Below are 144,179 nucleotides of genomic sequence, written 5' to 3' on the forward strand. Positions count from 1 at the left end.
GTCTTTTTATTAGTTATTATTATTATTATTAGTCTCTTATTCCTTATTTAGGATGGTCTGGTACGAAGTTAGCGCTGCCAAAATAGTAAGCAGACTTCTCCCAAGAGCCGACAAGTTCAGCAGGAATCTGTCCCTGATCAGCTGTTGAGTGTCAGCTGAGTGTTTGTTGTTGTTCAGTCGACACACAGACACTATCTTATGACATCATCTCACGGCGCACTCTCCTCTCAATAATCGCAAAACAAAACTAATGGAAACAGGCTTAAATTCGCATTTTCTTTTGCGCATTTTGACAAAATTCGCTAAAAAATTTTGATATATTTGGATGAAAACCAACCCAGTGTGAGAACGGGGCACCAGAGGTGGACCTGCCAATTGTGGTGTTCTCTGGTGGTTCCAGTCGAGCTGCATGGAGCTGGGCTGTGAGCACAGGTCCCACTAGAGGACACTGGACCCTCATGCCACCCTCATGGAGGCTGTTTCTGACAGTTTGGTCAGAAACATGCTCACCAGTAGCCCTGGTCATGTTGCAGGGCTCTGGCAGTGCTCCTCCTGTTCCTCCTCTCACAGAGGAGCAGATACCGGTCCTGTTGCTGGGCTGATGGCCTCCTACTGCCCCGTCCAGCTCTCCTCATGTAGCAGCTGGTCTCCTGGTATCTCCTTCATGCTCTTGAGACTGTGCAAACCTTCTTGCAACCGCAGCTGGGGCTGCGCCATCCTGGAGGAGCTGGACTACCTGTGCAACCTGACTGGGCTGCAGGTCACCTGACTGGGCTGCAGGTCACCTGACTGGGCTGCAGGTGCCGCCTGATGCTACAAGTAGTTACAAGGACACAAGCAGGACACAAAACTTGAGAAGAATCAGTCAGGAAGGACAAGGAGAGAGCAAAAGTCTGTGGCCACCACATGTAAAACCATTTCCTTTGTGGGGTTGTCCTGCTGTTGCTTCTCCATTGCACCTGTTGTCACTTTAATCTCTTTAATGATGTCTGCTGTTCTCCAGAGCAAAAGATACTGACAACAGTACTTCAACAGTACAATCCACACCTGGTGGGACAGTCATTCAATGGGACAGTCATTCAAAAAGGCCAATTTTATAAATACTTAGGTATTTTGATGACTGATGATAAATTCACCTTTAAACCAGATATTGAAGCATCACTAAAAAATGAGAACCAAGCTTTCTGAAGTTGATTATACAGAAAAAAAGTTGTGTTTCTCTCTGTCTTGTAGATGAAAATTGTGGAAGCGATCTTTCTGTCGGTGCTAGATAACAGTGATGTGATTTGAAAGTGTGAAGTGTGTTGGCCCTCGATTCACATTAGAAGAGACCAGCATTTATTTGTATTCATTTATGAAGGGCTTCTCAAAATTGCCCTTATATTTGCCAGTGCTGATTGGCTGGACAGTTGGAGGCTGATTGGTGCTGCAGACTCCCAGAATTAACACAAATCTGTGAAAGACCGCTTTTGGAAAATTCTTAAACTTAGATGGTATAACTTTCTTGACTAATTTTTAAATAACTTATTGTATTACATTTTGTTATTTTGTTATTTTTTGTCTTTAGGGCTGGTACCATGATCTTTTTTTATTATTTATTCTTTTATTATTGTAATTATCAAAGAGAATAGAATAGAAGATACTTTATTCATCCCACAGGAAATTCAGGTTATCACAATAATATCTAAGACTTGAATTTTTTAATGCAATGTGCTCAGGTGTCCCTCGAAAATAGGATCTTGATCTCAATGGGACTTGTTTTATTAAATAAAGATTATTATCATTACTATTATTATCTGAGCAAAAATAAAATTGAAGTCAGCTGTTCCTTTTGTTACTTTCAACTTAGATGCAGAAATTCAGTGATTTTGCTGGAATTCCAGTGAACTGCATCTTTCCTGTGAAGAACTACCATGAAGAAATCGACATGAAAGATGATGTTGATTCTCTGATTCTGAGCGTCCTGAGAAGGATCATCGACTTTGGAGAAGACTTCATCAACGACATGGAAACCTAAGTCACTTTCATTTGGCTTTCAGAGATGTTCATGGCATTGTAGAAACGGCATAATCCTATTGACATGAATGAATGTATTTCCTAACAAAATGAACTCAAAAATATTTTTATAACAAGATTCTACATGTTGAAGTTACAATCATTTTTAGCTCGTCTGCATTTTTATTGACTGTAGTGACTGCAGCAGCTTCGTCATGTGTTTCATGAGATTCTTTTTGTGAAATTATGTGAAAACTTACATTTTGGCTTATCTTGCAATAGCAGGTAGACTGAGAAAAGCTACCAGCCACAAATATTTACTAATCATAAAACTGCTTTACGTATTATTTACAGGCTGTGCTTTTGAGCTTCATGTTTTAGTCAGGATGTCAGTGCTTCTCTTCTACCAAGATCACTGATCTCTTTTTCTTTCTTTTCTCTTTGGTTTCATGTTTTCTTTTTTCAGGCTTAACGCTGGAAATGTGTCACCATATATCTGCAACCTGCAATTTTCAATTTTTTTTCGAGATTGCAGAAAAAAAAATAATAACAGCTTTCAATATTGCAGGCAAAAAAATCCTGGTATTTTTGTCCTTTTCCACCCAATCTGGCCTGTAATAGGTCCAATAAAGAATAAAGATGGTTATAAACAGATTTCAGTGTGATTTCTTTTGAATAAAATTTGCGAATACCCATAAAATATTTGGTGCAGGAGATGCAGGTGGCGCTCAGTTCACTTCCCTGTTGTAAAACCTGGGGACGAGCAGCTCTCTTTCCTGGTGTGCTGATTTTGCAGGCCTGAGTGGAATCCATGCCCGCGGTGCTCCGACAAAAAATTCCACTGAATTTGAACACAACAGTGTTGCAGCAGCCGTTGCAGTGTACCTGAATGCATCTCTCCCCTCCACCCTTTGTCTGTGGCTAATGTTTATTGTTGTTATGGATCCCCATTAGTCTTCAATATGATGAAGACTATTCTTCCTGGGGTCCACATAAAAACCAATATGCACTCTTGATGTTCAGTCTGTAGTTGTGTTGACTGGTTTGGAGCTGGCGGGGGTGGACACACACAGTTTTGCTCCACATTGTTTCCTCATGTTTTACTCGGGGAGGGAAGCTGCTGTCGCCTGGTTTTGTTCAGTGATGGTTATCATTTGGCAATGTGATTTTGTTATGTTGGCCCTGGTTCACCCTGAAGACCCATCAAACTAGAGCTTCATTATTTTTACGTTGTAAATGAATTTTCTTTCTTTACTCTGAGTTTGTTTGGCTTTGTGGCTGGTGTGTGGATTGCTTGGTCTGACAGGGGAAAAGAAAAACAGCTGGTGATAAAAACAGATTGGACAAACAGATTCAAAGAGCCGGCCTGACGACTGGTTTTACCCCAGAACCTTCAGAAATCATCCTGGAACAGAGAAGCTGTTGAAGTTGCAGACTCTTCTTCAGCACAGTGACCCAACCTGTGGTTTCTTCTACGGCCTCAGAGGCTGTTAGTGATCGATGAGCCCAGATCATCCACAGGATGTTTTCCCGTTGGTGTGCAATGGGAAAGTGCACAGGACAGGAAAAAAACAAAAATCTACTACTGTGAATTGATTGGAAATATGTGACTAACTTGATTTCTTTCCTTGTAGCAATAAAAGAATGGCTATGGGACCTTGTGTGCTTGTTTCATTGTTGCATCATTTCAGAACAATGTTGATTAAATGAGTAACACTGAATGAATAACTTTTGGTTTAAAATGATAATCCATAATTTTGGTGCCAAATTAAAAAAAAAAAAAAACATTTTACTGATGATTCTCTCATTTAAGTGACAGTTTGTAGCTAAAACACAACAGCAGCAGAGGATATATGAAGCCTGTAAACAAGTAAAAGAAGTTTAAAGTGAATCCTAACAGACACAGGGAGCCGGTGCAGGTCAGCTAACCCTGGGCTGATCTGCTGCTTCTGTCTGGTTCCAGCTAAAAGTCCAGCAGCAGAGTTTCTGAGTTAACTGAAGTTTGTCAGTGGACTGTTTTAGAAAGCAGAGCATTACAGTAGTCTAGTCTGTCTGAGATACATGCAGGAACTAGTTTTTCGGCATCTTGTTTGGATAAGGACGGTAGGATTTCTAGTTCAAGTCTGAAGGCTCGTGACCTCTGATCTCACCTGTGGGGCCGAGCTGCAAGTTTGAGGATGCAGAGCCAAAGGAAAGAGCTGTCGGATGGCAAGGTAAAGCCGTGAAAATATTCTAAATGTAGCATACAGGTGAAACTGATATTGATTTTTTTGTGCCTTTTTTGTTTTTAAAGTGGCTAAAATATATTTTGCTTCTGCCCACATCCACAACAGCACATTGCCAGACTTCCGGTCCAGGTTCTCCAAACTGGGGTGTGCCGACCGCCATCTGCTGCTGGTATTTTAATAAACCGACTATGGACAAGTACCACATACAACCCCACTTCAACAAATCTAAATTAACTTTTTAAGTAATATGGCCGCTGTAGCATGAATACGTTTTAAGAGTGTGAGCACTCTGAAACCATAGATTCTAACTATCATTATAATAATAATTTAAATTTTTGTTTAATGTGTGCACATCTGCATCTGTATAGACACGAGTGTTTGAATTTCTGTGTTCATGTGTTTAAATTTTGTTTTTTTCATATCCCTTCCCCCTCCTTTATTTACACTTGCCTTTAATTTTACTCTGTGTGCGAGTCATTTCATTTTGCAGTGAAACAGGTTTACAAGTGAAACTAAGAGAGATCCATGAGATGATCACGGAATGTTACCATACAGGAAACTGGGGGAATATCTTGTTAATCACGTGGCTTATCACCGCAGTGTGAGAGGGCAGAGCTACGTGATCAACACCCTGCACTCTCTCCCGGCTCGACAGCAGCACAGTTTTGTTTTTTCTCAGTTTGTTCCCCTCATGTTTTGTAGTAAAACACAGACAGACGTACTGTTGTTTCTATTGTTAGAATTCAGTGTTTTGTCTTCATATTAATGCAGTGATTAATACCTTCAGTCACTGAGGAAATGGGATCATTTCAAACATGAAGAGACACCTGGACACAGCAGATCATTTCTTTAAGCTGCTTCTTTGATTTTCATTTTCAGTGTCAGTGGTGATTTGAAAACTGGTGTGACTTTCACACTTCACTCTAAGACAAACTTTTTTTTTGTTAGACTTTAATTCATTTGAATCAATTGACTTTTATTAGCTTTCAGAGATGTTCATGGCATTATAGAAATGGCATAATCCCATTGGCACTGATGCATGGAATTTTTAACAGAAGGAAGTGAGATGTAGACTTGTTTTGTACTCTAGGAAGTACGAACGAACGAAAAGCGACGAAAAGCTTTTTTTTGACACGAAATGTTGTACTACTGTCTCTTTATGTAATTCTCTCTCTCTCTCTCTGTCTCCTCTCTCTCTCTCTCTCTGTCTCTCTCTCTCTCTGTGTCTCCTCTCTCTCTCTCTCTGTCTCTCTCTCTCTCTGTCTCTCTCTCTCTCTCTCTCTTAACGGTTAGTCTGTTAAAAACTTGATCGGAGTTAATTAATTACAAATATGGATGCCAAACAATTTTAAAATTATTTTAGCGAGAACAATGCCGGCCGCTTCGCTGTGAGTGAGCTCTAAAGAGGCAGGGAAGAAACATTTAACACAAGATTACGGTGACGGTCTGGACTTCCTTTAGTTTTCTGTCTGCTAGCTAGCTAGTAGCTCCAGACTCCACAAAGCTGCACTCTGTCTGACGTTAGCTCTCTTTGCTGATTGTATTGTTCATTAGCTATTGTTCTATATTTTTACAAATGCTGCAAATCCTGTGTAGTTGACAGAAACAGATGAATCTATTGATTGGCGTGACGTGACTGTTGAGTAAACCCTGTTGAGATGCAGCAGGTGAATGTGAACCGCTGTGTCAAACATGATACAGGCCATGTTGGCGTGATCACTGTTTTTATTATTTGTAATAATTACATTATACAACTATTACCAACCAAAATAAAATGTATAATCAAAATGTATTCATACTGTGGGCATTTCACTCTCCAAATATCAAAGCTTTTTGCTAGTATTCTCTCCATTTCTATGGAAATCCATGAGATCTGATGATAACTAGTCAGCCAGCCAACATGAGCTTATCATGTTTTCTAGACATTGTGGTTCCCCAAAATTGAATAAATACCTCACACAACAACACAAAACTGCTCTGTTAGCTCAATCATGTTGGAACTAGGATATTCGCTGGAAAAAAAAATAAAAAAATCATGGACTGATAGTTACACTCAGTCATTTTTAATCTAACAGTTGCCGTGACAGCAGCTGATCTTTATTTACAACCAACTTATATGAACAGTTCTATTTAAATACAGGCTACTGCGTTCCAGTGTCGGCCACAACAAACATCTGTCTTTTCATAAACTCACCGGCAGATGTTTTATTTCAGCTGGGGGTGTGTCACTCCAATTTAACGTCAGCTCCGATTAATGTGGCTAAGCAGCAAAAGTAAGGACAGTAAGCAGTCACATTAAGGCTGAACAGAGTTATAGAATTTCAACCCCACCTTTCGACTGGCTTTTATTAATCACCTTTCAGGCTGTTATCAATTTACCTCTGAAATAAAGACGACAGTTTTCACAGACATCTGTTTTCAATATACCGTTGCAAAAAAACTGACAAATTAATTAAATAAATGGCCTAGGAAACTCATAAAGACTAAGCAAATTAATAACGATTAATAGGCTAATTAATAACTGATAACATTAACACATTAACAACAAGAACAAAGTTATAGCAAACACATTGCAGTGGAAAATCTTACAGGTACTGTCCATGGTGCTGAATCCGCCTCAGCAGGTACTGTCCGTGGTGCTGAATCCGCCTCAGCAGGTACTGTCCGTGGTGCTGAATCTGCTGAGGCATTTCATTCTCTTTATTATAGAAATTAAAGCTCCATAAAATTCACGGAGGATCTTGTTCAGCTCTTCTTTACTCACAGGTGAGAAATCAGCTGTTTGCCCGGTGTTTGTCAGGTAGTCTTGTAGACATTTGACGGCCCAAGACGTTGACCGGGCCTTACCGGCTTCATTTCCTGACCTCTCCAGCTGATCCAGCTCTTCACTCGTCACTCTCGTGTATCTCTCCTTTTTCTCTTCTGTCTTGTCTTCCTCGTTCAGCCATTTATCCAAACTTAGGTTGCCAAATAAATCAAAATTGACAAATCGGTTCATTATGCAGGCTAACAAAGTTGACAGTGGCTTTTGATGCAGGTTTCAGTGAAGTGTTTCGTGTTGCCATGGAAACCACACAGAATCGGGCAATAAGATATAGGCAGAGTAATATTTTCAGTGATGAGGTTTTTTTCATTTGAACACGGCTAGTCGTGCCGTCATGCTCATTTGAGCCCATTCTAAATGTCTGATTGACCAATCAGATTGCTCGGTTGGATCTACGTGTTGTATAATAGATATTGCGCTATGCAATCTCAGTTCTGCTGCGTTACTTGACCCTTGTCCATGCCAAGGACCCCACCTCATGTTACTGTCTGTCTGTCTGTCTGTCTGTCTATCTATCTATCTATCTGTCTGTCTCTGTCTCTCTGTCTGTCTGTACAGACAGACAGACAGGTTCCAGCTAAAAGTCCGGCAGCAGAGTTTCTGAGTTACCTGAAGTTTGTCAATGGACTGTTTCAGAAAGCAGAGCATTACAGTAGTCTAGTTTGTCTGAGATACATGCAGGAACTAGTTTTCTTGGGACAGCAACAGCCATACCTCAGCACTACTTCAATAAAAGAAAGAAAGCTGCTTTGGTCAGCTTCTTTATGTGGGATTTAAAATTCAAGTCTGAAGGCTCGTGACCTCTGATCTCACCTGTGGGGCTGAGCTGCAAGTTTGAAGATGCAGAGCCAAAGGAAAGAGCTGTCGGACGGCGAGGTAAAGCCGTGAAAATATTTTAAATATAGCATACAGGTGAAACTGATATTGATTTTTTTAATGTGTGGCTTTTTTGTTTTTAAAGTGGCTAAAATATTTTTTACTTCTGCCCACATCCACAGCAGCACATTCCCAGACTTCCAGTCCACATTCTCCAAACTGAGCCGAACGCCATTTGCTGCTGGTATTTTAATAAACCGACTATGGACAAGTACCACATACAACCCCACTTCAACAAATCTAAATGAACTTTTTTAAGTAATATGGCCGCTGCAGCATGAATACGTTTTAAGAGTGTGAACATTCTGAAACCGAATATTCTAACTATGGTTATTATAATAATATTTTTAAATTTTTTGTTTAATATGTGTACGTCTGCATCTGTAAAGACTTAGGTGTTTGAATTTCTTTGTGTTAATGTGTTAAAAGTTTGTGTTTTTCACCAAATATCCCTTTCCCCTCCTTTGTTTAAACTCACCTTTAGTTTTACTCTCAGAGTGTGAGTCATTTCATTTTGCAGTGAAATAGAGTGAAACTAAAAGAGAGATGATCACGGAATGTTACCATACAAGAAACTGGGGGAATATCTTTTAAATCACGAGGCTTATCACTGCAGTTTGAGAGGGCAGATAAAAACATGATCAAAACTTTGTTTCCACCACACACTGCACTCTCTCCCGGCTCAACAGCAGCACAGGTTGGTTTTTTCTCAGTTTGTTCTCCTCAGGTTTTGTAGTAAAACACAGACAGACGTATTGTTGTTTCTATTGTTAGAATTCAGTGTTTTGTCTTCATATTAATGCAGTGATTAATACCTTCAGTCACTGAGGAAATGGGGTCATTTCAAACATGAAGAGACACCTGGACACAGCAGATCATTTCTTTAAGCTGCTTCTTTGATTTTCATTTTCAGTGTCAGTGGTGATTTGAAAACTGGTATGGATTTCATACTTAGAGGTAAGAGAAACTTTTTTTTTTATCAGACTTTAATTCATTTGAATCAGTGACTTTTATTAACTTGGCTTTAAGTGTTTATTTGAATTTCTAAATATTTTTACTCCTATTTCTCACAGTAGGAAACCAAAACTATAGATACTTTTATTTTATTTATAAATTGTTATTATAATGTTGGATTTAACTAAAGAAACATTTTCATGTTATAATATATATATTCACTTTCTCCAGTGATAATGCACAAAGCCATGATCCTCTCAACTCATTTTGAGGTTAATACAACGTAATACCACTTGAAATATTCAGCTTTTTCAATCAAGTTATTAAGTCTCAGAGTTATGTTTACAGTTTGATTTTAGGCAATGAATAAATTGTTCCTTAAGCTGTGATATCTAAGTTTTACATGTGTTATTTTCTAGCAATCGTATGTTGTTGTGCTAAACCTTCAACCCCCTCACCAACCCCCTCACCATCCCAACCACGAACCCCCAGAGGTGCAGCTTGTGAACAGGCAAGGCAGACAACTGCTTGGGGCCCTGAGCCAATAGGGGCTGTTTTTACTGGAATACACTGGTTGGAAGTGCAACCTGGGAATTTTTGCTTAGGGCCCCAACAGACTCTAGAATTGCCTCTGCGAACCCCACCACAAACCCTATCACCACCATCTCCTAGTAAGACACAATATTTTAAAATTCAATGTTGATTAACTGATCACTCAGAGAGAATGACAAGTGCCTGCATGGTGTCTCTGTGAAACACTGCTGACGTCTTAACCAACATGTGCAATTTGTTTCTCAGCTTTTAGTGAGCCATGGAGGGAAATACGATGGAGGTAAGTACAGAACTGCTGTCTGTGTGGTGCCATGGGCGCTCTTAGGGCTCTAGTTTCGCAGACCAGGCGAGGCGGGGGCGTAGCGCAGATGCGCTTCGCCAACTGGGTGTGGCCAGGCGGATTTTCCAAGTTTGGCACGCCGTTCTCGGTGGCGCAAGTACTCCGCCGTCCCTCCTACCGGCGCAAGGGAGGAGAGAAGGCGTGGAGTGGATTTGACACAGCCGATTCACATGTAACCAATCAAATGAGCCCCTGTCCTCGCCTTTAAAATGCGCTGCGTGAAGGCGTAATGAAAGTTTACACAGCTGACAAGGAGGTCTACTGCCGCAGGCGGAGCGGAGCTCAGGAGACAGGCGCAGAGCGGAGACCGGCGAGCAGTGCGCACACGTCACCAAAACCTCACAGGCAGGCTTCCGGGATGTCAGGCACATGAACGATGCAATAAATACCGAAAAAAAACACTATTCAATGCTACGATCACAATCAGCACATACATATATCTCCATATCAACTGTCCCGTCACAGCTGATGTCAGATCAAAGGAGATTGGCACCGTTTATGCTGATTGTGAGGTTTTGGTGATGTGCGCCAGGCAGCCAAACTTCCACTGCGCCAGCTCCGCTCCGCCTTGCGCGGAAAGTAGACGTGGTTTCAGACGGCGAGCTTTTGGCGCACCTCGGCGAAGCCTTTTGGCACGAAACTGTCACTGCGCCAAGCCGAATCTGTCGGCACCTCCCCCCGCTGCGCCACCACTCCCATCTCCGCGCAAGTCCGTCTGCGAAACTTGGACACTGTCCGCCTCTCCCGTTTCGCCGGTCGAAACTAGCTCTGCGCGGGGTTCGCCTCACTGCGCCACCTCGCGCTGCGCCGGGAAACTAGAGCCCTTAATGTTGTTTCCTCTTCAAAAAGGTTCCGGATTGTTTGTTCGTCTGTCCGCATGTATGTCCCATTCTCATGAACACGGTATCTCAGGAATGCCTTGTGGGAATATCTTCATGAACTGATTAAGATTCACTCAAATGTTAAATAGGATGAAATGATGTCATGACATTTTATATCCAAAAGAGCGAATGTCACCTTCACTGTGACATCACAGTGGTCTGTAAAAACACTATTCAACACCATGACTCAGGTGGCTTAAATAAACTGTAAATAAACATAAAAAAACACACTGTAACATAATGACTCATTTTTAACCTAATTATTTTATACTGACATGATGGTCAATATTTACCCCTGGCCTGCAGCGATACTCGCTCTTACTCCATCAGGTCCCTTCAGGCCCCTGAAAATGACACCCTTCTGCTTATTAAAGTAACATCAGCGACTGTCTGACCAGTTTGGATCAGACAAGAGTATCAGCCAACCCAGCAGAAGACTGCAGTCCTCTGTCCTCCTCTGTAAAAATAGCCTCTAAGTGAAGACAGCATGTTTAACACTGGAAATCATTCACTGGAATCATACATGTCAATATAAAAACTTCCATTTTGCCAAAAAAATTATTCTTCAAAGTCAAATCTAATCTAAGCTGATATGATCTGAAGTCTTTTCTTTGTTAAACAGAGACAAAGACACAGAGCTGCAGTACGTGAGGAATTACAAACCCAAAAGACATGATGTCAAGCATCTGAGAATGCTGGTTCATGGTCCAGTTGGAGCTGGAAAATCCAGTTTCATCAACTCTGTCGACAGTGTCCTACGAGGAAGAATCGCAGGCAGAGCTTTGGCTGCGGCACAAGTCACTACAAGTTTCACCAAGCAGGTATGAATGCCTTTTATTTTACAAATAAAGATAGCTACCAAGTATGGCTACAGTGCATCACCCAACTGCAGCAGAACCTTGACCGAGAACCTTTATCCAAACCCTGAAGGGTTTGGATAAACCCCTCAGGACTAAAGATGTTTTCAATAGCTGAACCTTCAGATAATTGAAATATGCAAAAAATACACCAGACCATTTGGAGGAAAAACATCTAATTCATGAAATAGATTATCAACGTGTTTGCAAAAACTTTTGTGTTAGAAATAAAATTTAAAACAGAGGACAAACATTTAGGGCTAATACTAAGATTACAGTTGTTTATGAGCTCTGTGTGACGATAAGACACACACACACACACACACACACACACACACACACACACACAGACAACAAAATAGCCAATGAATACCTGAACGATTTGCTGGAGGACAAAACTGTAACAATACAACACACAGATCAGCAGGATGCTGTGCTGAAGGCTACAGCAGAGTAGGGCACAGCTTGGAGTGGGAAGGAGAAAAAAAAAATGGAAATGGTCATTGCGGTTGACCAGTCACTCTGTGACACGGGTGTTAGATAATCAAGGACGTACTGTAGTTGCAGTATTACAGCAGGGGACATTTTGAAAATTAAAAATAAGTCTAAGCCCACCACACCATAGAATTATCATAACAGCAGCACTGTCATCTCTGTGCTTTATAGTACAAAACCTACAAAATCCCAAAAGGACAGCCTGGAGAATTTTACCCTTTTGTCCTCAATGACACTATGGGTCTTGAGATGAAGGAGGACAGAGGAGTCCATCCAGAGGACATCAAACTGGCCATGGAGGGACATGTGAAAGATGGTTACACGGTAAAATTAACACATTGCAGCTTTGGGATGAAAGCTTCTTTGCTGACAAAAATATTTAATGAAAATTCTGTTTAAATCGTTACTTAAATGGATTTTGCATTGTGTTTTAGTTCAATCCTGCATCTAAGCTGTCATCTGACAGTCTGTATTACAACGCAGAACCAACTAAGAATGACAAAGTTCATGTTCTGGTGTGTGTTGTGCCTGCTGACAAAGTGGCTCTAATGACTAAAGATGATGTGAGGAAGATGACGGACATCAGAAGGGCGGCCAGTGAGCTGGGTAAGAGCAAACATCAGGATGTTCATTAGTTTGTGTGTAAAGCTGTGGTGCCACATTGAGATTAGTCAACATTACCTTGAAAACTGTATGTTAGATCAGCTTAGAAAATCAACTGACATTCTGTCCTCATATGGTGATTTATTAGGCTACAGTGCAGCATTGCCGATATGTCCAACTTCATAAAAAACATACAAATGCTGTTGGTTGAAAATAACATAATGCGGCTGAAAATTGTTTGCCCTCACCGCTCTGTGTCCAGTCACCCAGTGTGCAATATGTAACGTTACCCTCATCAACATCATCAGTCATTTTCATACTAAATAAACATAACAATGAGCCCCACACATAAACATTTCAACATAATAATCAGGCATAATTTATAGCAAAAATAATAAGCAAATAAGCCAAATCTGTAAAATGGCTTCAACACTGTATTCTTAAAGGACTGAACAGTTTCCTGTTGTGTATCTGCAGGAATTCCCCAGCTGGCCGTCATCACCAAAATTGATTTAGCCTGCCCAGAGATCCACAAAGATCTGAAGAATGTCTATAAGAGCAAGTACCTGAAGGACAAAGTGAGTTTCTACTAATAATTTTACGATAGATGGTATAGAGATTTAAAATAATAATAATAATAATAATAATAATAATAATAATAAAATAAGGGAACACTTCAGATCACTTCACTTCACATCACACCTCAGATCTTGATGAACAAATTATTCAAGTTAAAAAGTCGTTCCTTATGTACACTGTATAATTTGTTGAGAACAAAATGATGTAACAACAGTCAATGGAAACCAAAATTATCAGGTGATCGAGGGCTGGATTCAAAATCACACCAAGAATCAAAGTGAAAAAAGGAAATCACAGGCTGATTCAACTTGCATGAATTTCATCACAGCAGCACATAATGTGACTCAGCAAAGTGAAGAATAAACCTCCTCAGACCATCACTGACCCACCGTCAAACTGGTCATGCTGGATGATGTTACAGGCAGCATAACGTTCACCACAGCGTCTCCAGACTCGTTCACACCTGTCACATGTGCTCAGTGTGAACCTGCTCTCATCTGTGAAGAGAACGGGGCTCCAGTGGTGGACCTGCCAATTCTGGTAATTCTGGTTCCAGTCGAGCTGCACAGAGCTGGGCTGTGAGTACAGGTCCCACTAGAGGACATTGGGCCCTCATGCCACCCTCATGGAGGCTGTTTCTGACAGTTTGGTCAGAAACATGCTCACCAGTAGCCCTGGTCATTTTGCAGGGCTCTGGCAGTGCTCCTCCTGTTCCTCCTCTCACAGAGGAGCAGATACTGGTCCTGTTGCTGGGCTGATGGCCTCCTACGGCCCCGTCCAGCTCTCCTCATGTAGTAGCCAGTCTCCTGGTATCTCCTTCATGCTCTTGAGACTGTGCAAACCTTCTTGCAACCGCAGCTGGGGCTGTGCCATCCCAGAGGAGCTGGACTACCTGTGCAACCTGACTGGGCTGCAGGTCACCTGACTGGGCTGCAGGTGCCGCCTGATACTACAAGTAGTGATGAGGACACAAGCAGCAGAACACAAAACTTTAGAAGAATCAGTCAGGAAGGACAAGGAGAGAGCAAAAGTCTGTGGCCACCACATGTAAAACCATTTCCTTTGTGGGGTTGTCCTGCTGTTGCTTCTCCATTGCACCTGTTGTCACTTTAATCTCTTGAATGATGTCTGCAGCACTTCAGCAGTACAATCCACACCTTGTATGGGCCAGTCATTCAAAAAGGCCCATTTTATAAATACTTAGGTATTTTGATGACTGATGATAAATTCACCTTTTAACCAGATATTGAAGCATCACTAAAAAAATGAGAACCAAGCTTTCTGAAGTTGTTTTATGCAGAAAAAAAGTTGTGTTTCTCTCTGTCTTGTAGATGAAAGTTGTGGAAGCGATCTTTCTGTCGGTGCTAGATAACAGTGATGTGATTGGAAAGTGTGAAGTGTGTTGGCCCTCTATTCACATTAGAAGAGACCAGCATTTATTTGTATTCATTTATGAAGGGCTTCTCCAAATATTGCCCTTATATTTGCCAGCGCTGATTGGCTGGACAGCTGGAGGCTGATTGGTGCGGCAGACTCCCAGAATTAACACAAATCTGGGAAAGACCGCTTTTAGAAAACTCTTAAACTTAGACGGTATAACTTTTTTGACTAATTTTAAATAACTTATTGTATTACATTTTGTTATTTTCTTATTTTTTGTCTTTAGGGCTGGTACCATGATCTTTTTTTATTATTTATTCTTTTATTATTGTAATTATCAAAGAGAATAGAATAGAAGATGCTTTATTCATCCCATAGGAAATTCAGGTTATCACAATATCTAAGACTTCAGTTTTTGTATGCAATGTCCTCAGGTGTCCCTCAAAAACAGGATCTTGATCTCAATGGGACTAAATAAAGATTATTATCACTACTATTATTATCTGAGCAAAAACAAATTTTGAAGTCAGCTGTTCCTTTTGTTACTTTCAACTTAGATGCAGAAATTCAGTGATTTTGCTGGAATTCCAATGAACTGCATCTTTCCTGTGAAAAACTACAGTGAAGAAAGCGACATGAAAGATGAAGTTGATTCTCTGATTCTGAGCGTCCTGAGACGGATCATCGACTTTGGAGAAGACTTCATCAGCGACATGGAAACCTAAGTCACTTTCATTTGGCTTTCAGAGATGTTCATGTCATTATAGAAACAACATAATCCTGCTGACATGAATGAATGGATTTCCTAACAAAATGAACTCAAAAATATTTTTTATAACAAGATTCTACATGTTGAAGTTACAATCATTTTAGCTCATCTGCATTTCTATTGACTGTAGTGACTGTAGTGCCTTCGTCATGTGTTTCATGAGATTCTTTTTGTGAAAATATGTAAAAACTTTGGCAATAGCAGGTAAACTGATTAGAGTTACCAGCCACAAATATATAGCAATCATAAAATTGCTTTACATATTATTTACAGGCTGTGCTTTTGAGCTTCATGTTTTAGTCAGGATGTCAGTGTTTCTCTTCTACCAAGAACACTGATCTCTTTTTCTTTCTTTTCTCTTTGGTTTCATGTTTTCTTTTTTCAGGCTTAACACTGGAAATGTGACACCATACATCTGTAACCTGCAATTTTCAATTTTCAATTTTCAATTTTTTTATTTTTTTATTTTTTTATTTTTTTTTATTTTTTTTTGGAGATTGCAGAAAAACATAAAAAGAGCTTTCAATTTTGCAGGCAAAAAAAATCCAGGTAATTTTGTCCTTTTCTACCCAATCTGGCTTGTAATAGGTCCAATAACGAATAATGATTGTTATAAACAGTTTTCAGTGTGATTTCTTCTTCATAAAATTTGCGAATACCCATAAAATATTTGGTGTGGAAGATGCAGGTGGCGCTCTGTTCACTTCCCTGTTGTAAAACCTGGGGATAAGCAGCTCTCTTTCCCAGTGTGCTGATGTTGCAGGCCTGAACAGAATCCACGCCCACGGTGCTCCGACAAAAACTCTGCTGAAATTCCACTGAATTTGAACACAACAGTGTTGCAGCAGCCATTGCAGTGTACCTGAATGCATCTCGCCCCTCCCCCCTTTGTCTGTGGCTAATGTTTATTGTTTATTGTTGTTATGGATCCCCATTAGTCTTCAATATGATGAAGACTATTCTTCCTGGGGTCCACATAAAATCCAATATGCACAGAAACCTACACATATATAGCCTATATCTACACACATCCAACATACATAGCATTTACTAACATTCACAAATATGCATACATACATATTATACATACCTCTACATATATACATTATACCAGCTTTACATATATAATAGCATGTCTATAACAGATGAGCTATATCATCTATCGTCAATAGTAAATGAACTATACATTATTATTTATCTATCATCCGTCTACAATAATAACCTATGCATTGTATTGTATCATTTCATCTTCCATATATATATCATATATTATATTGCAGTACTTTATATGTGATTACTTTTTATATTACACATCGTGTAAATCTACATACAGTATGAAAAATTACTGTCTGTAAGTCACTGATGCTCATAATGTAGAAACAGATGGAGCCCGTGGATTTCCCAATAAAGTCTAGAAAATCAGTGCATTGGAAATCAGAAGATATGAGACAAACGGCTGAAATCTCCTAAGTGTATGATGGTTATTGTGGAAGATTTTAAGATGAAAATGATCAGGATCGTTTTATCGGCGAGCCCTGGTCCACCGAGCCGAACGCAGCGCCGAGATCCAGCAAAATCACCACTGAAACTTAGGATTCGTCAGAAATTTGGATTCGCCATGGGATCAGCAGGGAAACTCAGACTGAAGAAGGCCATACGAGCTCATCCAGCGCGCTGCTGAAAACAGCCAGCAGGGCGGCGAGCTCCTGCTCTCTGGCTTCATTTTCTCCCCGGTTTATAAATCCTCCTGCTGGCCTCCTCCTCCTCTCAGCTCTGCAGAATACAAACAAGCTGCTGTCTCCTCACATACCTCCTGACAGCATGTGTGTGTGTGTGTGTGTGTGTGTGTGTGTGTGTGTGTGTGGAGAGGCTGAGATGATGATGATGCGGCTCGGTAGCCAAATCGAGCCGCATCATCATCTTATCATCATCTTAGGGGTCCCAAACATGAAATATTTCCTAAACTTTACTGAGCTCTGCCTGTGAGGACGGGTAAGAGTTTCTCTCCTCATTGACACGACTGATTAAGATCTTTTTTTTTTTCACCCTCACTCAGCACTCTCATTGGACCATGAAGATTAAAAAATAAAATTCTGTTTTTTAAAATTTTATTAGACACTGTCCAGATGGCACGGGCCATCAGATGGAGCTGGCCTGGACCTCAACTCAGCTGAAAAACAACTGAAAAAGAAAATTTTAATCAACTTTAAGTCATAAAAAATCTTTTTTTTTGTACTTCAACCTCTGAGAAGGATTTTTCTTCTAAAGATTGCACTGCTTTGTGTGTGTGTGTGTGTGTGTGTGTGTTTCTGTGAACAAAAATTAAAAATGAATACATGAGTTAAAAGCTAGAAAAACATTTTCTGTCATATCTGAGGAGAAACATGTCCCAACCTGAATGGATAACATCTTTACAGCCCAGCATGTGTATCTACAACCCTGAGTGACTGTGTCTTTGGTATGTAGTTGAGTCCAAGCAGACCCGTATCCAGAAAGAAATGACAGGGGGGGCATGAAAGATCCCGGGGGGGCAGTACCTGCGCCAGCAAAAAAATTTTGAGCCTTTTTTTTCAGCTAGATTTAGAGATATCTCATTTCTCATTGTTTTTCTAAGTTCTCACTACACCCACCTCTGTGTTTTTGACATCTATCTATCTATCTATCTATCTATCTATCTAAAGAGGAGCTAAACAAGATCCTCCGTGAATTTTATGGAGCTTTAATTTCTATAATAAAGAGAATGAAATGCCTCAGGGGATTCAGCACCACGGACAGTACCTGCCGAGGCAGATTCAGCACCACGGACAGTACCTGTAAGATTTTCCACAGAGATGTGCGGCTATAACTTTGTTCTTGTTATTAATGTGTTAATGTTATCAGTTATTAATTAGCCTATTAATCATTATTAATTTGTTTAGTCTTTATGAGTTTCCTAGGCCATTGATTTAATTAATTTGTCAGTTTTTTTGCAACGGTATATTGAAAACAGATGTTTGTGAAAACTGTCGTCTTTATTTCAGTGGTAAATTGTAGGGTTGTCCCGATCCGATCATGTGATCGGAAATCGGGGCCGATCACATGACTGAAGACTCGATCGGGACTCGGACGTTATGTCCCGATCAGGTATCGGATAAATAATATATATACATATGTATATTTATTGTCAGGGTTTTCCCTGCCTTATAATTTCTTAGGCGCACCGCCTAGACGTTTTCACCGACCGCCTAGATCAAATGAACGCGGAAAGGGGAAAAAACGCACATCGACATATTCAATCTGCGGCTCCTTTAGGAATCTGTTGTTGATGCTAGCTTGGATTGTCCGGAGGGAGTTAGGCGGGTACTGGGCCATACGTCATGAAATACTGACAACGGAATTAACCAATCACTGCAGCGAATAGTTTCTGCGTGCACGCTGAGAGGATGCCTTTCAGCCGCGACATATCCGCTGTAGGCTAGGCGGAGGTGGAATGTATGAATCGCCTAGCGCGAAAAACACAAGTGTTCGCAAATACCAGTGATACAATGGCAACATAGCGACTTTCCAAACTCCCCCCAAGTGACTTAATAACCTAACGTTAGTCAGAAACTTATTTATGTAACGTTTGTTGTGTTTGTTTTTGTGCCGATATGCCGTGCGCTGGCCGCCCATCTCTCCCTCGTTCCACTTGCTGATACAATGACAACTTAGCGACTTTCCAAACTCCCCCAAGTGACTAAACCCCCTAACGTTAATCAGAGACGGATTTGTGTAATTATTGTGTTCGATTTTATGCTGCTATGCCGTGCGCTGGCTGCCTTCCCATCTCTCCTTCGTTCCACTTGCTGTTCGCTTCGCTTTTCACACACAAGCACCCAGCCCCCCTGCGCAGTAAACAATCAGCTGTATACTAGTTTCCAACCGCTTGGTTTTTGTATTAATTTCTGTACTTTATTTTATTTCCTGCTACTGTTTGTGTTTGTACATATTTTGTCAGTATCTTAGATCTTGCCATTTATGTTTGTGTGGAGACATTTGAGAAAATAATTAAAAATAATTAAATTATAAAATGTTAATCTAATGTCCAAATAAATCGGTTAATCAATATCTGCGTTTGCCAATTAACTGCCTTTTATCAAAATGCAGTTTGTTAAACACTTAAATTGTTATACTAGCTTCTTCATTTGTCTCAAAGAGTGCATTTCATTTCCATATTGACCTATCCGGAACCGCGGTTGTTTCTTGGCAATCATTAATAACATATCATTTCCTGGTTTTATAGAAGTATCGGATCGGGACTCGGTATCGGCAGATACTCAAAATCAAATGACTCGGACTCGGACTCGGGGGCAAAAAAACGTGATCGGGACATCCCTAGTAAATTGATAACAGCCTGAAAGGTGATTAATAAAAGCCAGTCGAAAGGTGGGGTTGAAATTATAAAACTGTTCAGCCTTAATGTGACTGTTTACTGTCCTTACTTTTGCTGCTTAGCCACATTAATCGGAGCTGACGTTAAATTGGAGTGACACACCCCCAGCTGAAGTAAAACATCTGCCGGTGAATTTATGAAAAGACAGATGTTTGTTGTGGCGCCGACACTGGAACGCAGTAGCCTGTATTTAAATATAACTGTTAATATACAGTACAGGCCAAAAGTTTGGACACACCTTCTCATTCAATGCGTTTTCTTTATTTTCATGACTATTTACATTGTAGATTCTCACTGAAGGCATCAAAACTATGAATGAACACGTGGAGTTATGTACTTAACAAAAAAAGGTGAAATAACTGAAAACATGTTTTATATTCTAGTTTCTTCAAAATAGCCACCCTTTGCTCTGATTACTGCTTAGTTAGTTAGTTAGTTAGTTAGATACTTATTCATCCCGAAGGAAATTCACAGTTTCCAGCAGTATCCACAGAGTACAAGATTAAGTAAATCAAAAATAAAGAATAAGTAAATCAAAAATAAAGAATAAAGATGACCCTCGAGATCTAAAGATCTAAGTACCAATGTGCAAAAGAACAATGTGCAAAAAACCAATGAAACCAGTGTGCATTGATGTATACAATGTATTTACAGTATAAACAGATGATAAATAAATAAATAGCGCCCAGATGATAAATAGGTGATAAAAAGCCAATAAAACCAGTGTGCATCGATGTATACAGTGTGCATAGATGTGGGCAATGTCCAAATTCACAGTATAAACAGATGATAAATAGCAGCAGCAATATATACACTATAAACGAGGATAAAAAATAGAATATGAACAGTTTCACCAGCAGGGGAACAACATGCCTGGGTTGGGAACAACACGCTCCGATGGAGGTTCACGGTTGGTGCGAGACCATGAGACCAAGTGACAGAACCCGACGCCCGGGACTGGGACTCAGGAACTGTCAGACTTGAGCCCTTCCCCTCCAGTCTTTGCGTGTTATCTTCCAGAAGTGCAGTGTGTGTGTGTGTGTGTGTGTGTGTGTGTGTGTGTGTGGAGGGGGGTGGGGTGGGGTGGGGTGTGTGTGTGTGTGTGTGTGTGTGGGTGGGGGTGGGGGGGGTTAAGGTGAGAGTTATTTCCTCCGGGTGGAGTTAAAGAGTCGCATGGCGTGGGGGAGGAATGATTTCCTCAGTCTGTCGGTGGAGCAGGACAGTGACAGCAGCCTGTCACTGAAGCTGCTCCTCTGCCTGGTGATGGTGCTGTGCAGTGGATGCAGTGGATTGTCCATGATTGACAGGAGTCTGCTCAGCGCCCGTTGCTCTGCCACAGATGTCAGGCTCTCAAGTTGTGTGCCCACAACAGTGTGCTTTGCACACTCGTGGCATTCTCTCGATGAACTTTTGACCTGTACTGTAAGTTGGTTGTAGACAAAGATCAGCTGTGCTGCTGAGTCGCTGTCACGGCACCTATTAGATTAAAAATGACTGAGAAGTCGGCAGAAGTATAACTATCAGTCCATGAATTTTTTTTCCAGCGGATATTCTAGTTACAACATGAATGAGCTAGCAGAGCAGTTTTGTGTTGCTGTGTGTGGTATTTATTCAATTTTGGGGAACCACGATGTCTAGAAAACATGATAAGCCCAAGTTGGCTGACAAGGACTAGTTACCGTCAGATCTCATGGTTTCTGCTGAAACGGAGAGAATGCGAGCAAAAAACTTTTATATTTTGAGAGTGAAATGCCCACAGTATGAATACATTTTGATTATACATTTTATTTTGGTTGGTAATAGTTGTATAATGGAATTATTACAAATAATAAAAACAGTGATGACGCCAACATGGCCTGTATCATGTATGACACAGCGGTTCACATTCACCTGCTGCATCTCAACAGGGTTTACTCAACAGTCACGTCAATCAACAGATCAATAGATTCACCTGTTTCTGTCAACAACACAGGATGTGCAGCATTTGAAAAATATAGAACAATAGCTAATGAACAATACAATCAGCAAAATATCCATTTGTAAACTTGCACACAACCAGTTATTTCTATCCTGTGTATCCGGCCGTTTCAAGAGAGAGAAACAGAGAGAGAGAGTGAGAGAGAGAGAGAGAGAGAGAGAGAGAGAGAGAGAGAGAGAGAGAGAGAGAGATAGCCAAGCTCCCCAGGGACGGTTTTTGCTATGGGCAATGTGGGCAACCGCCCAGGGCGCAATCTACTTGGGGGCGCCGTCCAAAAAAAAAAAAAAAATCGTTTCTAGACTAATATCGCTCATTTCCATGTCAAGTTGGTGCAGTGGGCGCTAAGGCGCCCCTACTATCACGTCAACTTGCCGCTGAGAGTCATGTATACAGGTCGTGTGTGTCAGAAGAAAAGGCAAGGGGGAGGGGGGCGCGGAGGATCAACTTGCGACTGCAGAGGCTGTGCGCAGGTTGTGAGTCTCAGGAAAAGCAAAGGGGAGGGGGGCGGGGGATAGACTAACCTCTGATATGAAAGATCCCAGGCCAACCAACACAAACTGCTGCTTCCAAATAAATTGTATTTCATTCATAAAATTAATATAGACCCCTTATAGCTACATGTAATTTATTGGGTTATGTGAAAATGCCAAACAACAACAACAAAAAGTCAATGGAGTATCATGGACAAAAGGCCAAAAAAACATCAGGTGCCCAGTTCAGAAAGAGAAGGAGAGAAGAAGAGGAGAAACGTTCAAAAGATAAAGGTATGCAAGTCTCTATGCGTGACGTTAATTGTGCATGTAATGAAACAGTAGCCTATACCCTATTTATTAGCCTCTTGCTAATATGTTGCCACTTAGCCACAGAAGGTTTTTTTTTTTTTTTTTTTTGGTTTTTAGTTTTGCTGAACTAGCAACTATTAGAATTTTAGGCGTCATGTCATGGAATTAATTTCACCCATAGGCTAGTTTGTGTTTGCAACACAACAAGTGCAAGTTCACATTGGCCTGTTAGTCTGTGGATTTGGTAAACAATACGTCCTGACTGTGGAATTTTTAATTTTTTTTGCTATAGTTGGGTCTATGGTAACCTAAATAACTTCCTATACACTGACATGACATTTTGTAAGCTATATGTGATATAGCTTTATGAGTAATTTCTAGTGTGTTATTCTTAGTTAATAGGATGTTAACAAATGATAGGCCTGATGTGGTGGGGGTGGGGGGGATGGGGGACGGTTCGCCCAGGGCGCAAAACTAGCCAGGACCGCCTCTGAAGCTCCCAGTCAGTGCACTCTGTAGCAAAGTAGATAACCGTAGCCTACCTTCTGCCTGGAAGCTAGCAGGTCAGCTCAGGGTATGAAGAAGCTTTGTAATCCCTCCTCCAGCTTCAGTCTTTTCAGCCTCGCAGTCATTTTATAGCTAACGTCAGACAGAGTGTAGCTTTGTGGAGTCTGGAGCTACTAGCTAGCTAGCAGACAGAAAACTAAAGGAAGTCCACACCGTCACCGTAATCTTGTTTAGAGCCAACCGACTTCAGGTGTTTCTTCCTGCCTCTTCAGGGCTCACTCACAGCTAAGCGGCCGGCATTGTTCTCGCTAAAATAATTTTAAAATTGTTTGGCATCCATATTTGTAATTAATTCACTCCGATCAAGTTTCTGAACAGACTAGAACTCCCTCACTCGCTCCCCTCCCTCACGCAGCACGCAAACACGAACGTGATTTGTCAGGTTTTAGGCCAGAGGAGTTTGATTGGTTAAAGTAATATCAGGTAAGCCAATAGGATGCAGAATAGCCCGGGAGTGATCACAGAGATTTAATGTGATGGAGATTTAATTTAAAGACAGAGAGAGAGAGAGAGAGAGAGAGAGAGAGAGAGAGAGAGAGAGAATTACATAAAGAGACAGTAGTACAACATTTCGTGTAAAAAAAAAAAGCTTTTCGTTGCTTTTCGTTCAGGGCGGGCCCAGCCGATGATCAGGGCGGGCACAGGCCCCTAAACCCCACCCTTGAATACGGGTCTGAATCAGAGCTGGCCCGAGGCTTGAGCCACATATGTGGCTGCATAGGGCCCCCATGACCACCAGGGGGCCCCCAAGCTCAGCTAAATAGTTTGTGAAACCGGGCGTGGCATGTCAAACTGATCGGACTTTGCATTTTTTCATAATTTAGACCACCATCCATAAAGGCCCCCCTCTGAAAGTCTGCACTTCAGTCACTTCTTAATTACTCCATTTCATATCCACTCTGGTGGTGTACATGGGGAAAATTATAAATATTGTGTCACTGTCCTAATACTTATGGAGCTGACGGTAACTGTAGGTTCAATCAAGCAATCTCAGTATCTGACCAAAGAGCAATTCTTGAAGTCAACTCTGACTTCTATTACTTCCAAATTAAATGCAGGATTTCAGTGATTTGGTGGGAATTCCAATGAGCTGCATCTTTCATGTGAAGAACTACCACGAAGAAATCAACATAAACAATTATGCTGATTCTTTGATTCTGAGTGTCCTGAGATGGATCATCGACTTTGGAGAAGACTTCATCAACAACACGGAAACCTAAGTGACTTTCATTTGGCTTTCAGAGATGTTCATGGCATTATAGAAATGGCATAATCCCATTGACACTGATGCATCAAATTTTTAACAAAAGGAAATGAGATGTAGACTTGTTTTTTACTCTAGGATGTAACCGCCATGAAATATGTGACTAACTTGGTTTCTTTGCTTGTAGCAATAAAAGAATGGCTATGGGACCTCGTGTGTTTGTTTCATCAATGCATCATTTCAGAACAATGTTGATTAAATGAGTAACATTGAATGAACAACTTTTGGTTTAAAATGTTCACAGAGTTAGTTGCATGTCTTACCTGGTGGGGAGGAATGTGGGAGAGGTTGGTCAGGTCTGTTAAAATGTGTCTTAAGAAGATTTTGGGAAAGGCTTTTCTCAGGTTAGAGGAATTGCAAACATTCCTAACCGAGGTGGAAGCAGTGATCAATTCTCAACCCCTCACTTATTTGGATTCAGATGAAAATCTTGCCCCTCTCACACCAGCTCATTTTATGTTAGGAGAACGATTGACTGTTTTACCAACAAGGACGATAAAAAATGCTGAATTTATTGGAGTGAATGCTAAAAAGATGAACAAACAGTGGCAGTATCGAGACAGACTTCTTAACCAGGCATAATTTCACTGCCAAATTAAAAAAAAAAAAAAAACACTTAGCTGATGATTCTCTCATTTATGTGACAGTTTGTAGCTAAAACAAAACAGCAGCAGAGGATCAAAGAAACCTGTAAACAAGTAAAAGAAGTTTAAAGTGAATCCTGACACACATGGAGCCGGTTCAGGTCAGCTAACCCTGGGCTGATCTGCTGCCTCTGTCTGGTTCCAGCTAAAAGTCCAGCAGCAGAGTTTCTGAGTCTGTCTGAGATACATGCAGGAACTAGTTTTCTTGGGACAAGAACAGCCATACCTCAGCAATACTCCTTCACTTAAAGAAAGAAAGCTGCTTTGGTCAGCTGCTTTATGTGGGATTTAAAATTCAAGTCTGAAGGCTCGCGGCCTCTGATTTCACCTGTGGGGCCGAGCTGCAAGTTTGAAGATGCAGAGCCAAAGGAAAGAGCTGTCGGATGGCAAGGTAAAGCTGTGAAAATATTCTAAATGTAGCATACAGGTGAAACTGATATTGATTTTTTTGTGCCTTTTTTGTTTTTAAAGTGGCTAAAATATATTTTGCTTCTGCCCACATCCACAACAGCACATTGCCAGACCTCCGCTCCAGGTTTAAGGTAGTATGGCCGCTGTAGCATGAATATGTTTTAAGAGTGTGAACATTCTGAAACCGAAGATTTTAACTGTCATTATTATAATATTTTTTACATTTTTGTGTGCTGATCTGCATCTGTATAGACATGAGTGTTTGAATTTCTGTGTTCATGTGTTTAAATTTTGTATTTTTTTTTTTCACCAAATATCCCATTCCCCTCCTTTGTTTACACTCACCTTTAGTTTTACTCTCAGTGAGTGAGTCATTTCATTTTGCAGTGAAACAGGTTTACAAGTGAAACTAAAAGTGAGATGATCATGGAATGTTATAATACAAGAAACTGGAGGATTTCTTGTAAATCACATGGCTTATCAACGCAGTGTGAGAGGGCAGAGCTACATGATCAAAACTTAATTGTTTCCACCACACCCTGCACTCTCTCCCGGCTCGACAGCAGCACAGGTGTGTTTTTTCTCAGTTTGTTCTCCTCAGGTTTTGTAGTAAAACACAGACAGACGTACTGTTGTTTCTATTGTTAGAATTCAGTGTTTTGTCTTCATATTAATGCAGTGATTAATACCTTCAGTCACTGAGGAAATGGGATCATTTCAAACATGAAGAGACACCTGGACACAGCAGATCATTTCTTTAAGCTGCTTCTTTGATTTTCATTTTCAGTGTCGGTGGTGATTTGAAAACTGGTGTGACTTTCAAACTTCACTGTAAGAGAATTTTTTTTTTTTTTTTTTGGCAGACTTTAATTCATTTGAATCAGTGACTTTTATTGACTTGGCTTTAAGAGTTTATTTGAATTTCTGAATATTTTAACACCTATTTCTCACAAAATGAAACCAAAACTGCAGATGCTTTTATTTTATTTATAAATTGTTTTATTGATTTATTCATTCATTCATTTACTTATTTATTATAAATAATTTATAAAATTATTATAATGTTGGATTTAACTAATCCCTAAAGAAACATTTTCATGTTGTTCCACATATATTTACTTTCTCCAGTGATCATGCACAAAGCCATGATCCTTTCAACTCATTTTGAGCTTCAAGTGTAATACAACTTGAAATATTCAACTTTTTCAATCAAGTTATTAAGTCTTAGAGTTATGTTTACAGTTTGATTTTAGTCAATGAATACATTTTTCATTCAACTATAATATCTAAGTTGATCGAATGTGTTATTTTCTAGCAATGGGAGGTTTCTTTTCCACACCTGGTAAGACACAACATTTTAAAACTGAGTGTTGATGAACTGATCCCTCACAGAGAATAACAAGTGCCTGCATGATGTCTCTGTGAAACACTGCTGACGTCTTAACCAACATGTGCAATTTTCTTTTCAGAGCCATGGAGGCAAATACCATGGAGGTAAGTCCCAAACTAACGTCTGTGTGGTGACATGGGTGCTCTTAATGTTGTTTTCTCTTCAAAAACAGAAATTGTGCAACATGATTTTTATGTCTCTGCACCGGCGATCATGACCTAAAATGATATGTTTTGGGTTTGTTTGTTCATCTGTCCGTATATACGTCCCATTCTCATGAACACAATATCTTTCATGAACTGATTAAGATCCGCTGAAATGTCAAATAGGATAAAATGATGAAGTCATGACATTTTATATCCAAAAGGGCGAATGTCACCTTCACTGTGACATCAAAACACTATTCAACACCATGACTCAGCATTTTGACTTGACTTCCTCTCCCTGATGGCAGCAGGACAGGGGGCCTCCTGCTCCTCACTGGTTTTCCTGATATTGAGCTTCAGGTGTTTATCATTGCACCATGTAACCAAACTATCAGTCCTTTGGGGCTTTAGCCAACCACAGACAATCTAGGCCGACTGTAATTTGACCTCCTCCAACTAATAGATCAGTAGAAAAAAACAAAACACCAATGTCTGCATGCCATAATGTGCACCGTCTAGAGCACAATGCACCCGGTGCACGTTAGCTTACCTGGTGGCTTAAATAAATTATAAATAAACTTAAAAAACACATTGTAGCATAATGACTCATTTTTAACCTAATTATTTTATACTGATATGATTGTCAATATTTACCCCTGGCTTGCAGAGATACTCGCTGGCCCCTGAAAATGCCTTCTGCTTATTAAAGTAACATCAGCAACTGTCAGACCAATGAGAGTTTGGATCATACAGGAACATATCAACTAGGGTTGAGCCGGATACTCGGCTGAAACAAGTATCCGGTACAGATAAAGACCTTTTGACGAGTATGAGTGTTATCTGATTATTATGAGTCAATATCTGTGCTCGTCCACATCGTGTGATAGGCCAGTCACACACAGGGCCCCTCTCCTACACACACACACACACACACACACACACACAGTGACAGCCTCTCTGTCACTCTCTCAGGTGTGACAGCTCACATGGCGTCTCTCTTCAGTAGCGGTCAGGTTTTTTCCAGCTCGCTCTTCCCTCGCTCTGTAATCACTGACAGTCAGTAGAGTTTCTGCTGAACTTGATCAGTAACAGACGCAGTGTTTTTGAGCAGAGTTAGGGTCAGGGGTTACACTGCAAAAAGTCAAAATCTTACCAAGATTATTTGTCTTATTTCAAGTAAAAATGTCTTATTTCTAGTCAAAATATCTCATTACACTTAAAATAAGACATGGTCACCTCAGAAATAACTTGTTTTTAGGTGATTTTCACTTGTTTCAAGTGAAAATTTACTTGAAACAAGAAACAAATTTTGCCAATGAAACAAGCAAATTTTCACTTGTAACACAAGTGAACAAGTGAAAATTGACTGTCCTTGTAGAGGCGTACCAGAGCACAATTTCTGGTCGTAAGGTGGTTATGGCAATCTCCTGTGGGAATAATCTAGAGTGGCTCAATCAATATTAAACATTGTAGAAATTCTTTCTGTGCCTTTATTTCTGAAGTGCAGTATTTGTGTTTTCTTCTGGTTAACAGCCAACCTCCATTTATGGCACCACTGATTATATTAATATTCAACACTTTCTGTAACTCAGGTTTGAACTCAGCTAGCAGAATTATATCATCAGCATATAACAAGATACCCAGATTAATATCATTAATTTCGATACAGGCCACAGAGGAACTGTAAATACTCTGCAAGGCTTTATAGAAATCGACCATCCACACCAGCTTCCAATAGTTTAAAAGCTAATAAATCTCTATTCACCCAGTCAAAAGCTTTTTGAAAATCAATGAAACATGCAAATGTGGGCTTACCTAGAGTAATTACAGTACTGATGATAGGTGAAACAGAATGGATATGATCAATGCATGCTCTGTTTTTTTCTGAAGCCATTTTGTTGATCCACTAGGTATGCGCCTCCTTCCAGAAATTGTGTTAGTCTATGATTCAGTATATTAGAGTACAGTTTGTACACAGTACTAAGAAGACTAATCCCTCTATAATTAAGGGGAATCCTGGAGTCATTTTTTGATGATTTTTCAATAGGTTTAATGATAGACTTGTACCACATCGAAGGAATTATGCTATGATTGAAACAGGTTTTGAAAAGGTGATATAGAGTATTCAAAAGGTGATGAGATTTCAGTGGCTCATTTGGAATACCTTCATTTCCCATCGCCTTATTTAATTTAGCTTTACTTATAGTAAGCTTGACCTCGTCCAAAGAAATATCATGATTCAAGAACTCATTTGAGCAATAAATAGCACGATTCATGGCTATCTCACGGCTACACTTTATTGCACAGGCCTCTTTCAGAAACGTGTCATCAAAGCCAGGCGGAATATGACTTCCTGAGAAGAGATCCCCAAAATCTTTTTCCCATTTACCTAAAACAACTTTTTTTTTTTTTTCCCCATTGTCGAGTACAATTTCCATTGGTATTTTCTTAATTCTGGGAGGGGGGCTAATTTATTAATTTCTCACCAGAATTGTTGCGAATTATTACTTTGCAGATGGTCTAGATGTAGAGCCTGCCCTCACATAAACTGCCTCTTATGCTTCCTCAGGCACTTGTCGAAGCTAGCTCGGGTTGGTCTATACTGTTCTAGAAGGAGCCTTCTAGACACTGGATCAGTGCATTTCAAACTGGGAAGAGGGCTTTCAGTTACTCTGCTCCCTCGACGTTGGAATTTGTTGCAGAGTGAACTGAAACTAAAGGACTTGGTGTCAATGAATGTTTTTAAATCAGTAATGAGAGATCGTGAATTGAGGTCCATTGAATGTCGTTGTTTTTAGCACATCAGTGTTTATATTAGTCTCCCCGAAAGCTCTGTTTTATTTGTTACCAGGCAGGTGAGTTTCATTTATAGAAACTATATCAGGGGATAGAGATTGCAACAGTTGAATTCTGAGGGAACTGTTCAGATCTGTCCAGCCATGAACATTCCAATGGGCCAAAGAAAAAGAGGAGATTGTATGGGCAGGATCTCTTCACTTTTGAGGGCGATGAGGAATAGCCCCGCCAGAAGCTCCGCCGGGAGTCCCGCGGGGCAGGTCGGTGAGGTCTTGGGCGTCCTTCTTCACCAAACGGCCGTTGCTTGTAAAGAAAAAATCTTTTCCCGATGGAATTTCCTGCAACAAGGCCTTGAGGTTGAGATCAAGCATGCGTTCAGTGTGTGATTTTGCAGAGTTGATGTATACACTCCTGTATGATTCGTTACTCTGTAGTTCTCTTTTATGGCGCAGGACCCAATCTTCTCCTGAGTGGAGCCAAGCTCCACCTTGATCAGCCCTGGTTTCGGACCTCGTCTCGGAGCCAACCACTGCGCTGCTGTGATTGATGGTAGTGGGTCACACTCCAGCCCCTCCTGTAGCAATCTCTGTATCCTCTGGACCACGTTTTCCCCTTCAAAAGGAAAACCAGACACTATGAGTGACGTGTCTGGATCGAATTCCGTCCGCTTGATCTTCTTGTTTAAATTAATTTCAGTCAGGCTCAGGCTCGCCCTCACCTGAGCAATCTCCAGGTTAAACTCCCTCCTTAGGTCAGATATCTTTGACTCTCCGTCAGTCTCCCCTCGCTTTGAGCCACCAGGTCAGTCAGGATAACTTGTAGGTTGTTCAGGGAATCTTTCAGCTCACGTTTATCACTATCCGTTTTTTTGTTTAGCTTTCTGAACCCTTCCATCAACGCCTCGTTTCCTGCATGATAATTAGCCCCACTCCTTGTCTTGGAGTTGGCTTCAGCATCCTTTCTGGTTTTCTCCGCCTCAGCCTCTTTCTTTGCCAGTCTCTCCAATTTCTCCTTCTCTCTATCTCCTGGCATTGTCAGTTCAGTTAGCTACTTAAACTAATTTAAACAAAGAGGTAAGTAGCCTCAAAAACAAAGTTTGGGATATTTTTTCCAAATTGTTTGGTCGGAGCTCACACTCGGCACGTCTAACCTGACCGGAAATGCAACAACAATCCATCTTGCCAAAAAATTATTCTTCAAAGTCTAATTTCTTCAAAGTCTAATCTAATCTAAGATGATATGATCTGAAGTCTTTTCTTTGTTAAACAGAGACAAAGACAGAGAGCTGCAGTGTGTGAAGGATTACAAACCCCACAGAGAAGACGTCCAGCATCTGAGAATCCTGGTTCATGGTTCAGTTGGAGCTGGAAAATCCAGTTTCATCAACTCTGTTGAAAGTGTCCTACGAGGTGGAATCAAACGCAGAGCTTTCGCCGAGACAAATACCAGTAAAAGTTTCACTAAGGAAGTATGAATGCCTTTCATTGTATAGATACAACAGCCACATGTCTGAAGTGGAAACCAAGTATAGCTACAGAGCATAGATAGATAGATAGATAGGTATACTTTATTGATCCCAGACTGGGAAATTCACACTTTACAGCAGCATCATCAATAAAAACAAAATAAAAAAAGTTAAAATCACCACAACTGCAGCGGAACCTCGATTATCCAAACCCCTCAGGATGTAAGGTGTTTTCAATAACTGAAACCTCAGATAATTGAAATATGAACAAAAATGCACCAGACCATTTGGAGGAAAAAAAAAATCTATTTCATGAAATAGACTATCAACCTGTTTGCAAAAACTTTTGTACTACAAACAAACTTTAAAACACAGGACAAACATTTCGGTCTAATAGTAATATTACAGTTGTTTATGAGCTCTTTGTGACGACAAGACTGCACACACACACACACACACACACACCCTCAACAAAATAACCAATGAATACCTGAACAATTTGCTGGAGGACAAAACTGTAACAACACAATCAGATCAGCAGGATGCTGTGCTGAAGGCTACAGCAGAGTGGGGCACAGCTTGGAGTGGGAAGGAGAAAAAAACAAAAACTGGAAATGGTCATTGTGGTTGACCAGTCATTCTGTGACACTGGGGGTTAGATAATCAAGGGGCTACTGTAGTCGCATTGTTACAGCAGGGGACATTTTGAAAATTAAAAATATGTCCAAGCCCACTAGATGATAGCATTATCATAACAGCAGCACTGTCGTCCCTGTTTTATAGTATAAAACCTACAAAATCCAAAAAGGACAGCCTGGAAACTTTTACCCTTTTGTCTTCAATGACACTATGGGTCTTGAGCTGGATGAGGATGGAGGAGTCCATCCAGATGACATCAAACTGGCCATGGAGGGACATGTGAAAGATGGTTACACGGTAAAATTAACTCATCACAGCTTTGGGATGAAAGCCTCTTTGCTGACAAAAATATTTAAGGAAAATTCTGTTTACATCATTACTTAAATGGATTTTGCATTATTTTCTAGTTGAATCCTGCATCTAAACTGTCATCTGGCAATCACTACTACAACGCAAAACCAACTCTAAATGACAAAGTTCATGTTCTGGTGTGTGTTGCATCTGCTGACAAAATACCTCTACTGACTGAAGTTGATGTGAAGAAGATAAAGGACATCAGAAGGAAGGCCAGTGACCTGGGTAAGAGCCAACATCAGGATGTTCATTAGTTTGTGTGTAAAGCTGTGGTGCCACATTGAGATTAGTCAGTGTTACCTTGAAAACTGTATTCTTAAAGGACTGAACAGTTTCCTGTTGTGTATCTGCAGGAATTCCCCAGCTGGCTGTCATCACCAGAATTGATATAGCCTGCCCAGAGATCCAGAAAGATCTGAAGAATGTGTATAAGAGCAAGTACCTGAAAGACAACGTGAGTTTCTACTTGTAATTTTACGATAGATGGTATAGAGATTTTAGAATATTATTCTCTGCTCAAAAAAAATTAAGAGAACACTTACATCACACATCAGATCTTGATGAACGAATTATTCAAGTTGAAAGTCTTTACTTATGTACATTATATAATTTGTTGAGAACAAAATGATGTTACAACAGTCAATGGAAACCAAAATTATCTGCCAATCAAAGGCTGGATTCAAAATCACCCCAAAAATTAAAGTGAAAAATGGAAATCACAGGCTGAATCACTGGGTGATCTCCTCATAGACATGGACCAGGGCATCAGTGAGCTCCTGGTCAGTCTGTGGTGGTGCTTGGTGGCATCGGATGCACCGGGACATCCGATAGGTGTTCAGTTGTATTTAGGTAAGGGGAACAAGAGGGCCAGTCAGCGGCATCAATGCCTTCGTCATTCAGGAACTGCCTACACACTCTGGCCATATGAGGTCGGGCATTGTCCTGCACCAGGAGGAACCCAGGGCCCACTGCACCAGTGTAAAGTCTAACAATCACTCTGAGAATTTCATCCCGGTACCTTCCAGCAGTCGGTGTGGCCTGTGCGTGACCCTCCAGGACATACAGTTGTGTTCAAAATAATAGCAGTCAACATCACTAACCACATCAATCACTGTTTTTGGTAGAAATTATATTCCTACATGGCAAATAATTTACTAGTAGGTGCAGTAGAGTAATAGAAAACCAACAGATCCAACAGTCATGCATGCATGCAAATCCAACAGACTTGCATGCTGCTGATTCTGTGTAATTGAATCATTAATTTTTTTTTTTTTTTTTTTTTTTTTTTTTAATTCATATTTTAACACTTTCTACACAACCACAATACACACAGGTCCAGACCTTAACAAATACAAACAAATAACATTAACACATTCACAACAACACCACATTAAGGGAAAATCAGTGCACGCTCATATTCAAATATTCAGTCCATTGTCAGAGTCTGTCCTATACAGGGATAGGTGCGATTTCAAAATCAGGACACCAGCAAATACAAACATCTCTCATATCAACCCAGTTTCACAATCAATCAAAACAGACTGAATCACTCAATCAATCAAAACAAACTGAATCACGTCAGCATTGGCGACGATGATATATGCCCCCTCACCTGCTTCCAAATAGTTTCAGACCTAAACTTGGTATCATTCAATGTATCTGTCATTCGCTCCATACCTAGAAGATTAAAAAACTCAGATATCCATGTTTCTATAGAGAAACAATTTGGCTTGTGAATTTTCCAGTTCGACAAAATCATTCTTTTAGCAGCCAAGAAGGCTAAACCAACTGTCTTCCTTTCTTGTCTAGATTTTAAGTGTGCAACCCTATGACCCAACAGACACACAGATGGGCATGGAGCAATGTTTACATTAATGATCCCTGAAATTAGCTTACAGACTTCTGTCCAAAATATCTTGACTGCAGGGCAATGCCATAACATATGAATTAAATTTCCCACGTGTCCACATTTATGCCAACAAAGATTTGAGGCACTTGGCTCTATTTTTTTAAGTTTGAAAGGAGTAATGTAAGCTCTATGAAGAATTTTCAGCTGTATTACTTTACCTTTGACTGATTTGGAAGTCGTTTTAATGTTACGCCAAATGTTACCCCACTCTTCAGAAGTAAATTGGACCCCTAAGTCAAGTTCCCATTGAGACTCCGTCTTTGAGTTCGGGTTTAAAGAGGAATGAAGTAGCAGTTTATATAGTCCTGAGACTGCTCTTCTGTTTAATGATAAAAACCTAATTTTTTTGTCAATCTCATAATTGTAATCAAAATATTCTTTAGGAAATCTAGAAACAATTGACTTTAACTGAGAATACTGTAAAAAACTGTTTGTATTCAAGTTATGTCTTTTTATAAGTTCCTCCAAAGGCAGGATCTCTCTGTTCTCTACAATTTGAGAAATTTCTGTGATATTGTGCTTGCACCATACCATATTAGCCAATGGACTCCCCGCCGCTTTGAAAGCATTGTTATACCATATCGGGGAGGATGGAAGAACTGAGTTTACAATATCCATTCGTTTATGTATTTCTCTGCTTATGTCACATGAAAACTTAATAACACAGTTGTCCATATTTTTAGGTGGAGTAGGGGAGTACCAAAGTGAAGATAATGACACAAATTTATTGTTCTCCTTCACAAGATGTTCTTCCAGCCAGTCCCAACTTCCTTTATCTCTACTCTTCTTATAGCCCCAGATAAGTGAAAACCTGGCATTAAATGCAAGATAATACAAATAAACATCAGGGATTCCCAGACCCCCTTTGTCTCTTGGTAGGGATAATTTTTTCCAATTAATTCTAGGCTTCTTGTTGTTCCATAGAAAAGAGGAGAACATTTTGTTGACATTATCAAACCAAGATTTCTGAATAAACAAAGGGATAGATGACACTAAAAAATTCAATCTTGGAAGAACATTCATCTTTAGCACTTCTGCTCGACCCCATAAGGACAGAGGCAGAGCAGACCATCTTTTCAGGTCTTCCTTAATATTATTCAGTAAAGGTTTGGCATTTAATTCCAATATTTCGTTGATAGGTGATCTAATTTTTATTCCCAGATACTTCATGCCTTCTGCTTTCCAGACAAAGGGAGCAGATCCAAGGTCAGAAAAATGTGTAAACATGTTCAAAGGTATAGCTTCACTTTTAGTCCAATTTATTTTGTATCCTGAAAGGCTGCCAAATGAATTAATAGTTTCTAAAACTCTTGGTATCGAGTGTGAGGGTTTGGACAGAGTCAACAAAATGTCATCCGCATACATATTTAATTTGAAATCATGACCACCAATTAAAATGCCTGTAATGTCTTTGTCCTGACGAATAACACATGCCAATGGTTCTAAGGCTAAAATAAAAAGTAAGGGGGATAGAGGACAACCTTGTCTAGTAGAACGCCAAAGTTGAAAGGGAGTTGAAATCATGCCATTACTCTTTATTGCTGAGACTGGTTCCTTATATAAAGCTCTGATCCACTGTAAACACCTTGGACCAAAACCATATCTGGAAAGAGTCTTGAACAGGTACGACCACTCAATTCGGTCAAAAGCTTTCTCGGCATCCAGTGATATTGCTAACACTGGATGTTGAAGAGAGCTAGCCATCTGCATAGTTTGCAGGAGCCTTCGCATGTTATCAGCTAGAAGCCGCCCACGAATAAAGCCAACTTGGTCCACATGGATTAAATTTGTAACGACTTCTTCTAACCGATTTGCTAACATTTTTGCGAAAATTTTATAATCATTATTAAGCAAACTTATCGGCCTATAGTTTCCCACATTTAGGTGGTCTTTTCCTGGCTTTGGCAATACTGATATGATGGCTGTCCGCATTGTTGGTGGCATAATCTCCTCTTCCACCACCTGATTGTACAAGCAAAGAAGCATAGGCATGATTTCTCTTGAAAAACATTTAAAAAATTCAGCAGTGTACCCATCATTACCAGGTGCTTTATTGTTTGATAGAAATTTAATTGTATTGTAAATTTCTTTCTCTGAAATAGGTACCTCTAGTTTCCTTTTATTTTCTTCCCTCATCTTAGGCAAAATTAAATTATTAAAGAAATTATTTAAATCTTGTTGTTTTGCTTTATATTCAGATTTATACAAAGATGAAAAATAACTTCTAAAGGTATCATTAATAGCCCCCTGATCTCTAACAATCACACCTTTACTATCCCTTAAAGAAACAATGGAGTGTTTTTGTTCAAATTTTCTCAGTTGGTAAGCAAGCATCTTCCCTGCCTTTTCGCCATCTTCATAATGAGACTTTCTCAATTTATATAGTGAGAAAGCAGCCTCCTCATGTAATATTGCTTGTGCCTCGGCCCTTGTCAGAAGTAATTCCTGTTTAAAAGAAATGTTCATTGGGTCTCTCATATGTTTCAGTTCAAGATCTTTAAGCTTGGATATAATTTCTGTTTTCCTCCTCAATTTGTCCTTGTTTTTATATGATGCATAACTGATAATCCAGCCCCGACAGGTTACTTTAAATGCCTCCCAGACTGTTGAAATAGGAGTTATCGGATTCATATTTATTTCAATAAATTCTTTGATGTTCTTTTTAATTAATGTAACAAAAGTGTCGTCTTTTAACAATAAGTTGTTAAAACTCCATTGTTTAGGCTTAGCTTTCCTTTCACTGGTGGGGCAAAAAGTTATTGAAATTGGAGTGTGATCTGAAATGAGGAGATTATGAATTGTAGAGTCTGAAACATTTGCCATTAAAGAGTTGGATAAAAGGAGATAGTCAATTCGAGAATAGGAATTGTGGGACTTGGAATAAAATGTATATTCTCTTGATTTTGTGTTAAATAAGCGCCATACATCATTTATTGACTGTGTCTCTAATAGCTCTTTAAAGGCTTGAGAGAGAGATTTATCAGCTGGTAGGGGTGGACTTGAACGATCCATTAATGCATTGCTTACCAAATTAAAATCCCCTCCCACTAATAGTGGAATATTTTTAAACTGAGTTAGCAAGACATTAATTGAGGTCAAAAAGCTGGCCTGTGCCAGATTTGGAGCATATAAGTTCATCAAAATAATTTTGTTATTCTCCAGTTCTCCTGAAACTATCACCCATCTTCCTTCTTTGTCTGTAATCACGTCCAACACTGTAAACAATATTTTCTTAGCAATGAGGATGCAAACCCCTTTTGAGGCACTTGTGCCTGGAGAAAAAAAAATTTGTCCCACCCAACGCTGTTTTAACTTTAAAGATTCTTCTTTAGAAAGATGTGTTTCTTGTAACAGTGCTATGTCACAATCAAGAGATTTTAAGTGAGATAAAACTTTAAATCTTTTTACCGGATTTTGAATTCCATTTATATTCCAAGAGATTACTTTAATTTTATTCATGACCATTGAAAATATTCCATAAGAGAAAAAGAGCCCACATAGGCTCTTTTTCCCCCTTAGATGTAACTAGGGAGCATGCACTACGGATGGGAAGGGGCAAACACACAATAACCCATAAAACATAAATAATACACTGACAACACAAAAAACCCACAATAAGCAGATTAAACAACATTAACAATAAGATGAGTGTCCATCTCATCTTCTGTCCGTGATAGTCGGGTGTAGGCTCAGTATGATTGATAACCAGATCCTAATTTCGATTAGTAGGATTTCATTCATCGGAAACCCCTAAAAAGTATTCTAAGTATCCATAAGGGGGAAATCACTACTACATACTTATTTTCCAAAACAGCCAAGATACTGAAAAAAAAAAACAAAAAGAGAGAGACCTGTTCATTTCTTGTTTCCTAACAAACAAACAAACAAAAAACAATAAGCAAACAAAGCAAACAAAAAAGAAAAAGGCCCCCCATAAATTATTTGCAGCATGTAGGCTAACCTTAAATTCATCCTAAAATATTTATTAACTAACCGAGTAGAAGCCTATATTACTACATCAGTCTAAACCAAAAGTAAGGGGGAAAAAAAAGATCCCCGTTCTCCGTATCATGGACTCACAAAGTCACCCCAAGCCGGTCTCGGGTGCGCTGGTACCAGGAGGGCTCTCACCCTGCAGCCGCTTCTGCAGCTCCTTCCGTGCCACATCAGGATTGTTGTAAATGATCTTTTCTCCATCAATGGTGACTACCAAGCGGGCAGGGTGCAATATTCCAACCCTTATTCTCCTCTTTTTTAAGTCCTCAATTAAGTCATTGTATTCAGCGCGTTGCCTCCGCACCTCAGTCGATAGATCTTGTCGGATAAAAAAAGGTTGACCTTGCCAGGAGAGAGGTTTCCCCCTCCTCACTGCAGCCAGGATCTTCTGCTTGTCACCCCATCTCAGTAGTCGCACAATGATGTTGCGAGGTGGGTCCCCCGGGTCCGGACGAGGCCGAAGAGCGCGGTGGGCCCGGTCCACTTCAGGTGCCGGCTCATTCTCCCCCAGTATGTGTTGAAATACACGGCCCAGCAGCCCAATCACATCATCCATTTCAGATCCTTCTTTCATGCCTATTATTCTGATGTTATTCCTCCTACTGCGTGATTCTAGGTCGTCAACCCGTTGGCAGAGTAATGCAACTTTCTTGGATAGTTCTTTAACCTGCGTGTTCTCCTTTTCAAAGTCTTCCTCCAAAGCGTTTATGCGTTGTTCCGCATTGGTGACTCTGTGCTTTACTGCATTAAAATCTTTGGAGAGGGTTTTGATTGCAGAGTTGATCTCTTCAAGTTTAGAATTCATGGAAGCTTCATGGCTTTTGAAAGCGTTTGTCAAACATTTCGCCCACACCGGCGTCTCCTCATCAGCGTCTGTGTCAGACAGGTGCGTATTCGTTGCACTCATGTCTGTATTCTTTGATTTATTTGCTTTGCTTCTCTGTCTTGTTGCCCGAACTTGAGACATCCGTTTGACAAATGCTGGCCAGTCTGTTCTTGTCAAATTGTTGCCCAGATTGGGCTGTTTTGGAAATAAATCTCTCCGATCTGGTATGCAAACCACACTAAAACGCCATGTTCACCTGTCCGTAGTCACGTGACTCAAAGCAGCTGAAATCTATGAATGAGTTTCAAAATCATTAATTGAAAGAGGTGTGTTCAAAATAATAGCAGTGTGGAGTTCAATTAGTGAGGTCATTCATTCTGTGAAAAAACAGGTGTCAAACAGGTGTCCCTTATTCAAGGACGAAGGCAGCAAATGTTGTACATGCTGGTTGTGGTGCATTTCTCTCTGAAAATCTGAGTAGAACATATAAAGAAGTGCAGAAAATGATAGGCTGCTCAGCTAAAATGATCTCAGATGCTTTAAAATGGCAACCAAAACCAGAGAGACGTGGAAGAAAGCGGAAAACTACCATTCGAATAGATTGAAGAATAGCTCAAATGGCAAAGATTCGGCCAATGATCAGCTCCAGGGAGAACAAAGAAGGTCTAAAGTTACCTGTGAGTACTCTAACAATTAGAAGACGCCTATGTGAAGCCAAGCTATGGGCAAGAAGCCCCCGCAAAGTCCCATTGTTACAAAAACGACATGTGCTGAAGAGGTTACAATTTGCCAAAGAACACATTGACTTGCCTCAAGGGAAATGGCGCAACATTTTGTGGACTGATGAAAGCAAGATTGTTCTTTTTGGGGCTAGGGGCCGCAGACAGTTTGTCAGACGACCCCCAGACACTGAATTCAAGCCACAGTACACTGTGGCTTGAGCATCATGATACAGGGATGTTTCTCATACTATGGTGTCGGGCCTATTTATCACATACCAGGGATCATGGATCAGTTTGAATACATCAGAATACTTGAAGAGGTCATGTTGCCTTAAGCTGAAGAGCAAAGGCCCTTGAAATGGGTGTTTCAACAAGACAACGACCCCAAACACACCAATAAGCGAGCAGCATCTTGGTTCCAGACCAACAAGATTAACGTTATGGAGTGACCAGCCCAATCCCTGGACCTTAATCCAACTTGTGCGGTGACATCAAAAATGCTGTTTCTGAGGCAAAACCAAGAAATGCAGAGGAATTGTGGAATGTAGTGCAATTGTCCTGGGCTGGAATACCTGTTCACAGGTGCCAGAAGCTGGTTGACTCCATGCAACACAGATGTGAAGCATTTCTCAGAAACCATGGTTATACGACTAAATATTAGTTCAGAGATTCACAGGAAAGCTAAATCTTCAAGCATTTTTCAGTTTATACAGTAAATGTTTGAGTTTGTAAAGAAAAATGCAGACACTGCTATTTTTTTGAACAACCTAATATTCCTTTTTCTTCACTTTCTATAGAGTAATAAGATATTTGATACATTTTTCTTCATGTTTTGATTTGGAATAGAATGTGCAGTGTTCTCAATGCATTTGCCTGTATGGAAATAAAAGCTATTATAAGGATTATGGACTTTACTCACTTTTTTAAACACACTGCTATTATTTTGAACACAACTGTACCTCCCCAGACCATCATTGACCCACCCTCAAACTGGTCATACTAGATGATGTTACAGGCAGCATAACGTTCACCAGGGCATCTCCAGACTCTTTCACGCCTGTCACATGTGCTCAGTGTGAACCTGTTCTCAGGTTCTCACAGGTCCCACTATAGGACATTGGGCCCTCACCACCCTCATGGAGGCTGTTTCTGACAGTTTGGGCAGAAACATGCTCACCAGTAGCCCTGGTCATGTTGCAGGGCTCTGGCAGTGCTCCTCCTGTTTCTCCTCTCACAGAGGAGCAGATACTGGTCCTGTTGCTGGGCTGATGGCCTCCTACGGCCCCGTCCAGCTCTCCTCATGTAGCAGCCGGTCTCTTGGTATCTCCCTCATGCTCTTGAGCCTGTGCAAACCTTCTTGCTACCGCAACTGGGAGTGTGCCATCCTGGAGGAGCTGGACTACCTGTGCAACCTGACTGGGCTGCAGGTAACCTGACTGGGCTGCAGGTGCCGCCTGATGCTACAAGTAGTGACGAGGACGAGTAAAAGTCTATGGCCACCACATGTAAAACCATTTCCTTTTTGGGGTTGTCCTGCTGTTGCTTCTCCATTGCACCTGTTGTCATTTTAATCTCTAATGATGTATGCTGTTCTTCAGAGCAAAAGATACTGACAACTAGGGATGTACCTGAACCCGAATACGATATTCGGAAGTACAAAAATAATGCTTTGATCCCGAATAGTTTTTCCATCCGAAGTTTCTCCTCATTATTCGGGAGCTTTTTTCTAAAGAAAAAAAAACGTTTGGATGCTTGTTTTGAGCATGATTTTGAGCCAGTTACAAGAGATTAAAACAAAATGGAACAAAAAACATATTGGTGCATGTTTTCAGTCAATCACATCTATCTGAGACACTGCCACACTTTGGTTTTGGTGTTCAGTCCCGTACGTCCTCACAGAGGAGCAGCAGCACAGAACACTAGCAGGCAGCACTGCAGCAACACAAAAAGCATTTTGTCATAGACAATAACAGGAAAAGAAGCGGCTATAAAACGGTGGATACATTTTTTTGAGTGTCACAACCCCCGCGAAATGACGGCCGTCTGATGCCGGCCGCTGCACCAGCACCGCGCCCACCCAGTCAGGTCTGCTGGATCTGACAGGTGAGCGGTGCACACAGACTGCCATATATACCTTTCATTATAAATCAACTTTTGTTCATAGGCGGCTGCAGCAGCACAACAGACAGTGACACAGATAACATGGTTGATTATTGACTGCGCGATGCGGCCATTTGCCGGTAGTAGGTAGGCGAGCCTACCTACTGGTTTACATATGCAAGTACAATACAGGTGTATTTGCTTAGACCCCAAATATTAGACAAGGGTGTTTTTTCAGGGCATTTTCAATGGAAAAAATATCGTCTTATATTCGGATGAATACGGTATTTTATTCCTGTTCTAGTTAGCCGAGAGCTAAACCGGAAGTTAGCCGGCTACCTTGGCGGAAGTCTCTAGTGCGCCCACTTCCAGTTTCTTCCCGAATCCGAATAACGAATCCGAATTTTTTTTTAAAAAGCCCGAATCCGAACCCGAATACAAATAGTGCAATGGCTGTACACCCCTACTGACAACAGTACTTCAACAGTACAATCCACATTTTGAATGGTACAGTTATTCAAAAAGGCCCATTTTATAAATACTTAGATATTTTGATAATCAATGATCAATCACCTTTAAACCACATATCGAAGCATCACTAAAAATGAGAATCAAACTTGATGAAGTTTTTGGTAACACTTTACAGTAACAGTACAACAATTAATGTTAGTTAACTTTAGTCAGTGCTGTAATGGTTAATTAACTGTTAGTTAATGATTATTATGACATTTACTAATGTTAATAATATCTACAATAACCCTTAAAAAACGTATAAATTAATACCTTAGCATGAACAGCATTAGTAAATGATTCTTAGACACATTAGTTAACTGTTCCTTAATGTTCATAACCTGTTACTTAATGTTTATTACGGCATTATCTAACATTAATTGGTGTACTGTTATTGTAAAGTGTTACCAAGTTTTTTTTTATACAGAAACAAGTCATATTTCTCTCTGTCTTGTAGACGGAAATTGTGGAAGCGATCTTTCTGTCTGTGCTAGATTACAGTGATGTGATTTGCAGACATGCAGCAATATCTACTCTTACACGCCTAAATGCTAAATCCTGAATCAACCTTTCAGCTCTTAGATTTATGACTGGAGACTCAACACTGTACTCGTTATCAAAAAGTGTGTTGGTCTTCTCTTCACATTAGAAGCATTTATTTGTATATATTTATGAAGGGCTTCTCCAAAAATTGCCCTTGTATTTGCCAGCGCTGAATTGGAGCAAGTTGGAGGCTGATTGGTGCTGCAGACTCCCAGAATAAACATGAACCTGGGAAAGACCGCTTTTAGATTTTTTTGCACCTTGCATCTGAAAAGAACTGCAGTGATGACTATGACTTTTTTGACAAAGTTTTTCATTGTTTTACTAATTTTAAATAACTTATTACTGAATTAATTTTTTGTTTTTAGCATTGTTATTATTTTTATTATTATTATTGTATTAGTGTTATGTGATTATTGTAATTATCACAATAAATATTGAAAACTTTTTTATGCAATGTACTCAGGTGTCCCTTGAAAATCTTGATCTCAGTGGGATTTATTTGATTAAATAAAGGTTATTTTTATTACTATTATTATTATCTGAGCAAAAACAAATTTTGAAGTCAGCTGTTCCTTTTGTTACTTTCAACTTAGATGCAGAAATTCAGTGAGTTTTTTGGAATTCCAATGAACTGCATCTTTCCTGTGAAGAACTACCATGAAGAAATCGACATAAAGGATGATGTTGATTCTCTGATTCTGAGCGCCCTGAGACAGATCATCGACTCTGGAGAAGAGTTCATCAACAACATGGAAACCTAAGTCACTTTCATTTGACTTTCAGAGATATTCATGGCATTATAGAAACAACATAAAAACTTGCTGTTACTTGGATAGGAAATTCTTTTCCTCCCATCACTGCCCTATTCCCCGGAAATACAATATTTTAAGTTTTGATAACTTTAAAAAGTTTAAACTTGCTTGCTCTGTATATAAGATCTTGCATGGACTTGCTCCACCGCCATTGGGTGACTTCATTATGTTCAGATCCAGCACCAGTGGGAGAATAACCGGAGCCTTCACTAGAGGTGACTGTGTGGTACGTGTACTCCACAAGTTTGGGCTACATAGGCTGGGCTGGGGTAGAGGACAACATTGTCACCGTATTTCACCAATTAATCGCCCAGCCGCAAATAGCCGCCTGGTTCTTATAAACGCCTGGGGTCTGCACCCATTTTGCGTATTAAACGCCCACCCGAATAACCGCCAGGGCGATTATTTGCATTACATTGAGGTAAACCCAAAATAAGGCGATTCACCTCATTTTTGCAGAAGTAAACAGTTAGCCGCACAATAACTGTGCGGCACTTCCATTTTCTGTCAAAATAAGAGCTAGCTAACGTTAGAAAAAGGGTCTACCGTAATCTTAAATGACCGATTAACTCTTATTTTGACAGAAAGCGGAAGTGTCGGAGGGAACGACTCGCAGCGCTAGCAGTTTGCACTGTATGTATGTACAGATATGTTTACCTTATGCCTTACAGCACTTTCTGCCTATGTTGCCGCCCTAGGCGAAATTACTGGCTTGCACCCTTTCATGAAAACTGGCGATTTTTGTTTTTTCTCGTGCGCCCCCAAGTAGATTGCGTCCTGGGCGGTTGCCCACACTGCCCATAGTAAAAACCGTCCCGGACGTTAGGCATATCAGATGGCGTTGCTGTTGAGTCTCCATCGTTCACATGTGTTCTGTTTACATCTTGAGGCTTCATTTAAACCCTCTTTTCCGGATGGAATGGTGCTACACGTCATTTTCGTCTGGTTGCCATGAATACATGACGCTCCATTCTGTAGAACGGTGGACTTGGTGCGGCAATAAAAAGCATATGTGAAACCGAGCCGCTCCAGTTGAAAATTGATACATTGTATATTGGGTCGACCCAAATATGTCACTGGGTCGACCCAAATATGTGTGAAAACACCCTTAGACACACAGCTTTCAGTCAAAGGTACTGAGCTCTGGAATGAGACGGCTCCAATAAGAGGCTGTACCACATTCAACACTTTTAAAGACAATCTGAAAAAGTGGCTGAAAAGAAACCAGATCTGTCAACACTAATATTAAATTCAAGCATTTATGTGTCCTCTCAGTGTTTTTAGTCATTGTCATTTGTGTGTCAGTTGTCCAGTTCTTCTATCGTGTTGTTAATTTTTTGGATTTATTGTCATTATAATGTTATTTCTTCTGACCTGCCAGGGACTGTAGATGGAAAGTTGGCTTTGGCTAAATCTAGCATATTTAGATTTACATGTTCATTAATATGCACTGTCTCTTTTAAATAAATAAATGAATGAATAATCCTGCTGACATGAATGAATGGATTTGCTAACAAATTAACTCAACAAGTTTTTGTAACAACATTTTACATGTTGGAAGTGCAGTAATTTTTTTTGCTCTTCTGCATTTTTATTGACTGTAGTGACTGTAGCGCCTTCGTCATTTGTTTCATGAGATTCTTTTTGGGAAAATATGTGAAAACTTCCTTTTTGGCTCATCTTGCAATAGCAGGTAAACTGAGAAAAGCTACCAGCCAGAAATATTTGTTACCAAACATAAAACCGCATTACGTATTATTTACAGGCTGTGCTTTGAGCTTCATGTTTTATTCAGGATGTCAGTGCTTCTCTTCTACCAAGAACACTGATCTCTGCCACTTTTCTCTTCAGCTTCATGTTTTCTTGTTGGAGGCTTAACGCTGGAAATATGTCACCATATCTCTAATAACATGTAAAGCAGACATTTCTTAAAGCAAAAACACAGATGCGTTTTTATGTATTTTATGTATTTTATCTTTTTATCTTACTGTACAGCACTTTGGACCTCTGTGGTTATATAGTAGTAAGCAGCTTTGAGTTGATTGGCTGACATTGGCTGACATCACGATAGGTACGGTGGACAGTGAGGGTCACATCAGAATAAGAGAGGCACAGGGACAACAAAAATTAAATATGATTACATCAGTCAAAAGCTAGAAAAACTTTTTTAAGAATTTCCCAGTTTGGGATCAATAAAGTAAATCTATCTATCTATTTTCTGTCATATCTGAGGTGAAACATGTTCTGATCTGAATGGATAACATCTTTACAGCCCATAATGCCTCCATATCGAGGGCTGCAACAACAGCCCTTTACTTGGTTTTGTTTTATTCACTCTAAAATTCAAATGCTTATTTGCCACAAACAATTTTTTTAAAAGGTGCAACAATTTGTGTGCTCAGTGCTCCTGGCGGGCTGAAGGGGACACACAGCCGGGACGCAGCAGGGAGTTATTTTTGAACAGGGGCTTCAGACATCAGACTGGGGGGAGAGAGAGGGCTGCACGTCAACAAGGTGACACCCAAAATCCAAACCTCCAAAAGTGTAAGAAGGTAGCACAAACTGTCAAGTGAGGGAGGACAAAATCCTCACATTTCCCCCGTTCACTGGCTCACATGTTTCAGCACAGATCCTTCAGCCCAGCATTTGAGGTTAACATGCTTAGTGAGGCAGTGTATATGTATTATATATGTATTGTATGTATGTAATGTACATACACGTTGTGCACACACATACAGAGTGTGTGCACAGCTGTGGCGGCACGCTGTCAAGTACAGACAACATCACATCCACAGCCTATGAACCTACTCAAATCTACAGGTGAAACAACAACACTGAAACAATAAAGGCTGTTGAGACCAAATCATCTCTGTGAATGGTTCATGTTACTCTCTTAAAGAACGCACATGGAGTCTCTGTAAGCCTTGTTGTGTATTGCTGCTGGTTTCATTGTTATTATTATTATTTTAGTGTTGTCTTTTTGCATGGCACGGTTTTGTTAGTTTTTGTTCTGTTTTGATTTTTTTTGTCTTGTGGCTCTTACTGTTGTGTGTGCTACTGTGGAGGATTGTGTATTTGTTACATGTTGCCACCACCTATTCATTCCATTTACACTTTACAAAAATAAAAATTGAAAAAAGAAAAAAGGAAATGGAAAGAAGAAAAAGAAAAAGAAAAAGAAAAAGAAAAGAAAAAGATGAAAAAAGGAGAAAAACAGAAAAGTTTTATACATAAAAAGAAAGAAAAAAGCAGAAAGAAAAAGAGAAGAAAAACATGAAAAACATCCCCACTGGGGGGTGGTGGTTGGGTCGAAAGGTCAATTTTTTTTTTTTTTTTTTAAAGGCTGTTGAAGAGGAGAAAATGATGAAGTCATTTAACAACTCAAAACAACTCAAACACAAAGAGAGAACACCAACGTGATGTGAACCATCACCAGCAGGGACCAGTCGACCGGTGGCAGAAGCCAATCTGATAAATATCCCTCGTCTGTGAGCCACAAATCAAACACACCACGTGACGATGAGGATCTTCTAACCAACCATGGAGCAACTTCTTGGGACCTGCCCCGCCCACACCGCCATGGAGGAAGGCAAAGAGGCGGGGCAAACGATGGAGGGGGTCCGTCCAGGAAATCCCCAAAACACTTCAGTCGCCCAAAGTTCCCCTTAAGGCTCATTTCTGCTCGTTTACACATGAAAAAAAGATTTGGTCATTTCAACATCACTCATACACAGTTCATAATAACTGGATTTGTTGCAGAGCGTTGTGGCTGGTGTGCTGTTTCATAGTTTGGTCTGCCAGGGGAAAAGCAAAAATGTTAAAATGGTATATGGACTACATTTCTATAGCGCTGTTCTAGTCTACTGACCACTTAAAGAGCTTTACAGTGTTTGCCTCACATTCACACACTGATGGCAGAGGCTGCCATACAAAGTGCCAAGCTGTCCCTCAGGAGCAGTGAGGGGTTCAGTATTTTGCTCAAGGACACTTCGGCGCACACAGGAGAAGCCGGGGATCGAACCGGGAACCCTCTGATCACCAGACAACCACTCTACCTCCTGAGCCACATCTCCCCAAAACAGCTGGTGATAAAAAGACTGGACAAACAGATTCAAAGATCCGGCCTGATGACTGGTTTTACCCCAGAACCTTCAGAAATCATCCTGGAACAGAGAAGCTGTTGAAGTTGCAGACTGTTCTTCAGCACAGTGACCCACTCTAGTTTCTTCAATGGCCTCAGAGGCTGTTAGTGAGCGATGAGCCCAGATGATCCACAGGATGTTTTCCCCTCGGTGTGCAAAGAGAAACAGCACAGGACAGGAAAAGGGCAAAAATACAAAATAAATGCAAAATTATGCCAACAGCTTATACTAATCCTGCCTTTGCAACACGTTCTCACTCCCCATGCGTCAACAGCCTGACGAATGGTCAGGGTCCCTTAGTGTCACATGCCGACTCATTAGGCACCCCTTTCTCGTCAGTTTTCGAGTTGGGTAACCCGACAGACTTACGTAGAACTCCCACAACATCTGAAATAGACGCCACGGGAAGCATTTGGGGCGTCAACTAACTCTTTGTTGTCATGGTAACGTGACGTTTTCTGTGTCATATAACGTGGTAATAGAGTCTGCCCAACACCTGTTTTAATCATAGATTTCTATGGTTTTAATTCCGTGTGGTCACCACACAAACAATGTCCACTGAAAGTCAACGAGGATCCTTGCTGGACGCACGGATTCTCGGTTTCAAAGACCACACGCTGTGGGTGGTGGCAGAGCTCTGGTGGTGGGTCATAGATCCCGGAAGTGCAAATTTAATCGATATTCTGAAAAATAGTTTGGATCATTAGCCATAACGTAACTTACCACGAGCTATGAGGTTGTGTTGTGTATATCTATCTATATAGAGATAGAGATAGATGTGTGTGTGTGTTTGTTATATTTGCTTTTCTTGTTTGTTTCTCCTGCCTTTTTCTCTCTTTCGGGGTCTTTCTCCTTCAGTGTCCTGTTGTGCAGAACCTTGCATGTTTTCCTGTTTTCACTTTCTCTTGGTTTTACCTTCATGTTGTGTTGCTCTTTTTTGTTTGAAAGTGAGCTGGGCTGTGATCCAACAAGAAACTGGGGGATTTCTTGTAAATCACGTGGCTTTTCACCGCAGTGTGAGAGGGCAGATCAAAACATGATCAAAACTTTATTGTTTCCACCACACCCTGCACTCTCTCCCGGCTCGACAGCAGCACAGGTGTGTTTTTTCTCAGTTTGTTCTCCTCAGGTTTTGTAGTAAAACACAGACAGACGTACTGTTGTTTCTATTGTTAGAATTCAGTGTTTTGTCTTCATATTAATGCAGTGATTAATACCTTCAGTCACTGAGGAAATGGGATCATTTCAAACATGAAGAGACACCTGGACACAGCAGATCATTTCTTTAAGCTGCTTCTTTGATTTTCATTTTCAGTGTCGGTGGTGATTTGAAAACTGGTATGGATTTCACAGTTCCCAGTAAGAGAAACTTGAAACCATAACTGCAGATGCTTTTATTTTATTTATAAATTGTTATTATAATGTTAGATTTAACTAAAGAAATATTTTCATGTTGCACCATATATATTCACTTTCTCCAGTGATTATGCATAAAGCCATGGTCCTCTCAACTCATTTTGAGCCTAAAGTGTAACAACTTGAAATATTCAACTTTTTCAATCAAGTTATTAAGTCTCAAAGTTATGATTACAGTTTAATTTTAGGCAATGAATAAATTGTTTCTTAAGTTGTAATATCTAAGTTTTACATGTATTATTTTCTAGCACTGGCAGCTTTTGCTTCCACACGTGGTAAGACACAACATTTTAAAACTCAGTGTTGATTAACTTATCACTCAGAGAATGACAAGTGCCTGCATGTCTCTGTGAAACACTGCCAACATCTTAACCAACATGTGGAACTTGTTTCTCAGTTTTTACGAAGCCATGGAGGGAAATACCATGGGAGTAAGTACCAAACAGCTGTGTGTGTGGCGCTCTCTGTGTTTTAGTCAGTGTTGGGAAAGTTACTTGGAAAATGTAGTGAGCTAAGCTGCCAGTTACTCTACATTAAATGAAGCTTCACTACACTGAAGCTCCCCTCCAGAGAAATGTAGCAAGCTAAGCTACAATACAGTGAAAACATGGAGCTCAACTACATCAAAACTACTTTTTTTTTTATTAACATAGAACCAACTTTATTTCAAGTCATTGCTATATTCGTAATCAATAAAGAGACAGAGAGAGACAGAACAAGTTTCTGCATTCAAATGTTTTTTCCTTATCAGTGGATACAGAGGGCATCCTGATCTTTCTTACAGCAGCTGCAGTGGCGGCTCTGCCTATGTTGCTGCCCTAGGCGAAATTACTGCCTTGCGCCCTTCCATGTTACTACTCCTACTCCCCCCTTGGATAGTGAGTTGTTACTCGCTACAACTGGTCTGCCAGGAGGGCAAAAACACAGGAGGAACACGATGCTTTATTTTCAAAAATTCATCATGACTCTTAGTTATCCACAAAACTGAATCCCTGTCTCCCATGTATGGGATGTATAAAGAGGGGTCTGTTTAATTGTTATGCATTTCAGTTAAGTTCAAGTTAATTAAGAATTGTATTTTTATTTCCAGTTTATTATTTTCATGTGTTTACTGTCTAGTAGCTCTGTTTGTCTGTGAATGTGGTGTAGAGTATTGTGGAGCATGTTAGCCAGCAGGTGGCAGCACCACCATTTCTGACCGTTGCTTAGACTGAAACGGGATCTTGCGCTTCTTCTCTGTAGTTGCAAGCTTCCACCTCTGTATATGCACAATTCAGAGCAACTTCAGTAAAATTACTGTTTACACCATCTTTTGCAGTTGTTGTCCTTTTTCCTCCGAGCCTGAAGGGCAACACATGCATGTCTCCACATTGCTCAACTGTCCTTTGTGCTTTGTATTGCCACAGCTCCTCCTTTATCAGCTGGTTTCACCACAATTTTAGGATTATTCTGAAATTCATTCAGGGCTTTCCTTTCTGATACACTTATATTGCAATTCTTCAGCCTCTTTGTGGATTTGATAGTCGCTTCCATGTCTTTTTCAACTAGTTTGCTAACAAGTGTTGGGAAATCATTTTTTGTGACTGTTTGTTTGTTGACATTCTGGCTTTCTTCAGTGTTTGTTGCAGGTTAACTCATCTACAGATGAATATATTTTTATTGTCTCTCTTGAACTTCCTGGTGGTCTGTAATAAGAACCAAATGATATATTCACCATCTGAATAACTGATTTAATCTCACCTAATTTCATGTTATCTGAAGTCTTTTCTTTGTTAAACAGACACAAAGACAGAGAGCTGCAGTATGTGAGGGATTACAAACCCCACAGAGACGACGTCCAGCATCTGAGAGTCCTGCTTTATGGTTCTGCTGGAGGTGGAAAATCCAGTTTCATCAGCTCTGTCGACAGTGTCTTACAAGGCAGAATCACAGGCAGAGCTTTGGTCGAGGCAAACTCTGGTCCATGTCCCTCCAGGACGGTATGAACACCTTTTATCACACCAATAAACTCAGCAACAGCCACATGTCTGAAGTGCACGACCAAGTATAGTTATATTGCGTCACTGTAATGCAGTAATGCAAGACATTTAGCAAAATTAAACTTAGACTAGTTGAAAACCTGGTGTACGGTTGGAGGGCAGCTACATTTAAAAAGCAGCTGTTTTGACCTCAGCTCTGTGAACAGCAGCTCTAATGGTCACATTTCTGCCTAACATCTCCATCTAGTCTTGGCCCCTTCGCCCAACGAGCGCTTTCTGAATGTGAGACGTCATTAACAGTCATGCAGCTCTGATATGTTATTATTGATTTATAAGGAAATTAAATTGTAGCTCTTCATGCTGCTATTTTCCAATAACCATTATAGAATGTTTATTAATCAAAAGTAGTTTCAAGGTTTTGAACATTTTTAATTAAGTTCATTAATCTTTATCTGTGGAAACATGTTCTTTAGATCTCTGGATAAAGATTCAGGGCCAGATCTTAAACCTGGCACAAAGTGTCAACAAGCACAACTCAAGTCTCTTTTCTAGTCTCCAAGCGGCTCAGCTGTCATTTCCCTGTAACTGACCAGCAACCGACCAAGGTGTGACTCACCTGGCTTTTAAAGGGGACGGGAGATTGTGTTACGAGTGGAGGCAGGTAGCACCCAAATGCAGGAGAAGGCAAGCAAAAAGGCTTGAAGAAAACAAGAATATTTACGAAAATCAAGAAAACTACAACACTTGGAATGTGTGCATCGCATGCAGAACTGAAAATGACCAAGAACTAAACAACAAAACTAAACTGAAAACAGGACTTAAATACACAAGGCACTGACAAGGAAACATGACACACCTGCGGAAGGGGCTGGAATACAAGATAAGATAAGATAAGATAAGATAAGATAAGATAAGATAAGACAAGACGGATTTTATTGTCCCCTGAGGGAAATTAATTTTAGGCAAAAAGTGCAAGGGGACTACATCGCCATACAGATAAGACACAATACAAGAACAAGACCACATCACCATACAGGCACATGACAACCAGAATATCAATACTAAGACATGGCACCCTGGGCATGAGACAATATGCAGCACCAATAAATAATAAATAACCTAAATTAAAATATATAATGGGATTAAAATATAGGTAAGAATAAGACACCGCCATCAGTAATAACAATAAAATATAAGTAAGAATAAATAAGTGACTGGCATATTACACTGAATTACGAAGTGAGCAGGTCAAGACTTACTAAGAAGGGGGATGGACGTGGGGAGAAAGGAAAGCTTAAAATGGTTGCTTTTGCAGCGGAAGGCTTCATTGCGTTTACCTGAAAGCAGCAGTTCATATTCAGAAAACAACACAAGACGATTATTTTCACTGCCGTTTTAACTTTAATAATAATAATAATAATAATAATAATAATAATAATAATAAACTTTATTTGTATAGCACCTTTCATACAAGAATTGCAGCTCAAAGTGCTTCACAATAAAAAGGAAAAGGCTAAAGACGAGAACTTTGAAATAAAAGAAAAGATGCAAATAAAACAATAAAAGACAACACAGTGTGGAATAAAACAGGAGCTAGTTAAAGGCTAGAGTGAAAAGGTGGGTCTTTAATCTTCTTTTAAAGATGTCTAGTGAGCTGGCTTCCCTGATGTCTAAAGGTAGTGTGTTCCAAAGCTTAGGGGCGTAAGTAATAAAGGCGGCATCCCCAATTTTCCTTCGACTGTTGTAGGGAACCAATAAGCCAGCAGCAGACGATCGCAGTGTTCTTTGGGGTGCAGAGCCAGTAAGGGAGTTGGCAATGTAGCTCGGTCCTAGCCCATGAAGTGCTTTGTATACAAGTAGGAGAACCTTAAAGTCAACTCTAAATGTTACAGGGAGCCAGTGTAGGGCAGCTAAGACCGGACTAATATGCTCTCTTCCTGGTTCTGGTTAATAAGCGAGCAGCAGAGTTTTGGATGAGCTGAAGTCTGTCAGTGGTTTTCTTTGGGAGGCCAGTAAAAAGTACATTACAGTAGTCAAGTGTGCTTGAGATAAAAGCATGTATTAGTTTTTCAGCATCTTTTTGATTTATAAATGGTCACACTTTAGCGATGTTTCTAAGGTGGAAGAATGATGTCTTCGTCACCTTATTAATGTGGGACTTGAAACTAAGATCTGGATCCAATACAATGCCAAGACTTGTAACCTCAGATTTAATCCTGGGTGCCAGTTTCCCCAAGTTAATGGACAGCATTTCTCTTTTTGTTTTGGGGCCAACTAACAGCATCTCTGTTTTGTCTTCATTTAGCTTTAAGAAGTTATCGCTCATCCATTTGTTCACTGCCATGAGACAGGTAGTGATGGAATTTATCGCTGTAGCATCATTTGGTTCGGCAGAAATATACAGTTTTTACAACAGCTGTTTTGAACTCATCTATATTCGCAAGTCTAGATTTAGATTGAACTGTTAGTGTTCCAAATCATGCAACCATGCCGTATCTGATGATACTACCAAGAACAGCATTGTAAAAAATAAGTGTGATCTTAGGTCGAACCTCCCAACAGCCTGAGTCTGCATAAAAAATGAAGTCTTTGGGCTAGTCTGGAACACAGGTAATCAACATGGGCACTCCAACTCAGGAGGACACAGGATTGGCTGACGGGAACACTGGGGAGGGCAGACAGGACTGACACACACCTGAGCACTGCACTACCAAGAGACATAACTGGGTTAGCAAGGTGTGTTGAGTCGAAAGCCGGCTCTCTTTTGACCCGGCTTCATCGCCATGGTAACATATGCTTACAAACATAACTTGCTCCTGGCCAGGTTATGTTCAGAGTTTTGACTTAAAATTGCCTTTTTTTCCTGTTTGCTTCAGGTAATACATCTGTTAACCCAGTGTTTCCAAAACTTTTTTTCTGGGGACCCATTTTTTAAAAATGACAAACCACTGCGACCCAAATCACAATGTAGGCTGTATCTATAAATCACAAGAGCGAACTTGTACATAAATTGCCATTTCTGGCCATTTTTAGTGCCATTTCCACATCACTTCATCTTGAATAGGTAAAACAGCCATCTCAAAAAGATATAGATTGTTTGCCAAATCATAACTTTGTTTAACTGTAATAACTTTGTTTGTTGCTATTGACAGCAGGGTTTTCCCTGGCCAATTTTAGGTCTTAGGCAGGGGGTGCAGGGGGGGTTTCAATCACATATTATACAAAAAAAAAAAAAAAAAAAGCCGAAGTGATACCTCTTCTCTGAATAGACAAGCTAAGCCAGTGTGCTGCTGTTAGCCAGTGAAAATAGAGCGGAGTGGCAACTCTTCACTTTGTTACACAATCTATGTCAGTGCGCTGCTGTAGCCTGGAGAGTTTCTCTGCCCTTTGGCTCGTGCGGTGCCGGTGCAGCTGTTATGTCAAATTCCGCGTTAAAAATAGATTCCGTTTTATTTGGCTAATCTGCACGCTTCACACAAGTCACCCAAATGGCCAATGGATCACTGGTATTTGCGAGCGCTTGTGTTGGCAGGGAAAACCCTGTTAAATTCTTATAAATGAGACCAAATAAATGCATTTAGGCAGTTAACAGACTATATCTCATATGTATTTCCCTCAGCAGTGAAACAAAGTGCACATTAAAAAAAAAACAAAAAAAACAAACAAACAAAAAAAAACTTTGTAAATGAGGCTGTACTCTTAACTTTTCACATTTCAGTAGTTCAATTATCAGAACAATATGAAATTAACATTCAGCACAATAAAAACATGCTTCTTGGTGAAATAACCATAAATATTCGTGCCTGTTATAACAAGTGGGCTTGTGTTTAAGTACAGCTATTGTTATAAAACGATCAATCAATCAGAACAGTGAACAATCAATTCGTTAATCACATCAGGCATTCCACACCAAACCAGGCTCATTATGTTCAATTTAGCTTGAATATTACCTTTATAGGCCTACTGCAAATATCACACTGTGCATAATGCACATTAATTTTACTTACACCTCTCTAATGTGATAGGTGGGCCTGTTTGCCTTTTAGTATTGCATTCCAGTCCGGTGTGCAAGATGAGAGCGCAACGCGCATATCGGGCGCAGCGTTCAGTCTATTTCTGTGTTTTGTCTTTATTTTTGTAAAAACAGAAAATCCCACTTCGCACTTATATGTAGTTGTGAAAGAGATGAGTAGCAAAATGCTTGCCTTGCTTAGGACAGGATATTCAGATGAGATGCTTATCCAGAATGAAGATAATGCCATGCATTCATGTCTTCTTTTCAGAGTGCGATCGCTGCTCAGCTGTAACAGTTCTTTTTCTTCAGCAGGAGTTAGTCCCAATTCCAGCAATGACTCTGGACTTTCAAAGTCAAAGGGATTTTGAATCCACCTTTTGTCACTCAAAATGTCATATCTCTCCGTTGGAAAATATCGATCAAAGTTATCAATCAGTGCAACTAAGTGTGTCCGAATAAGTCCAGTCAGATGTTTCACATCTGTATCACTGACATCATTTTCTTCTATGTGCTGTAACACCGTGGGGAACATGTAGTGGCTTGGATTTGGACGTCTGAGTCTTGCAAGCCACAGCTTCAGGGACTTCTGGAAAGCCATGACGTGCTTCCAGTTTCGGAAAACATCGTCGCACTGTCCTTGCAACTTCAAATTCAGCTCGTTTAGTGATGAAAAGATATCTGCCAGATAGGACAATGTGAAAAGCCAATCATCAGTAAACAAATCAGCAAGGGGCGACTTCTTCTCATGGAGGAAAGCATGAATTTCATTTCTCAGTTCATAAACTCTGGTGAGGATTCTGCCTTTGGACAGCCAGCGCACTTCTGTATGAAACAGTAAGTGCGTGTGTTCTGCTCCCATGTCAGCGCACAGCTGATCAAAAAGGCGATGGTTGAGTGCGCTGCCTTTAATAAAGTTCACTACACGGATGACTTCTTTCAGTACTTTGTCAAGATCGGGAGGTATTCCTTTGCATGCCAACGCTTGTCGATGAATGAAACAATGGTTCCACACAATGTCCTTTCCAGCTGCCTCCTTGATTCTTTTCACAACTCCGCTGTTTCTGCCCGTCATGTTCGCGGCCCCGTCACTTGTTATGCCTTTACAGTTAGCCCAGTCCAGCCCACACTTCGTAGCCACGTAGTCATTCAGTACAGAAAATATTTCTTCACCTGTCGTACCAGTGGGAATAGTTAAGCAACATAACAAATCCTCGGCAAAATCATTTTCCCACACGTACCTTACGTAAACCAACAAACTTGCACAATCTGAGACATCAGTACTCTCATCAAGCTGGATTGAGAAATCCCCTGCTGCCTTCAGTCTTGAAACAAGCTGTTCCTCAAGGTTTTCTGAAATATCATGAATTCTTCGGGAAACTGTGTTGTTACTCAGGGGGATGCATTTTAGTTTTTCTGCTGATTTTTCGTCAATGACTGTGCTCACCATGTCTATTGCGGCGGGCAGGAGCAATTTTTCTGCAATAGTGTGGGGCTGTTTTTCCATGGCCACACGATAAGAAACCATATAGGAGGCTAGCTGGGCTTTGTCATTTAATGACACATTTCTACGAAGAACCTCAGCCAATGATTTAATATCCTGTGCCTTCCTTTGAAAGAATTCCAGTGGTTTATTTGCAAACTCGCGGTGAAGTGTTTCCAAATGTCTTTTTAGTTTGGTTGGCTTTAAACTCTCATTTGCGAGTTTTTCACAGCAGATTACACACATTGGTCGTGGGTCTTGGCTTGGATTGGAGCAATTAACAAAGCCATATTTCAAAAAATAGTCTTTGTATGGCCTTGCCACAGATTTTCTCTTCTTAGCGGGAGGCTCATCACCTGATTCCCCAACGCCTGTGCCGTCACTTGCGGGCTGAATGAGACCGGTTGCAGGGTTGACTTCACCCTCAGGCCTCGGTGCACGTTCAGTTTTACCCCGGCTTGCCTCAGATGTGGTAGTTTGGGTAGTGTTTTTATCCGGGGCTCTCTTTTTCATCAGCCAAGCATCCATTGTGTCTGGCTGCGCGCGAATTACGGCGAAAATATGGCGGAAACACACTATTGGTGATCTGAGCGGAAAGTCCGAGTAAAAAATAACAACGAGCTCCCTCTTGTGGCTAAAAGGTGTACTGCAGATATAGATCTTAAATAGGCTAGACTGGACATGGAAGAAATACTACAAATTTATTTGGCGACCCAAATAAAATCTCATGCGACCCACATGTGGGTCGCGACCCAGTATTTGGGAAACACTGTGTTAACCCTTTAAATTAGACGCTGAATCTCATCCAGAAAATGCCAGAATAATAAGGCACAGCAGCTCCATCCCGCTCTGGGGAATATTTTGATGTTTGGTTCTTATTTGCTGCCAAGGTCATTTGACACTGCTGACACCATATCTAATTACACACTGGTTAAAAATCAAAGTCTATCACACATAGGCCTGATATTATATAAATTTCATTTATTATGGCAGCCGACCCTCCGTCCAGACAAAAAGTGTCCTGACCCACCAGGCAGCAGCTCTGTCTAACAGCAGCACTGTCACTCCTGTGTTTTACAGTACAAGACCTACAAATTCCAAAAAGGACGGCCTGGAAACTTCTACCCTTTTGTCTTCAGTGACACTCTGGGTCTTGAGATGAGGGAGGACAGCGGAGTCCATCCAGAAGACATCATACTGGCCATGAAGGGACACATGAGAGACGGTTACAGGGTAAAATTAACACATTGCAGCTTTGGGATGAAAGCGTCTTTGCTGACAGAAATATATTTAGTGAAAATTCTGTTTACATCATTACTAAGATTGATTTTGCATTGTTTTCTAGTTCAATCCTGCATCTAAACTGTCAGGTAACAGTCAGTATTACAACGCAGAACCAACTCTACATGACAAAGTTCATGTTCTGGTGTGTGTTGTACCTGCTGTCCACACATCTTTTCTGTCTTTGGACAATGTTAAGAAGATAAAAGACATCAGAGGGATGGCCAGTGAACTGGGTAAGACATTAGGATGTTCATTAGTTTGTGTGTAAAGCTGTAGTGCCACACTGAGATTAGTCAATGTTACCTTGAAAACTGTATTCTTAAAGGACTGAACACTTTCCTGTTGTGTATCTGCAGGAATTCCCCAGCTGGCCATAATCACCAACATTGATTCAGCCTGCAAAGAGATCCAGGAAGATCTGAAGAACGTCTATCTGAGCAAGAACCTGAAGGAAACGGTGAGTCTATACTTGTAATTTTATATTAGACTGCATATAGATTTTATAACCTTGATTAGAATATAATACACAGTTTGGACAGTGACACAATATTTATAATTTTGCACTTGTATACATAGGCGGAAATCCCAGGCGGGTCAGGGTGGACAAGACCCCTCCATCCATAAAGTTGTCCCCCCAAAAAAATCATTGTTAACACTAATAAATAATTTTGAATAATATAGTAATATTCAATGAAAGCACAATGCAAGTGTTTAAGTGTTAAAAAAAATGTATGCCGCAGCTGCAGTCCGTGCAGTCCGGATGCACACAAAAACCGAAGTCCAAAAATCCAATCCAAGTCCAAAACCAGAAAAGCAGACACAAAGAAATAAACGCTGGAAAGCATGAACTCACAGGGGAGACAATGACAATCTGGCAGAGGACACAAGGACACACAGGGAATAAATAGGGCAAGGCTAATTACAACAAGACACAGGTGTGTGGGAAGACAAGCGGGAAACCAAAAGGAAGTAACTACACAACATACACAAGAGCAATACTACAAAATAAAACAGGAAGTGCCAACAAACACATAGCCCAAACAAGACAGAATATCACACAATCTGTTTGTATTTAGGTATTTAGTGTCAAACATTTATTTTATTTTATTTTATTTTATTTTATTCATGTTTCTGTGCAATGTTGATGTACAGTATGATGCACAGTTGCACTAAAGACAAGAACTCAGTTAAATTGCCTGCTTGTCTTTCTTTAGTTGCCTTTAACTTACATTACAGAATTATTAAATACTTGTCATCAGTATAGATTTTCAGATATGCAGTATAAACATTTATGTCAATCCCTGAATAGATTTTTTTTCTGATTATGATTGTTTGCTTGTTTAGTTGATCAGCTCTACATGACGTGAAATTGCCGTCATGAATGCAAAAAACATCACCTTTCAGAGATGTCGATCTGGAGCACTTTTATGTCCCAACCAATGTCAAAATCAAATAAACACTTGACTTTGTGAACTGTAGTGGAAATTAGAACAGTGAGCAAAGAAATTTGGTTCGAGGATTATTGCTTTTAATAGCATTATTTAAAACATATGAACATGCTGAGGGCTCAACACTGTACAGCAAATTTTAAAAGGAGCGTAAGAGAGAAAGAGGGAGGTACAGTTGTGACAGACAGCAATTTTTTTATGTCCCCTCCAGGAATTACTCTCTGAAATTTTGCTGTTTATTGGGATTTCGTCCCTGCTTGTATACCACCACAGTGTATTTGAAATAGAAGAATCAAGGTGTGACTGAAGTGTAGACTTTCAGATTTAATTTAAGGGGCAAACAAAAATATGGCATTAACCATTTAGGAATGACAGCCATTTTTATACACTGTCACCCCATTTTCAGAGGCTCAAAAGTCACTGGACAAACTATAAATAACACACATAACTAATAATTATAAGGATTGTATTCAATATTTGGAGGAAAATCCTTTGCAGTCTCTGTCTGAAGTCTGGAGCCCACGGACAACATGACCAAACTCTGAGTTTCCTCCCTTGAGCTGCTCTGAAGCCTTTACTGCAGCTCCTCCAGCTCCTGCTGCTGCTCTATGGGTCTTTCTGCCTTCAGTTTGGTCTCCAGCAGGTGAGAAGCAGCTCAGCTGGTTCAGGTCTGAGGACTGACTTGGCCACTGAAGAATATTCCACCTCTTTGCTTTCAGCAGCTCCTGGGTTTCTTTCTCAGTGTGTTTTGGGTCCCTGTCCATCTGCCCTGTGAAGCTCTGTCCTGTCAGTTTAGTGGCATGTGGCTGAATCTGAGCAGACAGTAGAGCCCTATAAACATCAGAGTTCATCCTGCTGCTTCCATCAGCAGTCACATCATCAATAAACACCAGTGACTCAGTTCCACTGGCAGCCATACCTGCCCATGCCATAACACTGCCTCTCTTCCCATCATTCTGGTCCAAGTTCATCTTAATTTCATCTGGCCAGAGAACTTTGTTCCAGAATCAGCCAGGCTTTTTTTTTTTTTTTTAGATGTTTTTGTAAAGTCTAATCTAGCCTTGCTGTTCTTGCGTGACACCAGTGGTTTGCACCTCGCTGTAAACCTTCTGTATTTATTTTCTCACAAACGTCTCTGTAGATTTGGACAGTGATGCTCCTGCCTCCTCCAGAGTGTTTTGGACTCCCCTAGACGTTGTGAATGGGTTTTTCTTCATCAGGGAAAATATTCTTCAGTCTTCCACTTTAGATGTCTGCTGTGGTCTTCTAGGCCTTTTGGTGTTGCTGAGCTCACCAGTGCATTCCTTTTACAGGATTTACCTAACTGTTGGGTGCTCCTAAAGTTGTTGCTATCTATCTGATAGATTGTATTTGCTTTTTGAGCCTAATGATCACATGTTGAGGGTTCTGCTAAACAGCTAACAAATGCAAACGCAAACACTTGGAATGAACTCCAGACCTTTTATTTTCTTAATTTGTCATAGAATAATGAGGGAAAAGTCCACACCTGGACATGAAACTGCTTTTAGTAAAGAGTCCAACGACTTTTGAGCCTCTGAAAATGGGGTGACAGTGTATAAAACTGGCTGTAAGTCCTAAAAGGTTAATACCATATTTTTGTTCGGCCCCTCAAATTAAATCTGACAGTCTGCACTTCAGTCACATCTTGATTACTCCATTTCAAATCCACTCTGGTGGATTCTTGAAGTCATCTGTGACTTTCATTACCTTCTACTTAGATGGAGAGATTCAGTCAGTTGGTGGGAATTCCAATGAGCCGCATCTTTCCTGTGAAGAACTACCACGAAGAAATCGACGTAAACGATGATGCTGATTCTCTGATTCTGAGTGTCCTGAGACGGATCATCGACTTTGGAGAAGACTTTATCAACATGGAAAGTCACTAAGTCACTTTCATGCTCATAATCCTGCTGACATGAATGAATGGATTTGCGAACAAAATGAACTCAAAAATATTTTTATAACAAGATTCTAAATGTTGAAGTTAAGATCATTTTTAGCTCATCTGCATTTTTATTGATTGTAGTGACTGTAGCGCTTTTGTCATGTGTTTCATGAGATTCTTTGTGAAAATATTTGAAAACTTACATTTTGGTTAATCTTGCAATAGCAGGTAAACCGAGAAAAGCTACCAGCCAGAAATATTTGTTACCAATCATAAAACTGCTTTATGTATTATTCACAGGCTGTGTTTTTGAGCTTCATGTTTTATTCAGAATGTCAGTGCTTCTCTTCTACCAAGAACACTGATCTCTGTGACTTTTCTCTTCAGCTCCATGTTTTCTTTTTTCATGCTTAACACAGGAAATATGTCAAAATATCTCTAATAACATGCCAGGGCTTGATATACCCACCTACAACCTGCATTTTGCAGAAACATTTGAGATTGCAGAAAAAAATATAAATAACTCTCAATTTTGTCCTTTTCCACCCAATCTAGCTTGTAATAGGTCCAATAAAGAATAAAGATGGTTATAAACCGTGTTCAGTGTGATTTCTTCTAAATAAAATGTGCAAATACCCATAAAATATTTGATGCGGGAGATGCAGGTTGTGCTCTGTTCGCTTCCATGTTGTAAAACTCCCTGGGGACGAGCAGCTCTCTTTCCCAGTGTGCTGATGTTGCAGGTCTGTTAAGCTTGATGCTCCGGAGAAACTGGACCCACAAAGTGGAACGTGGTTAGAAAAGAACACACTTTAATATGGGACTAAGTGGTACAAAAAACAAGAACAAAAAACACTGGAAAACCACCAGCGAGGCTGGACGTGGCAGGCTGGGCAAGGTGAGGCCGACAGGGCAAGGAGAGGCAGGCAGGGCACGGAGGAGCAGGGTCTGAGGAAACAGGGAAATCCAAAAATCACGAAATGCAAAGCAGGAGAAATAGCTAACGCTAACCCTAACCGAGTAGTTACCACGCATGGCAAATGACGAACTGGCGAAGAATGGGGGTCTGAACCGGGGTTATATACACTGTCAGTGGTGGAGATAATTGGGAGATGCAGACCAAGTGCGTGATGAGACAGGTGAGGGAGATGAGCCTGCCACGCCCAGCCTACAAAACAGGAAGACATCACAAAGGGGAGGGGAAAACAGAGGAAAAACACACTCAGACAGAGACAGGAGGGATGCGGCACCTAACAAGGCCTGAACAGAATCTGCACCTGTGGCACGCTACACGGATCACTGCCAGAGAGAGGCCAGATGAGTGTGTGCGTCTGTGTGTGTTTGTGTGTATGTTAAAAATGGTTATTTTTGCTCAAAATACATTGATTATAGTACTGGATAACTGTCTAAAACCTTAAAAAGAAAAAAAAAATCACTCAGAATCCCACACATTTTCCTTCTGAATCAACACAGAAAACCAGAAAAAAAGTCTGTGGACAAGTGATTCTGTGAACGAGTGCTGATAATTAATGACATTAGTAGTATATAATTAGTAACTCATCTAAACAGGCAACACTGCCCTCACTCAGAAAAGATGTGTTGAATGTGGGCCAGGTCATAAATGACTCAGTGAAGCAGTTGCAAGAGATTATGGGCCATATCTTGCCCTAGGGTCCCTAAACCCGTTATTTGGGGATTTAGCATGGCGTAAGAGGCGTTCCCCCGCAAAAGTTGCTACCTTGCACACGGCAGTTAAACCAATCAGTGTGCCAGGTGCCATTGCCTTTAAGGGCACACTGCGCTATCCTAAATCCTAAATCCTAAACCCGTGATGGAGAGAGGGAGGTAGATTTTCTCAGGGGTTCAACTGAGGCTAAAGCAAGGTGGCTTTTTATACGCCAGTTAATTGGGGAGGTGGAGCCGCATGTGCACGTCCACATGTGTCCAAGTGGACATGCATTGAAGCCGCCTGGACACACTCTTGTAAAAGCCCAAATGGGATAGTGGGTGGTCCTGAGAACCCGCTATACGCTTTCCCTAATGTGTGTGCTCAAGATAAAGAGGATGTCCTTGACCCGGCTTTTTAACAAACCATCAGGAAATAATGGCAAACATTACCAGAGTGATTGAGGAAAAGCTGCGGCCATTATCCCAAACACTACAGGCCCACGCTCGGCAGCTGAGAGAAATTGAGGAGAGAACCACCAAGAGCAACAACACTACACAACCCACAAACAGCACAGGGCTGCTGGTTTACCACATGTCCATGCGGTTGCAAGGGTGGCAAGCACATTCAAAGTTTCTTCAGAAAGTTTACAAAAAAAATAAATAAATAAAAAATCTCCCTATTTTTCACAACCCAATGTTGGCATGTTGACTAAATCATATATTGACATTTATGTAATAGAAATATATTTGCCATACAGTATATGTGTATATCTGGAAAAATACATGGAACATATTTGAAAATGGCCATTTTTGCTATATTTTAAAATATATTTGTCATATATGCCTATATAATTATCATATATGTATGAGACACACATGGATATATATACTTAATATGTAGTTTACATATATGGCCATATATCAGATTTGCGTATGGGTAAGGGAGAAGTGGATGGAGTTTTGTGAAACATTCTGGACATACAGCCACCAAGTATCCCGTTCCCCTCCTTTGTTTACACTCGGTTACTTTTACTGTGTGTGAGTCATTTCGTTCTGCAGTGAAACAGGTTTACTAGTGAAACTAAAAGTGAGATGATCATGACTGTAACCAATAGGAATGAGCGAGTACACCACTATCTGTATCTGTATCTGGAGTGGGTAGGGTTGAGCCGGATACTCACTGAAACTAGTATCCGGTACGGATAAAGCACTGTTGACGAGTACGAGCATGATCCAAGTAATATGAGTCAATATTTGTGCTTGTGATGAACGAAAATCCTCATTGGGCAGCTGACTGTGTCCATGTTGTGTGATAGGCCAGTCACACACAGTGCCCCTCCCCTCCCCTACACACACACACACACACACACACACACACATACACATACACACAGTGACAGCCTCTCTGGGAGGCAGGATCAGCCAGAGCTTAAATCATAGTACATGCATACAGGAATGAAGCAGAACTCAATATTAAAACAACTGCAAAGTCAATCAAGTCACTGCTGTCAAAAATGTAGTTATTGACATTGGCAGATTATAGCGCACACACAATTACTGCCAATTAATTATCTGAGACAAACATTCACCTGCATTTCTGCAGGATTTACAGCCCAGGAGCTCCCAAAGACAAGATCACAACAAGAAATCAGCTGAATCTCAACAACACAGGACTTCCAGCTCCAGTGCAGAGCAACAACCATACATTATAAACACCACCCGCTCTGATCACACACCATTAAACCTCCAAGCACAACTCAGTCTGAAAAACCTAAAAAGCTACTGAGTCACTCACATACGAGCACAACATAGGAAGACTTTATAACCACAGAGAGGGAGGGAGGGAGGGAGGGAGAGAGAGAGAGAGAGAGAGAGAGAGAGAGAGAGAGAGAGAGAGAGAGTGTATAAAAAATCAAAAAAAAAAAAAAAAATTGACTAAGCAATTTATTGCAAACAACCATTAACCTGAAATAGGCTGTTCATCAGCTGATCAAAAATTTAAGACCACTGCCTTTAAAAGCCCAAATCTTCGCAAAAATGTGGATTCAGTGTCATTTTCTGTCAGGTATCCACACTGTCATGACCTCCTGATGGCAAAGGCAAAAAAGCTTTCTGTCTTTGAACGTGGTCGGATTGTTGAGCTGCATAAGCAAGACCCAACAAGGCCCTCACAGCATGCCATTGCTGCTGAGGTTGGACGCAGTAAGACAGTCATTTTAAACTTCTTAAAAGATCGTGAGGATTATGGAACAAAAAAGTCAAGTGGTAGACCCAAAAAAATTTCACCGGCCCTGAGACGGAGGATCCAACTGGCTGTCTGTCAAGATACGGGACGATCCTCGGCTCAAATTAAGTTTGTCAATGCCAACTGCAGTCCCATAACCATCAGATGGCATCTGCGAGAGAAGGGTTTAAGAACAAAAAACGTCTTCAAAGGCCTCGTCTCCTTCAACGGCACAAAATTACCCGTTTGGAGTTTGCACGAGAGCACCAAACATGGGACACTGAAAGGTGGAAGAAAGTTTTATTCTCTGATGAGAAAAAATGTAACCTTGACGGTCATGATGGCTTCCAATGTTACTGGCATGACAAGGAGATCCCACCTGAGATGTTTTCTACACGGCACAGTGAAGGGGCACCATCATGATCTGGGGGGCTTTTTCCTTCAATGGAACAATGGAGCTTCAGGTTGTGCAGAGGAGTCAAACGGCAGCTGGCTATGTGGAGATGTTGCAGGGGGCATCCCTCATGACTGAAGGCCATCGTCTGTGTGGTGATGACTGGGTTTTTCAACAGGACAACTCTGCAGTTCACAATGCCCGCCTGACAAAGGACTTCTTCCAGAGAAATGGAGGGGGAGTGATCAGGGGATCAGGGGAGTCAAAAGAGTGATGTTATTACATCACTCTTTTGAACCATCCTTCGTGTTCCCCTGATCTAAATCCAATTGAGAACATTTGGGGTTGGATGGCAAGGGAAGTTTACAAAAATGGACACCAGTTTCAGACAGTGGATGGTTTCCGTGGAGCCATCTTCACCACTTGGAGCAACATTCTCACTAGCCTCCGGGAAACATTAACATCAAGCATGCCGAAACCAATTTTTGAGGAGATTACCAAGAAAGCTTTTTTGCCTTTGTCATCAGGAGGTCATGACAGTGTGGATAGCTGACAGAAAATGACACTGAAACCACATTTTTGCCAAGATCTGGGCTTTTAAAGGCTGTGGTCTTAAACTTTTGATTAGCTGATGAACAGCCTGTTTCAATTTAATGGTTGTTTGCAATAAATTGCTTAATCAATTTTTTTTTTTTTTGTCTCACTCCCATTTCTTCTTTTTGCATTTTGAAGCTCTACTTAGAACCTTCTTAAGATCCTAGTTCATAATCAACATTATGTTTAACTTTGTGTGGAAATAAAAAAAAAAAAACTCTCCCTGACAAGAACATTAGGTAATAAAAAAAAAAAAAAAAGAAAAAAAAATCACACTGTTTGATCATAAAAAATTTGGAAATTAAAAACTAAAAAAAGAAAGTTATGCTGAGTTTGAAAACTCGCATTTTACTTTGTTCTTCATAATTGCCTACTGCATGTGTAGGCAATTAAGAATATTCATGTTCTGTGTTCATAAAAAATTTGTTTTCTAAATAGTTTGTTTGTGATCAAAAACATTGATCTGAAGCTTCTGAGGCTGTACTGTAAATAGTTTTCTAATAAACAATAAATATAGCAACTTCTGATCAACCCATATCAATTTCAGACTTAAAATAACATACCGGTTAAGCCCCACCCATTCCTTGTCAAACCCCACCCACGTCCGGTTCAAGCACCAACCTTTTCTGGTGTAGGCCCCGCCCACTCCTAGTACAAATATGGATACAGATAATGCATTTGGTTGAACAGATACAGATACAGAAACAGATACAGATAGTGGTGTACTCGCTCATCCCTAGTCAAAAGTTCTTTATCTGTACCAGATACTCGTTTCAGCTGAGTATCCGGCTCAACCCTAGTAACCAAACAATAAACTGGGGGATTTCTTGTAAATCACGAGGCTTTTCACCGCAGTGTGAGAGGGCAGAGCTACATGATCAAAACTTTGTTTCCACCACACCTTGTACTCTCTCTCCCAGCTCAACAGCAGCACAGGTTGGTTTTTTCTCAGTTTGTTCTCCCCAGGTTTTGTAGTAAAACAGACAGACGTACTGTTGTTTCTATTGTTAGAATTCAGTGTTTTGTCTTCATATTAATGCAGTGATTAATACCTTCAGTCACTGAGGAAATGGGATCATTTCAAACATGAAGAGACGCCTGGACACAGCAGATCATTTCTTTAAGCTGCTTCTTTGATTTTCATTTTCAGTGTCGGTGGTGATTTGAAAACTGGTATGGCTTTCATATTTAGAGGTAAGAGAAACTTTTTTTTTTTTTCTCAGACTTCAATTCATTTGAATCAGTGACTTTTTTTTTTTTTTTTTTTTTAACTTTGCTTTAAGAGTTGATTTGAATTTCTGAATATTTCAACACCCATTTCTCACAGAATGAAACCAAAACTGCAGATGCTTTTATGTTATTTATAAATTGTTATTATAATGTTGGATTTAACTAATCCCTAAAGAAACATTTTCATGTTGTACCATATATATTCGCTTTCACCAGTGATAATGCACAAAGCCATGATCCATTCAACTCATTTTGAGCTTTAAGAGTAATAAAACTTGAAATATTCAACTTTTTCAAGTCTCATAGTTATGTTTACAGTTTGATTTTAGTCAATGGATAATTTTTTCCTTAAGCTGTAATATCTAACTTTTACATGTGTTATTTTCTAGCAATGACATTTTTTTTCCCCAAACCTGCACCACCACCACCACCACCATCTCCTAGTAAGACACAACATTTTTAAAACTCAGTGTTGATTAACTGATCACTCAGAGAGAATGACAAGTGCCTGCATGATGTCTCTGTGAAACACTGCTGACGTCTTAACCAACATGTGCAATTTGTTCCTCAGCTTTTAGTGGGCCATGGAGGGAAATACCATGGAGGTAAGTACCAAACTAATGTCTGTGTGGTGCTCTCTGTGTTTTAGTCTTTTCAAAAACACAGAAATTGTGCAACATGATTTTTATGTCTCTGCACCAGCGATCATGGCCTAAAATGTTATGTTTTCGGGTTGTTTGATCGTCTGTCCGTATGCACGTCCCATTCTCATGAACACGATACCTCAGGAATGCCTTGCGGGAATATTTTCATGAACTGATTAAGATTCACTCAAATGTCAAATAGAATAAAATGATGAAGTCAAGACATTTTATATCGAAAAGAGCAAATGTCACCTTTACGGTGACATCACAGTGGTCTGTAAAAACACTATTCAACACCATGACTCAGGTGGCTTAAATAAACTGTAAAAAAAAAAAAACAAAAAAAAACAAAAAAAACATTCTTGCATACTGACTCATTTTTAACCGAATTATTTTATACTGACATGATGGTCAATATTTACCCCTGGCTTGCAGTGATACTCGCTCTTACTCCATCAGGTCCCTTCCGGACCCTGAAAATGACCCTTCTGCTTATTAAAGTAACATCAGCGACTGTCTGACCAGTTTGGATCAGACAAGAGCATATCAACCCACCCAGCAGAAGACTGCAGTCCTCTGTCCTCCTCTGGAAAAATAGCCTCTAAGTGAAGACAGCATGTTTAACACTGGAAATCATTCACTGGAATCATACATGTCAATATAATGATAACTTCCATTTTGCCAAAAAATTATTCTTTAAAGTCTAATTCCTTAAAAGTCCACTCTAATCTAAGCTGATATGATCTGAAGTCTTTTCTTTGTTGAACAGACACAAAGACACAGAGCTGCAGTACATGAGGGATTACCAACCCTACAAAGACGACGTCAAGCATCTGAGAATCCTGCTTCATGGTTCAGTTGGAGCTGGAAAATCCAGTTTCATCAACTCTGTCAACAACGTCTTACAAGGCAGAATCACAGACAGAGCTTTGGCTGCGGCAAGTGTTGAGTCAAGTTTCACTAAGGAAGTATGAATGCCTTTTATTATCCAGATAAACTAAGCAATAGCCACATCTCTAAAGTGGAAACCAAGTATAGCTACAGTGCATCACCGCAACTGCAGCAGAACCTCGATTATCCAAACCCTTCAGGACTTAAGGTGTTTTCAATACCTAAAACCTCAGATAATTGAAATATGCACAAAAATGCAGCAGACAATTTGGAGGAGAAACATCTATTTCATGAAATAGATTATCAATGTGTTTGCAAAAACTTTTGTGCTACAAATAAACTTTAAAACACAGGACAAAACAGCCTAATAGGAGGGGAAGTGGTGATGAAGTGGTGAAGTGGTGATTCCTTCAGAGGCCGAATCAAGTCGGTTAGTTCCTAAATCCCAGTACCGGGCGTCTGGTTCTGCCACTTGGTTCTTGGTTTCGTGGTTTCATGCTAACTCTCCTTATCTATACAATCATGTATATACTTCAGTTCCATCTGTATATTTCATATTCATTACTATCTGTATATTTCACATCTCATATCTCTTTTTCTTAGGTTAGCCCTTATTGTATATTTTTAGTTTTAGCCTTTATAGTCTTTATTGTATATATTTAGCTTTTATTCTATTTTATTTAACTTTATTATATATTTCTACTGTTGCTGCTGGAACACCAGAATTCCCCTGGTTGGGATCAATAAAGTATATCTATCTATCTATCTAGTAAGATTACAGTTGTTTATTAGCTTTTTGTGACTGCACACACACACACACACACACACACACACACACACACACACACACACACACACACAACAAAATAACCAATGAATACCTGAACGATTTGCTGGAGGACAAAACTGTAACAACACAATCAGATCAGCAGGATGCTGTGCTGAAGGCTACAGCAGAGTAGGGCACAGCTTGGAGTGGGAAGGAGAAAAAAATAATGGAAATGGTCATTGTGGTTGACCAGTCATTCTGTGACACTGGGGGTTAGATCATCAAGGACCTACTGTAGTCGCATTATTACAGCAGGGGACATTTTGAAAATTAAAAATAAGTCTAAGCCCACCAGATGATAGCATTATCATAACATCAGCACTGTCATCTCTGTGCTTTATAGTATAAAACCTACAAAATCCAAAAGGACGACCCGGAGACTTTTACCCTTTTGTCTTCAGTGACACTATGGGTCTTGAGATGAAGGAGGACAGAGGAGTCCATACAAAAGACATCAAACTGGCCTTGAAGGGACGTGTGAAAGACGGTTACCCGGTAAAATTAACTCATCACAGCTTTGGGATGAAAGACTCTTTGCTGACAAAAATATTTAATGAAAATTTTGTTTACATCATCACGTAAATGGATTTTGCATTGTTTTCTAGTTCAATCCTGCATCTAAACTGTCAGATGACAATCTGTATTACAACGAAGAACCAACTAAGAACGACAAAGTTCATGTTCTGGTGTGTGTTGTACCTGCTGACAAAATACTTCTACTGACTAACGACGATGTGAAGAAGATAAAGGACATCAGAAGGATGGCCAGTGAGCTGGGTAAGAGCAAACATCAGGATGTTCATTAGTTTGTGTGTAAAGCTGTGGTGCCACATTGAGATTAGTCAGTGTTACCTTGAAAACTGTATTCTTAAAGGACTGAACAGTTTCCTGTTGTGTATCTGCAGGAATTCCCCAGCTGGCTGTCCTCACCAACATTGATTTAGCCTGCCCACTGATCAAGAAAGATCTGAAGAATGTCTATAGGAGCAAGAACCTGAAGGAGACAGTGAGTTTCTACTAGTAATTTTATGATAGATGGTATAGAGATTTTATAATTTTATTCACTGCTCAAAAAAATTAAGGGAACACTTACATCACACATCAGATCTTGATGAATGAATTACTCAAGCTGTTCCTTTTGTTACTTTAAACTTAGATGGAGAAATTCAGTCAGTTGGCTGGAATTCCAATGAACTGCATCTTTCCTGTGAAGAACTACGATGAAGAAATCAACATAAAGGATGATGTTGATTCTCTGATTCTGAGCGTCCTGAGACGGATCATCAGCTCTGGAGAAGACTTCATCAATGACATGGAAACCAAAGGCACTTTCATGTGGCTTTCAGAGATGTGCGTGGTATTGTAGAAATGACATAATCCTGCTGACATGAATGAATGGATTTCCTAACAAAATGAACTCAAAATGCTTTTGTAACAAGATTCTACATGTTGAAGGTACAATTATTTTGTGCTCTTCTGCGTTTTTATTGACTGTAGTGACTGTAGCACCTTTGTCATGTGTTTCATGAGATTCTTTTTGTGAAATTATGTGAAAACTTTCTTTTTGGCTAATCTTGCAATAGCAGGTAAACTGAGAAAAGCTACCTGCCAGAAATATTTGTTACCTATCATAAAACTGCTTTATGTCTTATTTACAGGCTGTGCTTTGAGCTTCATGTTTTATTTGGGATGTCAGTGCTTCTCTTCTACCAAGAACACTGATCTCTGTGACTTTTCTCTTCAGCTTCATGTTTTCTTGTTGGAGGCTTAAGGCTGGAAATATGTCACCATATCTCTAACAACATGTAAAGCAGACGTTTCTTAAAGCAAAAACACAGACGTGTAGAAAGCGCCAGATAGTAGTAAGCAGTTTTGAGTTGATTGGCTGATGTCTCGATAGGTACGGTGGACAGTGAGGGTCACATCAGAACAAGAGAGGCACAGGGATTAAGAAAAAAACGTTTATTTGCCGAAAACAATTTTTTTAAAAGGTGCAACAATTTATGTGCTCAGTGCTCCTGACGGGCTGAAGGGGACACACAGCTGGGACGCAGCAGGGAGTTATTTTTGAACAGGGGCGTCAGACATCAGACTGGGGGGAGAGAGGGCTGCACGTCAACAAGGTGACACCCAAAATCCAAACCTCCAAAAGTGTAAGAAGGTAGTACAAACTGTCCAGTGAAGGAGGACAAAATCCTCACATTTCACCCGTTCACTGGCTCACATGTTTCAGCACAGATCCTTCAGCCCAGCATTTGAGGTTAATATGCTTAGTGAGGCAGTGTATATGTATTATATTATTATATTATATATGTATTATATATGTATTGTATGTATGCAATATACACTACTCACAAAAAGTTAGGGATATTTGGCGTTTGGGTGAAATTTATGGAAAATGTAAAAAGTTCACACTACAGTGATATTATATCATGAAAGTAGGGCATTTAACTAGAAGCATACACTGGTGATTTCCTCATCTCAAACAATTTCTTGAAACAAAAGCCAACAACAGTGGTGGATATACCACAACAAAAAATGTCAGTGTCAATAACTTGTCATGTGCCCTTGAGCATCAATTACAGCTTGACCACGACGTCTCATGCTGTTCACAAGTCGACTTATTGTCTGCTGAGGCATGGCATCCCACTCTTCTTGAAGGGCGGCCCTCAGGACATTGAGGTTCTGGGGTACAGAGCTCCGAGCCTCTACACGGCGACTCAGCTGATCCCATAGGTTTTCTATGGGATTCAGGTCTGAGAAAGTGCAGGCCACTCCATCTGAGGTACCCCAGTCTCCAGCAGCCGTTCCCTAATGATACGACCTCGATGAGCTGGAGCATCAAACACCTGATGTGAATTTTGCCGTTAAACTCCTTGTTAGAGAACAGCAACTTGTGCAAAAAGTACTGAAACATTAAACAGTTGGACATGTGCATTCAAAAGTTTACAGAAGGTCACATTAAGTTCACCTGTAAAGGTTAGAATGCATTTTAGGTTCATCCTGAAATTTCACCCGAAAGCCGAATATCCCTAACTTTTTGTGAGTAGTGTATATACAAGTTCAGGGAGTGTGCACAGCTGTGGCGGCACATTGTCGAGCACAGACAACATCACATCCACAGCCTATGAACCTACACACATCTACAGGTGAAACAACAACACTGAAACAATAAATTGGGAATTTCCCAGTTTGGGATCAATAAAGTAAATCTATCTATCGATCAATAAAGGCTGTTGAGACCAAATCATCTCTGTGAATGGTTCATGTTACTCTCTTAAAGAACGCACATGGAGTCTCTGTAAGCCTTGTTGTGTATTCTTGCTGGTGTCATTATTATTATTATTATTATTATTATTATTATTATTATTATTGGTTTTGTCTTTTTTCATGGCACGGTTTTGTTAGTTTTTGTTCTGTTTTGAAATTTTTTTTGTCTTGTGGCTGTTACTGTGTGTTACTGTGGAGGATTGTGTATTTGTTACATGTTGCCACCACCTATTCATTCCATTTACACTTTACAAAAATAAAAATTAAAAAAAGAAAAAAGGAAATAGAAAGGGGAAAAAGAAAACGAAGAAAAAGAAAAAGGAGAAAAGCAGAAAAGTTTTATACATAAAAACAAAGAAAAAAGCAGGAAGAAAAAGAGAAGAAAAACATAAGAAAAACGTCCCCACTGGGGGGTAGTGGTTGGGTCGAAAGGTCTTTTTTTTTTTTTTTTTTAAAGGCTGTTGAGGAGGAGAAAATGATGAAGTCATTTAAGAAACAACTCAAACACGAAGAGAGAACACCAACATGATGTGAACCATCACCAGCAGGGACCAGTCGACCGGTGGCAGAAGCCAATCTGATAATTATCCCTCGTCTGTGAGCCACAAATCAAACACACCACGTGACGATGAGGATCTTCTAACCAACCATGGAGCAACTTCTTGGGACCTGCCCTGCCCACACCGCCATGGAGGAAGACAAAGAGGCGGGGCAAAGATGGAGGGGGTCCGTCCAGGAAATCCCCAAAATACTTCAGTCGCCCAAAGTTCCCCTTAAGGCTCATTTCTGCTCCTTTACACATGAAAACCAACATCACTGACACACAGTTCATAGTCACTGGATGCAAATATTTCAATTTAAAAAATTAATTTGATTTAAAAATGTATTGTTTTTTTTCCCTGTTTCTCTGCCAAGCAGCCACTCTTCTTGACGTTCAGTCACGTTCTGACGTTCTGTAGTTGTGTTGACTGGTTTGGAGCTGGGGGGGGTGGACACACACAGTTTTGTTCCACCTTGTTTTCTCGTGTTTTAATCAGGGAGGGAAGTTTCTGTCATTTGGTTTTGCTCAGTGACAGTGATCACTTGGCAGTGTGATGTTTGTTATGTTGGCCCTGGTTCACCCTGAAGATACAGAGGCTGTTAATGACCGATGAGCCCAGATGATCCACAGGATGTTTTCCCTTTGGTGTGCAAAGGGAAAGAGCACAGGACAGAAAAGGGGGAAAAATACAAAATAAATGCAAAATAATGAATACTACTGATACTAATCCTGCCTTTGTTTCCACCACCACCACTACTACTAACAGTAATAAGAAGAGCTGAGGGGGGTGTTATATTTATGTTATATATATGTTATATTTGCTGTTTTGTTTCTCCCGCTTTTTTCTCTCTTTCAGTGTCTTTCTCCTTCAGCGTCCTTCTGTTTTGCAGAACATTGCATGTTTTCCTGTTTTCACTTTCTCTTGGTTTTACCTTCATGTTGTGTTGCTCGTTTGTTTCCTGGTGCCATTTTCCTTTCTGATAATTCTGCTCTTGTTGTCTTTCAGAGCAGTCTGTGAGCTCTGTTTTTAAAGGTGCCATACGCATAACGATTATAATTATTATTGTTATATGTTGTGTTTATTTGACCAGACGTCCCTTTCCCCTCTTTTGTTTACACTCTCCTTTAGTTTCACTCTCAGTGTCTCAGTCATTTCATTCTGCAGTGAAACTGAAAGTGAGTCTGGCTGTGACTCGACAGGAAACTGGAGGATTTCTTGTAAGTCATAAGACTTTTCACTGCAGTGTGAGAAGGCAGAGCTACATGATCCACACCCTGCACTCTCTCCCGGCTCGACAGCAGCACAGGTTGGTTTTTTCTCAGTTTGTTCTCCTCAGGTTTTGTAGTAAAACACAGACAGACGTACTGTTGTTTCTATTGTTAGAATTCAGTGTTTTGTCTTCATATTAATGCAGTGATTAATACCTTCAGTCACTGAGGAAATGGGATCATTTCAAACATGAAGAGACACCTGGACACAGCAGATCATTTCTTTAAGCTGCTTCTTTGATTTTCATTTTCAGTGTCGGTGCTGATTTAAAAACTGGTATGGCTTTCATATCTAGAGGTAAGACAAACTCTTTTTAATTCATTTGAATCAGTGACTTTTATTAACTTAGCTTTAAGAGTTTATTTGAATTTCTTAATATTTTTACACCTATTTCTCACAGAATGAAACCAAAACTGCAGATGCTTTTATTTTATTCATAAATTGTCATTATATTGTTGGCTTTAATTAAAGAAACTTTCAGAAATTGTCATGTTGTATCATATATATTCACTTTCTCCAGTGATAATGCACAAAGCCATGATCCTCTCAACTCATTTTGAGCTTAAAGTGTAACAACTTGAAATATTCAACTTTTTCAATCAAGTTATTAAGTCTCAGAGTTATGATTACAGTTTGATTTTAGGCAATGAATAAATTGTTCCATAAGTTGTAATATCTAACTTTTACATGTGTTATTTTCTAGCAGTGCGAGGTTTATTTTCCACACATTCAACCCCACCACCACCACCACCATCTCCTAGTAAGACACAACATTTTAAAACTCAGTGTTGATGAACTGATCACTCAGAGAATGACAAGCGCCTGCATGGTGTCTCTGTGAAACACTGCTGACGTCTTAACCAACATGTGGAATTTGTTTCTCAGCTTTTAGGGAGCCATGGAGGGAAATACCATGGAAGTAAGTACCCAAGTAATGTCTGTGTGGTGCCATGGGTGCTCTTAATGTTGTTTTCTCTTCAAAAACACAGACATTTTGCAACATGATTTATATGTCTCTGCATCAGTGATCATGGTCTAAAATGTTATGTTTTCAGGTTTCAGGTTCATGAACACGATATCTCAGGAATGTCTTGTGGGAATATCTTCAAATTTGGCACAAATGTCCATTTGGACTGAGAGATGAACTGATGTCAAATAGAATGAAATTGAATAATATTCGTTTTTATGTCTCACTATGAGAAGCAAGCCTCGCTGCGACCCTCAGAAGCACTTATTTCATTCTGCCAATCCTGATTGGCTGGTGATAGGTGTCTGTCCGCATCAGGTGGACTTGTGCCACCTACTATACATGATGCGTACGGACAGCATTACGCCATTCAAGATAAGCAACCTCTTCTCACCTGCCCAAGCAAGAAGGGTTGTCTGGTGAGACATCTCACTCATATTATTCAAAGAACCAGGTTATGGATCATAACCTTAAGTTCTTTTTCATAATATTCGTTTCGATGTCTCACTATGGGATGTGGCAGTCCCCATATTGCCAGACAAGCTTATCTAGCGTCCACCAACCTACAGGGGAGAGACTTCCTGTTCCAGTTAGGACTCCACGACCGCGCGTGCCATGCACGGGGCTGAGACAACCAACATGTAAAAGCGGACAAAAGTGAGAGGCGAGGACCAGCTCGCTGCAGCACAAATGGCCTGAACAGACACTCCCCTGAATAAGGCCCAGGATGAGGCCAAGCCACGAGTCGAGTGCGCCCACAGACCTGTGGGGGGCTGTAGACTGTGGCCTGTATAAGCCAAAGTAATAGCCTCCACTACCCAGTGGGAGAGGCGTTGCTTTGTGATAGGTTTCACTTTATGCGGATTAGCCCAGGGAACAAACAACTGGTCACTCAGCCTGAAGCTCCCAGTCTTATCCATGTCTTATCCATCCAGAATTTCCCTGGTTGGGATCAATAAAGTATATCTATCTATCTATCTATGTACATTCGCACAGCACAAACTGGACAAGTGTGCGCGACCGCTGCTCTTCAGGGAAGGCTGCGAACGCCACAAGATCAATAGGAGAACACGAACCAACCACTTTAGGCACAAAGGCTGGGTTAGGCTTCAGTGACATCCGTACATCACCCGGGGCAAACTGAGCGCACGAAGGGTGCGTCGAGAGTGCATGGATATCACTATCTTGTTTTGCCGAGACCAGAGCCAGTAACAACACTGTCTTCAAAGACAGATGTTTCAAGCCTGCCTCCTCCAGTGGTTCAAAAGGAGGGCCCTCCAGCCCCTCCAGAACGACGGCCAAATTCCACGGAGGCACCAGTGGTCTAGATACCGACAGAAGCCTGCGGGCTCCTTTCATGAAACGGCACACCATCAGGTGCTGGCTCGCCGTTTTCTTACCGAATGCCACATGGCAGGCAGCGATAGCTGCCAAATCCACCTTGACTGTGGAAAAGGCTTTCCAACTGTCGATCTGGTCCTGCAAGAACGACAGTGTCACTCCTACCGAACACTGATAAGGAATGTGTCCCTTATGGGATAAGGTTGCTGTCAAAAGATTGTGCACATAAAATTCGTGCACATATTTAAAATGTGTGCATATTAGTCAATAGTTGTGCATAAATAAAAATTTTGTAAATACATTTTAAAAAATTGTAAACTCTTGTTTCAGCCAAATCAATAAAATGTGTGTTTTCTTTGTGAGAATACAACTCATAAAATTACAACTTTACAAAATTACAAATACGGATTGCAATTTTGTATTTGTGTTTTCCTCATTGTGGATACGAATCTGACAGCCGTGACATAAAGGTCAAAACTACGTCATGGGGTCACAGGCATTATGTATCGAGTGGAAGATAACATCGATTAATGGTGCGTTCCATTAACCTCATAGGTCGGAGATAGAGGCCCGCCAGTGTTGTGTATACGACTGGTTTAATGACATAAATAAGGCAAAAGTAAAAATAAATACTATATTATTAGTGCTTTCACTGATGCGCGGAGCTGCCATCTTGGAACGCAACATCAGAAGTTGGAGTTGGTCCGGTTCTACTGACTTTCCGAATGGGAAATCCGACTCAGGAGGGTGTTCTAGTCAGAGATTCCGCCTGGGATTTGTTGGCAGCTCTGGTTTGATCATATAATTTGACAAATTTGATTTTTATTTGTTGCTCTGCTCAGGTAGGTTGCGGGACAACTGAAGCTGACAAAACAAGCTGTTTGTAGCTGTGAGATTATGAACCAATGGTGCGCGGCGCTAGTAGGACCCCAACGTAAACACGCTAACCGGGAGGAAGCAGACTGACACCTCGTCTTATGTACTTCTTGTGTCAAAATCCTACAGTCTGTATATAGAGCTTTTAACCGCATCTGGTGATACGGTTGAAAGCGCAATGGCAACATCTTATGGTCGATACGTGAACACATAGGGGGTGAGAGGTCAGGTGTATTTTCCATCACCTGAACCCCCAAAACCACTGCCAGTCTCTACCTGTCTACATGCTAACAACTTTTACGTGACATGTCACGGAGAAAAGGTCAAAAAACGTTGAACACTTTGTTTTTCCGAAGTCGGAGGAGCACTGGAGGAGACGATGAGCCCGCTCGTTCACCCCCAGGCCGAGGGGAGTGCATCCCCGGAGCCGACCGAGCCGCGGCTCGATGACGAGGCAGAGCCAGTGCCAGTTAGCACGGATGTTAGCACGTCGTCAGAGCAGAAATTACCAGGATAACGCCACCAAGCTGCACCGCTACACGGAATATGGCGGAATTTGACATAATTTGAATGAAATGCTGTTTTTGAGTGCAATATGAACGTATGTCTGCCAAAGGCACAGAAGAGTTCCAGACTACAACAGCGCACTGACATAGATTGTGTAACAAAGCAAAGAGGTGCCACTCTGCTCTATTTTCTATTTTTCTATTTCTATTTTGAAGATATCCAAAAAGTGTAAACATGTATCTAGAAAATCACATTAACGATATTATTTGCCGATAAAATTAATTTCTCATTTGGCATTGCACTTTTCTAGTATGGGAGGAGGGAGGGTGGGGGGTCAGCTCTAGGGACAGTGGAGTTTCACAGTAAAGGGGGGAGAGAGGGGATGACATGCAGCAAATCACCTGAGGCTGGATTCAAGCCCTGATCACTGTGGTTTAGGCCTAAGCCATGTGGTATGTGCTCTACCAGTTGAACTACCGGAACGCACCTGAGATTTTGCTTTTAATTATGGACCAAATTTTTCCAGTTGGATAATAGATGTTTGGGAAATTTGAAATATGATTTCACCATGAAGGCATGGGAATAAAACTGTCTTCATCAAGAATTCACAAAAACACATGGTAAGTACTCTTTAAAGTATGACAGGCTCTGATGTAAGCAGGCTAATGAATAAATTTCAATCTGCTGAATGACTTGTACAGTCACAATGAAGTACCGGTGATCACAATGGAAAATAGACAGGTGACAATGCGAAACGACTCTAACAGTATTGTGCTGTACATTTAAATGCATCTGTTTAGCGTCGCCCTGGTGGCTCACTTGGTGGAGCGCTTGCGGCATGGCTTGGGCCTGGGCTGCGGCCACCCTGGTTTGGGGCCGAACTTGGGCTCTTTGCTGCATGCAAAGAGCCCAAGGCATAAGTCATCTTTTATCAGCCCCACCTGACGCTGTGATCCGCTCACTCTGAAAAGATAATCACGCAATGACTGAGAAAGATATGAAATATAATAGTGGTATAGAATAAAATAGTATAGTAGTAGTATAGTATAACAGAATAATAGTATAAAATCTGAAAGGGCATGCTAAGGGTATGTGTAAAACGTTAACTTGTGTTTTTGCTGGAGCGTAAAAACACTAGGGGGTTAGGTTCAATAGGGTGACATATAGGCTACAGTGATGCAATTTTTCCTAGGGACTTGTGCAATTGAGCAATGTGCAATTTCAGGGTGCACTTTAATTTGATATGATGGGTTCTGGTGCAATATGCATGTTTATGATCCAGAATTCTGTGCAAATTACCTAAGGGACCTATGCAATCAAGCAATGTGCAATTTCACTATGTACTTTACATTTACATGCTGGGTGTCTGTGCAATATACATGTTTCTGATTCTGTGCAATATACCCGAGGAATCATGTAATAACTTATAAATTCACTACACTATTCACTATTCACAACTGCACTTCACTTTACTGTTGAGGTCTGCCCCCTGGTTGCTACACCCCTGCTCCTACTCTTGTGCTTTGTTTTTGGTGTCTTATGTCTTAGTGATAAGCCTTCAGTTCATTACAACAAGGGCTGGCAACTAATATTCTGAAGACCATTAAAACAAGTGGAAAATTACGAGCTTGCGACAAACGCAGTGAACGTTGTTTTTGCGGATTGTCCGTATCCTAGCAACCAAAGCGTCTCAGCTGAAAGGCGCTGCGCCTTCAAAGCGCTCTCACGCGCTCCCAGATGGGCTTTCGGAGAAGCGCCTAGCTTTTGGAGCTGGGACAAGAGGCTTTGGTGGACACCGCCCCCGAACATGCACTGTTTATCTCTGGATATTCAGAGATAAAGACAAAGACAAACATTCATTTCTCCATCGCGGATGCTGATGCTGTTGCATCCCGGTACAGGCAGGATGTGACGTTTGGTCTTTGCGGTGTTTGTCCCGCCCGTCCCGCCCGTCCCGCCCTTCCTCCACTGCGATTGGACGCCTGAGTAAAGGTGACATTGACGAGCGCTACCTAAAGTTTAATATTTAAACCTGGCGACCAGAAGCTAGGCTTCAGTTAAGCTTCATAGCATTTATATACCGTCATTGTGCCATTTGGAGAATTATTTGGCCCTACTTTGCCAGTAATGACAATTCTTCAAATACTGGCCTCAGTAACAAAGCTCCACAGTCCACCAAGCCACATTAAGGTTTTCTAAATGCCCCGTGCCCTACCTGAGCTGCGCTAGAATGATAAAAACACAACCCGACATTTGGAAAAAAAAATGCTTCTTATATCAATGGCCTGACTCCGGCAGGTTTTGGAGTATCCCGTCGGCTCAAAAGACTGATCTGACTGCAATATGACCAACTCAGCAACATTAAATTTAAGCTAGCTCTCAGCTCACGTTAGCTGTAAAGCTAAATGCTAACGGAGCAAAGTTAAATTTCTCCTTTGATTTCATCAAACGTCGATCGCCTGCGGTTCTGCACTGACAAATAAAATGTAATTAACATGATTACACCCCAAGGGGACCTAAAAGTTGTTTAACAAAAAACATTACTAGTTTAAAAAATACATTTCATAGGTCATGCATCTTTATCTTACCTTGCGCTGAAGCGGGATGGAGTCAACTAAATGCTTCCAGCAGCTGTCCGCGGTACAGAGAAATTTGTCGCCCCCTGCTGGTAGTACACTCTCATAGAGGCGTGTCGGTTACACGATTTAGAAAGGAAAACCGTGACATTGATACGCTACAAAAAGTGGCACAGCGTGTGAATTACACGCTTGGCCGAGTACGAGTATTATCTGAGTAATATGAGTCAATATCTGTGCTTGTGATGAATGAAACTCCTCATTGTGTAGCTGACTGTGTCCATGTCGTGTGATAGGCCAGTCATACACAGGGCCCCTCCCCTACACACACACACACACACACAAAGAGAGACAACCTCTCTGTCTCTCACTCAGGTGTGACAGCTGACGTGGCGTCTCTCTTCAGTAGCGGTCAGGTTATTTTCACAGTCACAGAGAGTCACAGTCTTAACACACACACCACATACAGTCTTAACACACAAAGAACTTTATTATTTTTATTTTATTTTGGCTGCATGTGTCACAAGGTTGTACTAGTTTTGGTAAAAATCCCCGGGCCACACCACACAGACACAAAAGGCAGAGATGAACATGGTTTACAATAATTTATTAAGAAATAGATTACGCAATTTAAAAAGTTGAATAAAAATAAAGCCGTGTTCACACCGGACGCGATGAACGCGATGAAATCGCGCGCAACGCCCGAAACGCGCCGCGTGACCATTGAATCATTTATTTCCTCAATCGCGTCTATCGCGCGATGGACGCGTTGATGCGAACCCGCCCTCCTCTCTCCCTCCTTCCTCTCCCTGATGTAGGTGTCCCGCAGACTTTTCCATCTGTGGCGACACACATCCACTGACAAGACGCACACACGTAGCGAGACAGATATGCCGGATTAACGTTACCACTAGCATGGTTAATAGTAAATTACATCCAATAGCTGCATTAGCAACGGACACATATTGCAAAATTTACCGGCACAGGGCGGCCCGGCAGCCCGGCAGCCCGCACAGGGCAGCCCGCACAGGGCAGCCCGGCAGCCGGCACAGGGCAGCCCGGCAGCCCGCACACGGCAGCCCGGCAGCCGGCAGCCGGCACAGGGCAGCCCGGCAGCCCGCACACGGCAGCCCGGCAGCCGGCACAGGGCAGCCCGGCAGCCGGCACAGGGCAGCCCGGCAGCCCGCACACGGCAGCCCGGCAGCCGGCACAGGGCAGCCCGGCAGCCGGCACAGGGCAGCCCGGCAGCCGGCACAGGGCAGCCCGGCAGCCGGCACAGGGCAGCCCGGCAGCCGGCACAGGGCAGCCCGGCAGCCCGCACACGGCAGCCCGGCAGCCCGCACACGGCAGCCGGCACAGGGCAGCCCGGCAGCCGGCACAGGGCAGCCCGGCAGCCCGGCAGCCCGGTAGCCCGCACACGGCAGCCTGGCAGCCGGCACACGGCAGCCTGGCAGCCCGGTAGCCCGCACACGGCAACAATAATATTGTCCTCCATTTTTCGATTTCCTTTGGCAGTTCTTGACACAGGTGACGTAGGAAGAATATCAACACTGATTGGCTATCGCGTCAAAGCATCATGCGATGTCGCGTCAAAAGTTGAAATTTTTCAACTTGCGCGATGAGGCGTTTGACGCGATAAAGCGTCCAACGCGACGCGATGAAGCGTCCAACGCGACGCGATGAAGCGTCAACACGACGCGTGTATCGCGCGAAATATAGCAACTTCTGATCAACCCGTATCAATTTCAGGCTTAAAATAACCTGCCGGTTAAGCCCCAACCATTTCCAGTCAAACCCCACCCACTTCCGGTTTAAGCCCCACCCACCCCTGGTTTAGGCCCCGGACACTCTGAGTACAGATACGGACATGGATAATGTAGATGGTTGAACAGATACAGATGCAGATTCAGATAGTGGTGTACTTGCTCATCCCTTATATCAACCAAGCGAGCAGAAGACTGCAGTCCTCTGTCCTCCTCTGTAAAAATAGCCTCTAAGTGAGGACAGCATGTTTAACACTGGAAATCATTCACTGGAATCATACATGTCAATATAATGATAACTTCCATTTTGCCAAAAAAATATTCTTCAAAGTCTAATTCCTTCAAAGTCTAATCTAATCTAAGCTGATATGATCTGAAGTCTTTTCTTTGTTGAACAGAGACAAAGACAGAGAGCTGCAGTACGTGAAGAATTACAAACCCCACAGAGACGACGTCAAGCATCTGAGATTCCTGCTTCATGGTCCAGTTGGAGCTGGAAAATCCAGTTTCATCAACTCTGTCGAAAGTGCCCTACGAAGCAGAATCACAGGCAGATCTTTGGTCGAGGCAAATGCCAGTGAAAGTTTCACCAAGAGGGTATGAATGCCTTTTATTGTACAGATAACCTAAGCAACAGCCACATCTCTAAAGTTATTGCCCAATCTGTGGATGCTGGAAATCCCGCTGTGCTGGTGCTGCTGGACCTCACAGCGGCCTTTGATACTGCTGACCATGCAGTCCTTGTATCTCCCCTGGAGCAATATGTTGGCATCCGAGGCACCGCTCTTCAGTGGTTTAGGTCATACCTGAAAAATAGGAGCTTCTCTGTTATGATTGGTGACCTCTGCTCTTCACATGCATCCCTCCCTTGTGGAATACCACCAGTGTTGGGACCAATTACTCACAAAACTAATAAGTTACAATTACTAATTACTTCTGTAAAAAAGTAATTTTGATTACTACTCAATTACTGCTGCAGAAGAGTAATTCAATTACTGGGGAAAGTAATTTTTAGGATTACTTTTTTTCTTTTCTTAAATCCTCTTATTAATGCACATATTTTTGCATTGCTGTTGCAGTGTGGACATTGCTGTTAAATTTCATCTATCACTAGCTGGGTTTCCATCCACCTATATTTATTCGCATTTTCAGAAATTGCGAAAAAAAAACTTGGATGGAAACGCCAGAAATTCGAAAAACGGCCGAAAATTCGCAAATAAGTTTTTACGCTTGGAGGGGGTGGATTTCTCAGCGTATCGATAAAAGAAAATGCGACTTTTTGCTGTGGAAACAGGTTTTGCGAATAAACGATGACTGGACCGGATACCACGTCACACTTCTACGCTACAGTCTTATTATTAGTTATTGTTAATATTATTATTAGTCTCTTATTCCTTATTTAGGATGGTTCGGTACGAAGTTAGCGCTGCCAAAATAGTAAGCAGACTTCTCCCAAGAGCCGACAAGTTCAGCAGGAATCTGTCCCTGATCAGCTGTTGAGTGTCAGCTGTGTTTGTTGTTGTTCAGTCGATACACAGACGCTATCTTATAGCGTCATCTCACGGCGCACTCTCCTCAATAATCGCAAAACAAAACTAATGGAAACAGGCATAAATTCGCATTTTCTTTTGCGCATTTTGACAAAATTCGCTAAAAAATTTCGATATATTTGGATGGAAACCCAGCTAATGTCAGTGTTGGGCACGTTACTTTGAAAAAGTAATTCATTACAGTTTAAAGTCGTGATGCCAGCTTGTTCAGGTGGGGAATTGAACCCCCGGTCTTCTGTATGGCAGGTGGAGATACTACCCGCTCTGCTGTCAGGGAACTGTCAGGGAGCTTCTTTTAATTTGTGCTCAGTCATCCTCCATGCATGTTGATAAGTTACGAAAAACTGCAAAGTCCAACCGTTTTGAAAATTGACACACCGTTTTTTCTCCACAAAACGAACATTTTTTGAATAGGATAATAAAATAATCATAATTATTAGTGGTAAGTAACGGCTAGTAACGGCACATTTTATTGTCAGTAACGGTAACGGCGTTGTAACGGGGGAAACAGTAATTTCTTTGATTACTCGTTACTGATAACAGTAACGCCGTTAGTAACGCCATTACTCCCATCACTGGATACCACAGGGATCTATTCTCGGCCCTATTCTGTTTTCTTTGTATATGCTACCTCTGGGTTCAGTTATAAAAAGATACAACCTGTCTTTTCATTTCTATGCTGACGACTTGCAGATATATTTGCCTATAAGACCCAATGAAAACAATGCACTTGCTAAGCTACAGAACTGTATTGCTGATGCAAAGCAGTGGCTGGCACTGAACTTTTTGCACCTGAATGACAGCAAAACTGAATGCATTCTTTTTGGCATGTCACCTTTATCGAGTGTACTCAGCACAAATTCTGGTACTTTGTCCCCCTTTTTTAAACCTTATGTCAGAGGTCGCGTTAACCGGATATTTTCCGTCATTGACGGTTTTTTTTTAAACGGTGACGGAAAAATCTGAAGGCCATCTGTCATTTTGACAGATTGAAATTCACACCCCTGACCACTTGGTGGCAATGACAGGGCTGATAGCAGTCCGGCGCCGTGCCAGATCTCCGGCGTACCGGTGTGAGTGCGAAAAAAAAAAAAAATGAGGGTTCGGCCAGCTTTATCTAACAGACATTTCTCTGGATCCAATAGAAGCACAGCTTTCGTTCTCAGCCACACTAACAATAGGCCTACTAGCCAATCAGAAGTAGGGCTGGGGCGGGACTTGGGTGTTGACAATCAGGCGCTCCATGTGGCGTCGAAAGTGAGCCTCGTTAGCCTTCAGTGACGCACATAGACATATACCCCTATGCATATACCGGTATGTCTATGTGACGCACTGCAACCCACAGGATGGACTGCAGGTTCATGAAGCCCGGGGAAGACAGCAAAGACGTCTCTTACACCAATTATGTCGGCGCCGACAGGATTCAGCATGCGTACTTTACATATCGATATCTCCTAGACCGTTTATGACATACAGAAACTTTTAAAAAATTGTCGTGAACTAGTCCAGTCATTTTATGAAAAAACCTAGGACAAATTGCAAGAGAAGCAAACTCAACTGATTTTGTATCCTCAGTTTGTCCTGAGTGAGGGAAAAAAAAGTCCCAAGAAATCCCACTGGTGGAAAGTTTTGAAAATCACCTATTTATGACCACATATTACCAAAAAACACTGTTTTTAACACACAGGGGAAAGGGGTTCAAAATTTTACTTTCAGATATCACTATAAAAATTCACAATTTGATTACACACACAAAGACAAGAAAAAAAAGTCAATTACAAGTTCTTGGAATTATTCTGTTTACACATGTATATCACACATTATCTGATTTGATATGCGCTAATAAGGAATATAAGGAATAAATGCCAGAACAGATATTTAAACAGTGAATTAAAAGGTTACTATATATATAGTAACCTTTTAATTCACTGTTATATAGTAACCTTTTAATTCAAGGTTGTGTGTTAAAAACAGTGTTTTTTGGTAATATGTGGTCATAAATAGGTGATTTTCAAAACTTTCCACCAATGAGATTTCTTGGGACTTTTTTTCCCTCACTCAGGACAAACTGAGGATACAAAATCAGTTGAGTTTGCTTCTCTTGCAATTTGTCCTAGGTTGACCCCAATTTTGGCCTAAAATTACTGGACTAAACTGGAGAAACGGAGCTTTGCGCCTATATACAGGCCATTACGGTAACTCTGTAGGACTACTGACACTTTGACCGTCCAGTCACAGAAGAGTCCCCGGTGTGTCACTTGTTTGTAATAAGAGCTTCTCATATCTTAACTCCTGAACCAATGGTGCGATCAAAGAAAAATCCGACAGTTTCTGAGAGCAGAGAACCGGAGCTTTCCGATGGTGTGCAAAAGCACTCAGTCATTGCACAATTCTGACAATTCTACAACCATAAAAAGCAAAATAAATCAAGGCGGTTTTAGTTTAATTGCAGGCTTAATAAGAATAAATGGCGATGAGCTTGGATAGAGCAGAATGGGCAATGTGGCAATAGATAGTTACAAGATAGTTAATATTTCAAATAATGTATATATTTTATATGATGAAATTTGCCGCATACAAAATGTCACGGCAGTTGAGTGTCAGAAGTTTCTTTAAATGGATACGGTTTGGATTTTCTGTTCAGCTAACTTTGGACTGAATATTAATTAAAAATTAATGAAAAAGAAATGGTATTGAATATGTCCTTCTTATCATTTAAAAAGATTAAAGTGACTGGTAAAAATAGATTATGACAGGATTTTTATGACCCTGTCAGTCAAAATGACAGACAAAAAAAAAGTCTGGCACGACCTCTGCCTTATGTAAAAAATCTCGGAGTAACATTTGACAGTAGGCTCAAATTTGATAAACAGATAAGTTCTGTTGTTAGAACAAGCTTTTTTCAACTGCGTCTCTTGGCCAAAGTGAAGCCTTTTCTCAGCTGCCACGAGCTTGAGAAGGCAATCCATGCCTTTATCAGTTCGCGACTGGATCACTGTAATGCCCTTTACATTGGCCTCAGCCAGTCCTCAATCTCACGTCTGCAGCTTGTACAGAACGCGGCCACTCGATTTTTAACAGGCACGTCCAGACGTGAACACGTCACCCCTGTACTGTCGTCACTCCACTGGCTTCCAGTTTGTTTTAGAATTGATTTTAAACTTCTAGTGTTTGTCTTTAATGTCGTTAACGGCCTGGCTCCCTCGTACCTGTCAGATATGTTAACCATCTGCAATCATGGCAGGGCGCTACGTTCTTCGAGCCAGCCTTTTTAAATCAAAGCTGAAGACCCACTTTCTTAGATTGGCATTTTAATTACAAGTAGCATAGCTTTGTTTTAGATGCACTTATTGTTTTTTCTGCTCCGTTTTATGCACCTCTGGTAGGCTTAAGTTACCCTGCAGCACCATAGCACTTTCCCTTTGACTGTTTTTATGCACTGTTTTTCCTACGTATTGTTTTTTATGTATTCTGTATTGTTTTTCATGTATTACTTTTATGAACTGTTTTTATGCCTTAGTTGTAAAACACTTTGGGTACTTTTTGGTTATTATAAAGGGCTATAGAAATAAATTTGATTTGATTTGATAAAGTGGAAACCAAGTATAGCTACAGTGCATCACCCAACTGCAGCAGAACCTCAATTATCCAAACCCCTCAGGACGTAAGGTGTTTTCAATAGCTGAAACCTCAGATAATTGAAATATGCACAAAAATGAAATACATTATTAACGTCCCTGCCAAAACTTTTGTGCTACAAATAAACTTTAAAATACAGAACAAACATTTAGGTCTAATAGTAAGATTACAGTTGTTTTTGAGCTCTTTGTGACGATAAGACGCAGCTGTGGTGCTGCACAGACACACACACACACACACACACACACACACACGCACACACACACGCACGCACGCACGAACACACACACACACACACACACACACACACACACAGCAAAATAACCAATGAATACCTGAACGATTTGCTGGAAGACAAAACTTTAACAACACAGTCAGATCAGCAGGATGCTGTGCTGAAGGCTACAGCAGAGTAGGACACAGCTTGGAGTGGGAAGGAGAAAAAAACAAAAATGAAAATGGTCATTGCGGTTGACCAGTTGTTCTGTAACACTGGGGGTTAGATAATCAAGGAGCTACTGTAGTTGCATTATTACAGCAGGGGACATTTTGAAAATTAAAAATACGTCTAAGCCCACCAAACAATAGCATTATCATAACATCAGCACTGTCATCCCTGTGTTTTATAGTATAAAACCTACAAATTCCAAAAAGGACAGCCTGGAGACTTTTACCCTTTTGTCTTCAATGACACTATGGGTCTTGAGATGCAGCACGGAGGAGTCCATCCAAAAGACATCAAACTGGCCATGAAGGGACATGTGAAAGATGGTTACACGGTAAAATTAACACATTACAGCTTTGGATGAAATATTTAATATAAATTCTGTTTACATCATCACTTAAATGGATTTTGCCTTAATTTCTAGTTCCATCCTGGATCTAAACTGTCAGATGACAGTAAGTATTACAACACAGAACCAACTCTAAATGACAAAGTTCATGTTCTGGTGTATGTTGTACCTGCTGACAAAGCAGCTCTACTGACTGAGAGCTGTATGAAGAAGATAAAGGACATCAGAAGGATGGCCTGTGAGCTGGGTAAGAGCAAACATCAGGATGTTCATTAGTTTGTGTGTAAAGCTGTGGTGCCACATTGAGATTAGTCAGTGTTACCTTGAAAACTGTATTCTTAAAGGACTGAACAGTTTCCTGTTGTGTATCTGCAGGAATTCCCCAGCTGGCTGTCCTCACCAGAATTGATTTAGCCTGCCCACTGATCGAGAAGGATCTGAAGAACGTCTATAAGAGCAAGTACCTGAAGGAAATGGTGAGTTTCTACTAGTTATTTTATGATAGATGGTATAGAGATTTTAGAATATTATACACTGCTCAAAAAATTAAGGGAACACTTACATCCAGGGTTCTAAATTAACACCCGCCAACCCACCAAATGCAGGTTAAAAGGAACCCCGGCTATGATGACTTGTAGGCCTTAATAAACCACGATTGTTCTCTTATACTTGAATATGTTATTAGAAACAGATAAAATATGGCCATTGCTTTAAAAATCCACATTGTTTAGTACATATTTTTACTTACGGAGGCAGCCATTATTTTACCTGTGCAATGCACCCTGGGGGCAGTGATGTAAAAAGTTTGCACTAGGGAGAAGAGCACCAGTGGAACAGGTAGAGGAATCTGTATTTTCTGCATTTTTATATTTGACTGTGTTTTCAATAATGAAAATACAGTCAAATATAAAAGTACAGGCTATGTTTGGTCTGCTTGGCTATTATGACCCTGACACACACGCGATCTCGGCCGTCGTACGTGGTCGGCGGTAGCTTTTGCCTATTATTTAGCCTATTATTACTATTATTATTATTACACATGTTGAATCGGCTGCTCGTCGGGGTTTTTCTTTTTCACGTATCCATTTTCCGCCCCGCAATTATCTGCCTCCTCCTCAACCCGCCACCGCCAAAATCTCACTCTGAACTCAGCTCAAAACTTGAGAGCCCTGCTACCTGTTGGTGACCCGGTTCCGATTTGGTAGGCTAGCGCTCTCCCGGTCCTGGAGGCTGACGAGGGCAGCCCATAAGACGTCTCGGTTGATGCAAACTGCATCAAAGTTCCCGTGTGCTGTGATGCACGGCATATCTACAACAATGATCAAACCCGTAAGCATCTTGTCAGTGCGTTTCACTGTCATATCCCCATAATGTTGGCTGTAATGCATGACCGCGGTGGATGCTAAATCTGAAATCATTTTTATGGATCTATATGCTTACTTTGAGCAGCTGCTGACAAAAATCGGAGCTCTCGACAACACACACTCTCTCTCTCGGTTGTCATGGAGATGCAGTTGTTGTACAGACGCCATCGATTTTGCCCCACTCTCGCCTCATCAGGTACGGTTTCTGCTATGGGCAGTGTGGGCAACCGACCAGGGCGCAATCTACTTGGGGGCGCACGAGAAAATAAAAAAAATCGCCAGTTTTCTAGACTACCGTATTGACCCGCACATGCCGCGGCACCGGGGCACCGTCAGTCAGCATCAGGCGGCACCATCACCACCGGCAGGTACCGCGCCCACCCGGTCAGGTCTGCCGGATCTGACAGGTGAGCTGCCTGATGCCGGTCAGTGCCGCGGTCGGCTCGCCTGATGCCAACTGATGGTGCCCCGGTGCCGCAGCTGACTGGTGCCGCGGGAGCGGGGGGGGGGTAGGAGTAGTAAACATTTCGTTTGGGTTCAAACTGAAAAGGCTGGACAGATGACATGTTTGTTGCTGTAAAGTCACAAAAACGGGCCCAGTGGAATAAGCGGACAACCATTTGACGTCACTACCCAGAATGCAGTGCGACGTCAACAACAATGGCGACCTACGAGTGAAATTATAATTTCAAATTTTATAAAAACGAAGACATTTGTAATGTTTTCCGTATCACATTAATATGACTGATACCAACATTAATCTTATAAAGCCTACATGTCATCATAGTCGGGGTTCCTTTTAAGATTCATTTTGGCGGGTGTTAATAAAAACTTACTAGCCAGTTTGGCCGGTGATGCATCATGTCAGTCAGAGCCGCTCTACAGTTCTCGGTCATTTGCCCCGCTGGCAGTACTTCCTTAATTTCCCATGAACACTGCCGCAATGCTACGTGATGACGTATCAGACGCCCACTGGCTGCGCGCAGGCACGCTACAGTAAGTCTCCAGTGTAACTGGCATGAGAAACCATGGAAAAAGGGTTCAACTACCTGGGCAAGAGCGGTAACACTACACAACCTACAAATAGCATAGCAGTGGCGGTTCTGCCCATGTTGCCACCCTAGGCGAAATTACTGCCTTGTGCCCTTCCATGTTACTACTCCATCAGGCGAGCCGGCTGGCATCAGGCGGGCCGGCCACGGCACCGGTCAACTTTTGTTCATATGCGGCTGCAGCAGCACAATGGACAATGACAGACAACATGGTTTATTATTGACTGCGCAATGCAGCCATTCGCCGGTGATCGCGGCATCAGGCGAGCCTACCTACTGGTTTACATATGCAAGTAGGCTACAATACATGTGTATTTGCTTAGACCCCCAATATTAGACAAGGGCGTTTTTTCAGGGCATTTTCAATGGAAAACATGTCGTCTTATATTCGGATGAATACGGTAATAGAAAACTGCTTTGCAGCGCTGATGATTATTATTTTTTTGCACTCGTGCCACCCCCCCACGTGACATGGAAAAAATGCCACTCCGGGCGGCTGCCTGCTAGGCCCATGCCTAAAACCACTACTGCAGCACAGGGCTGGCGGTTTATCGCATGTCCAGGCGGTTGCATGGGTGGCAAGCACATTCATAGTTTCTTCAGAAACTTTACAAAGTCTTGGAAATTACCAAAATGAAAAAAAAAAATTAAATATTTGCACTTTCTGTGTATATTTTTTTGTACACTCTCTGGCCACATGAGGTTGGGCGTTGGCCTGCACCAGGAGGAACCCAGGGCCCACGGCACCAGCATAAGGTCTAAAAATCACTCTGAGGATTTCATCGGCTAACCCTCCAGCAATCAGGGTACCGCTTGCTATGACATGGAGGTCTGTGTGACCAGGGGCAGAGCAGAGATTTTGAAAGTGTGGGGGATCTAGGTTTGGGACATGAGCACCGTAACCTCCTACCTTTGAAATCCGTTCCAGTCTCCACGACATGCCGAATCAAAATGAATGTCATGCAGTAATACTACTACTACTACTACTAATAATAATAATAATAATAATTTATTATTGTTGTTATTGTTATTATTATTATAGGCATATCTTATAAGATACTATATTCACCAGCATTCACATACTATAATCAATCAATCAGTGACTTTCACAAAAATATAAACAATACGTTTTTGAAATTGGCAAGTGCTTCCACATTACAAAATCAATACTCAAAACCAGTAGTATCTTGTAGAAAATACCACAATTACAATAGAGTCAAGTGACTTGTAGAGTAAAGAGTGTAGAGCAAGAAAATAACAAGTAACAGTTTATTTTAAGTGTCTACATATTGGAAACGTGTTGAAAAAATGCTGAAGTAAATGAATACAGTATTTCCAATAATAATAACAAATAATAAATAACAATAATAAAATGAATATGGTCTCTGCAAATGAGGAGCTGAACAGGTCTCTTTTAGAAAGAAGTGTATTGAGTATCTACTCAAAACATCCAAAGGTGTTCCTTCTGTTGTCTTTGTGAGAAACAAACCCTTTGGCAGTTGCCTGCCTGTCCAGCATGTCAAGTTTTTCCTTGTGAATATGGCACACAGCTACACTGTGGAGGCGTGTTTGTGTCGTAGTGCCTCGGAGCCCTGTCTTCAGCCTCCGGAGCCACTGAGCCCTCCCTCTGCTTCAGCTGAAGACACTGGGACAACACAAGTGTTTCAACTTGATCAAAGAGGCCACGGACCTCTGGACACGTCCCCTGAAGAATACCAACCACATCACTGCTTGACTGGAATTTAGACTTGCTCCTGAACATTGCCAGTTGTGTCTTCGGGCATTCTGGATTGAGCTCTGGGTACTTCTGGACAACATCATGTGCCTCTCCAGTTAAGAGGACTTGATCAAGATTTCTGACCATTCTCATTCCTTCCTGCTCAAATTGCTCTCTAATCCCTATATCCACGACATCAGTGACATTGTAAAACTGTTCTGTAGTAGTCAGAGGGGCGTGCATGTACATATGCAGGAGCACAGCCAGTGTATCGCTGAGGTGGCATATTTGTCACTAACATAAGCGTAATGTTAGCTACGTAGTGTAGCTGTGTGTGTGCGTGCGCGTGCGTGTGTGCATGTGTGCATGCGTGCATGCACAAATTGGAGCATGTGTGTGTGGATATAACATGTCAACCCCTATCATCATGGGATTTCTACTGTATTCTTTCTAGTAGCTAGTGTATATTGAAACAGATACTCCAACTAGTGTATTAACAGATTTTTTCCTTCTGTGAGGCTTACAAGCCAGAGTTATGATTTATGTGGTGTCAGAATAACCCCATGTGGGATGGGTTGATTGTCTTTATTCATTCATTCATTCATTCATTCATTCATCCATCCACAGATCTTTATTATTGCAGACCCTTGAACCTGACTTTATTTGCCCAAATGAGACTCATCTGAAAAATGATGATATTATTACTTTGAAGGGCTACACTTGGTTTGATCAAAATAGGAATATACATATTAAAGCCCCCAAAGCCTCCGGTGGGGTGGGAATTTTTGTTAAGGACCAATTATTTCAGTATTTTGATGTCAGCATTGCTGATAAGACAGTAGATGGCATCTTTGCTTTAAGATTTGAACACCAGGCATCACAATATGTTTTTGTTATTTTTCATGCTATCTATCACCAGAGGCCTGTTGCACAAAACTAGGATAAGGGATTAAGCCGGGATATCTTGGTTATCCTGGATTAATTTATCCTTGATCCGGTTGCACAAAAGTGGGATAGTGGATAGCAGGATATGTTTTGATATAAGTTACCATGGAGATTTATTCTGTGGAGCTAGCCTGCTCCAGACCAGGCTAAGTTCCAGGATTTATTTAATCTCATCCCTTATCTCAGTCAGCAGTCACCACAAACGGAAACTAAAAGTTATTCCACTGCCCACTACACATTGTTATCACATCGACACCTTCCTAAAATAATCGCCTAAGTCATTTTTTCAGGTTTTTCAAGAGACACAAAAAAATTCACCAAAAATTAACTGATATTTATTGATAATTTCACTCAAAAATGTTATATAAAAAAAAGATGACTACTGACATACTAAAAACAATGTCAGTCAATTATATAACATAACAGAAATAAATGACTTAGGCAAATTTCTGAACATGCCTTTGTTGACTTAGGCAATTGTAATATGTTATATGCCAAAGTTATACTCAACCTCATCACTTACCAATTGAGGATGAGCCCTGGATCATTGAAATAACTTCACTGGCAGAGAAAATTTTCTTTCTTGATACCGCTGCCATCTTGAAATGCTTAAAATAGCCTAAAAACGTTTTTTTTTTTTTTTTTTTTTTTTTTGCCTTAGGCAAAAATAAAACTACCAAAGTCACAGTTTTTGCACACAAGTGATTTAGGCAGTTATACTTCAGGGGTAGAATGGCATGACCTGTTCTGATGCTGGTGATTTCACCAGAGGTGGCCAGCATCAAGAGGAGATGATTTAGGCAAAAAAACTCATTTTTGACCAAAAAAAAAAAAAAAAAAATGACTTAGGCGATTATTTTAGGAAGGTGTCGAAACTAGATCCCCTGTCATTATTTAAACATTTGTGATCATTAATTTGATGATAAATGATGATTTTAGATGTTGCAATATTAGATAATTTACAGTTTCCCATGGACTATAAAATACACATCCCATATAAATATAAATACACATCAAAGAGTAACATGACATTCCTTTATTGAATAAGGATAAATCAAAGCAGGTAAACAATCAGCTCCTTCACACAGTGACTCTACAAGACAGAAAGCACAGAATCAAAGCATATTATACAATACAAGAATAAAGACACATTCAAAGGTCTGTATGTAAAACACCCTGCATGTCTGCACACTGAAATAAATGCAGGACAAATCCATACACAACAAATGAACAGACAAATGAATGGATGCAGTAGCAAGCTTGTATACACACAGCATACAGCACAAACAACATAAGAGGCCAAATCAGTTTAAATACAATTAAACCTTTTTTTTTTTTAATTCCTCTGCCAATGCAGGCCATATTTAACTGAAATTCACAGCATGCGTCTCTGCCACTGCAGGACATATTTAACTTAAATTTAAAGCATGAATGTTAACTAAAATAATTTAACACATATTGGTCCCTGAGCAGCCGACCACTGTCGTCATCAGGGAAGATGCAGGATTGTCCCAGTCTGTGTGATGGCACTCTGGGGGCCCTCTCCTTCCTCAGGCAGGCCACACTGTGGAGGACAGCACAGGCCACAGTGATGTCACATGCCCTCAAAGGGCTGACCCTTAAGTCCTGAAGACAGAGAAAGCACCTTCAGGAGGCCAAAGGTCATTTCAATCCTGGCCCTTGTCCTGGCATGGGCAGGACTGTAGGCCTGCTGTGCCCCCTGGGGGTCTGTGGTGTCAGGAGAAAAGGCTGGCAGGTATACCCCCTGTCCCCCAGCAACACACCAGAGAATTCACCTGTCAATACAAAATCTCGTCATCACAACCTCATAAATAGAGTGACATTCTTGACACAGCCATGATGTAAAAAGTGGTTATTAATAGAGGTTGTGTGGCTCACCTTGTGATAGGTGCTGATAGATTCCAGAGGTCTGAAAGACTCGGGAGTCATGGACTGAGCCGGGCCACTTTGCCACAACATTGCTGATCAGACAGTCAGCATTGCAGACCATCTGAAATTATAAGATGAAGACTATTAAACCAATCAACGCACATCACAAGCTATGTACAGTGTTCATTAATTGACAATATCAAAAAGTCATGTTCACCTGAACATTAATGCTGTGAAAGGATTTCCTATTCACAAAACCTGCCTCATGGGCACCTGAGGGGGATTTTATCTTGATGTGCATGCAGAGGAGCATGGAGCATGAGGGGCAAATATAAGGATAAGATAAAAGGAACTTTATTTATCCTAAAGTGAAATTCAATTCAGTCAGTGAGCTCATCTATTTATCAAATTGTTATACAGTCTGAAGGAGTTACATTTACACAATTTCACTCACATCTGCAGTCAATTTCACTTACAATGTCAACTGATTAATAATCAGAGTAGAACTACGTTTTCGGAGATGTTAATTAACTATTTGGATTGTAATTGTGATGGTTTCTGCGGAACAGTGAGTGTGTATTTGCGCACTACTTACGCATTCAGGCGGTCTGCATCACTTTTCCACGCTTTCTCTCGTTGTTTGATAACAGCGGCCGTGTTGTCCTTCTTTTTTATTTGATCTTTCACCTCCTCGTAAGCCTCCATAAGGATTTCTGCCTCAGAGGGGGAGAAATACGCTGCTCTCGCTGCCATGATGGATCGGTGAATCTGTGATCGATGGCGGGGTCTATCTGAGGAAGCCGCGTGCGCGCACTGATCCAGGATAGGTTTCAGCTGGCTTGATGAATCCGTGTCTGCTGATCCTGGCTTGGCCTTTGTGCAACCAATTGAGCCTGGACGCTCGTGTTTTGGATTCGTTGAGCTCGGCTCAGTCACTTATCCCGGATGTCTTAATCCTACTTTTGTGCAACGGGCCCCTGAAGGTTCTGCTTGGGGTAGGGATTTGTTGTCTTTTTTCAGCCACCTGCTTGGACTGGTGTATTCACTGGAAGTGGATGCATTGTATATCTGTGGGGATTTCAACAGCCGAATTTCGGATATGGATGATTGCTTAATGTCGGATGAGGTGCCTCCGAGAATAGCCAAGGATTTAGTAGTAAATACACATGGTGACTCACTTATTAATTTCATTAAAGACTCTTAGGGCCCTATCTTGTGCCACCCGCTACCCGCTGCCACTACCCGCTACCCGCAAATTGCGGATTTAGGAACTTCCGCTATCCTTAAACGGTATCTTGCGCCCACGCTAACTGCTATCCATTATGCCGACTCCGTCGTCCTGACCACCCGCTATCCGCTATCCCTAAAGTTTGGGCTGTTAGGAGAGCGCGCCCAGGCGGCTTCAATGCGCGCCCTGATGGAGCCTCGCCACGCACACGGTCGGACTGATACCGGGACGCCGCTGGAATGGACTGAGTATATTACTCATATAGACTGTTTAGAGGAAAGACATAGGGCTCTAGTTTCCCGGCGCAGCGCGGGGTGGCGCAGTGAGGCGAACCCCGCGCAGAGCTAGTTTCGACCGGCGAAACGGCAGAGGCGGACAGTGTCCAAGTTTCGCAGGCGGAGGTTCGCCGAGATGGGAGTGGCGGCGCAGCGGGGGGAGGTGCCGACAGATTCGGCTTGGCGCAGTGACAGTTTCGTGCCAAAAGGCTTCGCCGAGGTGCGCCAAAAGCTCGCCATCTGAAACCACGTCTACTTTCCGCGCAAGGCGGAGCGGAGCCGGCGCAGTGGAAGTTTGGCTGGCTGGCGCACATCACCAAAACCTCACAATCAGCACAAACGGTGCCAATCTCCTTTGATCTGACATCAGCTGTGACGGGACAGTTGATATGGAGATATATGTATGTGCTGATTGTGATCGTAGCATTGAATAGTGTTTTTTTCGGTATTTATTGCATCGTTCATGTGTCTGACATTCCGGAAGCCTGCCTGTGAGGTTTTGGTGACGTGTCCGCACTGCTCGCCGGTCTCCGCTCCGCGCCTGTCTCCTGAGCTCCACTCCGCCTGCGGCAATAGACCTCCATGTCAGTTGTGTAAACTTTCATTACGCCTTCGCGCAGCGCATTTTAAAGGCGAGGACAGGGGCTCATTTGATTGGTTAAATGTGAATCGGCTGTGTCAAACCCACTCCACGCCTTCTCTCCTCCCCTCCGCCGGTAGGAGGGACGGCGGAGTACTTGCGCCACCGAGAACGGCGTGCCAAACTTGGAAAATCCGCCTGGCCACACCCAGTTGGCGAAGCGCATCTGCGCTACGCCCCCGCCTCGCCTGGTCTGCGAAACTAGAGCCCATAGAGAGATAATAAAAGAGATAATATAGCGGGTAGCACAGGTGTTTTGCGGATAGCGGGAGGTGCACAAGATAGCAACTTTTACGGGGGAACGCCTCTTGCGCAACCCTAAATCCGCAAATAATGGGTTTAGGGAGTAAATTAAAAAATGGGAAAGCTGTATTGTATTGTAGGTGTAGAGGGTCTTTATAATGAAGTTCTTAAATGCCCCCAGGTTTTGTATGTATTGTTTTGTTTATTTAAGGTGTGTTTCCTGTATGGGACTATTCCATCCCTCTGGTATAAGTCTATTATTAAGCCAATTCCAAAGTCCACTAAGAGTGACCCAACCGTCCCTCTAAACTATAGGGGCATTAGTCTCATGAGCGCAGTATACAAACTTTACTCCAGTATTCTCAATAATAGACTCTCACATTATTTAGAAATGTTTGATTTACTTGCTGATGAGCAGAATGGAATCAGGAAGCATAGGGCCTGCATTGATCACATTTATACAGTATCCTCAGTTATTAGAACAAGAATTCAAGAAGAAAAACCTACATTTGTTTGTTTTATAGATTTTCAAAAGGCCTTTGATTGGGTTAACAGAGACCTACTCTTCTTTAAGTTAATTCAGTACACTGTAAAAAATCTGAAGTTGAGAAAACTTAAAAATGTAAGGCAACCAGCTGCACAGCCTTTTTGAGTTTCTTCAACTTCTGGGGTTGTAAAGTTTAAACAACTTAAATTTGTGAGTTAGACTGCTTGTTTACTCAAACTGTTATGTCAAGTTGAAAAAACTCAAAATTACTATTGTGATGTACTAACATACATAGGTTAACTTTACTTAAATTCTTAAGTTTAGCCAACTTGAAGTTGTTTGTTCAGTAAAATTATAATTACAGGTACACTGGACTGTATATGTCTTGTTGAGCTAACTTTTATTTGAACTCAAGATTTGCAGTTAATGCAACTTGGGTGCCCAGAAGTTCAGTAAACTCAAAAAGGATGTGCAGCTGGTTGCCTTACATTTTTAAGTTAGCTTAATTTACTTACATAAACAGGTTTACACAAAAAAGCATGCTTTTAAGTTGGGATAACTACAACAAAACTGACTGCTGTATATGAGCATTCCGCCTTAAGTCTGAAAGCTGCTGCTGGACCCTTCTCAGTAACAGACAGGAACACTCAAGAACACATAACTCTTTTTTTAATAACAATGAAAAACATTTGCTGTGACTGACTCAATAATTTTACTTTTTTTTTTTTTTTTTTTTAAGTGCTTTGTCAATAATTGTACAAGTACCTCTCTCTTTTTTGCACAATGATTTAAAATATTCTATCTCTTTAGGGGAAAAAAAAAAAAAAATTGACAAACCAGCACCAAAACTCACAAATTATAACAACTTCATTCATGTAACAACATTTTCTTTTAAAGGTTAAACATTACAGTATCAGAGATTTACTATATTTAGCAGATGTGCAAAGGTCTTTGAAATCACACAGATGACAGAAAAAAGTGATATGCTCTTTAGGTTTAGAGGCCTGTTTGTGTGCTCTAGTGAGATGGGACTTCAGTGCACCAGTTGTCTTGAAAGTGCAGACGCAGTCTGTGTACAGGCACGGCAGTGGCCAGAATCGCCCCTTGGCAATGTCGAAGTCTGTAATGCTTGAAGAAGACCTCTCGATCAGGGCGTGAAAACTTGCACTCCTTACCCTGCATTCAACTCCTAAAAATAGATCAAAACAACAAAATAGTTAAAACTGTACTCAAAAAAGGGTACATGACAAATTCAAATACATAGAATGTATTGTGATCAATATTCATTCAATCACAGATTTTTCTGTTTGTCTTATCTTTTTTATGTATATTATATAATAATTGATAACACTATCAATTTTATGGCTGGCAGATTATACCTGCTGACAATATTATTGTTTCTGTTAATGTCTAGTTATCCATCAGAGTTAACTTGCAATTTAGTAATCAAACAGACCTAACAATTCAGCTACCAATGAATGAGCAGTAGTATGCCTAACACAGATTGAAAAATAAGCCGAAGTGATACCTCTTCTCTGAATAGACAAGCTAAGCCAGTGTGCTGCTGTTAGCCAGTGATCGATAAGTCCGTGGACCGTTGCGCTCCGACATACAGAGCTAGCACACAAATGGATAGTTTCTGATTCACTGAGTACGTCATGTAGCACGTCTTCGATTTTAACTGACAGGAAACTACAGAGAAGCTGTAACGTTAGCTGTTACAAAAGAAAATATAGTTGACAACACTCACCTTATTCATGCATATTCATGCCGAAAACATAAAACCTCTCTGTTCTTCGTCTTTTATCCCATCTGTGGCACCATCTCCTTGGAAATCTAAAATGTGGCGTGAACAAGTGGGAGTGGGAGGCAGGTTATAGTTGTTTTGTTTTGTTTTGTTTTCTTCTTCTTCTTCTTCTTCTTCTTCCGGGAAGTATTTTTCTTCTTCTTCTGTTGAGTTTTATGGCGGAAGTTCATACAGTACAGGCCAAAAGTTTGGACACACCTTCTCATTCAATGCGTTTTCTTCATTGTCATGACTATTTACATTGTAGATTCTAACTCAGGGGTGTCAAACTCGTGCCATGGAGGGCCAAGAGGCTGCAGGTTTTCATTCCAACCAACAACTCCACCAGGTGATTTCACTGATTAGTCCCGCCTCTCTGTTTGGAGGTAGGGTGATCAGTGAAATCACCTGGTGGAGTTGTTGGTTGGAATGAAAACCTGCAGCCTCTTGGCCCTCCATGGCACGAGTTTGACACCCCTGTTCTAACTGAAGGAATCAAAACTATGAATGAAAACATGTGGAGTTATGTACTTAACAAAAAAAAGGTGAAATAACTGAAAACATTTTTTATATTCTAGTTTCTTCAAAATAGCCACCCTTTGCTCTGATTACTGCTTTGCACACTCTTGGCATTCTCTGGATGAGCTTCAAGAGGTAGTCACCTGACTTCTGCACAACACAACTGATGGTCCTAACCCCATTGATAAAGCAAGAAATTCCACTAATTAACCCTGATAAGGCACACCTGTGAAGTGAAAACCATTTCAGGTGACTACCTCTTGAAGCTCATCGAGAGAATGCCAAGAGTGTGCAAAGCAGTAATCAGAGCAAAGGGTGGCTGTTTTGAAGAAACTAGAATATAAAACATGTTTTCAGTTATTTCACCTTTTTTTGTTAAGTACATAACTCCACATGTGTTCATTCATAGTTTTGATGCCTTCAGTTAGAATGTACAATGTAAATAGTCATGAAAATAAAGAAAACGCATTGAATGAGAAGGTGTGTCCAAACTTTTGGCCTGTACTGTATATAAATACATATTTTTGTAATTTTTTAAATTATTATTATTAAAACATACAAAACATACAGAGACAATCGCCAGGGGTGACATACTTTCAAGGACAAATTTTCAGAATATCATATTACATAAATATATTAAAAAGAGCAAATAAATTAAAAATTTTAAAGGCTTTCATATTCGTGGAGTGGCTAATGGTCCTAATATATGCAAATGAGATGGTTTTGGTTAGTGTGATGACATTTGTGAATATGCCATTTAGCAATGAAATAAGAGAACAGACAAGTCTCAGGTTATTGCACATTAGGGAGGAGAAACTACAAATAATTATAAATGAAAGAAAAAATGTATTAAATAAAAAATATATATATACAAATACAAGTCGCACAAGTGATTTTTCTCAACTAATTTATTGAGTAAACTTGTTTTTTTGTGTTAGCTAAGCATCTTGACCAAATGGTCGTTCATTCCACTTAAAAAATGGGTTAGAATTACAGTTCAGAAGTTGGAGTTTTTATAGTGCTGTATAACTCACAAACAATAGTTGTCTGAACTAAACTATTCACATTGACAGAACTATTTTTGAGAAACATTGTGTAAATTTGTTTTTTCAAGTTAGCTCAGCAAATTGCCCAAGTGGTTGTTCACTTGACTTAAAAAAACAGGTTAGGATAACAAATCATAAGTTGGCGTTTTTACAGTGTATGGTGTTGATGGTAAATTGTACAAAGCAATCAAAGTATTATATCAAGCTCCTATAGCATGTGTGCAAGTGAATGATCTGACAACTGGCTGGTTCCCAACAGCATTTGGAGTAAAGCAGGGAGACGTTTTATCCCCTACTCTCTTTTCAATTTTTGTTAATGATCTGGCTCAGGAGATCAAAAATTCTGGGTTAGGTGTAGCATTGGAGGATATTGTGCTAGGTTCTTTATTTTATGCGGATGCTATAATCCTCCTGGCAGAGTCAGAGGACTCCTGATGTGGGAACTTCTGTCCAGATCAGGCCAGATTGACTGCAGAAAACTTCTTAGAATTGGTACCAAAAAACACCAATAAAATAAGTCTTGGAGGCTTCAAAAATTAAGACTGAGAACCAGGCAGAGTCTTAAGCAGGCAAGTTTATTTTCATTCGAGATCTCAAATGGAAACAAACAGTGAGTCGATCACAAAGGAGGACGACTGACTCTCTTAGTTTATGCACCTGTTTGTCCTCCCAACTATCGTGTCAGCGATTCTGTTCATAGAAAGAGATCATACATGATCTCAGGAGTAGCAGTGCCAGTGTTAGGCTAGCCGGTGAGATAACAGCTTTTAATTGGGCCCGATTTACCTTGGGTTTGTAGATCTTGGACTCTGGCCAATGCTTAGTGGTCTCTTTTCTGGATAAGAAAAGGCTGACAGGACACATTCAAACTAGGTCAGGCTTTGATCTGCATTAAAGCATGGCATGTGTGGTCAGTGCAGGTGGAGGTTTACTCACTACAGAATATCACTTGATCCGTGTGAGCCTTTATGTCAACCCATTGAAAAAGCATCACCTAATTGCTAGGCCCCTGCTACAAAGTATCACTGATACTGCTTAAGCCCTAACATTTCTAGACTAATGCTGATTTATGTTCTTCATTATGAGCTCTCTTATCTTTATTACCCTTTACAGTGTTGATATTTTTCAGGCTCAGAATTACCTCTACACTCCCTGCAAAAAATTCTGGATATTGTTGACCTCTGGTGCTCTAAATGGAGGCTTCTGATTAACCAAAGCAAAACTCAAATTATGCACTTTAGAAAGAAGGTTACTGTAAGATCACCGTATAACGTTTAATTTGGCGCTCTGCCTCTTGAATTTACTAATGTTTATAAATATTTAGGTTTTACTTTAGATGAATTTATGACCTATGACGAGGGGATGGGAATATTGTCGGACTCTGCGAGAAGGGCTGTCAGATCGATAATCAGTAAAATGAAATTTTGTAAAGATATTGGTTATTCAACATATTCACAGCTCTATGAGGCATGTGTGAGTCCAGTTCTTTGTTATGCAGCTGGAGTATGGGGTTATAAGGATGCCAAAAAAGTAAATTCTGTTCAAAACAGAGCTATGAAATGTTTCCTTGGAGTACATGCTTTTGCTCATGTCTGTGGATATTCTCATTTATCCAGGTCATCGTTCTCTTTGGGCAAATTGAATCGTTGGCAACTGGATTTGTATTTGTCTTAGGAAGATGTTTGGCCTCTTATCCAAGGGGCTTCATCAGTTCATGCGCATCAGTCTTTCTTCTCACTTGACCGTTGTTGTGGTCTGGTGAAACGACAGTCGTCAGAGTCAGGTGAAACCCTGGTGAAAGACGATCATTTAGAGTCGTCTGAGGTTAATTTGTTGATCCTCCTGGGTATCGATGAAAGGGCAACATTATAAATCGGAGATAGGTGGTGCCGCAGACCCCCTCCCCTGTTGAGGGATGGTTTTTCCACTTTCACATAGATGGCTTCTTTTACACCTTTCTCAAACCATTTGTCCTCCCTGTCCAAAATCTTAACATTGCTGTCTTCAAAGGAGTGTGCCTTTTCCTTTAGATGTGAATAGACAGCTGAGACTGGACCGGAGGAGTTCGCCCTTCTGTGTTGGGCCATGCGTTTGTTCAGTGGTTGTTTTGTTTCCCCAATATATAAATCCTTGCATTCCTCACTGCATCAGACGGCATATTCAATTCAATTCAATTCAAAGAACTTTATTATTCCGTTAGGAACTTCAGTTGTGCAGAGCATCAGTGCGTAAACTTGACATCACAGACACATACTAGACAACACAATACAAGGGTGCAATACAGCACAATACAAAATGACAGCATAACACAATGCGTCCCACAGGCAAGTGAGTGAGTTAAAAATACACAGCAGTGAAAGAGTAGGGACTAGTTAAAAAGGATTATAAAAATTGTATAAAACATACAAATAAATAAATAGGTCAATAGGTCAGCCATTCATCAGTCTGATGGATGTAGGCACAAAACTAGACATAGCCCTCTTGGTTCTGAATGTGAGTGACCTGTACCTCTCACCTGAGGGTAAGAGACTGTAATGGCTGTGCAGTGTGTGGGAGGTGTCAGAGCCTATTTGTATTCCTTTTAGTTTAGTCCTTCTGTTGTTAATACTGATGAGTGGGTCCATGTCCTTTCCAGTTATTTTGCTGCTCATTGTAATGATTTTGTTTAGTGGGTTGCGATGGATACTGGATAGAGACCCAAACCAGGCTGTCATGTTGAAAGTTATTATTGATTCAATGAACCTGGAGTCTGCTGAGTTTCCTTAAAAAAAGAGGCGCTGCTGACATGGTCATGTCTCATGGTCTCGCACCAACCCTGAACCTCCGTCGGAGCGTGTTGTGCCCCAGGTTTAGGTTATTTCTGCTGTTTAAACTGTTCATATTGCTATTTTTTATATATTCCTTGTTTATAGGGTATATATTGTGTGTGTGTGTGTGTGTGTGTGTGGGGGGGGGGGGGGGGGGGGTCTTTACGGAAGTCAATGACCAGTTCCTTAGTTTTGGAAGTATTGAGGTCAAGGCAGTTCCGCCTACACCAATCTGCGAAGGAGTCCATCTCAGACTGTAGCTGGGTGGGTGAGTTGGTGGAGTCCATAATCACAGTGTCATCTGAATATTTGATGTATGTAATACCAGGGTTAGTGCTTCTGCAATCATTTGTGTATAATGTGTAGCAGTGTACAGCAGTGTATAATGTGTACAGTACCGGAGAGATTACAGAGCCTTGTGGGGCTCCTGTGGAGACAGTTTTGGATGAACTGAGGTAACCATTGACCCGGACCCTCTGACGTCTGTCTGTGAGGAATGAGAGGATCCAAAAAATCAGGTGTGGGTTGACATCCATCTGGAGCAGTTTTCGTCCCAACAGGTGGGGTTGTACTGTATTAAAGGCACTGGAGAAGTTCACAAATACTAGCCTTATGAGTGATTTTGGCTTCTCAAGATGGGTGTAGGCTCCATGCAGCAATGTTAATACAGCATCATCCACACCTCTGCGCCGTTTGTATGCAAACTGCAAGGGATCAGCATGCATACTGACTTCCTCCTGAAGCTGGGAAAGAATAAGCCTTTCAAAGCCCTTCATTTCCAGGGATGTCAACGCCACAGGCCGGTAGTCGTTGTTGCAGGTGGGATTACTCTTTTTGGCTACAGGGCAGATGGTGAAGAATTTCAGAGTGGGGGAATCGAATGTTCTGACAGGGAGCGATTAAAGAGATGGCAGAAAACACCAGCCAGCTGGCTGCTGCAGGCCTTTAACAATCGGCCACAGATCTGGTCAGGTCCAGGTGCCTTATTTGGTCTCATCCTCTTCAGCATAAGTTAAACCTCCCCTTGCTGCAACTCCAGGTTCGCTTGGGTAGGTAACCTATGAGAGAGCTCAACTATGAGCTTCTCTCTGTCCCGAGAGTAGTCAAAGTGATCGAACCTGGAGTAGAAATGATTAAGGCTCTCAGCCATGCTGGCAGGGTCAGATGCCCCATAATTTGGGGATGGTGAGGTGTTATTGGAGAGGCTAGCCAGTGTTTTAACGCCTCGCCAGGCATCCCTGCCTTTACCTTCTCGAAAGAGTTTTTCTACTTTCTCTTTGTACATTCTTTTTGCTGATTTTATTTCCTTGTTCAGTCTTTTTTGAATGAGTTTAGACTCAATTTTGTTTCCTAAGTTAAATGCAATTTTCTTTTCATTCAAAGTTGTTTTCAGAGCTTTAGTAATCCATGGTTTGTTGTTTGAAAATACCTTTACAGTTTTTTGGGGGACAATCATTTCCTCACATAATGTGATACAGTGAGAAACCACATACCTCAAGGCTGCTCTCCTCCATCAACACCTCCCAGTTTGTGCAGTCAAAGCAGCCTTGCAGTGTCTGGACCACATCAGCATCCCATTTTTTCACCACTTTCTTGGCCACGCCCTCTGTCAGCAGTTTAGTGCGATAGGATGGAACCAGGTGGACAACATTATGATCTGCACTACTAAGAGGTGGTTTTTTATATGCTTTACATGCGTTCCTTATGTTCCCATAGCAGAGGTCGATTGTTCTGTCGCCCCTGGTGGCACATGTGACATATTGTTGATATGTAGGGAGAGATTTGTTTAGCCTGCAGGCATTGAAGTCACCAAGAATGAGAACAGGAGAGTCTGGGGATGCGCATTCGATCTGATGGACAGACTCGGCTATGGCCTCTGACGCACGTGTGACGTTGCCAGAGGGAGGGATGTAAACAATCACTAGGGCCAGCTGACCAAACTCTCTGGGGAGATACTTGGGTCTGAATGAGACTGCAAGTAGCTCTAAATCAGGTGTACAGTACGAGTCTTTAACTTCAGCAGTTCTGCTCCAGCTCTTGTTAAAATACACACACAGCCCGCCCCCGTATTTCTTTAGGCTACTTACGGTGTCCCGGTCATGTTGGAGCGGAGTGCTGAATCCGTCCAGCGAGAGCTCTGAATCCATGATAGTGTCATCTAGCCAGGTTTCCGTGAGGCAGATCAGGCTAGCCTCCTTGTATGCCCAACCGTATGAGATGTTTGCCTGTAATTCATCCAGTTTGTTGTGCAGGGAGCGAACATTGGCAAGTATAATAGAGGGGAGCGGCGGACATTTCTGAGTGCCGGTGAGTCGCTTCAGTCGCTGCCTCACTCCTCCTCTCCTTCCACGCTTTCTCGGAGGAGCTTTCCGTCCATGGTTGCGGTTCGATCCGCACGGTCTCCTCACAAGATCTTCCCAGTTGTCCAGGTTCGGGGCTGGATAGCCCAGGTGTCTCAGAAGCAGGAGATCCTCCCGATTGTACTGCAGCAGTTCGTCCCTGTGAGCTACAGTTAGTACGGCTAGCACTGGGACAGTCCAAAGCAACAGCAACAGCAGCCCGTACTTTCTCATCATAAAAAAAGTGTGCTTAATCAACCTCGATTGCACTTATAGTGGTATAGTCAAGCAGGCCTAACTTTATAAAGGCCTAGGTGTCACTCATACACTCGCCTGTGGCCAGTAACACTCTCCAAACAGGCAAACAAAAACTAAACGCACAGCGAGACACTCTCCACCTGTCGCCATTACAGCGCCAGCTCAAATATGATCAACCCAATATATCAGGTTGCTCTTCTGATTGTGTAGTATCCTGTCTTTTGGGTGAACCAGTTTCTGCTGAGAGTGTTTCCAGGTTTGAAACATACAGGCATTTGATGTTTATTGAAAATCCTCCTGAGTTTCTCTGAAACCCCAGACACATATGGAATCACAATGTTTTTGCGTTTGTCTTTCATTTTCTCAGCATCATCAGTGTTGTTATTCTTTCTGGAGCGTGTTTTGCCAAAAGCCCAACTCGGATATCCACAAGTTTTCAGGGCTCCCCTTAGGTGTTTGTGTTCTTCAGCTTTGGCCCGAGTGGAGGTTGGAACGTTATCTGCCCTGTGTTGCAAGGTTCTGATAACTCCCAGTTTGTGCTCCAGTGGATGGTGTGAGTCAAAAAGAAGGTATTGGTCTGTGTGGGTGGGTTTCCTGTATACCCCAATGTGGAGGCTCCTTTCCTCATCAAAGTGCACATCACAATCCAAAAATGGTAAATGGTTATCTTTAACATCTTCTCTAGTGAACTTGATGTTTTTGTCCACTGAGTTGATGTGATCAGTAAAAGCCTGTACATCTTGGGTTTTGATCTTCACCCATCTGTCATCCACATACCTGAACCAATGGCTTGGAGGTGTTCCTTTGTATGAGTTTATGGCCTTGCGTTCTACCAATTCCATGTTTAAATTGGCTACAATGGGGGAAACTGGTGAGCCCATAGCACAGCCGTGCTTTTGCTCCTATCCTTGCAGTACAGGGTGATATAGGTTGGGAACCAATGGAAGTTAAATTAAAAAGAGAAATTGTTAGACTGTGGAACCACATTATTGATATGCCAGAGGGTAGGTTAACAAAAAAGGTTTTCAACTGGGATAAGGCCCACAGTCATCCTTGGATAATGGAAGTCCTCTCTATCTTTGGGATAACATACCTTTTCTCAAGTTCTTGAAGACTGATGAAATAAATGCAGGTTCTGCATTCTTTGCCAGTGGTGATTTATCTGTGTGGAATGCCTTGTAACAGTAAAAACACAGTACACCTTCCACACCAAGATTGAAATGTAGCCATGGGAATCTGTTGTACCAATGTTTTTGGAATGTAAGCAGGGTGCGAAATAAGGGGGAGCAAAGGGGAGCACAGCTCCCCTGGTGGTGACATGAGCTCTCCTGGCTGGAAACATTGTGAAATTTTGGGGGAGCGGTGCCTGCTCGGTGCCGGCCAGCACCGCACGGTGTGCGTGACCACCCGGTCAGGTCTGCCGGATCTGGTTGATTATTATTATCAGTTGATTATTGATTGTGCAATGCCGCGATTCACAGTTAATCGCGCACGAGCACCCATACCATACTGGAGCACACCCCCTCCAACCACGCCAGAGTAATTTTAAGTTGATTTAATTAAACAGTCAAACGTTACTTTGGTGGTCCGTGGATTAATTTTTATCATGTGGATTGAAGTTTGCGTATCCCATATAAATGCTCGGGAAATCTGTTGTTCAGATGAAATTAACCTGATCCATCGGGATGAATTTTCTCTTTATAGCCTAATAATCCTATGTCTGTTCTGTTGTAGGATATTAATGCAACGACCAGCAGCTATACAGCGTTAGTAAGAGGTGTAGGCTATTAATTCAGGCATAGGACTGTGTGCAGTGCTATGGTTAAGGTGTGCATATGAAGTGGTTCAACCCCGTTTTATAACAGAGAGCAAAAAGCCTTGGAGGCAGTTTTCCTCCATTTTGTGGGTGTGTCACAGGTGTTATCCAATCAGCATCAGCCTGTATGTAAGCCTCCGTGATTTAAAACAATAGTGCTCCAGTATGGCTTCCAAGTTGCTATATTAGTGCAGCTTATGTTTAAAATCTTACCAATCATTTGAAGGGGTAAAAGCACATGTATGTGGTAAGTATGATGTTAAATCAGACAGTTTATTGTTTTTCTCAATAATATGGCAACTTTTATTCAACTTAAAACTTAAAACACATTTGTGTAGGCCTACGGTACAAATCTTGGAAACACTGTTTAACAATAACTGTTTTTTTTTTTCATAGTAGAAATTGAATGTATTGCAGTACCCCTATAATTAATGATCCATGTAAAGTAATGTCCTGCTTAGACAGTTCTTCCGCCACAAGAACTGGGCAAACAATAAAGCTGGCAGGGACCCAAGATCATTCCCCCGGGCTGTAGCCCTCCCAGTCTACGAGGAACTGCTTGCCCCGGCCCCTGTTGCGCACCGCCAGTAAAGACCTGACGGTGTAGGCTTGGACCCCCGTTGGTGGCGGGGTCCATGGGGCTGTCCTTGACCGGTTTCACCCGGCTGACGTGGAGGGTGGGGTGTACTCTCAGAGACCATTGTAGACGTAGACAGATCAAGGATGGGTTGATGATCTTGGTCACAGGAAACGGACCCACAAATCGTGGAGCCAACTTCCTGGAGGAGACATGGAGAGGTAACCCAGAAAGCAAAAATCCATTGAATCAACATTGAGATATGGTCATGGCTTAAGATTGAATCAACATTGATGTCAGATGTTGAAAATAACATTGACAGCGCTCGTTATGATCAACATTTAAATAATGTTGAATTTTCAGTCAGTCTCAACATTGATTCAATATTTATTCAACTACATTATGTTCAACATTGAAATAATGTAGAATTGTCAATCAATCCGAACATTGAATCAATATTGATTCATCTATAAATGCATTGAAATTACATTGACTCTACATTGCAACAATGTTATTATTAAACGACCATTACATCACTTTTCAACCTTCATCTGTAGGTTTTAAATATGCCTCATTCAAGCCCAAAATAATCACTTTACTCTTTTGGGTGTTATATAGTTCTGCAGGGGTTGCTCAAAACTTGTGTACCAGTGACATCACTACGGTTCAAACATATGGCAGTTATTAGAATTAGTGAGCTTGATTTCACTGGTCGACAAGTTTGGAGCAACCCCTACAGAACTAACAACAACCAAAAAAATAAAGTGATTGTTTTTGGCTTGAATGAGGCATGTTAAAAACATACAGATGAAGGTTGAAATGTGCTGGAATGGGCCTTTAAGTATGATTTACTGCAGTGGTTCTCAACCTTTTTATACCAGGACCCCATTTTACAAGGACATTTTTTGGGGGACCCCACACTTGCAACTGCCACCTCTCTGCGACCACATTTGGTTTGCTGAACATCAGGTTGAGAACCGCTGCTTTACTGCATTCTCGGTGAATGAAAAGAAGAGACCATTCTTTTATTACTATTTATTTAGTACTTTAATTTGAAAGTCATTTTTGCTGCCTCACCAAACAGCTACAAATACTGGGCTCTCTGCAATTTCTCAACAAGAAATGTTTAGAAATGTTCCAAATTTACCAAACAAAAAACAGTTCTAAAGCAATAGTCCAGTGCCTAAATGAAAACTGACATGGGCTGAACAAGCCAAATATCTTTCAAGGTAACTGTTTTTATAGTCCCTCTTTTTGTTACTATACTTCCACTGCAGCTCAACAGGTAATCCTTAGGAACTATATGACCCAGTTCAACATGAACAAAACAGACAGGAAAACAACTAATTCTTTTCTTTCCTTGGTATTCCACCACTCCTCTCTGGTGGATAATGTAGCCACTTCTTCACAGTCTCACTGTATGGGAACTCCAGCAACTTGTGGTCAAATTGGCGAACAGCCGCTAAATAATAACTTGTTATAAAGGTGTGTGTGTCTATCTATCTATCTAGAGAGAGAGAGTGAGAGCGAGAGAGAGAGGCAGTGTAGTTTTTGGTAGAGGATAGCATTCGCTGGATCATCATGTCCGAGTTGGACCCTCCGACTAATGCCAGGCAGGTAATCTGAATAGATAATGGAGAAAATGGTTAGTGTGCTAAAGTGTAAAGCGTACCATGTCAAATGGACAAGGTATCAGCTCATTTTTTAATTACAAATTTAATTTAAGTTTAAGACCTTTTTATTACATCTAAATAAATGAAATGAATGAGTTAGAGGCTACTCACATTACAAAGTTTGTACCGCGCCCAAGCGTTCATGCTCGAGCACATGCACGGTCACGTACGCAGCGCGAACGTGGATTCGGTGTAAATCATGCAACTTTCCTCTTGCCTCCGCAAAATCGTTTAATGCGCGCAGTGCGATTACCGGCGAATCGCCGCTTTGCGCAATCAATAATCAACCATGTTGTCTGTGTTGTCCGTTGTGCTGCTGCAACCGCATATAAACAAAAGTCGGTTTATAATGAAAGCACGGCAGTCTGTGTGCGCAGCGCACCTGTCAGATCCAGCAGACCTAATGCCGGCCAGCACCGGCTGGCACCGCACAGTGCATGGCCACATGGTCAGGCCAGGTCTGCCAGATCTAACAGGTGCCGCTCCGGCTGTCAGTTGGACCTTTCTGAAGGAGGAAGTTACCTCCGAAACTTAAGGTAAATAAACATCCCATGTCTGATTACAAGGTAGCCTACAAAAACGTCTTTTAGTTAAAAGGACGACATGATGAATGTATTTGAACTAGGCCTATATTGATTTATAATGACGTCGGGCCATGTATGTGTCGTATTTCAACGTGATGACACACATACTGGGGGCAATCGCGCTTGAGCGCGTTGTAATGTGTAATATGAGCCCCGCACTCCGAACCTGGACGAATTATGAAAATTAAGAACACGCTGTCATCTGCTCGCCTCAAACACACTAGATCGTGGGATTTCCAGATCGCTATCTTGTCAAAGCGACCAATGAAGTTCAGCGAGCCGCCGTACACATACACATTACAGAGTTGCCAACTTTTCAAAAATCCTTGGAGTGAGATTTCATGGAGCGCGCGGGGGGTGGGAGGGGGACTTCATATGCATACCTTAACAATAGGACTGCATACAGTCCTATGCCTGAATTAATAGCCTACACCTCTTATTTTTCCCGATTTCCCGAGCATTTATATGGGCTAGGCAAACTTCAATCCACATGATAAAAATTAATCTATGGACTGTTTAATTAAATCAACTTAACCACGGTTGGAGGGGGTGTGCTCCAGTACGGTATGGGCGCTCATGGTACGGGCGCTCATGCACGAGCACATGCACAGTCATGCACGCAGCGTGCGAACGTGGATACAACGTAAATCATGCCGTCCTCCTAATAGTTTAATGCGCGCAGCGCGATTAACTGCGAGTCGCGGCATTGCACGATCAATAGTCAACTAATAATAATAATCAACCAGATCCAGCACACCTGACCGGATGGAGTGGAAAAATTTACAATAGAAAACAAGTCAGATTTGGCGTGAGATTTCTCTCTCGAGCGTGAGAGCATGAGATTGAGGCTGAATGCGTGACTGTCACGGCCAATGCGTGAGAGTTGGCAACCCTGACATTAGCTAGCATGTTCGCGTTAACTAGCATGCTAGCGCTAGCTAACGCGAACAAGCTACAACCTCACGGTAATAATTCACAAAGTTAACAATAGTCACATGATGAAATGCTGGAATCTCCAGGGGAAAATACATTATGTTTTCATAAGGACTTACCAGTTTGTCTTCTTTTTCTCACTCAGAGGTAATAAAAGCCGCCAACCGCCTTCAACCGTTTGGTTTGAACCGAAGTCTCAGGAGAGAGCAGGTCTCGCGAGCTTCCCACACCTACCCCTGGGGGGGGGGGCACAGACGCACAGCATACCATACATTGAAACCATGTCTATTTAATATTGACATTTCAGCATTGAAAAACCAGCATCTATACAATGCTGATTCAACAACATATTTTCAAATGTTGAAATGGTAGCTGTAATTAAACATTGAATCAACATAGATTTATCAACCTCAACCAAAAATAACCAATTTGACCAAAATTCAATGTTGAATCACTGTATTTTGCTATCTGGGAAGTCTTTAGTTGAAAGACATACCTTTTGTCCAGGCTGGTATACCGGGGCTGGACGGCGTTTCCTATCCGCAGTTCTTTTCATGTGGACCGCGCTGCGGAGGAGGATCTTAAGGGCAGCCGCCCAGATGCAGTGACAACACCGGACCATGACGTGAGCTGAGGGGACAGTGACCTCTTTTTCAGTCTCTGAAAACACTGGAGGCTGGTACCCGAAGACACACTGGATCGGAGTCAGGCCCGTGGCTGAGGTGGGGAGGGAATTGTGGGCATATTCCACCCACACCAGATGCTTGCTCCAGAATGATGGATTCTGCGACACCAGGCACTGAAGACATGTCTCCAACTCCTGGTTGAAACGTTCCGTCTGGCCATTGGACTCTGGATGATAATCCGAAGTGAGGCTGATGGTGGCTCTGATGAGCTTGCAGAACTCTCTCCAAAACCTGGAGACAAACTGGGGCCCTGGTCTGAAACAATGTCTTTGGGAAATCCGTGAATGCGAAAGACATTATTCATCATGACTTCTGCGGATATATCTCTGCCAAGAGTCCAGAGATATATCCGCCCAGGGGCTAGAGAGGGAATGGGGAGTGGTTGCAGCAACCCCATCTGTACTCTGGAGGAGGTTTTGTTGCGGGCACAGACAGAGCAAGCCTCCACATACTCCCACACTTCCCTTTCCATGGAGGGCCACCAGAACCTCTGGGAGATGGCATAAATAGTCCTTTTGACTCCTGGGTGACAAGTGAGCAGCGAGGTGTGAGCCCAGTGGATCACCTGTGGATGCATGTTCACAGGGACATACAAACGATTCTCTGGGCAGCCACTAGGTGTGGGGCTCTCACCGTTTGCTTGCTTCACCTCAGATTCTATTTGCCATGACACCACTCCTACCACACGGTTCAGTGGTAGGATGGATTCTGGTTCCTTGGCATTAGGCTCAGGATCGAACAGGCGTGACAAGGCATCTGGTTTGGTGTTCTGGGACCCCGGCCTATAAGACAACACAAAGTTAAAGCAGTTAAAGAACAGTGTCCATTGGCTCTCCGAATATACTCAAGGTTTTTGTGGTCAGTCCAAACAATGAAAGGGTGCTGCGCGCCCTCCAACCAGTGTCTCCATTCCTCCAGCACTACTTTGACTGCCAGCAGCTCACGATTCCCCACATCATAGTTGCGCTCTGCCAGTGACAGCTTCCTGGAAAGGAAAGCACACAGATGCAGTTTGTTGTCCTTCTCGGACCTTTGGGAAAGAACCACTCCCACTCCATTGCTGGAGGCGTCCACCTCCACCACAAACTGCCGGCTCGGATCAGGAACCGTGAGGATGGGTGCAGAGGTGCATCGGGATTTGAGCTGCTGGAATACTTCCTCAGCTTGAGGAGACCGCTGGAACGGGGTCTGTGGAGAGGTGAGAGCATGGAAAGGTGCAGCTATGGCACTGAAGTTCCTGATAAACCGCCTATAAAAGTTAGCAAAACCCAGGAATTGCTGAACCTTTTTGCGGCTATCGGGTGTGGGCCACTGAGCTACAGCGCTAACTTTAGCCAGATCCATCTGAATCTTTCCAGGAGCTATGATAAAGCCAAGAAAAGCTAGTGTCGGCATGGAACTCGCTCTTTTCAGCCTTCACATACAGCTGATTCTCCAGCAGTTGTTGGAGAACCTGGCAAACATGACCAACATGAGAGTTCAGATCTGGGGAGAAGATCAGAATATCATCCAGATAGACATAAACAAAGTGGTTCAGGAAGTCTCTGAGAACATCGTTGATCATGGCCTGAAACACAGCAGGAGCATTAGTCAACCCAAAAGGCATGACCAGGTATTCATAATGTTCACTAGGAGTGTTAAATCCTGTCCTCCACTCATCCCTCTCCCTGATTCAGGCCAGATGGTAAGCATTTCTGAGATCGAGCTTCGTGAACACCTTGGCCTGTTGAAGCTGATCAAAGGCAGATGACATCAGGGCCGTGCAGAGACATCTGGAGGGGAAGGTGCTCAAGGTTTAAAGGGGGCACATGGAACACAAATTTGAAACACCATACAGAAACGTACCTTACAATATAAGTGGTTGAACTGTAGCAACATGTGCTACAATTATTCCTAGCACTGATAATGAAGTAAAAGATAATTGAATGATGTATTTAAATATATTTGTGATTTTATTCAGTTTGACTATCCACTTTGCACAAGACAGCAAGGTTCTAAAAGTTATATATATTGTATGCATGGGTGACAGCGCCACTGTCACTCATGCTGTGTGCTTTATAAAGTCTAATTTCTGGTGTGGGCCACACAAGCCCCAGTGGCACAGTGGCTAGTGTGTCTGCCTGTCTGCCTGCCTGTAAGCCATTAAAAGTGTCTCAGATGCAAGGTTCAAAGGGCACTCGTGGGGAGCAGGAACTGCCCACTGGTCTCACACTGAGATATGTTACTCCATAGGTCAAGACCTTTCAAACGATGTCTTCATTGTTGTTCTATGACAAAGTTTGATTTTCATCGTGCTCAAAGCCAAGGCTGTCTCAGGTGTACATCTGCAGACCTCTTTTAGGGCCAAGCTTGATAAAATCAGCCAAACTTCTTTAAGGGGGTATGTAATGGCCAAATTTATTTATAATATAGATGTTAGTCTTAAACACAGTCATACTTTTCAATTTGGACCATTTCAAAGCTTATTTTCCCCTTAAAATACTCAGTGTTTCATATTTCATATTTTCCCATTAACTTAATATGGCCACCTGAGACACTTTTAAAGGCTTACAGTGCAGCAACAAAAAATGGCACAGACATGGGGTCAACATTTGGGGTTGGATGGCAAGGGAAGTTTACAGAAATGGACACCAGTTCCAGACAGTGGATGCCCTCCGTGAAGCCATCTTCACCACTTGGAGCAACATTCCCACTAGCCTCCTGGAAACACTAGCATCAAGCATGCCAAAACAAATTTTTGAGGTGACTAACAAGAAAGCTTTTTGCCTTTGCCATCAGGAGGTCATGGATACTTGACAGAAAATGACACTGAATCCACATTTTGCAAAGATTTGGGCTTTTAAAGGCTGTGGTCTTAAACTTTTGATCAGCCTATTTCAGTTTAATGGTTGTTTGCAATAAACTGCTTACTCTTTTTTTTTTTTTTTTGTTTATCTTACTCCCATTTCTTCTTTTTGCATTTTGAAGCTCTACTTAGAACCTTCTTAAGATCCAACAGTGCAAAATGTAAATTCTTGCAATTTTTCAACTGGTCTTAAAATTTTGATCAGGAGTGTATAAATCCTACATGTAAAGGGAAAAAACACTATCACTACCAGCGCTGGTCCTAACCTCCCTGGGGCCCTAACCAAATTCTGCATAAAAATTCCCACGAATACGTCCTACCCAACAACGCCTACAACAATGATTTTTAACATTACATTAAAAGGAAACCAGACATCATTGAAAAAAACATTCATTCATTCATTCAGTCATTCATTCATTCATCTTCTAAACCGCTTATCCTCACTAGGGTCGCGTGGGGGTGCTGGAGCCTATCCCAGCGCACATAGGGCGAAGGCAGTGAAACATCCTTCACAGGTCGCCAGTCCATCGCAGTGAAAAAAACATAATTTTATATTTTAGCGACACACGTGCTGTTTCCCGGCTGTGCAGAGCATTAACTTTAACCTCTACATAATCCCTGACGTGCCCTCTTCCAAAACATGATTGGTGCTGCAGGCTCTCAGAATTAACATGAATCTAGAAAAGACCACTTTTAGATTTTTTGCACTATGCATCTGTAAAGAACTGCAGTGAAACTTTGAGAATTTGTTTGATTGTTTGACTAATTTTTAAATAACTTATTATTGTGTTAAATTTTGTTATTTTGTTATTTTTTGTCTTTAGTGTTGCTATTATTATCTTTTTTTATTCTTATTTTATTAGTGTTATGTCATTATTGTAATTATCAGAGAGAATAGAATAGAAGATACTTTATTCATCCCACAGGGAAATTCAGGTTATCACAATAATATCGAAGACTTTAATTTTTGTATGTAATGTACTCAGGTGTCCCTTGAAAATAGGATCTTGATCTCAATGGGCTTTATTTTATTAAATAAAGGTTTTTATTATTACTATTATTATCTGAGCAAAAACATATTTTGAAGTCAGCTGTTCCTTTTGTTACTTTCAACTTAGATGGAGAAATTCAGTTATTTGGTGGGAATTCCAATGAACTACATCTTTCCTGTGAAGAACTACAGTGAAGAAATACATGTAGACAGTGAAGTTGATTCTCTGATTCTGAGCGCCCTGAGACGGATCATCAGCTCTGGAGAAGAGTTCATCAACAACAAGGAAATGTAAGTGACTTTCATTTGGCTTTCAAAGATGTTCATGGTATTATAGAAACAACATAATCCATGACAAGAATGAATGGATTTGCTAACAAAATGAACTCAAACATTTTTCTAACAAGATTCCACATGTTGAAGTTTTTAGCTCTTCCGCATTTTTTTTTTGACTGTAGTGACTGTAGCGCCTTCATCATGTGTTTCATGAGTTTCTTTTTTTTGAAAATATGTGAAAACTTTCTTTTTGGCTTATCTTGCAATAGCAGGTAAACTGAGAAAAGCTACCAGCCACAAATATTTGTTACCTATCATAAAATCACATTACGTCTTATTCACAGGCTGTGCTTTGAGCTTCATGTTTTATTCGGGATGTCAGTGCTTCTCTTCTACCAAGATCACTGATCTCTGTGACTTTTCTCTTCAGCTTCATGTTTTCTTTTTTCAGGCTTAACGCTGGAAATATGTCACCAAATCTCTAATAACATGTCAGGGCTTGAAATATACACCTGCAACCTGCAATTTGCAGAGAGAAATTCGAGATTGCAGAAAAAAATAATAACAGCTTTCAATATTGCAGGCAAAAAAAAAATCCAGATAATTTTGTCCTTTTCCTCCCAATCTGGCTTGTAATAGGTCCAATAAAGAATAAAGATGGTTATAAACAGTTTTCAGTGTGATTTCTTCTTAATAAAATTTGCGAATACCCATAAAATATTTGGTGTGGAAGATGCAGGTGGCGCTCTGTTCACTTCCCTGTTGTGAAACTCCCAACAGTGTTGCAGCAGCCATAGTAGTGTACCTGAACGCATCGCGTCCTGCATCACCACAGAAAACCAGAAAAGTATGCAGATTCCGTGAACGAGTGCTGATCATTAATGACATTAGTAGTGTATAATTAATAACTCATCTAAACAGGCAAGACTGCCCTCACTCAGAAAAGATCTGTGTTGAATGTGGGCCAAGTCATAAATGACTCTTTGTGAAGCAGCTGAACGAGATGCAATGGGTTGCACAGACATTTTGGGGGGCAGGTGCTCAAGTGAAAAAAAAGGGCACCTTCTGCAGCGTGCGGAACTACTGGATTTAAAAAAAAAACAATAGCATCATTACAGGCACATGTACGTAATTGCATATTTATTTCAATACCCATAAATAATGTTCATAGATGGCCTATTGCAGGACAGCAGAGAGCTGCTCCCCTGCGCTGCCTGCTGTAGCTGCCTAGACCAACAACAGAATATGATGTTTATTTGGGTAAAACTGCTTGGTGTCATCACACCAGACTGTAACTGCCATGGCCTTCAATACCCTACCACATAGCTGTGTTTTTTTAATTTTAATGGGCTATTTGTCATTGGCAATGTTTTAATAATAGCCTATTAAGGTAAATACAAGACATGTGGTAAACCAGCAGCCCTATGCTGTTTGTGGGTTGTGTAGTGTTGTTGCTCTTGCCCAGGCGGGGAGCTGAACCCTGGTCTCCTGCATGGCAGGCAGAGACACTATCCACTGTGCTACTGGGGCTTGGGAAAGAGTCACCTAACAGTAGTGGTCAAACAAATGCTTTTTTTCTCAATGACAGTTAGTCCGAGCGGCAAATAAAATGTATCATGAGAAAGATAAGGCTTTGGGCTTTCAAACTGTGTCAAATTATTTTCAAACTCCCAAAAATCCCTGAGATTCGGCGAGTTGAAAAAGTGTGTGTTTCTCCTTCTCTCCCCAGCTTGTGGGTTCCAGATATAATGGGAGTCTATGGGGGAGAGAGCTGGCACTCCTGCCTCGTTAAGTGTCAGCGTTTAAAAAGTTGAAGCTACTTTGCTTTTGTATTTACAAAACTAGTTTTCCTAAACTTTATCCTGAATTTATGCATGTGGAGTGAAAACTGTCTCTCTTTCTCTATCCATCTCGTCTGTCTGAACGCTGAACTGAGCGGAAGACAGAAAACCCGCCGGCAGCATCAACACTTCTTAGCGAGTGACTGAGTGACGTCACTGGCCGCAGGCAGGCCAGGGTCGCCAGATACTGCGACAGATACCCCCCAATCTGACTTGTTTCCTTCACTGTAAAATCGGGAGATTAGCAGGCAGTGTTGCCAGGTGTACGATAATTATTGTATTTGTACGATAATTTGGCCCTCTGTACGATGTACGATCAGTAATCCCCAAAAGGGCCAAATGTACGACAATTTGACCATTTCAAATTATTGTCTGCCGCAGCTGTCTGCCGGAGAGTTTTTTTTTTTTTTTTTTTTTTTTAACCTTGAAGGCATCTGTCCCCATGTGACGTGTTTCCAGCCAATCGTGTATGACGTCTATGCATTTGTCTCAGCACAACGAGCATGATTGGCTGAATGGTCAGCTGCGCCCGCCCCACGAGACGCTCACAGTCAGGTCAGGAAGTCGAGCGAGTGCGATTCAAAACAGTTGCCGTTAATCCGTTCCGTACTGACGCCACTGAGTGCCTGCAGGACGCTATTCAACACTAGAGTGGCTATATTTGACAATAGCACATCACTGGGCTTGTTATTTTGGTTATCACAGGTGTACGGCAAATTCATTTGATTACAAACTGTGTCATGGACATAACAGCAATGAAAAGCCAAGCTATTAAAGACCATCACTGCACTTTGATACGTTTTGTGAAAATAAAACAAATGAAAGAGAGAAGTAATCGAGTATCATTAATGTTGTCATTTTATCAACTGGCTACTGACCCCTTTCCATTTTGCCAAAGTGGCCCCCAGGTTCAGGTATCTGAGTATCCCTGCCCTGGAGCCTGCCAAAATAATTAAAAGGCTGCTGATGTAGGTGCAGCGGCCAGAGAGGGTGCAGACTGGTGACGTGTAGTGTATAGCATGCGACTATTCCAACATGTGCATTCTATATTGTACATTGGTTAATATTGGTGTAACCCCCTCTCTTGAGAAATTGGGGACGTGACCCCCCCAGAGGTGGAGTCGGATTTGCACACAGGTCATAACATTTTTTACTGAAAAGATATAAGCTCTCAAATGTATTGAAATCTCTGTAGATTTTGTACCTGATTGTAACCGAGCTGAAAACCCCAAAACAAACGACACACATTACAGATAACAGACGTGCCAACACCACTGTTGGAGGAACCTTCCCCACACGATAACCAGGGGATCACCATAACCTTCTCCGTAGCTGGAAACTAACTTGACTGGACTAACTTGTCTTACAGCTCCAAGCTCAGATAACACCACCAGAATGATATTAATATCCACCTTTAAACAGGAATGACGTATCATGTATGTAAGAATCATGTATGGGTCATTCCATGTCATTTCAACAAATGGCCCACGCACTTGGGTCTCAAAAAAATCACCAGTTGTTCCGTATTTATCCAATAGGCACACTGTAAAATTGTAGTTTGCTCGGATGGATACTTTTTGAGATATAGCCAATTTAGTGAGGGGGGTATGTTTTGGTTTTAGTGCAGTTTTCGCGCGTCCTTATTTTTCCTACATTTTCAGGTGTCAATATCTCAGGAACTACACCACATAGGAAATTGAAATTTGGTACGGTAAAAACATCTGTCATACATCTTAAATGGTAGGCATGCCAGCCCCTCAAAAATGGAAAAAAAATTACATGGGTTTTGTGGTCGACCATGTTTGGGCGTTCAGAAAACAACTTTGTATTTGCCCCAGCTTCTTGATTTTTTTCAGAGCTTTGAGATACATACATGGACTGTTCAAAGCTTTAATGGTTAGTCAGATATATGCATCAGTTTCCGGCAGCCTCTCCAAATCCCAAAAAAAGTTTTCATGTCAGATTTCCTCTGGCCCATAACTGCATGTGGGAATGTCTTAAAAAATATGATCTCTGTTTTAATTTAAACTTCAAAGCTTACTCTTTCTTGGGATGTAATACATATGAAGAACCCTCAGGTAGAACCAGACTCAGGGCAGGCGGTCATCTACCTCTACTGGCTGGGTGGAGAGGGGAGAGAGAGAGACAAAGAGACAGAGACAGGGAGATAAGGGCAAACTGGGACAAATGACAACAACAGAACACCACAGCATCCTGGGGCTTTACTGCACAGTAAAGTGCAGTAAAGCCCCATTCTGTGTCCATTCTTCATTTTACAAACTTTACAAATTGAGACCATTTTGGTGTGATTATCTTCAAAACTGAAAAAAATGAAGAATGAGCACAGAATGGGCACTTTACTGCACAGTAAAATGCCCATTCTGTGTGACATTTTACAATGGAGTTTTGTGAAACTTTCTGCACGTACAGCCAATTTAATATTTAACGTCTCTAAAAATATAATTTATTATTCACCTTTTGCCTACTGCATGTGTTGTGTTCATTGATGTGGACCAAACACAGGAAGTAACGGCATGCTAACTTTAGCTGCTAACCTTAAACGTTGCTGTGACACGCAAGGCGCAACGTTAGTCGACTCGTGTCCGTTATTATGCTGAATGAAAAGTGTCGCACGGTAAAATGTAGAGCACTATAAAGACAAGTTAATACATCACTACTGACAGCTCATCTCTTTAAAAAATATTCCCACACTCACCTTCTCTCCGGAATACACATTGCCATAACTCGCAGGACTGTATGCCGTTTTCTCCTCCTCTCGATAAAGTTTTCTCATGATGAGGAGGCTCATCTTGTGAATAGCAGTTACTCTGATGTATTGCTCATTAACTTGGTGCTGCTGGTAGCAATATACCAACAAAAATATTAGAACGGGAAAAAGATGGCTCGCTCCAGTGCCGGCTTTACCTATGTCGCCGACGACTCTACCTATGACGCCGATAAAATCCTGCGGGTATCCCTCCGGTAAACAACCGCTGCCGGCGCCCCTCCGGCCGCTAGCGGCGCCCCTCCAACAGATGGCGCCCTAGGCAACTATACCGCCTATGCCCAAAGCCGGCTCTGGCTCGCTCCATTCATTTTGTGTAAACAGGAAGTAATACTGATGTCAGATGCCGGCCAGCCCAACAACTCAGCGTAACCAAAGCAAAATGAGCCGCGGAAGTGCATGGGGAGTTGATGCGTCCTCTAATGAGAAGAATAAATTTCCCCTGTATGTTTGTCTTGTAAAGTCCGTTACTCTATTTGCAGTGTGAAACCAAACCAACCGGACCAAATGTGTTACAATGTAACAGAATTACGGAGTTTGGTTCGGACCTTGGTTCGGACTTTCAGGTGTGAAAACGCCCTAAGAATATTCATGTTTTGTGTTTATAAAAAACTTGACTTTTGTAAAGAGTTTGTTTGTGATCAAAAACATTGATCTGAAGCTTCTGAGGCTGTACTGTGAATAGTTTTCTAATAAACAATAAATATAACAACTTCTGATCAACCCAGGGTTTCCCCCAGTGCTGTATAGGGGAGACTGGGGTAAGATGAGCCATTTTTCATATTTAGGATCACTACATCAAGGCAATCATAGTTTTGTCACTAACTAATATATCTGCATATATTTCAGGATGTTGTGCATCTCTTCAAACAAACAGAATGAGTGTAAACATAACTGTTTCCATAATATAGCATGTCCAAAAAAAGTGGTCTCGTGGCACAACTTACCCCGTGTATGGGGTAAGTTGAGCATAGGAGCGGGGTAAGTTGAGCCATATCCCTACTCCCCCCAACCTTCCTCCCTACCTCCATCCCACCCCTCCCTCACCTCCTCCCTCCCTAAATAACAGTCACTTCTTCACATTCATGTGTATTTTTATTTTTTAAACACAATTCAACAGGTACAATAAACAGCTGTTTTAACATGCCTTAAAGTGCGCTTGGGAAGAGAACATTAACAGCTGTGTTTTTGGAAAGAAAACACTAGAACACTAGATTCTTGGTGTCCTTGCTGACAGTAAGGTCAGATATGAACATATGAATGTAACACATTTGGTGGTCGCGGCCACCATTGGCCACCACATAGCTCCGCCCCTGGCTTTCACTCAATATTCCACCTGTTGAGGTTGCAGGGGAATACAAATTGCTCGGACCTCCTTGCTGTACCACCAACTCTGTGAGGTTTGGGGAGTTTTAGAGATTTAATATTTAACCCTCGTAAAGGCTTAAGGGGTCAAAACGGCCCGAGCTGGTGGCTCAACTTACCCCTGGCCAAATGGCTCAACTTACCCCAGAGCTACCATTTTGACTTTTTTAGTCCCCACAGCTAAAATGGTGCACTTTTATGCTAGGTTTGTGACCTCATATTGTAGCTCATAGATACCACAACTGATGTATAAAACAAATTTAAAATGATCTATTTTGGTTTTAACACAATTCTCATGAAACTTATGATAGACTAAATTCACTTTCAAGAGTAAAAAATGTTTTTTTTGGAAATAAATGTCTAACCGCTTTACCCATGTGGTTCTTACCTTCACAGACTCCATGAAATTATGCCTTCCTCCTAAATATTTGGTCACATGATCAATATTTTTTACTGTTTCCTAGCAACAGGGGGTGGCTCAACTTACCCTTTGGCTCAACTTACCCCAGTCTCCCCTAGGCCTGGCGGGCCGCCAGGCTTTTCTTGCTCCCCCGCCAGGCTAAGCGTCGCTTGTTTATTTATTTTAAATAGTTTTTTTATGCACCAGAAACAGTGATACCAAAGACGGTATATAGAGCTTTTAACCGCATCTGGTGATACGGTTGAAAGCGCAATGGCGACAACTTATGGTCGATACGTGAACACTTTCTTTTTCCGAAGTCGGAGGAGCACTGGAGGAGACGATGAGCCCGCTCGTTCACCCCCAGGCCGAGGGGAGTGCATCCCCGGTGAGCCGACCGAGCCGCGGCTCGATGATGAGGCAGGGCAGAAATTACCAGGATAACGCCCACCAAGTTGCGCCGCTAAGCGGAATATGGCGGGATTTTACATAAGTTGAATGAAATGTCGTTTTTGAGTGGAATATAACCCTAACCCTAACCCTAACCCTAACCCTAACAAAGTGAAGAGTCGCCACTCTGCTCTATTTATTTTCACTGGCTAACAGCAGTACACTGGCTTAGCTTGTCTATTCAGAGAAGACGTATCACTCTGGTTTATTTTTCAATCTATGTTATCACAGTGTTTGATAAGTAATTTACATTTTTTAAATAATAATAATAATTTAACATGTTGTTAAATTATTGGAGTCAAACCCCCCCCCCCCACCCAACCCCCTCCCCAGCGGCCCGACCACCAGGCTTAGCAAGTTTTCTGGGGGAAACCCTGAACCCGTATCAATTTCAGTCTTAAAATAACATACCAGTTAAGCCCCACTCATTTCTTGTCAAACCCCACCCACATCCAGTTCAAGCACCACCCATTTCTGGTGTAGGCCCCGCCCACACCAAGTAAAGATACGGACACAGATAATGCAGATGGTTGAACACTTACACATACAGATACAGTTTCAGATACAGATAGTGGTGTACTCGCTCATCCCTAGTAAAAAAGTTCTTTATCTGTACCAGATACTCGTTTCAGCCGAGTATCCGGCTCAACCCTAGTAACCAAACAATAAACTGGGGATTTCTTGTAAATCACGTGGCTTATCACTGAAGTGTGATCAAAACTTTATTGTTTCCACCACACCCTGCACTCTCTCCCGGCTCAACAGCGGCACAGATTTGTTTTTCTCAGTTTGTTCTCCTCAGGTTTTATAGTAAAACACAGACAGACGTACTGTTGATTCTATTGTTAGAATTCAGTGTTTTGTCTTCATATTAATGCAGTGATTAATACCTTCAGTCACTGAGGAAATGGGATCATTTCAAACATGAAGAGACACCTGGACACAGCAGATCATTTCTTTAAGCTGCTTCTTTGATTTTCATTTTCAGTGTCCGTGGTGATTTGAAAACTGGTGTGACTTTCCAACATCACTGTAAGAGAAACTTTTTTTTATTAGACTTTAATTCATTTGAATCAGTGACTTTTATTAACTTAGCTTTAGTTTATTTGAATTTCTGAATATTTTAACACCTATTTCTCACAGAATGAAACCAAAACTGCAGATGCCTTTATTTTATTTATAAATTGTTATTATAATGTTGGATTTAACTAAAGAAATATTTTTGTGTGGTACCATATATATTCACTTTCTCCAGTGATAATGCACAAAGCTATTATCCATTCAACTCATTACGAGCTTAAAGTGTAACAACTTGACATATTCAACTTTTTCAATCAAGTTATTAAGTCTCAAAGTTATGTTTACAGTTTGATTTTAGGCAATGAATAAATTGTTCAGTAAGCTGTAATATCTAAATTTCACGTGTTATTTTCTAGCAATGGGAGGTGGTTCTTCCTCACCTCCAACCCCCTCACCATCCCAACCACAATCTCCTCGTAAGACACAACATTTTCATAGTCAGTGCTGATGAACTGATTCCTCACAGAGAATAACAAGTGCCTGCATGATGTCTCTGTGAAACACTGCTGACGTCTTAACCGACATGTGCAATTTGCTTTTCAGAATGGAGGGAAATACCATGGAGGGAAATACCATGGAGGTAAGAACAGAACTGCTGTCTGTGTGGTGCCATGGGTGCTCTTAATGTTGTTTTCTCTTCAAAAACACAGAAATTGTGCAGCATGATTTTTATGTCTCTGCATCAGCGATCATGGCCTAAAATGATATGTTTTCGGTTTGTTTGTTCATCTGTCCGTATGTACGTCCCATTCTAATGAACACAACATCTCAGGAATGCCTTGTGGGAATATTTTCATGAACTGATTAAGATTAGCTGAAATGCAAGATAGGATAAAATGATAAAGTCATGACATTTTATATCCAAAAGAGCGAATGTCACCTTCACTGTGACATCAAAAACACTATTCAACACCATGACTCAGCATTTTGACTTGACTTCCTCTCCCCGATGGCAGCAGGACAGGCCTCCTCCTCCTCACTGGTTTTTCTGATATTGAGCTTCAGGTGTTTATCATTGCACCCTGTAACCAAACTATCAGTCCTTTGGGGCTGTAGCCAACCACAGACAATCTAGGTCGACTGTAATTTGACCTCCTCCAACTATTAGATCAGTAGAAAAAAACAAACAACAATGCCTGCATGCCATAACGTGCACCGTGACTAATTTAGTTAATCTAGAGCATGATGCACGTTAGCTTACCTGGTGGCTTAGATAAATTGTAAATGAACATAATAAACACATTGTAGCATAATGACTCATTTTTAAACTAACTGTTTTGTACTGACATGATGGTCAATATTTACCGCTGGCTTGCAGCAATACTCGCTCTTACTCCATCAGGTCCCTTCTGGCCCCTGAAAATGACACACCTGTTCTGCTTATTAAAGTAACATCAGTGACTGTCTGACCAGTTTGGATCAGACAAGAGCATATCAACCCACCCAGCAGAAGACTGCAGTCCTCTGTCCTGCTCTGTGAAAATAGCCTCTAAGTGAAGACAGCATGTTTAACACTGGAAATCATTCACTGGAATCATACATGTCAATATAATGATAACTTCCATTTTGCCAAAAAATTATTCTTCAAAGTCTAATTCCTTCAAAGTCTAATCTAATCTGAGATGATATGATCTGAAGTCTTTTCTTTGTTAAACAGATACAAAGACAGAGAGCTGCAGTACATGAAGAAGTACAAACCCCACAGAGACGTTGTCCAGCATCTGAGAGTCCTGCTTTATGGTCCAGTTGGAGGTGGAAAATCCAGTTTCATCAACTCTGTCGACAACGCCCTACGAGGCAGAATGACAGGCAGACCTTTGGCTGAGGCAAATACCAGTGAAAGTTTCACTAAGGAAGTATGGATGCCTTTCATTGTCCAGATAAACTAAGCAACAGCCCTCTCTAAAGTGCAAACCAAGTATAGCTACAGAGCATCACCGCAACTGCAGCAGAACCTTGATTATCCAAACCCCTCAGGACTTAAGGTGTCATTTAGGTGTCTGTGTCCTCAAATAATTGAAATATGCACAAAAATGCACCAGACCATTTGGAGGAAAAACATCTATTTCATGAACTAGACTATCAACGTGTTTGCAAAAACGTCTGTGCTACAAATAAACTTTAAAACAGAGGACAAACATTTAGGCCTAATAGTAAGATTACAGTTGTTTTGTGACTGCACACACACACACACCCACACACAACAAAATAACCAATGAATACCTGAATGATTTGCTGGAGGACAAAACTGTAACAAGACAATCAGATCAGCAGGATACTGTGCTGAAGGCTACAGCAGAGTAGGGCACAGCTTGGAGTGGGAAGGACAAAAAAACAAAAATGGAAATGGTCATTATGGTTGACCAGTCACTCTGTGACACTGGGGGTTAGATAATCAAGGACCCTACTGTAGTCGCAGTATTACGGCAGGGGGCATTTTGAAAATTAAAAAAAAATGTCCAAGCCCACCAGATGTTAGCATTATCATAACATCAGCACTGTCATCCCTGTGTTTTATAGTATAAAACCTACAAAATCAAAAAAGGACAGCCTGAGGACTTTTACCCTTTTGTCTTCAATGACACTATGGGTCTTGAGATGGACGAGGATGGAGGAGTCCATCCAGAGGACATCAAACTGGCCTTGAATGGACATGTGAAAGATGGTTACACGGTAAAATTAACTCATCACAGCTTTGGAATGAAAGCCTCTTTGCTGACAAAAATATTTAATGAAAATTCTGTTTACATCATTACTTAAATGGATTTTGCATTATTTTCTAGTTCAATCCTGCATCTAAACTGTCAGATGACAATAAGTATTACAACACAGAACCAACTAAGAATGACAAAGTTCATGTTCTGGTGTGTGTTGTACCTGCTGACAAAATACCTCTACTGAAAGAAGACGATGTGAGGAAGATAAAGCAAATAAGAAGGATGGCAGGTGACCTGAGTAAGAGCAAACATCAGGATATTCATAACTTTGTGTGTAAAGCTGTGGTGCCACATTGAGATTAATCAGTATTACCTTGAAAACTGTATTCTCAAAGGACTGAACAGTTTCCTGTTGTGTATCTGCAGGAATTCCCCAGCTGGCCGTCATCACCAAAATTGATTTAGCCTGCCAAGAGACCCAGAATGATCTGAAGAACGTCTATAAGAGCAAAAAGCTGAAGGAGACAGTGAGTTTCTACCAGTTATTTTTTGATAGATGGTATAGAGATTTTATAATCTTATACACTGCTCAAAAAATTAACACACACACTTGATGAACGAATTATTCAAGTTAAAAAGTCTTTTATTATGTACACTATAAATTGTTGAGAACAAAATTATGTAACAACAGTCAATGGAAACCAAATTATCAGCTAATCGAGGGCTGGATTCAAAATCACACCAAAAATCAAAGGGAAAAATGGAAATCACAGGCTGATCCAACTTGCATGAATTTCAATTTCAATTTCGGATTTAGGTAAGGGAAAGTAAAGGCCAGTCAATGGCATATATGCCTTCATCATCCAGGAACTGCCTACACACTCATGAAGTCGGGCATTGTCCTGCACCAGGAGGAATCCAGGACCCACTGCACCAGCATAAGGTCTAACAATCACTCTGAGGATTTCATCTCCAGACTCTTTCACGCCTGTCACATGTGCTCAGTGTGAACCTGCTCTCATCTGTGAAGAGAACGGGGCTCCAGTGGTGGACCTGCCAATTCTGGTGTTCTCTGGTGGTTCCAGTCGAGCTGCACAGAGCTGGGCTGTGAGCACAGGTCCCACTAGAGGACATTGGGCCCTCATGCCACCCTCATGGAGGCTGTTTCTGAGAGTTTGGTCAGAAACATGCACACCAGTAGCCCTGGTCATTTTGCAGGGCTCTGACAGTGCTCCTCCTGTTCCTCCTCACAAAGAGGAGCAGATACCGGTCCTGTTGCTGGGCTGATGGCCTCCTATGGCCCCGTCCAGCTCTCCTCATGTAGCAGCTGGTCTCCTGGTATCTCCTTCATGCTCTTGAGACTGTGCAAACCTTCTTGCTACCACACATATAGGTGTGCCATCTTGGAGGAGCTGGACTACCTATACAACCTGACTGGGCTGCAGGTCACCTGACTGGGCTGCAGGTCACCTGACTGGGCTGCAGGTGCCGCCTTATTCTACAAGTAATGACGAGGACACAAACAGCAGAACACAAAACTTTAGAAGAATCAGTCAGGAAGGACAAGGAGAGAGCAAAAGTCTGTGGCCACCACATGTAAAACCATTTCCTTTGTGGGGTTGTCCTGCTGTTGCTTCTCCACTGCACCTGTTGTCACTTTAATCTCTAATGATGTATGACGGGATAATACCCGACGTCATTAAACTTGGGATACTTTCACTACTGCCACATCTCCATGACCTTCTCTGCCTCTGCTGGAATGATGGAGCTGTCCCTCAGGACCTGCGTGATGTCAAGATTGTCACCCTGTACAAGAACAAGGGTGACCACAGTGACTGCAACAATTACCGTGGCATATCCCTGCTCAGCATCGTAGGGAAGGTATTTGCCCACGTTTCCCTTGCCAGACTCCACCTCCTGGCAGAGCATGTTTACCCTGAGTCACAATCCAGCTTTAGGGCAGCAAGATCTACAGTTGGCATGATCTTCACCCTTTGGCAACTGCAAGAGAAATGTCGGGAACAGAGCCTTTGACCTTGTCGGCAGAGATGGTCTCTTTAAGATATTTGCAAAGATCGGCTGCCCCCCAAAGCTCCTCGCCATCATAAAATCATTCCTCGATAACACACAGGGCTCAGTCAGCTGTGAAGGTGAAACATCAGAGGCCTTCCTGATCCGCAGCAGTGTGAAGCAGGGCTGTGTTCTTGCCCCGACCCTCTTTGGAATCTTCTTCTCTGTCCTGTTGTCGGCTGCTTTTGGCTCATATCCTGAAGGTGTCTACCTTCACACCAGAGCAGATGGCAAACTTTACAACCTTGCCTGACTGCAGTCAAAGACCAAGGTAACCAGCGTCCTCCTAAGGGAAATGCTGACCTGTCCCTTGATGCGGAATTGAACACCCGTCTTGCGAGGGCCGCCACAGTGATGTCCAGGCTGCAAGTGAGAGTGTGGTCAAACAACAACCTAACTGTGCGCACAAAACTCCTGGTCTACCAAGCCTGTGTTGTCAGCACCCTGCTGTATGGCAGCGAGGCCTGGACCACATACACCAGACAAGAAAGACAGCTTAACAGCTTCCACCTACGATGCCTACGCCACATCCTTAGCAGGATAAAGTTCCCAACACAGAAGTCCTGGAACATGCACACTCCACCAGCATGTTCACCATGCTGAATCAACACTAGCTCAGATGGTTGGACATCTACACGATGGACACCAGCCGGCCATCCCGTATGGTGAACAGGCAACACGCTCCAGGCCTTCTGGTTGCCCATGCTTGCACTTCAAGGACGTCTGCAAACATGATATGAAGCAGGCAGGCATTGACCCCAACAACTGGGAGGTAGCTGCAACCGACTGTGGTGTTTGGAGGCAGACTGTTGCTGCGGGAACCCACTGTGCTGAGGAGAGATGCATCTTCTTGCTGCAGGAGAAGAGACAGAAGAGGAAACTGCGAGAAGCAGCAGTAACTCCTGCGCCAGACCCCTCCTCCTTTGTCTGCATTAACTGTGGAAGAGACTGCCACTACAGAGTGGGGCTGTAACAAAAACTGACGACCCCTAAGGCGCAACCCATCGTCAGCACTGACCAAGGGCGGACTGGTGTGTGGGGAAACCGGGGATTTCCCTGGTGGGCCGGGCCACAAGACAAAGAAGAAGCAAAAAAACGGCCAACAGCGTCAGGCTGCTATTAATAAATTTATTTATAACGCACCTTACATTTAACAAAAAATCTCAAAGTGCTACAAGAGAGAACACAGCCAGCAAACAAATAGAGCAAAGAGGATTAAAACAGGAAACAGGAAACAATTATAGATTAAAAGATTTTTTGAAAAGGTAAGTTTTAAGTCCCCTTTTAAAACACTCGATAGTCTGTGGGGCCCTCAGATGTTCCGGGAGGGTGTTCCACAGTTGAGGAGCCGAGGAACAGAAAGCTCGGTCCAGCTCTTGGTCCTTGGGGGGAGAAGTCTGTGGATGTTGGTAGAGCGGAGTGAGCGTGTTGAGGACTGGGGGGTGAGGAGTTCTTTAAGGTACTCGGGGGCGTTGCCATGGATGCACTGGAATGTGAGGAGGGAAATTTTGTATTTAATCCGAGCAGAGATGGGTAGCCAGTGTAATGAGTGGAGGAGGGGTGTGATGTGCTCATATTTATGCACTCTTAGCAGGATTCTAGCGGCACTGTTTTGGATGTATTGTAGTTTCTGTAAGCTCTTGCTGGGAATCCCACTGAGAAGTGCATTGCAGTAATCTAGTCTGGAGGAGACAAAGGCGTGGACGAGCTTCTCTGCGTCTCTTAAGGTGAGTGTGGGATGAAGTCTGGCTATATTCCTGAGGTGGTGGAATGATATTTTGCAGAGGTGATTGATGTGGGCCTCAAAGGTTAGATGGGGGTCAAATCTGACACCCAGGTTGGTAACTGTTGATGATAGAGGGATGTCCTTGCCAGAGGAAGTAATGCAGGTTATGGTGGAGTTTTGGATCTGATGAGCGGAGCCGATGAGGATGGCTTCAGTCTTTGAGCTGTTCAGCTGGAGAAAGCTATGGCTCATCCATACCTTTGTCTCCTCCAGACATGCCGTGAGGATGGATGAAGTCGCTGATGATGTTGAGTCACTGTCTGCCCTCATGTATAGTTGTGTGTCGTCGGCGTAGCAATGGAAAGATATCCTGAAGCGACTGATGACCTCACCAAGGGGGAGCATGTAGAGGGGACACAGGATGGGTTCGAGCACCGACCCTTGTGGAACCCCGTAGCCAACAGCATGTGAACGGGACCTTGATCCTCCCATGGCGACATATTGTGACCTGCCAGTAAGGTAGGATTCAAACCAGCCTGTTCAAACAAGACTGCGCCTTTAAGGCCAACAAAGTCATGCAGACGCTGGAGGAGTATGTGGTGGTCGACCGTGTCAAATGCTGCAGATAGGTCAAGGAGGATGAGGAGGGATGGTGAACCAGAATCAGCTGTCATCAGCAAGTCATTTGTTAGTCTCACCAGAGCTGTTTCCGTGCTGTGGGCAGAGCAGAAGCCAGATTGAAACTTTTCAAAGATGTTGTTGTGTTGGAGGTGATCTTGAAGGTGGGTGGCAACAACTTTCTCTAAAACTTTGGAGAGAAATGGCGGGTTGGAAATGGGCCTATAGTTTGCAAGTATCTGAGGGTCAAGGGAGGGTTTCTTGAGAAGTGGCTTGATAATGGCTGTTTTTAGTGCAGATGGTATATGGCCAGCCTGAAGAGATTGGTTTATAACCGTGGCAATCAGAGGACTGAGGGCAGAGCTGTGTGCTTTCACCAGGGCAGTGGGAAAGGGGTCGAGGGCACAAGTGGAGGCTTTCATCCCTTGGATGATATCGTGCACCTCAAGCTGAGTAATGTCAGGGAAGCAGCAAAGGGGCTTTGTCACACTAAACCGAGGGCTGGCAGCTGCCACAGGCAAGGAGGGGGGAACAGAAAGGGAGGAGCGGATTGTGTCAATTTTGGTTGTGAAAAAGTCCATGAAATCATTGCAGTGATCATCAGTAATCCCTGTAAGTGGAGGGGTTTGAGGTTGAAGATGATTTATAGTGGAGAACAACTGCTTGGAATTGCCAGGACTGCTTTGGATGATGTTAGAGTAGAACTGTGACCGAGCATCTTTGAGGGACTTGGAGTAAATCTTCTGATGGTCCCGGTAGGCCAGCTTGTGGACAGTGAGTCCGGAAGCCATGTATCGGCGCTCAAGGGCACGTCCAGCTGCCTTCATTTTCCGCAGTTCGCTTGTGTGCCAGGGAGCAGAGCTGGAAAATGATGCTGTTCTGACTTTGATGGGTGCATGAAGATCCAGAATATTGCTCAGGGTTGTAGAAGTCCATTCAGTGACTGATGACATGTGCACAAGGTGGAGGTGTTGGAGGTCAGAATCCAGATGTTTTGTATCTATGTTTTTCAGGTTTCTGAAACATATTTCATGTTTAGGTTTGGTGTATGATGACAGAAAATGTAGCTCCACGGAGATTACTTTATGGTCAGACACACCCATATCATATACAGATAGTGCAGTTGCAGGGGCAGAGTCAGTGATAACCAGATCCAGAATGTTCCCCTTGATGTGAGTGGGAATGTCAACATGTTGCCTGAGGTTTAAACAGTCCAGTAGCTGTAGAAACTCAGAAGCAAGGTGGCAGGAGGGAGTGTTGACATGGATATTAAAATCTCCAAGTATTATGATGTTCAAGGAAGTTGAACAGAAAGTGGAAAGAAGATTGTACATCTCTGGGATGAAACGTGGGTTTGGTTTAGGTGGCCGGTAAATTGAGAGAACTGTTATGAGGAGAGGATGCTTGCTTTTGAATGCAAGACATTCAAAAGAGGACAGTTCAGGTAGGGGCAGGGAGGAGAGGACCAGGTGACTGCGGTAAATGACAGCCAGGCCACCACCACGACCAGAGCTGCGGGCTTGTTGGAGGAAGCAGTAGCCAGGAGGACAGGTCTCATTTAAAACAGAAAATACATCTGGTTGTTGCCAGGTTTCTGTGAGACACATTAAATCCAAACACTTTTCACATATGTGATCATGTATGAGGCATGATTTATTTGTGAGAGATTGGACAATGAAAAGTTTGATTTTAATGTTGGATGGAGTAGTGAGTCTCTGTACTGGTTTAAGTAGACTGAAATTTACCAAGCGTGGGGCTGATATAACGCCTCTGCTGGCCTTGTGGTAGCGGTGTCTGTTGGTGACATGGACAGGAATAGAAAGGGCAGGAGCAGTAGCTTGATCTTCCCCACAAGGGGAAGCTAGTGTGGGATAATGGAGTAACAGAGTTTGTTATGGGCATGGGGGAGGAAGAGCCATCAAGCTGGCACGTGTGCAATGCAAAAAGTCATTTGCGGGTGTGCTGTACAGCATGCTGTATGTTAGCAGCGAGCATGCGATTTCCCAGCGTGTTTAGGTGAAAACCGTCTCTTGCATACATGGAGGAACGTTCCCAAAACAGGTCGAAGTTGTGGATATATGTGATTTTGTGCTCTGTGCAGACAGACTGGAGCCAGGTGTGAAGAGAAAGAATCCTGCTAATGCGTCCCGCGCCGCGGCCCAGTGTAGGGATTGGGCCGGAAATAAAAGCAGTTTTGCCACTGTTGTTGAGGAGATTGAAAAGGCGGATAAAATCTGCTTTCATCAGCTCCGACTGTTGTCGGGCAGTGTCATTTGAGCCACAGTGGAGTATGATTCTGGTAACTGTTGGTGGGGATGAATCCAGAAGTCCGGGGAGTTTTTTCAGGATGTCAGAGGTAGTAGCTCCGGGAAAGCAGTGCGTGATCACGTTTGCGAAGCGGACATTTCAGACTATGGAGTCTCCAACAATTAAGGTGGTGGGGGGGAAAAGAGGAGCGGGAGCCCGGCCAAAAGCACCGTCGGGAGTGGTGCTCCTGCTGGTTCACAGCGGGAGCAGCAGCGGCGGTGGAGGAGGATGGAACATCCGCTGCGGCTGCCACAGTTCCAGATGTGGGGCTGTGATCCAGCTTTGGAGACAGCTCCTCCGGGGGCAGGGGGCGAGGAAGACCACCAGAGCGTCTGTTTACAGCCTCCCTCAGCAACCTGCGGCGGAAGGAAGAGGACTTCCCCAGCTGTCTATTCTGCTGAGAGGAGGCCAAGTGGTCGCCACGGACCGTATCCGTCGAGGGCGGCAGATGCGTGGATCGGTTTGGTGGAACAGTGGCTGAGTCTTTTGGTCTGGCTCCGATCCTGGACCACGTAACGGCTGGAGTTGGGAGCGCGGTCGCCGCAGCACTAATTGGCTGGACAGTTGGAGGCTGATTGGTGCTGCAGGCTCCCAGAATTAACACAAATCTGGGAAAGACCGCTTTTAGATTTTTTTGTACCTCGCATCTGGAAAGAACCGCAGTGAAACTCTGAGACTCTGGTTCCAGCAGGTTAATGCAGAAATCTACTCAAAACTGTTAAACTTATATGCTATGACTTTTGACAAATTTCTTGATTGTTTGACAAATTTTTAAATAACTTATTATTGTATTAAATTTTGTTATTTTATTATTTTTTGTCTTCATTGGTGTTATTATTAGCTTTTTTATATTTATTGTGTTATGGCATTATCACAATAAATACCAAAGACTTTAATTTTTTATGCATTTTATTCTCATGTCCCTTGAAAATAGGATCTTGATCTCAGTGGTTATTATTATTATCATTATTGCTATTACTATCTGAGCAAAAACAAATTTTGAAGTCAGCTGTTCCTTTTGTTACTTTCAACTTAGATGCAGAAATTAAGTTATTTGGTGGGAATTCCAATGAACTACATCTTTCCTGTGATGAACTACCATGAAGAAATCAACATAAAGGATGATGTTGATTCTCTGATTCTGAGCGTCCTGAGACGGATCATCGACTTTGGAGAAGAGTTTATCAGCGACATGGAAACCTAAGTCACTTTCATTTGGCTTTCAGAGATGTTCATAGCTTTGTAGAAACAATATAATCCTGTTGACATGAATGAATGGATTTCTTAACAAAATGAACTCAAAATGCTTTTGTAAATAGATTCTACATGTTGAAGGTACAATAATTTTTAGCTCTTCTGCATTTTTATTGACTGTAGTGACTGTAGCACCTTCGTCATGTGTTTCATGAGATTCTTTTTGGGAAAATATTTGAAAACTTACATTTTGGCTAATCTTGCAATCACAGGTAAACTGAGAAAAGCTACCGGTCAGAAATATTTGTTACCAATCATAAAACCGCATTACGTATTATTTACAGGCTGTGCATTTGAGCTTCATGTTTTATTCGGGATGTCAGTGCTTCTCTTCTACCAAGAAGACTGATCTCTGCAACTCTTCTCTTCAGCTTCATGTTTTCTTGTTGGAGGCTTAACGCTGGAAATATGTCACCATATCTCTAATAACATGTAAAGCAGATGTTTCTTAAAGCAAAATCACAGACGTGTAGAAAGCGCCAGATAGTAGTAAGCAGCTTTGAGTTGACGGGCTGACGGCACGATGGGTACGGTGGACAGTGAGGGTCACATCAGAACAAGAGAGGCACAGGGATTAAAAAAAAATAACTTTTTGTTGAAAAGGAACACCTGTGTGTGTGTGTGTGTGTGTGTGTGTGTGTGTTTCTGTGAACAAAATTAAATATGAATACATCAGTCAAAAACTAGAAAAACATTTTTTGTCATATCTGAGGAGAAACATGTTCTGATCTGAATGGATAACATCTTTACAGCCCATAATGCCTCCATATCAAAGGCTGCAACAACAGCGTTCAAATCCTCCAAAAGTGTAAAAAGGTAGCACCAACTGTCAAGTGAAGGAGGACAAAATCCTCACATTTCACCCGTTCACTGTCTCGCATCTCATTTGACAAACACTCACGTTTCAGCACAGATCCTTCAGCCCAGCATTTGAGGTTAACATGCTAAGTGAGGCGGTATATATGTATTATATATGTATTGTATGTATGCATTATATATACAAGTTCAGAGAGTGTGCACAGCTGTGGCGGCACATTGTCGAGTACAGACAACATCACATCCACAGCCTATGAACCTACACACATCTACAGGTGAAACAACACTGAAACAATAAAGGCTGTTGAGACCAAATCATCTCTGTGAATGGTTCATGTTACTCTCTTAAAGAACGCACATGGAGTCTCTGTAAGCCTTATTGGGTATTCTTGCTGGTGTCATTATTTTTCTTTCTTTTTTTTTTGGTTTTGTCTTTTTGCATGGCACAGTTTTGTTAGTTTTTGTTCTATTTTGATTTTTTTTTGTTTGTTTTGTGGCTGTTACTGTTGTGTGTGTTACTGTGGAGGATTGTGTATTTGTTACATGTTGCCACCACCTATTCATTCCATTTACACTTTACAAAAATAAAAATTAAAAAAAGGAAAAAGGAAATAGAAAGGGAAAAAGAAGAAAATGAGAAAGGAGAAAAGCAGAAAAGTTTTATACATAAAAAGAAAGAAAAAAGCAGAAAGAAAGAAGAAGAAAAAAGAAAAAAGAGCTGAGGGGAGTGTTATTTATGTTAGAATCAGAGAGAGTCAGAGTCAGTTTATTTGCCATTTGCAGTAAAAAAAAAAGAAAAGAAAAGAAAAGAAAAGAAAAGAAAAAGAAACCACATTGGAAAACGATTGCGAGAGTTCACATTTAAGACCTAAAGGGCTGTGAGACAACAAGTAAAATAGGTCAAATAAATCATAAAAACAGGCAGGTAGATAAAGAGAACAATACAGAAGGACAATGCCACCAGAGATGGCCCACAGTCATCTGAAAGGATACAAGAAATATATAAAAGTGAAAACATTTGCTCTAAAGTCATAGATAAAAATAGACTTCTAAGAGTGCAAGATAAGCGAGTACTCATGTTTGGCACACTTTTAAAAGTATTATAATGACAACATAATTATAGTAATAAATACTCACATTTGGCACCCAAGCGTGCAGGCACAAGCATGGATTCAGGTGTGCAGTTTTATGTTGTAATATATACAAGAGCGTAGGTTTGATTTTGGCATCGGTTGGGACATAAAAGCACTCCAAGGCGGCGCCCCCTGAAAGTTGTTGAAGATGTTTTTTGCATTTATGACTGCAATTTCACATCATGTGGAGCTGATCAAATAAACAAGCAAACGATCATAATCAGAAAAAAAAATTCAGGGATTGACATTAATGTTTATGACATCTGAAAATCTATACTGACTACAAGTATTGAATAATTTTGTAATGTTGTAAGTTAAAGGCAACTAAAGAAAGACAAGCAGGCAATTTAACAGAGTTCTCGTCTTTAGTGCAACTGTGCATCATACTGTACATCAACACCATACAGAAACATAAATAAAATAAAAATATAATAAATGTTTGACACCGAATACCATTGCCTTGCTCTTATTTGAAAAAAATCTCTGTGTTGTTGAGGCTCTACAGTTCTATCACCATGACATTTTAAATTATGGTTAATAAAAATGGATAATTCCTGCTTCCCTAGAGACAACAGGCCAATGTGCCTGATAAAAGCTCTCATTTCAAAGAAGCTGAACTATAGTTCTAACTGCCACCTGACGAAATAAACAGTGAAGAAAATCATCAGTAGCTTAGTTGACTATTATTGCTATCACCATTATTATCAACTCCACATCAGCAATATAATAAGTAAAGTGGGCCTATTTTCTTTAAGTAACTTCTACTTTGACATCTAAAAAAAACTTCTTATGTCCACTTTTGTTTTTTGGGGACCCAATCTGCCTGTGCACGCGCACACACACACACACACACACACACACACACAGAGAGAGAGAGAGAGAGAGAGAGATACAGATGTGAATGTAAATGCAGCCACTGATGTTAAACTCCGTCCAGCTGACGTGACTCAGGCAGAACAGACGAGTGTGTGTGTGTGTGTGTGTGTGTGTGGGTGTTATATTTGCTTTTTTGTTTGTTTCTCTTTCAATGTCTTTATCCTTCAGTGTCCTTCTGTTTGCATGTTTTCCTGTTTTCACTTTCTCTTGATTTTGTTGTTGTTTGTTTCCTGGTGCCATATGCATAAAGATTATTATTATTATTATTATTATTGTTATTATTATTATTGTTGTTGTTGTTGTTGTTGTTACTATTATTATTATTATTATTATTATTATTATTGTCATTATAATTACTACTATTATATGTTGTGTTTATTTGACCAGATGTCCCTTTCCCCTCCTTTGTTTACACTCTCCTTTAGTTTCACTCTCAGTGTCTCAGTCATTTCATTCTGCAGTGAAACTGAAAGTGAGCCGGCCTGTGACCCAACAGGAAACTGGAGGATTTCCTGTAAATCACGAGACTTTTCACCACAGTGTGAGAGGGCAGAGCTACATGATCAAAACTTTGTTTCCACCACACCCTGCACTCTCTCTCAGCTCGACAGCAGCACAGGTTGGTTTTTTCTCAGTTTGTTCTCCTCAGGTTTTGTAGTAAAACACAGACAGACGTACTGTTGTTTCTATTGTTAGAATTCAGTGTTTTGTCTTCATATTAATGCAGTGATTAATACCTTCAGTCACTGAGGAAATGGGATCATTTCAAACGTGAAGAGACACCTGGACACAGCAGATCATTTCTTTAAGCTGCTTCTTTGATTTTCATTTTCAGTGTCCGTGGTGATTTGAAAACTGGTGTGACTTTCCAACATCACTGTAAGAGAAACTTTTTTTTTTTTTTTTATCAGACTTTAATTCATTTGAATCCATAGCATTTATTAACTTAGCTTTAAGAGTTCATTTGAATTTCTGAATATTTTTCCAATTTCTCACAGAATGAAACCAAAACTACAGATGCTTTTATTTTATTTATAAATTGTTATTATAATGTTGGATTTAATTAAAGAAACATTTTCATGTTGTACCATATATATTCACTTTCACCAGTGATAATGCACAGAGCCATGATCCTCTCAACTCATTTTGAGCTTAAAGTGTAACAACTTGAAATATTCAACTTTTTCAATCAAGTTTTTAAGTCTCAGAGTTATGATTACAGTTTGATTTTAGGCAATGAATAAATTGTTCCTTAAACTGTAAAATCTAACTTTTACATGTTATTTTCTAGTAATGGGAGATTCATCTTCCAAACATGCATCCCCACCACCATCTCCTAGTAAGACACAACATTTTAAAACTCAGTGTTGATGAAATGATCACACAGAGAATAACAAGTGCCTGCATGATGTCTCTGTGAAACACTGCTGACGTCTTAACCAACATGTGGAATTTGTTTCTCAGCTATTAGGAGGCCATGGAGGGAAATACCATGGAAGTAAGTACCAAACTAATGTCTGTGTGGTGCTCTCTGTGTTTTAGTCTTTTCAAAATGACAGAAACTGTGCAACACGGTGCTTAGTGACTGTTTCTCTGGACGTACATGAGACCGCAGGGGCGTTTCAGCGTCTTTAATAAAGTGGTTTACAAACTGATTTAGGGGCTTGGATAGTGAGTTGAGTTGGGCTTCATAAACTCTTTGGAAAGAAGACAGGAGGAACACGATTCTGTATTTTCATAAATTCATGATGACTCTTAGTTATCCATGTGTTCTCCACTGGATTGTTCAAAAATTCATCCCTCTCTCCCATGTATGTCTCCACATTGCTCAGCTGTCTTTTGTGTTTTTTATTGCCACAGCTCCTCCTTTATCAACTGGTTTTACCACAATTTTAGGATTAATCTGAAATTCATTCAGGGCTTTCCTTTCTGATACACTTATATTACAATTCTTCAACCTGTTTGTGGATTTGACAGTCACTTCCATGTCTTTTTCAGCTAAAAGGATACAGACCAAACCACTTTGAGGCATTAGCACTGCTTGCATTGTGTTTATATTATTCAACCTTATGGATGGAGGGGTATTGTGTAAAAATTACCAGTGTAGACTTACCGTTCCCTTCAGGTACTTGCTCAGATAGACGTTCTTCAGATCTTTATGGATCTCTGGGCAGGCTGAATCAATGTTGGTGAGGACAGCCAGCTGGGGAATTCCTGCAGATACACAACAGGAAACTGTTCAGTCCTTTAAGAATACAGTTTTCAAGGTAACACTGACTAATCTCAATGTGGCACCACAGCTTTATACACAAACTAATGAACATCCTGATGTTTGCTCTTATCCAGGTCACTGGCTGTCCTTCTGATGTGCCTTATCTTCCTCACAGAGTCCAAAGACAGAACATTTATGTGGATAGCATGTACAACACATACCAGAACATGAACTTTGTCATTTAGAGTTGGTTCTGCGTTGTAATACTGACTGTCCTCTGACAGTTTAGATCCACGGTTGAACTACAAAACGATGCAAAATCAATCAATCAATGATGTAAACAGAATTTTTGCTAAATATATTTCTGTCAGCAAAGAGGCTTTCATTCCAAAGCTGGAAGCTTTGGAATGAACCTGTAGGACTCCTTCTTCAGCTTGACGGCATCCCTTACTTCCAGTGTCCACCACCGGGTTCTGGGATTGCCGCCACGACAGGCACAAGAGACCTTGCGGCCACAGCTCCGAACAGCTGTGTCGAGAGGCCGAGAACATGGTCCATTCGGACTCAATGTCCCCAGCCTTCCTCGGGAGCCGGGAGAAGCTCTCCCGGAGGTGGGAGTTGAAGACCTCCCCAACAGAGGGTTCGGCCAGATGTTCCCAACAGACCCTCACAATACATTTGAATCCTGTTAGGAAGTCACAGGATTTCATCGCTGCTTTTCGCGGATGATGTTGTCCTTTTGGCTCCCTCGAAACGGGACCTTCAGAAGGCACTGGGGCAGTTCGCAGCCGAGTGTGAAGCGGCTGGGATGAGAATCAGCACCTCCAAGTCTGAGGCCATGGTTCTCGACCGGAAAAGGGTGGCATGGAAGTCTGGGCGTCTCTGCTCAGACTGCTGCCCCCACGACCCAGCCCTGGATAAGCGGCAGATGACGAGACGAGACGAGAAAATGGCTCTAGACCGTGTTACCCTCAGTATTTTATAGATAACAACATTAAAAAGGACAATATTGATGATATAGTTAATAGTTTTAATCGTTTTGGACCAAATCTGGCAGAAAAAATCCCTGATCCATTGTCATCTCAGGATTGGAATGATAATCTTATAGATAGAAACCAAAGCTCAATGTTCCTCACAGCAGTGGAAGAAAAAGAAATAATTGGTATTGTAAATAAATGTAAACATAAAACATCTACTGACTGTAATAACATTGATATTATAATTGTGAAAAGGGTCATAGAAGGGATTTCAAAACCACTGACTTTCATCTGTAGCTTATCATTCCAAACTGGTAAATTTCCAAACAAAATGAAAATAGCTAAAGTTGTGCTGCTGTTTAAAACTGGGGATAGACACCACTTCACAAATTACAGGCCTGTTTCGTTACTCCCACAATTCTCAAAAATCCTGGAAAAAGTATTCAACAGCAGATTAGACAAATTCATAGATAAACATAAATTACTCTCCAACAGTCAGTATGGATTCAGATCAAACAGTTCAACATCACTGGCATTAATGGAATCACTTGAGGAAATCACTAATGCAATAGATCATAAACAGTACGCAACTGGAATATTCATCGATCTCAAGAAAGCTTTCGACACAATCAATCATGAAATATTAATCAATGAAGTGGAACGGTATGAGATCAGAGGGATAGTTTTGCACTGGGTGAAAAGTTATTTAAGGCAGTGTTTCCCAAATACTGGGTCGCGACCCACATGTGGGTCGCATGAGATTTTATTTGGGTCGGCAAATAAATTTGTAGTATTTCTTCCATGTCCAGTCTAGCCTATTTAAGATCTATATCTGCAGTACACCTTTTAGCCACATGAGGGAGCTCGTTGTTATTTTTTTAATTATTTTTTTTAAACCGTACTTGCACTTTCCGCTCAGATCACCAATAGTGTGTTTCCGCCATATTTTCGCCGTAATTTGCGCGCAGCCAGCCACAATAAGAATTTAATTTATAAGAATTTAACATACTGTCAATAGCAACAAAGTTATTACAGTTAAACAAAGTTATGATTTGTCAAACAATCTATATCTTTTTGAGATGGCTGTTGTGATGTGGAAATGGCACTAAAAATGGCCAGAAATGGCAATTTATGTACAAGTTCGCTCTTGTGATTTATAGATAAAGCCTACATTGTGATTTGGGTCGCAGTGGTTTGTCATTTTTAAAAAATGGGTCCTCAGAAAAAAAGTTTGGGAAACACTGATTTAAGGGACAGGGAACAATTTGTGAAGTTGGGAGACTATACTTCCTCATGCTTGGACATTGCTTGTGGCTTCCCCCAGGGGTCAGTACTGGGTCCAAAACTGTTCATTCTTGATATTAATGATATCTGTAACATCTCAAACATATTAAAATTAGTTTTATTTGCGGACGACACAAAAATTTTCTGTTCAGGGGGGAATTTACAGGAACGTCTGGGGAGGATTACTGCAGAAATGTGTAAATTAAAGAACTGGTTTGACAGGAACAAATTATCGTTAAATCTAAATAAAACAAAACTCATGTTATTTGGTAATTATAAAATAACCTCTCAAGTACTAATACAGGTAGATGGTGTAAACATTGAAAGGGTTCATGAAAATAAATTTCTAGGTATAATTTTGGACGAAAAAATAACATGGAAATCTCACACAAAACATATACAAAACAAACTGTCACGGAGCATCTCAGTATAGTTGGACAGGAGAAATAGGTTCCCATGCACCCACATGGCATTGTTTTGTAACCTGTTTTTTTAGGACCCTAATGGTGTCT

The 144,179-nt window shown here is 41.4% G+C and overlaps 4 protein-coding genes and 1 long non-coding RNA gene across 5 annotated transcripts in view; all 5 read left to right on the forward strand.

The window, feature by feature from the left end:
* The window catches only part of LOC115361791 (interferon-induced protein 44-like), a 61,700-nt gene extending 59,497 nt beyond the window's left edge, over positions 1-2,203 (forward strand). Inside the window, exon 7 of the mRNA XM_030055422.1 lies at positions 1,850-2,203. Within this exon, the coding sequence (XP_029911282.1) occupies positions 1,850-2,017 (168 nt within the window). The 3' untranslated portion in view covers positions 2,018-2,203. The remainder of the gene's footprint in view (positions 1-1,849) is intronic.
* A 7,326-nt stretch (positions 2,204-9,529) lies between these two features.
* Positions 9,530-15,386, forward strand: LOC115362116 (interferon-induced protein 44-like; the record flags this gene model as incomplete). Its single annotated transcript, XM_030055910.1, has 7 exons — positions 9,530-9,548; positions 9,676-9,709; positions 11,273-11,471; positions 12,174-12,326; positions 12,437-12,608; positions 13,083-13,183; positions 15,122-15,386. Coding segments are annotated over 7 exons (846 nt in total), but the record flags the coding sequence as incomplete, so codon positions are not given.
* Positions 15,387-48,825: 33,439 nt separating this feature from the next.
* On the forward strand, positions 48,826-117,835 carry LOC115362143 (interferon-induced protein 44-like). Its single transcript, XM_030055965.1, has 9 exons — positions 48,826-48,842; positions 49,059-49,102; positions 49,408-49,434; positions 49,557-49,590; positions 83,255-83,453; positions 88,675-88,824; positions 88,915-89,086; positions 89,215-89,315; positions 117,668-117,835. Exons 2-9 carry the CDS (start codon positions 49,084-49,086, stop codon positions 117,833-117,835), a joined length of 870 nt encoding a protein of 289 aa, XP_029911825.1. The 5' UTR covers positions 48,826-48,842; positions 49,059-49,083.
* On the forward strand, positions 93,389-103,900 carry LOC115361800 (uncharacterized). Its single transcript, XR_003928448.1, has 3 exons — positions 93,389-93,460; positions 102,995-103,001; positions 103,891-103,900. It is a non-coding gene; the product is annotated as an uncharacterized LOC115361800 (long non-coding RNA).
* Positions 117,836-122,556: 4,721 nt separating the features above from the next.
* On the forward strand, positions 122,557-130,717 carry LOC115362151 (uncharacterized). The gene is made up of 9 exons (XM_030055972.1): positions 122,557-122,639; positions 127,395-127,593; positions 128,258-128,410; positions 128,521-128,692; positions 128,821-128,921; positions 129,400-129,572; positions 129,788-129,839; positions 130,174-130,275; positions 130,526-130,717. The coding sequence occupies exons 1-9, from the start codon at positions 122,557-122,559 to the stop codon at positions 130,715-130,717; spliced, it is 1,227 nt and encodes a 408-aa protein (XP_029911832.1).
* Positions 130,718-144,179: the final 13,462 nt, after the last annotated feature.

Source organism: Myripristis murdjan, chromosome 7, assembly GCF_902150065.1.
Source record: "Myripristis murdjan chromosome 7, fMyrMur1.1, whole genome shotgun sequence".
NCBI lineage: Eukaryota > Metazoa > Chordata > Actinopteri > Holocentriformes > Holocentridae > Myripristis > Myripristis murdjan.

What these genes read in the sequence shown, in the direction of transcription:
- LOC115362143 (XM_030055965.1), top strand. An exon ending in TGGAGGGAAATACCATGGGA is followed by an intron (nt 49,591 to 83,254) that starts GTAAGTACCAAA and finishes TTTGTTGAACAG; the next exon opens with AGACAAAGACAGAGAGCTGC. An exon ending in AAGGATGGCCTGTGAGCTGG is followed by an intron (nt 89,087 to 89,214) that starts GTAAGAGCAAAC and finishes GTGTATCTGCAG; the next exon opens with GAATTCCCCAGCTGGCTGTC.
- LOC115362151 (XM_030055972.1), top strand. Translation starts at nt 122,557, where the DNA reads ATGGCTCGCTCCAGTGCCGGCTTTACCTATGTCGCCGACGACTCTACC. An exon ending in ATCCTGCGGGTATCCCTCCG is followed by an intron (nt 122,640 to 127,394) that starts GTAAACAACCGC and finishes TTTGTTAAACAG; the next exon opens with ATACAAAGACAGAGAGCTGC. An exon ending in GTGAAAGTTTCACTAAGGAA is followed by an intron (nt 127,594 to 128,257) that starts GTATGGATGCCT and finishes TGTGTTTTATAG; the next exon opens with TATAAAACCTACAAAATCAA.